Here is a 144,179-nt window from a genome sequence, read left to right on the forward strand (position 1 = left end):
TTTCATTTCAGTAAATTTAGAGGCCTGAAGCGGTAGAGTTCCAGGAAATTGAAAAAAATTCATTAAAAATAAATATTCTTTCCTTTCATATTCCTAATTATGCAACCCCCTGGATCTATCTTGTGGCTCAGTATAGGGTCAGGACTTGTGGAGTCAGGTACCACTGTTTTAGAGGATTACAGCTGGGGAATTAAAAACTATAGCAGCTACTGTATATGTACACTAAATAAACATGTCAACAGTAATACCTTGGGACATTTTGTCACATACGAAGATGGATTAAATCTGGACGAAACATCCCAGAAGAAAATATTGCCTTGCTTACAGCTGCCTATTGCAATATTTCGCAATATATAAAATTATAAACCCTATATCACACATATCATAAAGCCAGATTCTTACCCTACACAGCCTTACAGTAGAAATAATATGTAGCTACTTTTTACTCCTCTACATTTAATTTGACAGCTTGAGTTTAGTTATTCTTTACTTCAAGGGCTATTTTTGTTTAATGCGGAACGTACGATGAGCTTATTGGATGCATTGTTAATACAATAAATTACATTAACAGGCTACGACACTAACGGGAGGTGGGGGGGGGGTTATTTTGCATAATCTACTCGGCATGCCGTTTGCATGTCTGCAGATGCTACTACTTTATTAAAAGAGTCCTACATACTTCCAGCACCACTAATTAAACGCCACAAACCGTCCAAAAAAAAAAGAATATTATGTAAGTATCGGCCTATTATTTACAGTATGAAGGCAATTACAGCGGCGGGGGAGCCAGGTGCGGCTGAAAGGAAAGCCCCGCCCACTTTTACCTTAAAAGTCCATTACGCGGAAATATGATTGGCACAGAGCTGCAGCTGCTTTGAGCGGTGAGACATGGCGGAGTTTGCGGTCCCACCGAGGGGACTCCAGAAGAGTTTCTACACTTCGAAACATGTCGGAAAAACTTAATTTTAAGACGGCGTCGCCTTCGTACGCGGAGCGGAGCTTAAAGAGGCAGACACGTCTTTTTTTTTTTTTTTTTTTTTTTCTTTTTTTTTTTCCGAGAGGGACGTGAGCGGCGGTTGGGGAAAAATGTGTTGTCATCTCCGTGCAGTCAACAAATATGGCTACTTCTTGTGTATCCTTCAGTTCGGGTTGAAAACCGTACCGACCGGGTCGAGCGGGATAGTTTCGGAGAGGCGCGACAGCGGTCCGAAGTGAAGTTGACGAACCAGGAACATTTAAGATTTGTCCCGAAGCTGGTTCGGTTTTGAACCGAAAGGGGGGAGGTGGGGGTGGTGGAGGAGGAGGAGGAGGAGGAGGTGGTGGAGGTGGTGGTGGTGGTGGTGGGGTGGGGGGGGGGAGAGAAGAAGAAGAAGAGAGGAGATGGAGCCCAAGCATAAAGAGTTGTTGGAGAAATGTCACCAGAACTTGGTGGAGTCGATCACAGATGCGGACCGAGTTGTGGATGTTTTGGCTCACTGCGGCACCCTCAGCCAGTCTGAACGCTACGAGCTGGGACACGGCTGCTCCTCCAGCTCGGAAAAAGTGGACCTTCTCCTGAAGATCCTGATAAGTAAGGACGGGGACCATTTCGCCGAGTTTTGCTCCGCTCTGGAGACGACGCACCCTCACCTGCACTCCGTGCTGCTGAATGGCACCGGGCCGGTGGACCGCACAACCGGTGAGAGAAGCACTCGTAGAGGTTATGTCGGTTTACAAAGAGAGAGGCACAACACCGTGTTTAAAGTGCGTTGCCGCGGGGGCATTTGTAGCCGTGTTGTAGTCAAATGCAGTCTGTTCGGAGGACCCGTGTCTTTATTTTGGTTATGATCCAACCTGCTTTCGATTTCTCCCCTGAGCATGGTCTAACTAACATTAGGGCTATTGACCATATGACAACTTGATGAAGGGCATGACTTTTCCTTTGGGCAAGTATAAAGGGGGGGGGGAGAGAGAGAGAGGGGGCTGCACAATCATGTGACCTGATGCCTATTTACACTCACACTACAGTGCTTGTTTTCATTTGCTATGTCACTAAAAGCAAAGCCTGCAAGCCTTTTGTGAAAGTATTTAATGGACCTAAAAAGACTCAGACAATCAATGTCGTGACAGGCAGGGCCGCCTGAAGTCTCTCTCTCTCTCTCTCTCTCTCTCTCTCTGTGTGTGTGTGTGTGTGTGTGTGTGTGTGTGTGTGTGTGTGTGTGAGTGAGAGGAAATCAATAACCCAGTGTCAAAGTCAAATGAGTGAAGAATTAAATGTGCATATTGTACTCTTTTGACTGTTGGGTAGGAGAATACATAATGGAGAATGACAGACATTAGATTGATTTGTGTTTTTGTACAAAACCAACTTAAACTTGGGATGTACTGAAATCATCAATGGATCTGTAAATTACTTTTTTTTTTTTTTTTTTTTAATAGTTGAACTTAACTGTTTTTGGTCTAACTTGCTGAAAGAGACGCAGCAAACGGTGATTTTCCATCTTCATCTTTTGGCCCATGAAATGCCAAACAATACTTGCAGATGCCCGTCGCGACGCCCCAACGGGGACGTCTTTGACTTGCTGTTGTTCGACCATTCGCCCAAACCCAAATGTATGCAAAGGAGGAAAATACCATTGATTTAATTGAAGACTAATTTCTGCAGTTTTCTGCTCGAAGCGCTTAAATTTATTCAGGAAAAACACATGATAAAGCATATTTTTTTAGTGCTGCAGCTAATTATTATTTTCCTTATCCATAATCTGTTGATTGCTTTCTCAAATAATCGATCAGTTGTTTGGTTTTTAAAATGTCCGAAAATGGTGATGACCGTCAATCAGCGTTTCCCAAAGCCTGACGTGCAGCCTGAAAGGTCTTGTTTTGCCCCGACTGTTAGTCGGCAACCAAAATGTTTATAGTTTTTTCTCATGGAGGACCAAAGTAAGCAGAAACATATTCACATTTATGAAGCTGGAATCAGAGAATTTGAGTGATTAATCATTAAAAAAGTGACTCGAAAGATTTGCCGATTGTGAAAATAGTTGCTGATTAACTCTGTCAATCACTTAATCACTAATCACTGCAGCTCAATAACCTACACAATCAAGTCTTCGAAAGATCGGATGTTCCAACATCACAGATCCTTTCCTTCATTTGTTATTTCACCCTCATTTTATTTACTGGATACGAGTGATTTACTTTCTTCACATAGACATAAACAATTTCGCGATAACGCAGCGGTATGATGATGCATATCTCAGCTTTCTGATTTCAGATGTTTTTACTCCTCTCGGCAGTCGATTCGCTGCAACTCTGGATCAGTTCCTTCCTCCCACTTTAGCGATGACGGATAAAACCCGAAGCTACAGAAAGCTGTTTTTGTGATGCTAATAAATTCGTTATTAAATTCCCCGTGAGCTGACACAATTTGTGTCCGGGAACCTTTTCGTCTTGGCGGCTGTCCCCCCCCCCGCGTGGAATCTGCTGTACGCACAGTGGCGCACGGGCCTTGCTCAGCACCTCCGCTGCACTTTAGCATTTCAAAAGATGTACGCACTGCGAGTTACTTTTGTTCTCTCCCGGCTATCGTGTCACACTCCCGGCGAGCCGAGTCATGAGGCGTTAATTATGCATTTATCTTGTCGTCATTATTTTATAGGACAGCTGAAGCTGCAGACTCGGTCCCTTTTTTTTCTAAGCGTTTCCGTTTTTGCGCTGCATTTCACAATCGCGCACCGAGTCTACAGCCGAACACCGACCGGCTTTCTGCCGCTGGAGAGGTTCGTACGTGAGCATTTTCTGGGCTAGGCAGAGTGGGCTGGTGCAGCGTGCATTTCCCTGTTGGTAGTCACGCAGGACAACAAATGGGTTGAGCTGCCTTTTTGCTACTGGGCAGACAGGTTCCTCCACTGCGCAGCTAAGAGACGGGCCTTTCCCCAGGAAAACCGTAGCTTGTCACAGCTTTAAAGACATCTTTAAATCCCATGCAGCGCGATGCAAGGTACTCCAAAGTCACCCAGAATCCCGTCGGGCGAGAGAGCAGGAATTTTGGAATAACACTCAAGAAGTCAACTTCGCTTTGTCAGTAAACCCTGGCACGTACTCGAACGTTAACACAATTTCTGAATGAGGGCCGTTGAAATGATCACAGAGTTACAAAATACGTGATATGGATATGACGCTTAATAGCGGATGTGTTTCCCCGAGAGCTTGTTTGTTTTTGAATGAACGGTTATAGTTTTATGCATTTTTCAGTAGGGGTGGAAGTAGTGCAGAGAACCCGCCATTGCCTCTAATGGGCTTTAACTACTCTCGCATACAGTAGTTACTGTACAGTCATTAACATTATTTTGCAATAGACCTTTCACAGAACAGATGGGCGTCTGTTTTAATCAGGTACATGCTTCACTGCTGCTATATCCACATAAATGTGCAGTGTCTTTTCCACGCATTACTACTGCTCTGCCAAAAATGCGGGTGTCCTACAATCACCCCTGAGCCTGAATGCATCTTGTGCAGACACATGGAAGGCTGAAGCTGCCGTTGCCGCATTACTAGCAACAAATAGTAGGTCTGCGCGGTTGAATGCCAATTGTAAACAAATCGGAAAAAACGGTAGGCAGGTCGACCAAAGTACTGGACTAACTGAAATTTTGACTGGATGATCACTGAATGTTTTATTTTATGACTTCCAGAAACAAGAGGCCAGAGGGACCAGATTCCAATTTGTGGCTCAGCAAGTGAAATTTCATGAAGTGATTCAATCGGTGACTGAGGGGAAAAAAAAACCAAAAACCCTTTTCACCCTCAGACAGTATAATGACTTTTAACTTACTGTTGAGCTGTCAGGCCTGAGTAGGAGCATGCACCAGTTTTCATGGAAAAGGCGCTGGAGTCGGCGTTTTTCATTCACTATCAGTGGAGCAGAGTACTGGATTTGATTTTTAGATTATATCAGCACTTAGTGTTTGAGCTCCTGTTTTCAGCTTTGAGAGAAATAGTGCTGCACTGTGCTCCACTGTAGAATAAACTCTCCGACAAAAGACAGTTTCCCCACTTTGCATTTTGTTGTTGTGAAGCGTTTTAGGTACGCCAGGAAAAAGGGGGAAAAAAAAAAAAAAAAGTCCAAAGATCACCAAGTAGCTGTGACTGTAGCTAAGAGATCAACCTAAATGAGATACTTGAGTGGTGAGGGTCAGACCACAGCGAGGTCCAGGTCATATGACTTCCACGGAGCAGAAAAGCGAGAGAGCTATGACACAGTGCACCTTGCCCATTGAGGCACTCTCTGCTCAGAGTCATGGGAAACTTAAGCTACAGCGAGAACAAAGAGAGCTTGATCCATGGGATGCCACGGTTCCTGAGGCACATCAGTCTTTTTTTTTTTTTTTCTTCTTTCTTTTTTTTTTTTTTTTCTTTTAGTCCTTCGCTGGGAAAAAGAGGGGTGAGCCATGTTAGCCGGGCTCCTCGTAGTCTCTACTCATAGTCTCCTTTAGTTAGTGGGAACTCAGCCAGCCAGGGATTGATTTAGAGTTCTGGGACGTGGGTAAATAGGATCGTTTGTCATGCTCCTGCTCCAAGTCCACACTAGACTTTACATCAGGGATGGAAGTTGCTGATTTAACTGAACTATAAGCTGCTCATTCCACGGCCAAGTACGATGTCAGTAAATGTGCTCTGCTGGCTGTTTGATCAAGGCTTGTGCAGTCTTTTAAACCTCTCAAGCTTCATTAAGATTCCCATTTTCTGAAACACTTTGTGTTGAGGAAGTTATTAGATTTACATTTAATAAAAAAGAGTAAATGTTTGAGGAGTGCTGACGAAACTCAACCAGCGAAACATAAGTCACGTTTGTAATAATTTGGTACTAATTTTACATTTCGACAATGGCCAAACATTTGCTTGTTTCACTTTAATTGACAAATTCAATATATTTTCAATGTAAATTTAAGCAGACTTCAATTTGGGTTTTGGAAAATTGTGACATTTTTTTAGAGACATTTCTTTATTAGTAAATGAGCAAATCTGCTATGTGTAAGATTTTGAAAATGTCTGACTATAGACTAATATTGGAGTAGTGAGGTGCATGCTCATATTTCATAAAACTAACATCATAATAAAGACCCCCCCCCCCAAACTATTTATTTTTTTTGAAGAAAAACAAAACACTGGCAGACAGCAGCATTGCACCAATTATTTTAAATGATTTTTACGTCATTTATTTTTGACTTCATTATTTAAATTTTGACTATCACATAAAACTTCAAGACATCGCGGCTTGCGCTGAATAATTGTTTTGGAAAAGTAAGCAAGAGAATTCTTAATGGCGAGAACAAGATGTATCAGTCGTTGTCCCTCAGATTCTTTTGAAGACTTACTTTTACATCGGTTCGTCGAATAACATGATCTTCATAATGCTTAGTGTTGTTATGAGGCTCGCTTTCTGTACAGTTAATTATGAATCACTGTAGGCCATAAAAGAAGGGGCTTTCACAGGGGAGGAGGGGGGAACTGTGTGATGTTGTCAGAGGAGATAAAAGGAGAAGCTCTAAGGCTGCAGCCTCTTTGGGGCCCTGGCTAGTCAGTATTCAAGCTCCCTGCCCAACTGATAATTAGCTACACTCTGCTGTCAGCCCACAGGCCCGTCATCCCAAGTTGGGGAAAGTCCCACCTTATTATTCCTCCAGCTGGCCTTTTTTTCAGTAAAGGTTCCTGAATGTAACCCAAGCTGCAGAGCCTTGATGTACCATACAATACTGGAGATAATCATCGGACTATAATGCAGACATGGTCGAGTACACCCGGAGCTGACTTTAATGTTTTTGTTCGCCTCGCAGGGTCCACTTACAGCGTCTTGTCCACCATGCCATCGGACTCGGAAAGCAGCAGCTCGCTCAGCAGCTTAGGTGAGTGTGGCGCTCGTGGTGGGGTGCGGATTTAAGGTGAAGAAATGTCAAAGGAAATCTTCCTGAGAGGAGTAAAAAAAAAAAAAAAAAGGTGACCATTCTAAAGAGCCAACCACAGTTTTATAAATAATAGTCGGTCACTGGTTGCTGCCTGTTTAGACTCTGAGCACATGCAAGTGATTACACAGATGTGAGAAGGATTTAGAAACCTTCTACCCCCAAACGCACACGCGCACACACACACACACAGACCTGTTTCATTTAGTCATCCTCCGGCAGAGAGAGGATTTGACTGGTCTATGCTATTGAGAGGGAAACAGTATTTGTGAATACATCAAACAGAAATCAACCCACTGATGCAGATTCTGAGCTCAATGAATATAACAGTCAGGTGGATGAATATTGAAGGACAATATTTAGGTGATTTGGACTTCAAAGATGAAAGCATGATTAAAAGTGACAAAGTAAAGTCAACGGCGAAGGTGTTTCCTCCATAAGTTACTCTAAAGGAATGTATAGATATTGGGTCTAGGAGCCACAACGAAGAGCTCTTTATTATGGTTAGTTTATCAAGTAGGTAGGTAAGCAGACTCGTTTTTATTTTGTTTTTCTAGTGAAGTTTTCAGCTGAAATAAACATGGACTCGATTTTCTTCTTTTGGTTGTACACTTTGGTTTGTTTTGAAGAAATCGATGCAGCTGCACTAACACCCCCATCGTTTGAGCTTAGTGAACTGCACATGCCACCGGTGACATGCTGACTTGCGCAGGTACTCCCGGTCAAGCCTCCTCCCCTCCGCCGGCCCACATGGACAGCCACCAGGTGAGCGAGAAGATGGAGACGGTTCTGTTCCAGCTGAGGCATGTGACACGCGAGAGGGACGAACTACGCAAACGTCTGGCCCTCTCCTCGCCCGGAACCACCTTCGATGACTGCAGGTACTGTTTTAATCGCATGCACCTAACTGCCCATTTTACAAAACAAACATTGACAGAAAAGCGGAGTGATCCCGTGTGGACCTGCACTCGCTGAATAGAGAGCATTTTTACCTTGTTCGGTATCTAAAAGCAACGACGACAACAACGACGACAACAACAAAAAAAAAGAGAGCTACGGTGTTATGTGCCGCAAAATTGTTTGAAGATTTGCTCCTTATGCTCCCATAAGCACAGAGTTGGAATGTTTATCTCACTCGTGCTTCTCGCATCCTCCCGTGTGGCGTCTTAAAACTTGACTCTGATGCATCACAATTTTTGCTTCCCTTCTTCCCTCTCTGTGAAACAGACCGAACTCCAAAGCAGGTCACGACTATGAGCGTCTGAAGCTGCAGTGCATGAAAGCAATGGCAGACCTGCAATCCCTGCAGAACCAGCACAGCACCACCCTGAAGAGGTGCGAGGAGGCTGTGAAGAAAGCGGACTTCTACCAGTAAGTGGAAAGCCTACTACAGGGACTTTGTAAATTTTTTAACAGGCGGTGCATTTGTGCTGTATGCATTCATGCTCAGCCTGCAGGGTTTGAGCTGGTATTCAGTTCCTCCTCTGACATATTCACAGCAGACTGCACAGAACAGATTTTATTTTTGTTAGTAATAGGGATGAAGCCTTTATACCAGTCCCAAAAGCTGATGAGTTAAGCCATGAAAAAAAAAAAATCCTTGCAGCCCTTCATCAATTTAATTTCATCTTTTTGATTGTTTAAAAAAAACTGCTTTTATTGTCTTTGTAGCAGCATGAACCCCAAGTTGTCTTTGAGACCAAAGGGTTAAGAGAGCATATGCTGAATTACTTCTCTATGAGTAATGCCCTTCTTGAAGAGTTCATGCCAAAGCATGCTCTGTAATCATTATCTGAACCCTGTGTGAACGGCGTGACATCTGTGCCATGATGATAATGCCACAAACAGAGCATTTGTTGTCCAGTGATATAAGCTGTGCCGAGTTTACATGAAGGCAGAGCCGGTCCATTTGTGTGATTTAATGATGCCATACTGACTCCAAAGTGTAGGGAACCAACATCTGGCCCCCAATGAAAAGAGACAGATGAAGGATTATTGCCATGTTTAAGCCTCTCCTTCTGGGCCCTGTTTGCACATCAGAGAAAGTCTTTATTTATTACTAGTCGTGTCTGTTGCTGCACTTATCCGTTCACACTAAACACCATGCTTTGTCAATGGGCAATCACATTCACGACATTCACCGTTGTATTCTACTTCGATCAATAAGTCACTCAACAGAAGGCGAAAATGTGTGCTCAGTAATCATGGAGGATTTTATTGGTCTTCTGAGTGGCTCATATTTGTAAAGTTAAAGCAGTATTAGATGCATCATTTTGTACCGTTCACATCAACTTAAAGGTGTTTAAACATCTCTGAAGTGGCACGAAGACCTGTGATAATGAGACGGTACATAAAATACCGTAATCATTTTATTCCGCAGCTCCTAACCACTGTGTGAGAGTCTAGTGAAGAACCGTACGACTACAAATGGCTCCATAGAAACCCAAAGTGATTTGGCCTGTGTTTGTTTTTTGTCATTCGGTTTGACTTTTGATTATTTACAGGATACATTTATGGTTGAAAAAAAAAACACAGTAAATATGAATGTTGGGCTAAAGGGACACGCAAGTCAATTTCTAAGAAGTTGTTTGCATGGTTTTGAGCAGATTACATCTAAAATAAAAAGGGGGGCGGGGAGTGTATCTGAGTGTGAAATGATATCCTTTTAATTTGTAGAAATTGTAGAGTTATTTCCGAGTAGCGCTGAACTGTTTCGTTTTTAAAATTACGGCAATCAACAGCAATGTTGATAATCAATTCATTATTGAAGCACTTTTATCGAGCTGAAGCGTGTAATAATCTATCTCGGTATGTCTGAAGACCTCACCAAAGGTTCTGGGGACCTGTGGGATTTGGTTTCGACAGAATAAAAGTAAAAAGTCATTTATAAAAAGTCTATATTCTATGATGATGACTCGTTAGCTGAGCATTTGTTGTCTTGACGTGGCTATATATTTTCTTTTTTGTGCTATAATGCTGACTTTAAGCTTGGCTGACAGCGCCTACGGTCCGACTGTACTTGTTGCGGTATCTCCACAGTACGCTGCACAGCCGTCTGGCGAGCGAGCACACCCAGCTGAAAGACGAGCTGGAGGCGGTGAGACAGGACAACATCCAGCTGGTCAGGGAGCACAACCATGTGAAGCAGGCCTGCGAGGAGCTGAGGAGGCTGCATGACGATGATCAGAGGGAAGTCGCTGACATGAGGATGCTGCACCAGCAGGTACCTGTGCGACTGGCGACGCCGTCACCACTCACCTGTGCTCAGATGTAGAATACAAATGGATTCCTGAACATTAAATAGGTGCACAGCGTCCGCACGCGTGCTCGGACACGCCTTTCCGTCTCGGGATGTCTTTGCGATGTAGTCGGTTGGATCTTGACAATTTGAGACGGAAATGAATCTAGTCCTGCGTTCATGATCATTCCGTCCAAAAGAATAATATTGCTCAGCCAAAATGGGTCAGACATGCTTGGTACTCCCATGTCTCCATCAATCAAAACAGTCTTTCAAATTAGAAAAATGACTTCTTCAACTGTTGGTCCATCTGTCATATATTTGGCCTCACTGCAGTCAGGAGGTCGTGTCATTACAAACCTTGCATAACCATGAGGAATGTCTTACGTGGCTGTTTGATAGTAGGGATACATGCATCATTGTCTCCAGAGCTCAGATAAACTGCTGTTCAGCCTCCATTCAGATTAGGAATCAAATTAGCCAAGTGATGTCAGTCCAAAAGTGACCGTGCAGTTGTTAGATACCTGTCACATGCTACATATCGTCCTTTCTATTGTGTGAAATGTGTCCTGGTTTGTCCCTTTTTTTTTGGTGCGGTCAATAACCTATATTAGTGCTATTGGGATTTTGAGTGAAAAGGAGGAAGGATATGTGTCTCTGTAGGCGTTAGTTTTCATGTTTCATTACTAACTAACTACGAGAGTCGTAAACAATAAGTCATATTGCACATCATTAGCGCTACATGAACCTGTTGGCGAAAATCGAAATAAAGTTTATTCAGTTGACTGAAGGCAAGTCACGCCGTACTTTCTGCACATTTCATGTATTTATATTTTATGTGTGGTCACTATGTTTCAGCGATTTACTTTTAGTTTCGAGTTTACTGAAGCACGAGGACTTTGCATGTTGTAATGAATAAGGCCTGCAGTCTCTCGTTTATGTACTAGTGTGCTGGTGTTTATGGAGTCTGTCTGGGATTACATGAGCAGACAGAAAGAAGTGAGACATCGTAAATCCACAGAAGAACTGTCAAATTTTCCAAAGTGATTTAAAGGAAAGAGTGGTCACACCAAACAAATATACAGTACTGCACATTTTAAAACTTAACAAGGAATGTTTTCTCTTATTTTCTATCTTTTTAAGCAGAGAATAGCGAAAACTATTTCAAATAGTTTGAACTTTTTTGAAAACAGCAGCACCAGTGAAGTAATGCCTTCCACTATACAAATCTCCCTCGCTCTGGCCTCCTAACTCGGCAAATAGTTGAGGACCTCAGCTTTAATTGATTACTTAAGAAATGAAGTTACTTTTCTGTGCCAAGACACTGTTCATTTCAGGCTTAATTTTTTCTAGATTAAAGCTAATCATGATATCATGTAAATGGAATTAAATAAGGCACTCCTGAATAGTCAAATCTCATCTTCATATAGTTATACTGACACATTCCATTTCATTATTTGGCAGCGTCCCAATTCTACATTTTTTTTTTGTATGCACCGTGTCCCTTTTAATTCAGTAATGCATCTGAATTGTGTCATTTGCAGGTGATGAGAGAGGGGTCGTCTGATGTCCTTAACAAGCTGTATGACGCAGCTGTGGACAAGCTGGAGGCCATGAAGAGTGACTTTGAGGCTTTGAGGAAGCGCTACAATGAGAACACAGCCAGTCACAATGCAGACCTGAGTCGTTTGGACCAGGCGGAGGAGGAGAACCACCGGCTGCAGAGACAGCTAGAAATGCTGCTGAAACAGAGAGATGCTGCCATCCACTATCAACAGCAGTACTCCTCTTCTATAAGAAGGTAACGCTGGAAATATCACACGACACACGATACCAGTAGAGCTAGAAGCTGCACACAAAAACTCAGCAGATGCTAAAAAAAAAAAAAAAAGAAAAGACTAATGACGAACAGCAGTTGTAGGAAATTATGCTGCAAACTGAGTACTTTAGTTTAGCGCCAAAGTCAAATCTGCACAGTGCTTAAAACATCCTTAATCCCAGGCAGATGAAGCTTTGCAGATGAGCAGATGCTTTTCTATTTTAAGTTTTCTTTTATGATGTTGAGACTGCAAATTTGGTCAATCTGTGCTCTTACTGGGTGGGATTTTAATTTTTTTTGTTTTTTTTGTTTCCCCCTCCTCCGCCCCCAAGTCAGAAATTATTCATCTGCAAATGCTGACAATGTATAAAGACTCCCATTAAATCTACTGCATGACCTGTCTGGTACAGGTTTGACAACACGCAGCAAGAACTGTCCAAGGCCGCAGCCCAGAACCAGGAGCTGCAGCGAGAGATGGATCGGCTGCAGTCAGAGATGACACGGTTCAAGACCCAGCAGCTGAAGGCGGCGAAGGACTGCGAGAAATACAAGGAGGAGCGGGACTCTGTGATCAGCGAATACCGCTTGATCATGAGCGAGCGGGACCAGGTGATCAAAGAGGTGGACCGGCTTCAGACGGGGCTGGAGATGGCAGAGGCGAAGCTCAAGAACACCTCATCAGAGAGACGTGTGGCCAACGAGGAGCTGGAGGCTCTTCGGCAGGTAACGGCTGGAACGAAGCATCCTTTAGTCACATGATGCAAATTAATACGGGTTAGGCATTTTACATAAAGGATTAAATAAACAGTAGAGGGACAACTTTTTGGTCACAGATTTGATGAATCATATGTAAAACGACAACATAAAGTGACACCTATTCTTAAAAAGTCTGGACACAAGTTTAAAAACACCTCTTGGGAAGAAATAGGTTTTTGTAATCTTTAGTTTTATTTTTTTATTTTTTTAAATAACACCTCTTTGTTCTATTCGTCTCACCAAAAGAAACAGGCCAACGGAGAAAAAAATTTACAATAATACAAAACCATTTTATAAATAAATATTTATTAAAGATAGATACGCTTTTTGCATCAAAGTGACGCTGAAAATTCAGGAAGTTGTGAGTGTTTTATTTTAATTTTTTTTAACCACCTGCCGGTAATGCTTTTGTGACATGAAGGAGCTGGCCTCAGCACTGGTGGACAGGGACCGGGCAATCTGCGAAAAGAACGAGCTGCTGGAGAAATACTGCCTTGAGGTGAAGGACAAGGCCGAGGCTCAGAAGGAACTGAGCCAGGCCTGCAAGGACATTGAGACGGTGCGCGAGGAGAGGGATGTGGCCCGCAAGGAGAGGACGGAGACCATCATCCAGAGGGACCAGCTGCTGCGAGAGTATTACCAGGCCAGACAGGTAGCCAGACAGACGGGTGATTTATCATTACAAATGGAGGGATTGATTTATTTCACTGACGATAATCCCTTCATCCCTTCTTGTATAGTTGTAGTAAAAAAACAAAAACAAAAATTTTCCCCCAAGCTGGGAGGTTTCCACTCTTTGATTTTGTTTAGAAAGAGCTTCATCACTCTGTTTTTAGTGATTGTCAGATTACTTACAATAAAAGTCAGAGATTCCCGCATTAGGAAATGACCAACAATTATGGTGAGAAACCTCAACCTGACTGAGGTGCACAAGGAAACTGCACTGACTCAAAAATGGATAGTAAAGCCAAACAGCACTGTAATTTAGCAGTGATGCTCATGGCACACTTATCAGTCCGTCTCAGTTTATTTAGAAGGAGAGGATGAGCGTGTGCTACAGATACATCAGGCAACTCGGTGAGATTTACACTGGTTGTGCTATATATGACCCACTTCAGACAATACTTCCTAATCCAATCTATGGCTGTTTGTCTCACACATCATGGGCTTAGCTTAGTTTTTAGTAATTTACTTTAGGATAGATGGAATCGGTTAAGTTGAGAGTTTTTGTGCTTCCAAACAATTACAGTTTTCTCTATAGACTGCATTATAAAGGAAATGGGCTTCATTTGGTGTGTTGCTCCGTGTACAAGTCTAAAAGTTAAACAATTGGGAAATCCATTTTAAGCAATGCATCAATGAATTCCAAGGCCAAACACACTATAAAACTACAGCTGCTTATTATAACGTGTCACAAGCTAAAGCATATCTGCAAAGTTACTGCAGAACTGTATTGGTGGTATTGGGTGGTTAAATTAAGAATTAATAGCATTTGTTTAGTAATCTACACAGGATGTGTTTGCACAGGGAACTGCAGCGAGTGGCCAGATGACGTTAAATTGCGTTGCACCCAAACTGAGCCAGAATCAACATTTTGCCAGACAACGCTCTCTTTTTTTTTTTTTTTTTTTTTTCCAGAACCTGGGCTTCAGGCACCCTGCTGAGCCAGTACTGTGGTCTCGTCGAAATTAATGGGGGTGCTGCATTTTTGATGCAGTACTAATGTCGGGATGAAAGCAGCTTCAAAAGTCTCAAATGTGTTTGAGTGTAAAAGGTCCAAACCAAGCAGATATTTTTAATGAGAGTACTTTTTTTTTTTCCTGCAACAAAATCAACCAAAATTGCCAACAAAAATGTGTCCGTGCTGTCAAGCACCATATTGGACTAAAAGCTCTGAGCTGTCTGCATCGTTTGTACACTCTTGCATCAACATTCATCACCCAACATTTCCATCCACTCCTCTAGAAACAAGACTCTGCCACTTTGGACATGGAACGAGCCAACAAGGAGATTGAGATGCTGAGGAAGCAGTACGAGGCCATCTCTCAGGAGTTGAAGGAGGCCCTGCAAGAGGCCGAGGTAGCCAAGTGTCGACGGGACTGGGCCTTCCAGGAGAGGGACAAGATAGTGGCAGAGAGGGAGAGCATACGGTAAAAAAAAAAAAAGAGACTGGGTTTTTGTTATGTGGAAATATGTTTTTTTTGTTGTTTTTGTTTTTTTACACTGCACATCATTGCAGAGACTTGGACAAAAATAGATTTGTTTGTATTTTCTGTGACGCCTGATGAAAATGTTTTCGTCTCTCAGCACGCTGTGTGACAACCTGAGGCGAGAGAGGGACCGAGCTGTGAGCGATCTGGCAGATGCTCTGAGGAATCTGGATGACATGAGGAAGCAGAAGAACGATGCTGCACGGGAACTCAAAGAACTGAAGTGCGTCACCCTCCCCACCCCCTCCACCCCCCCCACCCCCTCCCACACACACACTTTTATTTTACTTCTAGAAATAGACCCTCTTCTGCTCTATTTTAGGTCTAAAACTTTAGTGTTTTTCTGTAAGTTCCATTTGTGCGAGTGCTTCTCCTGTCTGGGGGTCTTCTGTGCCACCAAGTGGAGGAAGTATGCCACTGACTAGGCAAAGTTCAGAAGAAACAGATAACTGTACTCATCATGTTTTCTGCAGAGAAAAGATGGATGACCAGTTGGAAAAGGAAGCAAGATATCGTCAGCTTATGGCTCACAGTTCACACGATTCAGCCATAGACACGGACTCGATGGAATGGGAGACGGAAGTTGTAGAGTTTGAGAAGCACAGGGTAAGAACCATGTTATCATTTTCTCCTATGTAAAATGTACATGCAGTGAATAATCCAAATGGTCGATTTACACTAAAAAAGTTGATCTATTTACTCATGTTTTGTCTGTTTTCAGGACATGGATTTGAAAGCACTTGGGTTTGATATTGCTGAGGGGGTAAATGATCCGTATTTACCAGGAGATTGTGGCATTTTTGTCACTAAGGTGGATAAAGGAAGTATTGCTGAAGGAAGATTAAGGTAAATGTCACCTACTCTGCCACCTCGGAACGCTGATTTTATAATTGCTTGCTATCGTTTGATAACTAAGTGTTGGTTCTGATACCAAAACATAACAGAAACAAGATTTTAACTGTTGTCTAAAACAAACCATATCCAACCACTTAATGTGGTGCGTTTTACGTAAAGAAAATACCCTCTCAAGTTAGAGAAATTTCCTTGAAATATACGATTAAAGGAAAAAAAACAAGCCAAAGAATCTGACCAAACATTCAATGCCACCTTTTGATACTCGACACATTGCCATAATTAGTGCTTCATCAGGAATCGGTGACCATTGAAGTTCAATATCCAGCCCTCATTGTAGCTGATAACCTTTTGAAGAATTTTGATGAATAAAACTATCACTTTGATCTCTTTGTGCAGGGTGAACGATTGGTTGTTGAAAATTAATGATGTGGACCTGACCAATAAGGACAGAAAGCAGGTGATCAAAGCGGTGCTGAGTGGAGAGGGAGTGATCAATATGGTGGTTCGCAGGAGGAAGTCGCTGGGAGGACGGATCATCACTCCAATCCAGATAAACCTGACTGGACAGAAAGGTCAGTTCTAATGAAGACATGAGCTTTACTATTAAAATCACTGACAAGCTACTAATGACATTCCAGTGCCAGAAAATAATGATGGGTATATATATATATATTTTTTAAGACTTAATGACATTTATTTAACTGTATGTTCATTTTGTGTAATAAATATAAAATGATTTCTATTTTTCTCTGTCTTATTTCTCAGACTGTGGTATTGGCTTGGAAAGTGGAGTGTTTGTTGCCACTTTAGCTGCAGGAAGTCCAGCTGCCAGAGACTGCAATCTCACCGTTGGTGACAGATTGTTAGCTGTGAGTATGCTGGCTAAAAACTTGTTTAAGTTGCATGAGGAGAGCCCATTTAATGCAGAGAAACGGCAACTGGGCTCTGACACGGGCTTCTGGTGCCCTCTACTGACCATAAGCATGTTGTGTTTAAATCAAGGAACACACTGTGTTGGCGTCCTAAACCTTCACTATACTGATACTATGAAGTACTTACCATCTATGTATCTTCACAGAATACTGTTGCGATAGTGAGTCCTTCGGAAATGTATGTATTTGCAACTTTGTGCTAATATTAAATTATGCAGTCAATCCTTCAATGTTGGGTAAACAAGAAAAAAAAATATAGAATTATGTAAAGTTAACGAATGAAGCAAATTCTGTCACTCATAAATCAAGCAAGTTTAACTTGTATCTTTTGGTGTTCTTTACTTTAGTGTGTCGTAAGAAATTGAGACACAACCATCTCGTATACCAAATTGTCGTGCAAATTTAAGATAAACTTGTCCTAACTGACGGCCTTTAATCAGTGAGGTGTGGGGAATTCATCATGTCCTTGCAAGTAAGTTGTACATTTGTTTTTGTCTTGCACACAGATCAATGGAATTGCGGTTGATAACAAGTCGCTCTCTGAATGTGAGTCTCTGCTGAGGAACTGCCACAACTCGCTCAGCATCTCCCTTATGAAGGTGAAAACCTCAGACCCCAGACAAACACCAAACTCTACACTTCCTAACTTCAACAAGCCTTGTTTTCAAAATCATATATACTGCTATTATTTCTGACCTTCGGGTAAGACACTAATTATGTTTAAAGGCAAGACGTACGTTTTCCTGATCAATTTGAATGCGAGCAATATCTTGAGCTTTTTGCAGGATATTTCACAATTCTTTTTATTCTTGCATTTGTCTGTCTCTTAAAAATTAAGGATAATAAACTAAGCATTTTCAATTTTGTACCTTTCCTCCTCGACAGTTCCTTCCGCAGAGCTGTTCTGGCCAAAGTTTATTCGAAACTTTGAGGGACTCAGAAAAACCCCCGCAGCTCCAGTCCTGTGAGGTCCACACCAAGAACTGCAGGAACTCCAAGCACAACTGCTCCACACAAACCGACATCTGCAGCTGTGACTTGGGCAGAGGGGATGAAATGTGTAAGGATGCGGGTGACTCCTTGGATAGCAGCGGCGGCAGCACTCATTCCCACCACAAACCCTTTTCCAACGGCTCGCTACACTCCCACTCCCTTTCCAACTCCCACAGTCCTTCAGAGCCCCACCCAGAGTTCTGCTACAGGAGGCACGACCTTCAACATCGCCCCTTCACCTTCACCCCCGTTGCCCCCGGCTGCAGCTCACCTGTGGACCGAGTGCAGAGCTCGCCAGTGAAGCCTAGCGGAGGCACGTGGCCTAAAGTCATAGCCGTAGCTTCTATTTCGGAGTGCACCCAGCTGTCCATCTACAAAAAACCTAAACAGAGAACGTCCATCTTCGATGTGAATGCTTTCAGGAGACCTGAAGCTGCCCCAAAACTCGACTACATGTCTCTGTCTCAGTTGCCCAAGCACTCGCCGCAGAGCTCGGTGTCGGAATCTGCTCAGACACCTCCCACCCCACCAGCCAGGAGGGACTCGTTCCGGTTCAAACATCGGCAACAGAACAGCTCGGCGTCTGACTCCACCATCACTACCGGCACACCGCCAGCCTCCCCGGCCCAAGCTACGGGCCAACAGAACGAGGGAGAGGTTGGGAATCAGTTCTATTACACTGATGCTCCTCCAGGAGAGCCCAAGAGCAGCTCCAAGAAACCTGCTGAGGTGGGGGCGGGTCGACACAGGACACAGGGGCCGGAAAGGAAGAGGTACCGGCCAAAATCAGCACCAGCACTACGGCGAAACGTGACTCCAATACACATCCCTGTTCCAATGCAGGTAACCGAGATACCGTCCTTATGATCTTTGTGATGTGTTGATGCTTCCTGTAACTTACATGTTTATTGACCTCCCTTGCCACACATGTCAAATATGTTCATTTAATTTTGTTTTTTTTGGAATTGTTGGTCAGACAAAACAAGTATTGATAGACATGTTGAATTTGTGGTGGAAATATTTGCGGATATTTTATAGATTGAAAAAAATTGGATTACGAAAAGTATTATCAGGGAATCAAAGCCTTGGTCTTATTAAGCTTTTTGATTGCTTCTTGCAGGTACAGAGTTTCTCTAATGATGAACACTCTCCTGAGCCAATGGACTTGTTGCGCTTCTCTCCTATGCGATCTAATCGGTACAGCATGCCATTTGCACCTCCAAGCTACAGCAGCATCACTGCATGTAAGTCACCTGAACAACTTCATCTGTTCTGTTTTGCTTTTGGAGTCAGGGTTGTCACGAGCATTGAGACTTAAGAAATGGTCTCTTTGCTTTTCTGTTCAATGAAATGTTCCCGACACTCCAAATAGGATAGAAGGTTGCATTTTTGATGCTGATCAGCCTGTTAAGAGATTATGATACCGCTACCACAGTTTTGTCTGGAAGTGTATAAATGAGCTAATGACTTCTCCAATTCCAAACAGTGCATCACTGTTTCTTTTTCTTTTCGCAAACAAGCACAAGAAATTTGCCCAGTCAAAGCTAAACAAAAGCAACTGGTTGAAGATCACGCCAAAACTCAAAACCCATACCGTTTGTCCTTCAATAGGAATGAATGAGAGATATAGTGAATATTCATAGGACAGAGGTGTCGCGTGACATTTTGGGTGTAATTCAATCTCTGATCGGTGTCTTCCTTCAGACCCGGCGCAGCGAGGTTTGGCCCCATGTCCTGCTGTGACGGCCGTCATGAGGAACCCGGTGTATACGGCGTGGAGCCATGAGATCCAGACCAACAACTGTCCTCCACCTCCCAGCTCGGGCGTCCACCCACACGCACACACAAGGTGCTCTGCCAGTCTATTCACCATCAGGCTCCGTGCATTTTTACGCGTCACACTAACAGGCCCTCTCACTGCTGACATTTTGACCGGTCATAGAAGGGAAAGCACAGTTAGAACTAGAAAACCATGACAGTGTGTCAGTGAACCACCATGCACAACACCAGGACACTGAAACGAAGGCAGCGAAGAGAAATTCAGCCCATCATTAATTTTATTATTTACAGCTCTGCTTTTCTGAAAAGGCCTACTGGATATATCCAGACTGAATTATTCCTGTACCTCCTTTTTAGTACTGAAATTTTTTTTTTTTCACCATTTAGTCTGTATTGTTTTGTAATGAAACAATTTGTCGATTTATGTTTGAAGTGATTATAATTTTTGGGCTTTGGTCTGTTGGTTAGACAAAACAGGAAATTTGAGGACATGATGATTTTTGCCATTGTTTTGACAAATTTTGTAGTTGTAATAATCAGTCTGTTCAAAACTAGTCATTAGTCCTCGATATATTATAGTTTGTAAACTTCTACCATTGATCGATTTAAATCCTGTGATGCTGCGTTTATGTACAAAACAAGTGTGTGCTCTGCCCCAGATCTCACGAGCAGATGGCATGTGGCAAATTATATCTTGCTCTGGGTTGAATAATTGACCGCCGGGGGACTAACGTAGGTCTTTTTCTCCACTTTTAGCCCCCAGCATCAAGTTCGCCTCAGTTTGGACCTCAGCCACAAGCGCGCTGGAGACTTGACGGAGACGAGCTGCAGCCAACCACCACACAGCACTAACTCCTTACCCTCCAGCGCCAGAATGAGTATGTGTGGTGTCCTAGTTTAATGCCGATCATAACTTGGCATAAAATGGGCTGTAAATGATCTGTTGTATGTTTTCAAGTTGAGGTGATCATATTTTTTTTCCCCCTCGTACTTTTCAATATCTGGCCAGGCAGATAGTTCTGGTTTGATTTGCACATGTTTGGAGATATTAGAAACAATGGTTTTGTTATCCCGGGGGATCTACAGACTTCACTATAAACAGTTTTATTATAGATGATTCTCAGAAACTAGTGAGTAACCAGGTCATTGTTTCTGGAGAGGCGTGTTGCTGTTGAAATGTTTTATTGTATTCTTCCAAGCCGGGCAACACTCCTCTACCGCACTTCAGTCGAATTGGGATGTTGGCAGAGCCTAATGCTGCAAAACTTGGCAAGAAAATGAAACCAAAAATATGTGAGGCTTTCCCACAGTGCATAGTGGATGTACTACTGCATATGTGAAAATAAATGAATTTGCTGGGAGCCATTTGTGACTTCTGAGAGAGCTGGAGGAGATTTGTTAAATTGCTTCAAGTGTTGTGGCTGGAGAAGTTTGAAATTGAAAACGGTCTGGGCATGTATAAAGAGATGTGTTTACCGGACCTGGGTGGACCGTTCCTCATCTCTGCTTGATGGTAGTAGCTCGTAGATACATTCAGTGCTCCTAGCATCACACACGCAAATCTCTAACCAAACTGTCACCAGTCAAGTTTTATTATTGGTCATGTAGGTTCGAGGTTTTGAAAAGTAAGAAAAAAAATTCAATAACAACGACCTCTTGCGTTGCATCAATCTTCTGCGTAATCGATCTTGATATGAGTGACATGGTCATTTAGTAAAGTACTCCTCCTTACTTACATCAGAAGAAATTATATAACGTGTAGTAGACCTTTTTATAAAATATAACATCAGCTATAAAGGGGAGACGTGTTGCTCCATATTGCGCAACAAAAGCTCACAAATTGAATGAGAGATCATTTTGCAACTAAATTGATCACATTACAATCTGTCTGATTCAGCTCAGGAGGTGACAGTGACTGATTGGCTACATAAAACATTTGCTTTGTCACAGTTAATTAGAGTGGCCTAATGCAGTGTCAGAAAACACAGCTTATCAGAGTAACTAAGCACTTTCCTGGGTGAATGCCTGTATCCACATGGCCGGGTACCCACACGGTGAGAATTTATTTTTGTTGTTTTTAGTGTGGGTGAACTGAATATTTAATACATTTTTCTCTGTTTGTTTTCCCTAGGTTCCTCTGGTACTTTGCAGTTTAGGGCAGAACGCATTAAGATCCCTCCGACTCGTTATCCCCGCTCCGCTGGATCTGACAGAGGTACTGTTCAGTTCGGCAGCTGACGCCATGTGATGGTGAATGTTTCGTGCTGTAAACAGCAAGGCTGAATACCTGCCTGCTTTTCTCCACCGCCACTCCAGGCTCCCTTACACACTCGGAGTGTAGCAGCCCGACACCTCCGATGTCCCCTGTCAACCTGGAGACATCGTCTTTCACCAGCAGCCAATCGCAGGGCTCCATTTCCACCCAGCCCAGGATATCAGTCAGCCCTGCTCCAGTTGGTGACAGGCGGAAGGATGGGTAGGCCAGCCCCTCGTCTGGGTCGTTATAATGCCATCATTCAGCAGAACACGACATGTTTTCCACCATTTGTCTCTACTTCTGTCTGGTTCATTGTGATTAAGTGCTTGTAACGCAGTAAACAAACCTGTGAGCCTCCATCTCACAGCGACTCATGCATAATTTTATCCTCATGTCTTTCTTCTCTGCTGCTGATCATTATAACCTGAAATCTTTCTCTCCTGCTGTGGGTGATCATTCTCTCTCTTTCTTCTCCTCATCTGCTTCTTAGATTTGTCTCTTACCACACTTCCTCTGTTAGACTTCCACTGGCAGTAAAGCCCAGGTTCCTCTCTTTAAGAAGCTTGAGGTTTGTCCTGTGCTTCTTGTAGCACACACAGTATGTGCACTGCCTGCAAGACTTTTAGAGCACAGTTCCCAAGACCTTCTGTGTACACTCAGAAAATCTAAATGTTGGAATCCAGCCCCACTACTCTAGCAGCAGTGGTGCTAGATTCGTTTGAATGTTTAATAAACTTAATAAAGAAATGGGTGTATCCCTTTAAGCCATCATCTTTTCTCTTTCTGTTATTTATTCCGAATGTTGTTAAATTTTGTATGATTGCATGACACCGAGTTGGATTTTACAATGCACGTGGCAAATTCCACACAGACTACAGAGACTAGTAATGCATCTTTGCTTTTAAGGACTCATCATATGAACGTTGCAGTTGAGAGAGACCTTTGTTTGCATTGAAACATCAGATTCCAAGCAACAGCTTCTTTGAATTTAATTCGGTTGCATGCTGCGTCCTTCCAGCAGTCTTCCCACAGAACACTATATATAACAAAGTGTTCTTCTTTTTCCCCAAAGGCCATATTTAGAGGAGCCACGCAATGTGACGGTACAGAAAGGAGCTGAACCACTGGGTATCTCCATTGTCAGTGGAGAGAACGGTGGAGTATTTGTGTCCAAAGTGACAGCAGGCAGCATCGCTCATCAAGCTCGTTTAGAGTACGGAGACCAACTCCTCGAGGTACCAGCAAGCCACCACACTTTAATCCACATATCCTGTCAATGTTTATCATCCTTTTCTGTTTCTAATGAATCTCCACTGTTTTCCAGTTTAATGGCATCAACCTTCGCAATGCCAACGAGCAGCAGGCGCGGCTGGTGATCGGCCAGCAGTGTGATACGGTCACCATTTTGGCTCAATACAATCCTCACATGTTTCAGCTGGGCAATCACTCACGTTCAGGGTAAGAGGAAGAAGAGGAGAAACGCAACTGCTAAAACTTTTAGTGAAAAGTTGCTTACAGTGTAATGTGACAATACACAGTACATGAAAACACGGCACTTAAATGAGGCAAACGGAGAAGGTTTTGTAATTGAGATTAAATAGCAGATGGAAACACTTGAATGAAATATAGATATTCAAAATAGCACAAAATAGCAGTTTGCATGCTTCAAAGGGGAGTTAAACAGGTTGACATCGTCTCCTAAACTCAATGATTTGTAACTTTAAAGTAGTTTAGTAAATAACCTGAAAACTATATTCCACTTCTGCTCTCCTCAGGTCTCGGATGGAGTCCATCAGCAACCAGCCGACACCCCACGACAGCGGAGCCACCACCCCAGACAACCACTCCACCGTTGATACACTGAGTGAGCAGGACGAGGGCACCATGACACCGCCGTCCAAACAGACGACTCCTGCCACCAGTCCTCACAACTCCTTCAGGTAGTGCATCATTTCTCTTCACTGCACTGCTTTTTTTTTTTTATGTTCAGTGTCACCATATTTTGTCTTCTGTCTGTATTTTTTTTTTTCTCTGTTTGCCTCTTTGTGACAGCTGGTATGTTTGTATTAATGTATCCAACAAAAATAAACTTGAAAGCTATTGATATGCCATCGTGGTGGGGTTAAAGTAAAGGGACAGAGTAGCTTGAAGTCTGACTGTGAGGATTTTCTGCAGGCTTCCTGGCTCGGCTACACGTGGGGCTGCAGAGCCTCGGCTGGTCAGGCTGAAGAAGATCCACGTGGAGCTGGGAGTTCAGATCTGTGGAGGAAACCTTTATGGCATCTTTGTGGAGAGTCTGGAGGATGACAGCCCTGCTAAGAGTGCTGACGGCCTGCTGCTTGGAGACTTGATACTGGAGGTATCCGGAGGGCTTATTGGCGGCATTAGTTAATTAGGATCGTCATGTGTACAATGGAAATGGCTTGGATAGTTGGTGTGAGCACATTATAGTTCAGGAACACGTCTCTGTGTGCCTTTTATACGAAATGCAAGGTGCACTGTGGCTTAACAAAAGCACCCTATAGTTTAACATTCAAGCAGGTATGTTAGAAGCATATAGACATGGACTGTGTGAGGTCCAACTTCTATCCTGTTTATAGCTTCCTATACTTTTTAATGCCTTGTTCGACTTGCTTTTACGCAAAATTATTAATTTTTTGTGACAAAGAAGCTCAGGGTTCTTTGCTAACTGTGTAATTGCGGTTTTCCTACAGTACAATGGCGTCGGCATGAAGAATAAGACTAAAGAAGACGCTCACCTGGAAATGCTGAAACCCTCTGAAACAATCACGTTCAAGGTCCAGAACTGTGCGGACAACCTCGCTGCAATCAAAGAGTCTTCCGGGGATGGATTTTTCATAAGGTGTCCTAAGTATTTCTGAAACTATTGAAAGCACAGAAAAAGATTCAACTTAAATTTCAATTTCAGTTATTTTCTTGTGCATCTGGTTTTTGTAACATGCAATTAACTTAAACATGCAAACAAAAGACTGGTAAATGCACAAATCAGAAATGTATTTCAGTATTGCACAGTTATGGCTGTGAATGTTTCAGAGGCCTAACAAACCAGACATAAAGAATGTTTTGGCGATTTGTGTTTTTGATTGACACTGAACCTATGAAAGACTTAAATCTTTGGATCTATATCTTAAAAGCACTTAAATGTTCTGCAAAGTTGTATCCCAGTTTGTTATGTTTTTGTCTCCAAAAGACAAATAATGTATTCATCTTCACTTTATTTTTTGTTCGTTCCTTGTCAGAGCACTTTATGAGAGGGTGGCAGAGGTGGAGCAGGAACTGAGCTTTAAGAAAGATGATATCCTGTACGTAGAAGACACACTACCAAATGGCAATTTTGGCTACTGGATGGCCTGGCAACTGGACGAGAATGCACAGAAGCTGGAGAAAGGGCAGATTCCAAGTAAATACATGTAAGTCCAGGCTATAATTTACTCTCACTGGAGGTTTGATATTTGCACATCATTCTAGTAATCTTGACCATTCTAGTTTTCATAAATCTGAATGAGCACTTTCACTTTCATCAAGCTTGAATAATGATAATTAGTTTTTCGTTTATGTGGCTCTGCTGATTTGTCACCATTAGGATGGACCAGGACTTCTACAGAAGACACTGCATGGCTGATATGAAAGATGATAACGGCACCTGCAAGACTCTGTCTGCTGCTGCTCGGAGGTCGTTCTTCCGCCGGAGGCTGAAGCACAAACGCAGCGGATCCAAGGACGGGAAGGACCTGATGGCTCTGGATGCTATAAGCACAGATTCTTTACCCATCACAGAGGGTGAGAAATCCACTTGTGAGACAGCTTTATCAGAAATGCACGAGCCAAGCAACATAATGAGTTCATGTTAAATCCCCCCAAAAATATTGATATGGACAGTAAAAAAAGAAAATGTTTGTCCCTGGATTAAATCTGTAAAACTAAAAGTAAACATTTATATTTTTTTTCAGTAAAACTGCATCAGCTGCCTCGGGTTTTATCAGACGCGACTAAATAGAAATGGAGAAGGCAAATGTAATTTATAGCGAGTTAACATAAGATTATTTGTTGCCACATTTGCCAGGCAGCTCTCGGGTATGACTGTGTGGTTTCAAAGCAGGATGATGCTATAAAAAGCAGGCTGACTCAAGGCTTTCCCATGATACAGAAATTCATAACTGTGGTTATTAACAACAGCTGTGTTTCTATGCCGTCTCGTGTATTTGTGACTAAACAGTTTGTCTGTATTTCCTGCTCAGACGGAGTGAGCCTGATGTACCAGCGGGTGCAGAAGGTGGAGTGCTTGTCCCCGAGACCGGTGCTGGTCTTGGGTCCGCTAGTTGAGGCCAGTAAAGACATGTTGGTGAAGGAAGCTTCGTCAAAGTTCTGTCGCTGTCTGCCTGGTGAGCCGATACACACAATAACGAGTTTATTTATTCATGAAGGATTTTACATTTTATATGCATCAGGTTTGTGCTATTGCACAAGAGGTGTTTCACAAAGAGCTGCTTAATCAGGAACACAGTGATTCAATTTTAAAATGAAGGAATAAGCAGAGAGAACTAATTCTATATGTTACAAAAATAAAAAAAATATTTGGATTTATTTTACTTCCAGAAATTATGAAGGCATCTCAGCAGGCAATAGAGCGCGGAGTGAAGGACTGCGTTTTCATTGACTACAAACGGAGGAGCGGCCATTTTGACGTTACGACTGTTGCATCAATAAAAGAGATCACAGAGAAGGTAAATTAATCTCACTGTGCATTTTACTTGAGTCATCTTTGGACCAGAACATCGGTAGCAATTGGGTCTTTTAGTTTTGCAACTGATAAGTTTGTACATAGCCGTCTTTACAATCTTAGACCGCAAATTGGAGGTAAGTGCCCCGAGGTCTTTGGAGATGTTTTCAGAAACTGGTCATTATTCAGGTGTTACATTTGTCTCGAATTGCAAACAATGAAATACGTTTGAAATTATCAAAATATAACTTTAACTTAAGTTATGTGTTCGTTTTTATCGTGAATTATCCAACTTCTATCAACAGTCAGTCATCTGTGAGAAGTACTTTGCATACATATCACAAAGAAGAGTTTACAAGCTTGACTTGGGGGGGGGGAGTGGAAAATTTGGCTTCACTGTCAACTTTTTTTGGGATGTTCATTATGTATCCAAAGTTATTTGCTACATTTTCTGCTTCATTCTGCTTTGAGCCATCCTCTCATTTCTCAAGCAGTCATTTTGCTGTTATTTTCTCTCATAGGACTGTCACTGTTTGCTTGACATTGCTCCTCACGCCATCGAACGTCTTCACAGCGTTCACATCTACCCAATCGTCATATTCATTCGCTACAAAAATGCCAAGCAGATAAAGTGAGTAATCCCACGCCTTAAAAGATGTTTGATTAACATGATTTTTTTTTTTTTTCCTCAAGACATGTCCAGTGTAGGTCAAGCATGGGCTTTATGTTCCGGTGCCACCGCTTGTAGCGTAGTTTTATCCCCAGAATAATAGTTGGGCGCCAGACAGGAAAATAATAAAATTTCTACCCTGTCAATTTAAGAATTTAAATTTAAGAATTTTCCCGATTATATTTCAAGTTCAGATGCTTCAACAACATACTAAGAAATTTTATCCAAAATATTTTGCTTCTGGAGGCTGTTTATGGTAAAAAAAAACAACAACAAAACATTGTATGTTAATGGTTTTGTTTATAAATGTTTTTTTTGTTTGAGAATCCGCTGATCTACATTTGTGAAAATCACATTTTCTAATGTGTGTGCGTGTGTGTATTCTATATATATATATATATATATATATATATAAATCTAACCCTAACCCATTAACATATAATGTGTCTGTAGCATCTAATATAATCATCTGTTCCTATTTAGTAGTTAACTGATGGGGCATTAGTTCAATGCATACTCAAAATGCTTTGGATGGAAAAAAAACAACTGAAAAAAACTGTCCTGTTTATTCCAATTTCCCTTCCAGGAAATACAAGTCTTGATTACGCTCTTAATTTTCTTAGTCGAGACACTCAGGAAATTGACATCTACACAAGTCTCGCTTCCTTTATAATCATATCCATCTCGCATTGATAATGAAAACTAATTGATCAACCTGATTTGATCAGTGTCATTAGTTTAGAAGCCACAGCCTACTCTCTTCCACCACCTGCCGGGGTTTTGATCGGATGATGATGATGATGATGATGATGACGACGACGACGATGACGATATCGCAAAAATCACTCTGCTTTTTCATTTGTAATCGCATGGGAAGATTAAATCTGCTTGAACCCCTCAGCATGGTACTTTATGCAGAAGCGTGCGCGCAGACACGCACACAAATGAGAACACACTCTGGTCTGGCAGGAACAGGCTTTCCACTGCCACACACGTACACACACACACACGTACACACACACACGCGCACACAAGCACACGCCCACGCCCACAAATCTATGAAACGGTGCAGCGGGCAGACATGGTCGAGATTGATTCCTGCTAAGCCTTCGCTGTCATCAGCTGAGTGCCAGCTGTCCGGGGAGGGGCACACGGAGCCCGAGGCTCTGGTTTGTGGCGTGGGTGGCTAAAGCACTCGCTGCCCCCACCCGCCGCAGCTTCCACGTACACACAAACACACCTCCCACTGCCTGCCTGCCTGCCTGCCTGCAGCAACTGACAAAAGCTCAAGGTTTTTCATGTTTTTTTTTTTTTTTTATCCTTTGGGAGGCAACAGCAGACCAATATGTTGACTGCATACTGAGTGCCAGGGAGGGAAGGGAGCGTGATTCTAGGTTAGGTCGGACGCTCCCAGTGGAAGATGAAGACCGATAGTCACATGACTTCCTCTCAAGACTATGCGCTGACACGGCGTGAACGAGTGGGCTGGAAGTGTTTTAAAGGGAAGACATTTCATTGAAGCTGTGCTGTTGGACTTGTCGTTACAAATGAAAGAGTTTGCCAAACCAATCGTTTGAAGCTCAATCTGTCGTTGTGTTTAGTCCATTGTCGGAAATGTCGCAATTAAATGAAAAGGTTTTCAACATGACAGAATACTACTAATATTAACACGTGTGGTATTTATTTCAATGTATTGGGCCAATTATACTTTGAACCATGTGGTTATTCCAGAAAATTAGCTTTGATTCATTTACTTATTGGATTTGAAGGAAGACCAACCTCAGGATAATCGTAACTATTTTAATGACATCTAGCGTAATCTTGACAATCTGATTTTAAAATCTAAACATGGGTTCCGACAAACTCTCTTGCTTATCGCAGCGGGATTGCGCCTCGTTATGAAATGTGTGCGTCTGTGAAGAGATATTTTCCAGCATGCTGACAGGTGCTGCTGCCGTTGTTGTCTCCCCAGAGAGCAGAAGGACCCTCTGTACCTGCGGGATAAACTCTCGCAGAAACATTCCAAGGAGCAGTTCGAGGCGGCGCAGAAGATAGAGCAGGAGTTCAGCCGCTTCTTCACAGGTTGGTGAAAATGACTTGTTTTCACTATCATGTACAAACACCAGTTTAAAAAAAAACAAAAAAACAAAAACGTGACTCATCTCACCAGTTACTGTAAGCTTACAGACACATTTGCATAAATGTGCGCACAGTGAATTATTTGAGTGCCACTAGAGGAACGAACGCCAGTTTGCGTTTGCAGGGTCATTTTTTTTTTTTATTAAAGGACCAGTTCACCAAAACTCAAATGGCACAAAGCTTGTTTCGTGTCTCGCTTAGTAGCTCCTGTTTGTATTTTCAGAAATTTTGTCTTTAAACTGTGTGTCTGGGAGTTAGCTGAGTTTTTTTGGGGGGGCACAGTATCTGTGTTGCTTCACAGATCAGAGTTAAATTTTGGTATGTGGAGCAGCAGACAGTCCGAGACACCCAACTGTCCGGCTGATTAATGGCTTTATAAAAGGAGGCGAGTTATGGGGAAGGGCTTTTTCAATGACACCACCACTGATCCCCTCTAACAGACGGCGGTGGCCGGCCAACTTCTGCACACAAGCCGCGATAATAACTTTTATCATCAACAGTTAAAAATGTATCTGGTGGTAGACGGCGTTAAGTGGAGCTGGTCACATCCCTGCACCAGTTTATCTCCAAAATGTACAACTGAAACCATTTGTGGCTCCACAGTCCTCTTTGTCCATGACAATATGAAATGATAGAAATCTTATTTGATGCTTTTCTCGTATATGTCTTTGTAAACTAAATGACTTTGGTTTTCTGACTTTTCAGACAATGCAAACTTAGTGAAGTCAGTAGCTCTGATCACACCCGACAATAAAAGCGATTTTGGGTGATCCAATCATAAGCCGACAGCTCAAAGTACAGGTGTGAATACACCCAAGATGCATCGAGGACGCATTCAAACCCGATCGCTTCAACCACGTTTGGAGATGGTCCGGGCCAAATGCTTTTAGCAGCGTGAAGCGCAAACGCTTTCTCAACTGTTGTCCTCTGAGTAAGCGGTCGCACGTACTTATTCGGGCACGAAGGACGTCATATTAAAATGCCGAAACGAGAAGAAGAAGCCAATTGTTATGATTTCAACCCGTCAGTGGAGATGCACGTGGAGCACGCGCAATCGAGCTGTCCACTCGTGATCGGATCCCCGAGGACGTTTTTATATATATATATATATATATATATATATATATAAATAAATAAATAAATGCCAGGTGTGAACGGGGCCACTGGGTTCCGGGAGCTCTGGGAATGTGCTTTTCTCTAGAAATGAAACAATCGATCAATGAGGGGATTAAAAGAAATTCAATAAGCAATTATTTTGGTACACAACAGATGGTTTGACGTTCTCTAGTTTCAACTTATGAGTTTGCTGCTTTTCTTTTGTCAAGAGTTTTTGACTGTTGCTGGGGCAAAACCTTTTAAAGAACTTGATAACTTGTGTTGTTTTGGACATTTACAAACCAGACTAAATTATTCAAGAAAAAAAAATCATCAAACATTAGTAGATAGTGAAAATAATAACTGGTTTGCCCACCCGTGCTTTTCCCAATTTTCAGTCATTTTAAAGACAAACAATTTGCCTATTAAAAGAAAAAAAAAGGATGAGTTCATATTAATCTATAATAAAAACAGTTACTACTTGCAGCCCGAGATGTTTATATAGAGACAAATCCAGCCATATCTGACCTACATGCTTAACATTCCCCATGCACATATTCCTCCCCGCCCCTCACTGTGTTGCAGGCGTTGTCCAAGGAGGCAGCGTCTCCTACATTTGCACTCAGATCATGACCATCGTGGAGCAGGAGCAGAATAAAGTACTGTGGATTCCCGATGGAGCACCGTAGAAATTTCACCTCTCTCAGACATCAGACAGGATGTCAGTGTTTTTTTTTTTTGTTTTTTTTTAAATAGGATGCACAATGAATCGGTACACAGCAGACACCATGGTTAACATCCAATACTTTTTCACATATAGCAATATCAGCACTGACGATGATGAACACGCAATACTCCCACTGAAATAGTGATGTGCTCTACTACAGATAGATTTGTTTACACTAGTATTTAATACTTGAATGTTGTATTTCCCCTCACATCGAGTAGCACTCCTTTAATCCCACTTTGTCCCATGAATATGTCCGACCACAGAAAGTCTGCATCGACGCAAACTGAAGACCGTACTCTTGAAATGAAGACAGAATGGACCACCGTGTTCCCTTCTCTATATTTATATGTATTTTCCTGCCATTTAATTTATCTAATCAAATCAAAGTTGTTGGTTATGAACCTTTTGTTATACAATGTAGCTGTGTAGTTAATAGGAAGGAGGATGTTTTCCAGTTAATGGTCTTATTTATAGAGAAGTTGTGGCAAATTGACTTCCTTCACATTATGTCGCGATCTTGTTTTTTTTTGTTGTCTGAATGCACCGTTTTTCATTTCAGCCCTCGAGCATAATATTGTGCCAAGCTAAATATATTTGTTCATCACAATGCATTCTTGGATTCATTAACACCACGACTTCCATTGTAGATAATACAGCAGACTTTGTAGTTTTGCTCGTGTGTTCTACTGGTACTGCCAATGTTGTTCCTCTTTGTCAAGTGGATCTTTAAGAAGGGATATTTTATTTCTGGTTCATGGTTGACCGTCAGCTAAACACATCGACATGTACCTCTTTTTATTTTAAGTAAATCACGTTGACAACATTTCATCATGAAACACTTTAGATCAGGTTTTACCCAAATGAAGGATAATATTTCTACAAAATATTAAAAACAGAGTTCAGTTAATGGAATGCAAGTTGTCTTGTGTTTTCTGTTCAAATGTAGACCGTGTGTTTACTTGAATAATTTCCTCAGCTCACAACTAGCAGCCTGATATTTGTGAAGGAAACGCCTCAAGTTGGACCTCAGCGATCAATGCACTGTTTGTCCACGAGGGGGAGGAGTTCACCACCGCAGGTGAGAAATAGTGAATTGTCTTTTGTTTTTGTTTTTAAATCACTTCTCTTTGCCACATAATCAAAGATGCATATTCTAGGAAATGACTACTACTCACTGACTCGGTTAACCATATAGGTTCACATTGTTTATATTCCAAAGTCATATGCAACTTTTTTTTTTTTTTTACTATAACAGCTGGGATATGTTGGAGGTGCTGTCGTCATTGTAAAGTATTAAATTCATGGTTTCAAGATGGGTTTTTGTAAATTTGTAATGCATACAGACAAATTATGAAGACATGGAAATGTTAGTTGATTCTCTCCTGCGACGCGTCTTAAAAACCCAAACATTTCCACGTGTCTTTTATTGCTGAATAAATGCAAACGATATCGTTTTGAACGAACAGACATCTCTGTACCAGGTTTGAAAGGCCAACAATGGTGATGTTAAGACGCCAGTGAGAGGAGAAAGAGTTTGGAGCAGTTTGCTACCTCTGTAAAGGTAAGACGGTTGGGAAATGATTTCAGAGTATGGATGTTAGACGTTATAAGAGATGTTTCCACGGTAGGATTTTCGAAATAAGATGGATATAACCACAAAGTTACAATCATAAATTTAATAAAAAAATAAATGATGAAGCGGTCACTAAATAACCAGACATCCAGATAAGCATCGACGTCTGCTATTGACGGCTCCTCCCCCGCTACCTGTAAATCTGCGATGCCATCTTCCAACAGATGAACGTGACAAGCGGCCACCGGAACTGGCGAGCGAGAATTGCAGACACGAAAACGTTGTTGTTTTTTTTTTTTTTTTTTTTTTTTTTTTCTTGTTGTTGTTGTCAAACAATATCTTCGTTAAGGATATGACTAACTGCGACCTTTTGACGCGAGGAGCGCGTTCAACAGTGCGCGGTGCGGAGCTCAAGTAGCGGACCTGCTGAAAGCTGCGCTGCTGAACAAGGTGGAGTGAGTTGAGTGGATCCATCGACCGACGTGGACAACACGCCTTTTGAGTGCGATAATAAAAAAACGACTACAGTTTTATCTGCGAGGACTATCGGCAAAGTCGTGAGTTTTTGATTATTATTATTTTTATTTTTTTTGCAGAGCATTTTTATTTTTACGCGCTGATCAAACGGATGACGCGCAATTCCAGCCGCGGACGCGCATCGTGAGGCGCGCGACTGATTAATTTCAAAGGAAGTTTTTTTTTTTTTTCTTGTGCGTGTGCCCGCTGTCGACTCAACTTTTACGTCCTCGCTTGTAGTGAAGCCAGATGAGAAAGCGTTAGGAGCGGAGGGCGGTTGACCAAACATGCCTGAGCCGTTGGGGCATCAGGGGGCGCTGGCTGGAGCTCCCCGAAGCGCCTGAATCCCAGTCGAGTTGATTGTTTGTTCGGGGGTCTGGCAGGCGACCAGAAGTCGATAATGCCTAAAAACAGGGAGAAATTCAACCCGGACCCGTCCATCCACATATCCAAGATGAACGTGATCATCCCGTTTTCACCAGATGTACCCTGTGACAGCAATGGCCAGCGGATGTGGTGGGCTTTCCTCGCCTCCTCCATGGTCACTTTCTTTGGGGGTCTCTTCATAATCCTCCTGTGGAGAACTCTCAAATACCTGTGGACTGTGTGCTGCCACTGTAACGCCAAAAAGAAGGTACGTCAGGTGGTTTCTTAAAGCGCCGCTCCTCCGTGAAATTCATCCCGGGGTTTATGTGTAACGGCCGATGCGTGACAACAGTGTGTCCAGCTAGTTTGAATTATGAAATGGGCTTGTAATTAAATCTGTGTTAAGGCCCCATCGACAGAGAGCACATCGACTCCGCTATTCTTGGTCACAGTAAAACGGAGATATAGCCTACTAAAACCAGTTTGCTCCGTAGGACTAAATGGTGGCAAGGGGAGAACAGCTGACACTTGTTGGTGGACCACCTTGTTCTATTAGGCTGATTTGATCCAACACGAGCAGGACACAAAGATTGGGAAACGCTCGCCTTCCATATCTTTATATTCCAACATGTTAATTAGTGGAAAAAAAACCAAACACATTTTCTCTCCTAATAGTGAGACAAATACTTTTTGGTAAATCTAAACCGTTAGTTTTGGTTTTATATGGTCAGATTGGGAATTCTCTATCTGTGTTTTGCTGAAAAGGGTGGAGGGAAATTAAAAATGTTTATCTGCTAACCTGTCTTTCCACAAACAATGTTCCAGTCGTTCTGGAAAATCCACAGGCCTGGCTTTGAATATTTTGTATTGGAACTACTTCCTGCCGAAGAATTAGTCAGTGTTCAGTGTATGATCTAGAGTAACAGAGGCACTTTCTGGAACATGGAGATGTTGCTTTTTTTTTTTTATACATGTCATTTTTGGATACAAAATCAAATTTAATTCCATTTAGTACCAGTTTATTGAGATGAAGGCAATTTCTATAATCTGGATGAACCAACAGAAGCAGACATTATTACAAACTCTTGGGATTATTTAAAAGGTGGAAACGGCAACAAAAATGAGACCCAATGTCAAATGTGAGATTCACTGAGCAGTTCCTTAGTAGTTTTCCAAAACAGCATCCGTAGAGTTTCCCATATCTGGCATTCTCATAAACACAGTCCTATGTTAGTGTTTTTTGCTGCTTGAAATCTTCCAGTTAACAGTCACAGCACAGCGTCTTTGATACATTTCCAAAAGTCGGGAATAGTTTGGCCTGTTAAGGACACACAGAGCCCGTCAGCTGCTGCTACACGGGCCAGACACTGTTACACGTCCAGTTCTCTCACCATTATGTGCATCTGTGTCGAGGTTAACACTTGGTCACAGTGTAATCCCTGCAAAATTATTTTCATAACATCTATGGCAACCGCTACTAGATTTTCTACCTCAATTGCTATGACGCCATCTGTGTGAGGCCGGCTGCAGACCTACATTAGAAAAAGAAAAGGTTCAGTCCGAGCATTATTCAGGCTCAATTCAAGAATTGTAAACTGTTTTTTTTTCTTTTTTCTCTTTCGAGTATAAGATAAAAGTTCGTACCCCTTCCGAAGGACAAAGATGGACTGTCTGATAAAGGTGGCAGGGATGGAGCGGCTTGTTTTAATGTGTGTGCATTCATTTCTCAGGCGGGCAGGGAGGAAGAGGAGGGATGGCAAAGGCTGCATGCAGGCTGCTGCTGACCTTTCAAAGGAGACGTCTGTATCATTTTCATGCTCTGGCTGAAGCTGGTTAACAATTTAGTCTGCAGCTCACAATTACTCTCATCAGAGAGTCATCTCTTGATCGATATTCCGTTAGTTACTGAATGTCTTTGTCTTTAAAATGTTAGAAAATACAGAGTATGCATATCGCAAGTTGCCAGAGCCTGCAGCGATGTCCACCAACAATTCAAATATATTCAAAGTTATCATGATGTAAAACAGAGAAAAGCCGCAAAGCCTCACATTTGAAAAGCAGGAATTAGCGAATCTTTGGCATATTTTTTTGCTTCTTAAATGACTTGAAATGAAAAAAAAAAAAAAGGATTAATGCCACTTGGAGTTACAGCATTTAAAGGAATCCATCGGCTTGCAACCAAGTTTTATATATAGATGTGTGGAAATGGAAGAGAAATACTTTTGTGAAAACAAAGCAGGATGAGGTTGTTCATTTCAGAAGCCACAGCCGAGCAGCGTTCATGTGTGAATATGAGAGAGCAGTCGGGTTTTGTGTTTTTGTTCAGATTTTGCCAAGTGAAGCTGCCGAGCTCCACCAACCTGTTGTGCTCCTCTGTGGGAGTCAGCCAGAGACGGGTCATCCTTTCTCTTCCAATCGGCCCATCTCTGCCTCTCGCTCTCCCGCTATCCATTTCGTAACTCTTGCCCTGTCTCCTCCTCGCCCTCCTTTTTTCTCATCCAAGAATCAACCTCCCTCCAAAGTGTCAGTAATGCAGTGTCAGGCGTGTACGGTATGTGCCATATGAATCAGTGTTTTTGTTGCTAAGCAACTAGCAAGCAAAGGATTTCATTATAAGAGTAAATCTCTCTCTGTTATGCAGTTGTCTTGGCTGTGAGCGGTGGCAGGTTGTGTTGGAGGAACACCTCCCCACCCCCTCCCAGTCTGTGCATGTCATTAGCACCCCAAACATGGAGCTCTCGGTGCATTGTTCATAGATGGGAGTTGATAATCCATTTCCTCCTTTTTCTGATTTACAGTTTGTTTTCTCCCCCCGCGGCGGGGCGTTAGCAGCCCAGTTCTCCTCTGTTCTCTTGAGTCTCTGAGACCGAGCCTCCATCTCTGTGGCTCTGTCTTCCCGGTCTGATCGATGAAACTCGTCATTTGTGAAGCTCTGATGAATGACTGCTATTATCCGTCTAGGAGGGAAGAAGAAGAAATTGTGTTCATTGTAAACGGCACTGTACTGTCGATGGGAGGATGACGAGCTGTGGCGGCTCCTCAGTCATGCTGCAGAGACTCCGCTTTTATTGAAAGAATGTGTTTTATTGTTTAATCGGTTTTGGTGGTTGAGAGACCACATGTCAAACAGTGGACTGATGTTCAAAAAGAAATGTGTCTTCGGCCCGTAAAAGAGCACCCGGGAGTTTACTACAGTTACGCGTCAGTCACTCCACCACTGTGATCCAGACTGAAAAACTCCATGATGGATGGTGTTGAAATGTGGTGCAGACATTCACGTCCCCTTCAGGACGAATTTCATGATTCCCCTGACTTTTCCTTAAACACCAACACCATGCAGTGTTGCCTTGGAGCGGATCGATTTGACATTTACAGGACGGATTGCTGTGAAATTTTAAGGTCCCTAAAGAATACATTCTCAAAATTGTTTGATCCCCTTACTTTTCATAAAGGGCCATCATCAGGTCAACAATTTAATTTGATTTCCATCTTAATGCAACTAGGCTACAGTCAGATTTGTTTCATTTATTTGTTTTCACCTATGACTACAGGTTATTAATAATTATCATGTATTCGGTTGTATGTTTTTTTTTTTTTTGCTATGTGAAAGTGTGTTGTCTGGGTAGTAATCATCTTTTTCAACATGTTTTTAATGTGTCGCGTTCTTTTATTGTTTGGGTAACATTTCGATTATTATCGTTACTTCTTTTTCTTTTTGTTACTGGTGTCTAAAAAGCAGGTGATACGTGGCCAGTTTGCCGTGTGCACCTTGTGGCTGTGGCTCGGTGTCCTTAGATGTGTCAGGTGCACGGGGTGGGGGGGGTGGGGAGGGGCCTGCGGGGTGGTGATTGGAGGATTCAGCTGGAGAGTTGCTCTCGTGGTGCATTTAAGTGCTGTATGAAATATTGTAATTATAAGATGAGTGCTCACGATCGAACAGTAGGAATTATGAGTTAGAAAGTTTGAAGAGTTGAGTGGCTCTTTTGCTTTTTGTCTCTTTCTCATCCACAGCGACACGCACACACACACATACACAAATACATGTCAACACCAACAGTATCTGTTTTCAAATGAGCAGCATTCGCTCTCCGTCCCTAAAACACAAACTTAATCTTCGCCGCAGGATTTAATGAAACAATACAAGAATCTGATTTGGCAATTGTCTAGGAGCACATGAAAGCAACACACACACACACACACACACACACACACACACACACACACACACATCAGTATGAACTTAGAAGTAGAAGCACTTGAAAGCAGCATCATTTATTTAACGTATGGACCCTCAGTCCTTTGACATTATTCTCAGCACTTTGGCTTGTCAGCCTTCTTTTGCAAAGAATGGAACTACTTTCCTTCTAATGTAAGTTTAATTGGCTGTGTAATTAGTTCGGCAAGTATTAGCGACTCGCGTTGCATAATATAAGCAGCATGTTGCAGCTTGGCTGTCATTGCACCATCTGGGATCCAACAGGTCTCAGATTAACACAAATGTTGAACATCTCCACAGTGCCGTAGCCTGCTGCTTTTTATCAGTCAGAAAGAGAAAAGATGCACCTGAGGCTGTTTATACACTAGGTTTTGTACAAATGGTTTTGTATATAAATAGATTTAAGTTGTTGTTTTTTTGTCGATGTTGTTTGTTTAAAACCTTGCTGACTGGAGGGTCAGTTTTCTACCCAGATTGAGGTTTATACTTTCATGTGGATATTAACCAAATAATTGTGCTCAGTCAGTGGTGTATTGTGAGGAAGGACATCAAGTCTAAGTTCTTTATGTGATACAGACTCTTTCTTTACACAGCTGAGATCAGTTATGAGACTCGGATATTTCTGGAAATTCTTCCTCCTCTGAGAATGTCTTGGGTCATTATTAACATGATCGATATTAATACAGTTATGAATAATTTATTCGTTTTTGGAGAAATTGTGTCAGAAGCCACATGTTCTATTCTAGTTTAATGTGCTCTCCATGTGACAAATGATCTTGGTGGATCCTGAGAATAGGCCAACAGAGTTGATCAATGACCTCTGGTGTCAGGAAGATTTAGGCGAGATTGCGAAAGCTAAATTTGGAGGCTCAGACTACTGATCAAAGTGACAAAGAGATGTGCTGCCTGAGTGGCTGTAATGACTTCATGACTTTTCTGCTGCCGGCTGCCATTAAAAATGTATCTCATCTATTTTTATTTCATTAAAATAATGTCCAGGGGAAGATTATTTAACCCTGTTGATGTGTTGGGAGGTAAGTAAAACTAAAGATCCAACTCTAACGAAAGTAAACATCACATCAGCCGCACACTTAATGAACTGGATCAATATATTTAATGGAACTGGATAGAAACGCAGCACTTCAACTTCATATTGAAAATATCTTCCTGCGTTTGACCTTAAGATGAAATCCTTTTAAAGAATAATTAGACAGTGGTATGTTGTGAATCAGAAATAATTCATCTTCGAACTCTTTTAGTGGCTTCATAAGCATTGTGGCCGATGTGTTTTTGGCGCACAGTTTTAGATTTGATCATTTATAGTGCTGGGTTGCCAATCAAGCCCATTTATATGGGTATCACTTCAACTCAGCCTGTGTCACTTGATTCTTTTAAAACATTTAAAACAACAGTGCACTGTCAGATGAATACATCAGGTCAAGTGTTTCACTGAGTTGTGTCAGTCAAGGAGAAATTAAACACTCCTATATGAACGGTGGTATTTTTTTTTTTTTTTTACCTCGGACAAGGAGCATTTTCATTGCAGTTTTGTTTGTTTGTTTGTCAACAGGATCATAGAAAATCTGCAGACCTGATTTTCATGAAATTTTGTGGAAGGATATAGACCGGGCAACCCATTAAATTTTGCAGGGGATCCAAATCACCGGGTGGATCCACCAATTATGTTTCTCCCTCGACACGATAACTTGAGCTGATAACATTACCTCCACTCTGTCTGCTGCAGGGCTCCTCATTCTTGGAAAAGCATTTCCAAAAAGATGTTTGATTGTCAAGTTCAATAAGACTATTAGACCCTTTAAATTATTCTACAATATACCTACAACAAAGGAGAACGTATATGGTAGGTTTAGGGATTTTACAGTGTGCTTAAATATTCTGTATGTGCTCACTTGTATGTAATTCAATCAATAGCAAATTAAACTACTGCTAACTTATGATATCCAGCTTTTTGTTGGTTGTCATTTATTCTATCATATAGTAAAAATGAGTGCTACTCTGATGTTCTCGGTTGATTGGTTGTCAGTGTATTACAGGGACTGTCAGGGGGGCCAAATGCTTAACGGATCATATAACAGTGTTTTTTTTCATTCTTCACGCAAGTACTTTGACACTTTTTCTGTGCAAATGTGCAACACCATGAATGCGTTCGAGGGAAAAAAAAAAAAAAAAAATCGTCTGAGATTCTTTTCTGTGGTCAGACAGCACATCATGCAAACTAGCTTGTTTTCAGCATACTTTGACCTCTCACAGTCTTCATTCCGTGCATCCTGTCCAAAAGTTCTCCAGATAACAGAGAAGACGCTGTGTTACTGCTGCCAGGTTACCACCATTGAAACTAAAAGGCCCAGTGCTGATGTTCCTTCATAGTTTAACTCTAATTTAAAAGGCTGCCCTCTGACGAGGCAAACAGCATGTTCTTTTCCCTTTTAGTCTTTAACCCTGCAGTCTGATCCACTCACCCTGATCTCCTTAAGGGGATTCGAACGTGAAAACTTTTTCAAACTAAAATGATTTAGCCCTCGAAAATATCAGTAGTTTCGTTAATTGTGTAAAATAGCTGCAGCAAAAGTGCTTCTTATCTTTTATTTTTTATTTTTTATTATAACAAAAGACACTACAGTCTACCCAAATTAATACTAAACTGTGCAATTCACAAGTAAAGGAAAACAATGTGTGAAAACAGTTGCTACCTGTTGCCTGACATTTCTCAACTGCAGTTTCAAAGTTTCCCGTCCCTGTATCTCATTGGCTGTAGTAGCGACTAAGTGAACTGGACATGTCATTGTAGTGTTATCAAGTTAGCTGCAGGGCTCTGGACGGACTGCAGGAAGTGTAACATGGTCTGATGGTGGCCTGCTTGTGTCTGACAAATGGCTCTGAACATGACTGAATTTGGGCAGCGCATTGGTGCAGTGGTTAGCACTGCGGCCTCACAGCAAGAAGGGCCTTTCTGTGTGGAGTTTGCATGTTCTCCCTGTGCCTGCATGGCTTTTCTCCAGGTACGTCCGGCTTCCTCCCGCAGCCCGAAGAGATGTGATTTCCAAATTAGCCATAGGTGTGAATGTGAGTGTGGATGGTTTCTGTGTTGGCCCTGTGATGGACCGGCATCCTGTCCATGTTGTACCCTTTTTTTTTTTTTCCTCCATTCCAATTATCTTATCATATATTAAATGCAAAACAGTCTACTTTGAATCAAAAAAACATATTGCGTTTTTTCAAGATAAGTGATAATCTCAAAAGTTTTCTTTTTAAAAAAAATTCTGTTAAATCAGTCGGCGAATGATGTAACGGAGCACGAGGCGTACTGATGGATTACAAACGGAATGAGCTGAGTGTCTGTGACAACATTCCTGAGAAAAATCACAAGCCGAGTTTTCCATCACTCAGCAGTGGTTGTTGTGCCAGAGAGGCTAGGTGAAGCTAGCACAGTGGGCTGGCTTTTGGGGACTATTTTCAGCAGTGGATTAATACACATTTGAGCTCCAGTTATTGTTCATGGCAGCAGCCGCTTTAATGAAAGAAATGTCACCCACTTCACGTATGTGTGCCTCTTTCCTGTCTCAGTAACAGATATTTATATTATTTTAACAGTTATAACAGACTTTGAATACACAGAAAATAGTCTACTTGTTAGTGGGATGAACTCATTGTTAGTTCAGCTACATGTGTGATCTATGTGGAATTACGTCTTCAGAGGGAATCAGTTTGCTTGATAAGAAGAGCTGGGAAAGTAAGAAGTTCAGGATTTCAGTTCTTGTTACACCCTTGTTGTCAAATCACAACAGCGTACCCCGTATGTGTCTGTTGCATATTCATTCACCCATTCAATTATATTCGAGGTGCTGCGCCCCTTTCAGCTTTACAAAGATTTATGGGGGAGTGGAGGCACAACACCTGTTGCATTCTTGGAGTTCTCTGAAGCTGGCTGCCCCATTACAGTGACACACAATAGCCCATTCTGCACCTGGAGAATGCAGCATGCCGAGATGTTTGGCATATACGCCACAACAACAACAAAAAAGAGCGCTGTAATAGCGGACGACGCGTGTTGGAAACCATGTAAACGGTGAAAGGCTATCTTTCCCCTTTAACTGTGTGAGTGGCATCAACAAATCACTCACGATGAGCGTAGCCGGAGGAGAGCGAGGCCTTAGAGAGAGTGATGTGTGACACCATTAAGGTAGAGGAGGAATAGGATGTCACGGGGTAAAGAGTTTGAGTCGTGTTAGCCTCGAGGCTGTGGGGTGTTTCATCAGGGAGCATGGCTAACCTCTGCATCCTGTCTCGATTTCCTGCTCTGTGAATCATGGCCAGTCCCAGCAGAAAAACAGACAGACGGACAGACGGGCAGCAAGACAGACAGGCAGGCAGGCAGGCAGGCAGGCAGCCCACTCAGTGGAGCAGAAACACCAGGAGCTCAGTGGCTGCCATGGATACACTCCTGGAGTCTCTGCTGCTCTCCCTCCCTGTTTACTGTATGCATGTGTGCAAGCATGCATGTGGGTTTATTTTGGAGGCCCTGAGACGGGTCACTATATTAAGAATGATGTATTTATGTTTTTAAAGTGGTGATTTTTGCTTCATGTTGTTTTGCACAGCTGTTAACTACAACAACAACAACAACAAAAATCATAGGTCGTACTTCCTATTAACATCATTTGGATTTCTGTTTACTTGGATATGGTCTAATCAATATTGTTTTATGAACAATTAATTAAATTACAATGTTCAGTGAGAAGTGGGCCGGTTGTAGGGACAAATCCACGGAAGATTATCACTTAACTCTGCGGTCCCTCTCACCGCTCAGGAGCGTTTTAGCACCTTTCAGCTCACAGTTTTGTTTTACAACCAAAAGTTTTGGTTTTAGTTTACTCTCAGAATTTTTTACTAACTTTGGTGTCAGACGGAGCGGGCACCCTTTTTCAGAAACAACAAAACATAGACGAAACCAATATCTACCTTTCCGGTATCAAACAACAGACAGACGCAGTTGGCGACAAGCTGATGAACATGTAACAGAGCATTTAGCACCTGAAGAGCCAGACGTTTTTCTCAGGTGGTGTTGGAGACCAGGATAGAACTAAAAGGAGAGTGAATGTCGGCCAAAAATAACGATTACGGTAATGCATATTTAAAGGGAGACTTTGTCATGTTATGCAATGTTCGATATCAATGTATTCACAGGTCCAAACATGGTTTTAAATACACCCAGTAGTGCGTAAAACATTTTAGCTGCTGTTCTGACACTTCTGATGCCAGCTCCGCGCTCAATGAAGACCTGGTAAATGGTCAAGTTTGAGTTGGGACAAGCGTTATCTGACACTGGGACTGCAGAATGTTTCTTTTTGTTCATTTAAGTCAAGAATGATTTGTTATTTGTTTGTTTGTTCTTAGCTATTTGACCTACTTGAAATATGCCTGGAAATATAAAAAAAAAAAAACATTACTTTTACTTCCAATGATAGAAAGACTGTCTTGTTCCCGCATTGCCAGTTCCTTTTATTTGAAGTTGGATGAAATTTCTAGCATTTTTCATGCACTTGCCTGAAAACAAGATGGTGGACCTCAATCATGGAAGTCACATGACCTCAAAGCCTCATGAGACATTAGTGACTCCAGTGGGATAAGAGCCAACTTAGGTTGTTTGAGCATCATTTCCAGGCTAGAAAAGTTTTCGCTGAGTGACAGAACAGCCTAAAAGCTTTCCTGCACTGGCAGTAGGTCGATGTACACGATTATTGTATCATAGCACTCGATAATAATGCCAAACTTGAATTTTTCATTTGAAAAGATGACGTTTTTTTTTTTTTTTTCTTTCTTAATGCTCACAAAGACTTTGTTGCTGTTGTCGAGTTTCTGAATGAATCATTTAAACTTTCATCAATGATCTAATTTTGTCATCTTCTGCATCCTTTTCCTCTTCCAGCCGGTCCATCGGATCACCACAGGCGATGGCATTAAGCGCACGGACAAGGATGGCGCAGCGGCCAGCGAGGTGGGCTGGATGACCTCGGTCAAAGACTGGGCCGGAGTCATGATATCCGCTCAGACGCTGACAGGAAGAGTCCTGGTGAGTTCACACTCCGTCGCCATCCTTTGTTTAATCTTTGACTGACATCTTGAGCTACTCTAGCCTACATGTAGCAGGCCGTCGGTTAAGACGTCAGGTAGATGAAGTGTGACAGCCGATCACGATCACCCCGAACTTACTCATGACAGCAAGGCGCTTGGGTTCAACTCCCTCATAGTATGTTTGTCTCGTGGAAAATATTCATTAAAGGAAAAAGACAGATCTTTGCTCCGGAGTAGGTTGAATCTGACAAGCCACCAATTGGGCATGTTTGAATGTTCCTTGAATTTTTTTTTTTTTTTTTTTTTTTTTTTTTTTTGCTCGTCCGACTCATAAATACATCATTTTGAAGTGAGTTATCTCTCAGACGGCGAGGCACACACATCAAAACAAAGCCGGGGCAGGAAAGCAGAGAGATTTAAGGAGTGTATTAAGGTCATTCACGCCATAATGTCCTCAGACAGAAGAGGGAAACCGATGCAGAGGAGCAGGAAGGAGGGAGAGACGTGTACCCTTTAACAGTTGCAGGTGGTCAGCTGAAGGGTTGCCATGGCGCCCGGTGCGTCTGTTGACAGTGTCACGTGGAGAACACATGCTTGTTCGACCACATGGGATCATGGGTATATTATATTGTATGAGATCCTTTTTGTTTTGCTGTAACCTGTCCGACCCTCTGAGCGGACGTCGAGGACAGTTTTGGTGCGATGGAGACGCTGCTTTATATTTCCACTTTTATTTTTTTCACAAGAGTGTTTGATGATTTGGCCATAAGTGCTTGGCAAAGGAAATACTAAGACTGCGGAGTGATGAAATGAAATGGCATGAGTGGGAGCACCATGCCAAAGCTTGCCGCAGTGCTTGGGGCTCGATCCCACTTTCACCCACCCCCTGAAATGTGGTGCGGCATCTCTAGTTGGCTCGGCGTGTAGAGGTTGTTAATCATGAATTCTGGGTGAGCAGTACACTCACCCATTACGGTCTTATGTGGAATATTAATGAACCACCTAGTTCATGTTTGTGGGACAGCTTCTGTTGGAAGGATAAGAAGATGGGGTGGATCTTTATTTTGACAGCTAAAATGTATTTCGTCATAAAATGTGCTAAATATATAAAGAGGTGATTACTACCCGCAGTCAAAGACTTTTTTTTGCCGTCAGTTTGTGCTACAAACTGTATATTTTCTTTGTCTTGCTCCAAGTATCATAAAAAAAACTCCGGCTGGACTCCGGTTGCCTCCACGACATCTTCTAATCGTTCACCCTGAGCGCAGACGGCAGTGATGGTTCATGTTGACAGCAACATATTGCCGGCAGAAGCGTGACATCAGCTCCACTGCCATCCTCTGTGCTTCCTTGTTTTTCACTTTGAAACACCAATGCTTCCCTCAACTCGTGTGTGTGTGTGTGTGTGTGTGTGTGTGTGTGTGTGTGTGTGTGTGTGCGTGCGTGCGTGTGTGTGTGCGCGCGCGCAGCTCAAGTGCTCAGTCTCAATGATGGCTTGACACACAACTGTTTAGCCAGTGCTCGTCTGTAACCATGGCAACTGGAGCTTACCTAAACATGGCAGATGTGTGTTTTTCTATTTCGGCCTTTTTAGGGGACACATTAAAGCCTATTTCCAGGCCATCTGAGAGCAAATATTTCCGGGGAGTAGGAGCACGGGAGGGCTTAAACGAAAGGCGCAGGGTGTTTGTGCACACATTTATTTCATGCATCTGTCGGCGTGTGTTTGCTGAGCTGCTATTCCAGCATCTTCACCTCCGTTTTTCTCTTCAAAAACACACTTTTCGCAGGCAGGCTATATCCTGAAATATTCTAAAATAGCTTTTTTACTCCAGGACATCTTTTTTTTTTTTTTTACATGTTATATACTTGGATATATTTGGCAGCCTTTCATTAATATATGCTGGGAGAGGGCGAATCAATTTGATTTTCAACTTTACCTCTCCTGGAACGTCAGTTATTGGTGGTGCATGTGAATGTGAAGTTGAGAAGAGAATAAATCTTCACCCTTAAAGACAGTTGAGACGTGGATTATGCAAAATGGAGGCTCAGCTGCAGGTTATGTGCAGTATTTTGCAATTTTAATGTAGGTTTATACAGTATATCTCCATTAAACAGACAGTGGCTGCTGTCAGTAAAGATTCAATTACGTATACTGTACACGGTACTTGTTCACTGCTCAGAAGCAGTAGTTGCAAAGGAAGTAAAAAAAAAAAGAAAAAAGGAAATAAATTAGACGAACGAACAATTCAAAATATGAAACCAAGGACACAAACGTAAAATACGAACCACAAATCTTAAGTTATAGGACAAAATAATGAGTGACTTTTAACGTCACAAAAAGCACAAAAAAATAAACTAATTTCTATTGAAGGCTTCTGATCCGTTACGTCTACAAACACTCGGTATGACATGGCGAAAGGTTACGAAGCTGGTTAATGTTTAAAGTACATGACTCAAGACAGACAAGTACATTTTCTGACTCACTCTGACTCTGATCCTCTCAGAGTTAAAGGGTCAGTTGTTTTTTTTTTTTACAGTACGCAGAATTAATTTCTCATAATCTGGCATTTCAAACAAAAATGATAAATTACATATTACAGAAAGACGAGGACCGCTGTAGACTGAGCTGGATGTTTACCTCTGACAGTGACTATTGAGTCACGGACAGGTGCAGGCAGCCCTGTGGAAGGACCGGAGACACGGTCCTTATTTGCCCGGCCGGCCTCACATTTTAGCAGATTGCAAAAGATCAAACCTCGCCTTCAGGGCTATTTGATTAGCAGGGATGACACTTCCCGATGACCTTTCAGTCTGTAAAGGTTTATCTGCAGGAGATCGGCGCTCTGCTCTTCAAGCACTCAAATAAAACGGGAAAGACAAGGCCTCGTGTTTACTTTGACAATTTCAGGTCAGCAGCTTGCTGTATGTAATGAGCGACGTTGTTTCCCCCAGATTGGGGACACAGAAGGATCCCATCTGTCAGTTTATGCCTTATTGCATTTCCCCTCCCCCCTCCCCCTCCTCCTCCCCCCAGTCACTTTTTCATCACACAAGACCACCTTCCCTATTCATCACACATGTCATCACTTTGCTGTTTACTTGCGTCAAAACAAACAGTACTCACTTTTGGGGCCTGGAACAGTTGGCTGCGGTTCATACCTGTGGCAAATGAACCCAGCAGGTCTCCTGTAATGTCAGCCATCTATTTCCTGTTCAATCGTACTTCGCTTACGAATGCAATCATCGAGACGGTTAGGTTAGTGTTTCCTGCAGGAAAATGTGATTTCTCTTAAATGATGGGAACCTGCGGAGTGACATTTAGCCCACGTGTGCTCGGCTCTAGAGGTCCACAGGGGGGCTGGGATGTCGCAAAGCTATTATTCTGCCCAGAGAAAGGTTTTCTATTAATGGGAGCACACAGATGCCCTCTGGCACTATTGAGTTTTCAGTCTTTGCCCCCTAACCCGAGTCACAGTCACAGGTCGAGCAGAGTCAGGGGTATTAAAGTCAGACTTGGATGAGTTGTCTGATTGCTTAACATCGCCGGTGAACACTGGGCTGCTTTTCCTTCTTTGTTGTAAAGGATCCTCACATAGTAACTAGGGATGGGCACTACTGTTCGAAATTCGCTCTGAACAATGCGATTAAGAAAGGACTATTCTTACTATTCTCTAATCTCACAACGCAACAGCTTTTTTTTTTTTTTTACCTGGCAAAGCTCCGGAGTCTGGTAGCAATTTGTTCTCCTCCTTATATCGATTAATGGCGGTGCGCAGACAGCTTTTAGGTGCATTACCGCCACCTTCTGTTGGGAGTAATGTATTACAACCAGGCGCCAGTAAAAACGAGTAATGAGGATAAACAATAGTCGCTGTCAATCAATTATTTTATATTTGAATGACTATTCAAAAATCATGTCCCATCTCTAACAGTAACATGTCTTATCGAGGCGTTGCATATATTTTTGCGGTTAGGATACATTAAGCTACTTAGAAATGCCATAATTTGGCATGTAGGGCTACTATTTGGGTTTTACCCAATCCTGTCATGCAAAGTAAAACTACTTAAACAGTCCCCAGGTTTCCATAATGTTACCATGAATTCAGTTAGATGTGGTTGCGCCCTCACGATCTGTACCACAGTTACATATGACAAATGAATGTCACCAGAAATTTGGTAGTTGGTACTAATGCTATCAAAATTCCATTATTCCATTATTATTATATATAAAACAAATCAGTTAATCAAATGAATGCATTTTAACATAAACTCTTAAACACACGCGCGCACACACATGCTTGCGTCATGAGGGAAATGTAATGTTTAACGTAATGGCAGCACCCTGTTAATGTTATGAGCTGTAACTAAATGACCCTTTGTGAACATTATATGTGGAGTACTGCTACAGTAGCGGACCAGTTGCTGCACCTGTCATCACTGTTCCCCATGTTGTTGTTGTTGTAAAACAAATATGTTTTCAGAATGTTGCCATTGAATTGGTCAAAGTATTGGATTTCGTGATATCGCCTTATACATTTCATTTGATGCTGAAGAAAACATCTAAACATGTTATAAAAAGTGCTCTTTAATGTGATTTCCTTGAAAATGTATGAATGTTTATCCTTGATGGACATCATAGTGTGAGCTCTGCTCATTGCAATACTAATGTGTATGATATCTGTGCATCTGGGAGGGAAAAAAAATGGGGCAGCTTTTGGTACATGCATCAGGCTTACACTGAAGTCCACGTTAATAATGAATTATCCAGAAGCTTTATCCAACTAAATTTCTTAAATGGACAATCTGCCAAGTGCACTCACTTTTCGCCAGGTGTATGGAGAACACTCTGAACACCATTGACACACAGCTCTGGGATGGAGATCCTGGATGCAGTGTGCGGGTAGGAGGCTCGAACAGCCCCTTCGGCTGCATTATCTGCCTCTTCCTGAACATTCACAGGTTAAAAAGTGAGCAAAGGGTGTCGGCTTCAGCGAAGTCACTTCAAATCTCATCATCACCACCATCTGTCAAACAAAAAGTGCTCACAATTCAGTTCTCAGTTTACTGGGGTCAACATGTGGAGGAAGGCTTGACCGCTGTCACCTAGATTTGATATGGCATGGGAGCAGCCGCAGGGGGAGAATGAGCTCTGAACAAAATTATAGGTGGGCCAGAAGGGCATTTTCATCAGGCAGACAAACTCACCCCCTCCTCCTCTGAGAGGCTAGTGAACAGCAGCAATTGAGCCACTACATGGAAAAGCTTTTTGTCTGATGAGAGTAAAAAAAAAAAGGGAAAGAGAGAGAGACACAGAAAGAGTAAACACTTTTGTGCCATTCGGAAGTGATGGGAGCACTTATCCTTTACATGATTGAGAATTCAGCTTAGTGCTGCTTTATTGTCACACATTTTCCACTGTGTTCAGTTCAGCATGAAAGGACTAGAAACAGCCTTTACTGTCTGTGCCTTTTTTTAAATTTTAAATTTTTTTTTAAATTTTTTACATTCCCAGTTGAATCTTCAGGACGTCAGTGTTGTTATATGTAACAGATATTCTTTCAACACGCCCGTGGCCTTGTGGCAAAGACAGAACGTTGTTCGCCACCTGTGGACTCTTGCGCCAACAGGATCGTGTGTGACTTTTACCGCACCCAGTACAACAACGTGCACAGCGTCACTCGGCTCTCTGCCCGCCTCTAAGTCTGACGCTATTTTCGGGTGACAGCAGCTGCCAGGCTGATTTTGTCTGGGCCTTCCAGAAGGAAACAATGCCATTCGAGACTGAAGTTATTTTGTTACGTTTGTTGTCCTTAGTCAAAACCAAGAACATCTTCATAAGTCATTACTGTCTACAACTAACTCTTAAGACCTTTCTTTACTGAACACTGCCACCTCTCTGAGATCAATGTATTTCTGATAAAAGTAAAATGATGTCAAGAGTTTTCTCAAAATTAGGGCCTGTACCTTGAAACAAGAAGGAATATGGCATATCAATGCCTTAAAGTCTAGAAAAATTACATTTCATTTAATAAGAAAATACTGATTGATTCGCATTAGCTGAAATAATTTCACTACACTGTCAAGGTAATTAAACTTTTGCAATTTAGTTAGGCTCCACAGTTTATTTGCAAGGAATATTTTTTTTCTATTTTTTTTTTTTTTCCCAGCTCTTTAATTTTCCAAAGACTTTTGGGATTTGTTTTGGTTATTGCAGAACTGGCCAAAATGTAAAAATCCTTGTAGAGAAAAACAGACTACAAATAAAAATGTTTTAATTCCATTTGCAGTGCAAACACTCTTTCGAGGTCAAGCATTCTTTGTTTTTAGCCATGCCGGCAACGTAGCAATAGGGACGGTGATGCCGGTCTGCCAGTCGGTCGACATTACTTTCTCCTTCGGGATGAATTGTAATTGTGATCCCTTTACTCTTCACTGGCCAAACAGTTTCAAACCACAGACTTTGAGTTTATTTGTATTGATTTCTTTTTCCGAATACCTGCAAAATGATTGTTGTTAATGATTGGCCAATGTTAGCATGCCAATTTACTAAACTAACACGGCGAATATTGTGTCTGCTAAACAGACCATTTTATAGCATTACTATTTGGACTGTGTTAGGTTTTTGGCATTAGCAGTAGCTCAAAGCATCACTGTGTCCAATTAGCTTTATAGAACCGCCAGCGTGAACTCTTTTTAAAAAAAATTGCCCTGGTGTGTAATGACCAGGCTCATTTGCATTGCTGCTCCCACTGCACCCTTTACTTTTTTTTTTTTACCAGAGTCCTTTTCTGGGATGTAAATGTCACAGGAGGACCTCGTCTACTGGTAACTGTGGTGGTCAGCGTCGTCATGCAGCAGGCTGCTGACTGTTTGGTGCGTGCAGACGTTTTGCATGCAATGTCAGCCAAATTCATACAGGTTTCTGTCTATACTGATTTGCCTTGGATGGTGCGCGGTGTGTCTGCTGTCTATCTCGATTTATAACATCATTAATATTTGCCCTCTGTGCGGCACACCGACAAATGTGAATGTTCCGTCGACATGTTTCTTTGAGGCTGTCTTGACCTGTGGCCATCTGTGCCTGCAGAGTCTACAGATTGAGACTTGCTTGATCCGTAACTCTCTGCACTTGTGGGGCCGAATTCTCACAGCAATCACACCATTAGTTTTGGACATCAGCAAGTATCAGGTGTGATAATTACCATCCCCCTAGGGGTAGGAGGGCAGGGGGGGAGGGGGGGAGGCAGGGGGTGGAGAGAGACGTTTCTAATTTTGAACTTCTCTATGTTTGGCAGCCACATTTTCAGCAGGATCTCATTTGGCACAAACAATCAGTGGATAATAATTAGTTTGGTGGAGTGGCATCGTATTCAAATCTGTGGAGAAGTGTATTGTCGTGGCATTCTTCGCCATCCCCGAAATCCATTTTTATAAGCAGTCACGAATTTGGCGCTGCAGATTCTATTAAAAAAATCACGAGCTACGCAACGACCGGGTGACGGCTCTTCTATTAGAGCTCACAAAGTCGACAAAACTAATCACAATCTCCCCTTTCCTCCCGCTGAAAGGCAGGCGTAAAAGGGGGTGACGTAACTCCTTATTGATACTTAACGTCAAGCTGGCTTTCCCCCCGACAAGTCCAGTTTAATTAATGAACACGGCCACTTAGAGAAAATTAATATTTGGAGGTTAATAGTTGTTGTCACAAACTGATCACACGACAGGTGATAACTTAAAAAGTTCTCTTTTAGTGCAGCTCTCGGTCTGTTTGCTTTATTGCAATTAAATTGTGTCCAACTTCAGAATATATATTCAGTCATGTACATTAATATGGCACCATTATCCACGATGGCCTTCCATAGCCGGTAAAAAATACATGTGGCTGTTGCAGGTCTTCTGTCCAGCTTCTCAGACGAAGAAAAACATTTACACATTTTCATTTCCATTGTTTTTCAGTAAGAAAGTTTTTCAATAAAATCCCCTCGAGTGCTGCCAGAAAGGTGAGTCATGGCCTGTGCTCAAACTAGAGATTTTTTTTCTCTCTCTGTGATAGACGTCAAAGAAAAAACATAATTTTTTTTTTTTTTAGATTCAATTTCTTTTTTTTTATTATCAGTTTTCCTACGTTGTCTCTTGTTTTCAAGACTCTGAAGCAAGTGAAATACAATGTCATATTTCAGCTGAGACAGACAGCAAGATCCTGCAGGGAGACACATCCATCCCCTCCCATCCTAAGCTCTTTACGCCTCACTGTGAGAGTGGTTGGGCTGCTTCCAGGATGGCTTAAATCATGGCTAAGCCCGTGTGGGATTTGGGGTTGCACACTGCATGTTTTGATTGTGGGTGCTTTAATATCTGAATAGCGGCGCAAACTGTAGTAGGAAAAGTTTAAGTCTCTTATTTATAAAAGAGCAGAACATACTGTTTTGTTCTAATGAGCATGGATCAATTCTGTCACATCAAACAGTTATAAAAATGCAAAGAGAATCCCAAATCGACATCAAACGCACAGCATGAATGAGAGAGACGCTCTCCAACAGGCTTGACCCAAAATGTTCAAGAATAGCAGGATTGTTTTCACAGCTCAGAAAGGACGTTGTCACCGCTCATAGATCAGATTGCTCACCATATACAGGGGCGGGTGTCAAACAAACAGGGGATCAGGTTTCAAGCCGCACGTAGTTACAGTGCAACCTATACAACATGAAACCAAAACTGAGCACTTGTGTGTAGCTGCCAAGGGTTTAAGGGAGGATCCAGTTTCTATGTGCTTTAACCACCATGATTATTTTAATATCTGTGCAATATGGCGTATGGTTAGAAGCTAAATGTCTCACAGCATCAAGGGTATGGTCTCCACTGTTCAGCAACATGTAATCATTGTTTTAAACTCATAACACATACCAATGAAACCACTACCACCATGACCACTGTGACAACTACAACATAACAGTTATATGAATATAGATGTTTTCATTTTTGCAAATTACAGCCCGAAGTCCTTCACATAACAGAATCCATAGCAAAAACAACAATAACATTAGATTAAATTGTTGGGTAAATCTTAAAAATTTGCTTCAACAGTTAATAACACCTGGAAAAAAAAGAAAGACTTTAATTTTTCTTTAAGAACAGTTCCAAGCTAAATCAAAAGAAAATAATGTGAAATCGCCATTTCAAGTGACCATGTTTGAAAGAATTAAACCATTATTGCAACTTAAACCTTAGTTGAAGGTTAGTGGTTGCATGGGATTCATCAGTGCAGACTCACAACTGCAGCAGAGGAAATTATGTCTGAGAAAATAAATCTGCGCCTCTGCTTTATAAAACAGCTTTGGCCTATTAGATCCTGCTATTAGAACACTTAAGTAACAGCATTAAAGAAAATGGTCACAAACTAAGTCTCTTTCTGTGCAGCTCTACAAGAGGAAACAAACCAGCAACATGCAAACTGAACTTTCCTGACCGTAAGTTACTCTCAGCAGGTTCAGTCCAGGATGATTCGAGGAGGATAGTTTGCAGCAGTCAGTAAAATATTCCCCCATTGTGTCTTGAAAACTAAGCCACTTGGAAAGATGTTGCTCTCTGAATGTTTGAAGGATGTTTTTTTAAGAGAGAAAATTGAATAACCAGTATGCTGAGATGTTAGTGGCCTTGTTCATGAAGTAAAATAGACTCAGATTGCCTTTTTGTAACCTTTCCTGCTGCTGGGTTAGTTGTTTTCTCAGTGGGAGGATGGAAAAATGTTTTAGTAAGAAACACAGTTCAGACTCCTACATTCTTGGTAAACATGCCTTTATTTGTGCATTAATTGGTGTCGTGAAATCTTTCTTTCAAAGAGAAAATGTTTGCAAACCAACACGTAGGAACAGTTTAAAAAGGTGATCGGAGTGTCTCGCTGAAACGGTTGCATTTATCCTGTCATTTAATAACCTCTAACGCTTTTCAGGCCTCCTCAGCAGAACTAACTGTTGTCATGATCGTGCTTCACATTTCTACATTTGTCCTGCTGCCATGTAGACACTCAGTTTTTAACATATTTGATCAACACAGCAGGCATGTTGATGACTCATCGCACCTGGCTAATTGATTACCTTATAGCTTTCTAAATATTCTTTTTAATCATTCACTCGCAAACCTTTGAGTCTATTCTTCGATCTGTCTTTTGCTTCCTCCATGTTCAAAATGTATTTTTCTTCTTTATTTCTTTATTTTCTTTCATTTCTGGATTCCCACTAGAAACCTGCAGGAGTCTGCTACTCCACGCTGAGTGTTCTGAAGTTCACTGAGCAGCACAGATTACAGCTTGCTGTGTTGATGTTGGGTTACGGAGCGAATCAGGAAAGTGTGAGTGGCTGTAGAGAGCCTGCAGGCTCTTCCTCAGGCAAACCTCAATCCTCAGGAGTTTACTACTTATTGCTGACAACAGCAACCATTTTCCACTGTAACGTTCACTGCACCAGGAGAGGAATATGGCCGATGTTCCTTTGACTCTGTTCTTTTTTAACATGTGCAAAGAAAAAGACGTGATTTTATTTTAAAGATTTTGTATTATATTATTTCACCCTTGTAGTTATTTTGGACACATTCAGTGAAGGTATTATTTATATTTAGTGATAAATCAAAGTGAATTAAGCTGCCACATACTGTAATTTGGACAGCAGCTGTTGGGAAAGTTCTCTGGTTATTTTTGACCTGGTGTTTTCAACACCAGAGAGTGTCTGCTAAAATGGTGTTAATAATTATAATGCCATCAACCTACACTCTCTCAGACGCTGTGTGCAGGCAATATCACCCAATATAATTAACACATAATCGCATAAAAAAATGTCCTTAACTTTGTTTTGCACATTCGGTCTTCATCTCTAAAAGAAATAGACCATGTAAGTAGATTAATTTAAATACCTCACATATTTTCAAGAACTCAGACACCATATACAGTAATAGTGAAAGAAAGAAGCACAGATGTTGTGTCGCGATAGACTTGGTTTATTTTCCATCCTGGCTCTGTCCAACTCCCTCTTGGTCTCCTTCTGTCATTAACAAGGGCGCCTGTTAATTTTTCTGTTCTCGGTCCCTCTGCAAATTGCAGCTGAATGCGGTAAAGTTGCAATGCGTTGCAGCAGCTCGATGCTCTGTGTCTCCTAGCAGGAATGAAACATTCTAAATGAGCTTCCAGGAACTGCTGTACAAGGAACTTTCCTCTGGTGGCTCCCATAATTGCAAAACACAGAGTTCAAAGTCTGTGCATACTGTCAAGTATCATTTATATCAGCTGTATGAATCAGGGGATGTTTTAGACAGAGGGGGAAAAAAAAAACAGCTTTTTCACCAGTTTGTCTTGGTTTCCATGTTGGAAATTAGCAGTCTCACTTAACCATGGCAACATTTCAATTCAGTCTTTTAGATCCATAAGTAAATCAGATCAAGGTTATTGCTGTATCAGTGTATGTCAGAGGATTTTTTTTATTAATAAATCTTTCTTAAATGTCAGACAAGACATTAAGTTCCAATTTTAGGAAATGTCAAAATGGGAAACTCGTGAAATGAATAGTAGAAGTGTGAGTTTACAGACAATCACCAATTGTTTGCTACTGCAGCAGCTGCACGGGAGTTAAAGGAGCTAAATTCATTCTGCTGTTGGTTTCAGTAGAGGGGGATGCATTCAGGCTTGGGAGTGATGACGTTATTACTGAATAGCTGCTCTATCCCTGTGGAACTGCTGTCATGCTGGTAGTGATCCCTAATGATGTGGAAGCAGCTGCATGCGTGAAAGACAAAGGAATAATCTGCTTTCTTTTGACAAGATGAGAGAGAAATCCCTTAAACCCATCGGTTTTTCTCGTGAGTGTTAAAGTCGCAAGCACAAAAGAAAATCGTGGAGCCCGGCTTTGGATACTGTACCGTCTGCACGATACACTCATCATGGGAAAGATTTGTGAATGATGCAGCCTGGATATTATATTCAGCCACTCCAGACACCCACATGCATGTGTGAGGGTTTCCAGGGATTCCCTGAAAAAAGAGTTGTTCAATTGATGTTGGATGAAAGTTTACATTATTAATGACTGTTCTATATACTGTAAGCTTTGCACAAACAGATCAGCACGCACAGTGTAACTGATTTACAGTTAAATGTTGAATTGATGTTTATTTGAAAACTGAGGAAGCAGTGCCTTCGGGACTGAAACCTGCAAGACAATCGGTTGGCAAGAGTGTGTTTCTTCAGGTACCAATAAAACATCACCAAGGAAGTCCGGATGGAGTAACAGCTTTTAATCTGAGTGAGGGGGCGTGGGAGAGTTGTAGCAGGCCCTCTGAGGGAGAGATGTGAAACAAAGAGTGTGAAAACAATGAGAAGTTACTGTACTGCCGTTTGACCGTTCGATGTTGCCTACCTATCACCTGGCTGTGACAGCGCTAATGGAGGCCTTTATGGTACCGTAAAGTCATTAGCACTCGATTACGGCAATTTGTGTCCGAAATGTTCTTTCCTTTATGGACTCATAAATCGGAGCGCACTGACATTGTACACATTTTTAGATTCATTAGAATATGATGACATCTGCTGTCCACTGCAAATAAATGTGATTAGAAATCAGAGAGAAAAAAATATACCTAATGTAGCAACCATTTAGTTAGCATTCGTTCCTACCCGAAGAGCATGCTCAGTGTGGATTAATGCGCTTAGCGTGGGAATGTCTCACCAGACACCAGGCGGTATTAGGGCTTGAATGTAACGTACCTTTATCTATAAAAGTCTTGCGCTCCAGCTTTAAAGTTTTGGGTCTGTGTCATCGTTACATCACTGAAGGGTGAGGGGGTGAAACAAAACCACTTCACTTCACATCTCTGCAGCAAGATGACAAGTTTTTCAGGGGTTTTTAAATTGCTAAAGAATGATGTTCGATTATTTGGGCTTTGAGAACCAACAAACCACTGGGTTTGTTTGTGGTTTGTGGAAGGAAAGCTAACCTCCGGTCTGATTTGTTTTTAATATTACATTTATTACATGTAATGCATTTCTTTGGCAGCATGTGGTTTTAATAGATGCTCTATAAATATTCTGGCTCCACATTGCCTTCTTTGATTTATGATTTTTAACACTGCTAAAATTAAAATTAGGATCTAGGCATCTGAATCAGTCAGGGCAAAGCAAAAAAAACAAACAAACCGATTTTTGAGAAATAAATGAAGCAGTTTTGGTACTAAAAATAGTTTTTACTTTTAAAAAACAAAATTTAATGTCTTTACTTTTTAATGCCATACCTGGGGGTCTTATGTATTTCTTTCACAATGCATTTGAACTTCAGTTATTAGCCAACAACCCCCTATTTCAGTCATTCTCCTCCTTCTGATCCGTCCAATGTCCTTGATCAGCCAGTCCACAGGGTTAAGAAATAGCTTTGGCACAGTCACTGATCCTGGCACATTGAACCCATCCACCTCTGTGTCCTTGAGCCTCGCCTCAGTGATGACTCATGAGATTGTCAAAGCAGCGGAGGCATGATCAGAATGACACACGATGAGTTAATTTCTTACCACACACACACACACGTCTGGAGATCGCCTGTACGATACTTATCCTCTTTCCGCTGCCGTCATCAGTGACTGGAGCCCATTAAGCATTGGCTTTTATCTTGTCTGACAATGAGTAATGTTACACCGACAAACTGAGATTCAGGTTTTCAATAGGATCTGATGCATGCAGACAGAATTATGTCAGTACATGACTGTGACTGAGGCATCTAATACATCTAATGAGTTGAGTTCACTCAGGCCTCATTTTACACTCATTCTTTCTTCAAAGTGTAAATTGAATCTACATTACTGATAAAAGCTGCATTTCACTCAAAGAAGTAATAAAACTATGAAAAACCACAGTACATTTTTAATTTGCAACACACACACACACACACACACACACACACACACACACACACCAATCTGAACTTTTAGTGTTTATTCACACTGGACACCTAAAAAAGAAACTAGCTCTGTGATGCTTTCCCCTCGAGTGTGATTCTAATTTCTCAGAGGACTTTTTCCACGGCAGAAGTTGTCTTGCTGTTGCTACGAAATACGTCACCACCGTCATTAACGTGCGCTAGTGATCTACACCTAATTAGCAGCAGCAGCAGCAGCAGCTTTGGCCACACAATCAAAACCACAACTGAGAAAGACAAATTCAGTTTGAATTAAACCACAATTAATGTATATGTATTTTCTGGACCCTCAGAAGCAGCACAATAAGTTGTAAACACAACACTGACATATTATCATGTCTTATGGCTAATTCAACGTTTGACAGAGCTTAAAAATGGACTAAAAACTAGCAATATAACAATGTTTTAGTGTGTAGAAAAACAGGGAAAAAAATGCCAACATTGTTTCATTTACACTTGCTGGGAGAAGCTTAGAACAGATGACTCTTAAGTTACAGAATTAAAAGAACAAATAAAATAGTTATCTTATGTGAAAATAGAAAATATAGCCGTAGGTAAATATTGCACAACACAGTGTGTATCATGACAGTGATAATAATTGATCCTGTTTAAAAAAATTTTTTTTTATTGTTTTATCCTTTTAAATAGCAAACATCTGTCTTGACTTTGCTGCGTGACTTCGTCAGATACATGCCATTGACACACCTTTCCACCGATGGCGTGATTTAGATTGTTTAATCATAATTTCTCGTTGGGGCAGATGAGGCTTTAGACTGTTTGTGAAACACAATGCTGGGGAGGTTATATTAAGATTGTGCTTGAGGAGGGAGCCAGGCTTCAGGAGCACTGTCCAACACGCCATTAGTATGCATGTTGTGTTTTTGCCTGTCGCCACAAGCATGGGGAACATATAGACACAGCAAGTGCACACAGGTCTGAACTTAGCAGGGATGCGGCTGTCTCTTAAAGGTCCAGTCTGTCTTTTTTTTTATTTTTTTTTTTACATGTAATTTACAGGTAGAGCCAATATTTGTGTGTGTATAACTGTTAATTGGGATATTTTGATTGATTGATTAGAGCATAAGCATGTTGTTTTTGTTTGCAGATCGAAATTGCTGCCTTTATAAGTGCATATAACTCCTTTATAAATCCTTTATTACTTGGAGTAAGCTGCTGTCTAGCCACCTTAGTGGGTTTCTCAAACGGGCTATTAAATAATTGTTTACCCAGCAGACACTTATTTTTATTGACAGTTATTGACTAAAATCTAACAATATAATTAGGAATATTAAATCTTTAATAACCATTTTCAGTGCGCCAAGTGTCAATGGGCCTTGAGGAGGTCAGTGGTTATTATCACCTATCATGATACCTTAGCGGTCGAGACTCTTCACACACCATCAGTATGGAAACACTAATAACAACAGCTTGAGACTGCAGAGCTCAAGTTGCCTTTCAAGTCCCAGACGCCCTGTAGCATGTCCTGTCAGCTGTGCAGGAGCCAGAGTTCAACAGTAATGACACAGTAAATATCTCGCGAATGTTCATTCGGTGTCCACGTTTGTCAAGATTGCAGTCCATCACTTTTATGGCTGTTGTCGTAAACATGCTAATTTGCTGTTATTACCCATAGGCGAAGGATAAACTTTGCAGGATCCCTGTAAACAAAGTCTGGTTAGTGAGGACAGTCATAATGGCCTCGGCGTCTCACAATCCAAGGGCCGTAACACAGATATTTACTGCTGGCTCTAAACCTACTGGAGCCACAGAAACAACAAAACATAACTCATGAAATTAAAAAATATTTGGGGTAAAGTTAATGGGTGGGGTCATTGGTATGTTTGCAGGGTGAGTCACAGCCAATATAAAAACCAACAAAATGGTATAACGAATAAAAAAAAAAAAAAAAAAAAAGTTTTTCCTGTGATTTACAAATTTTGCATACAACTTTATATTCATTCAAGCAGCTGAAGTTCTGAATTTGTGTTTTTGAGCTCTGAAAAATAAATCTGGAGAAAAGAAAGACTTGTGTTTCAGTTTATTTTAGAATGTAAATTTAACTATTCAGATGAATGATGACTCATTGATTTCTTTTCCTCTCTTTTGCGCAGTTCTGCATTTATTTTTTGTGTGCTCAGGATACCTTATTAATCATTGTAGCATTTGAGGTCAAACAGATGGGCTGGCATGAGTTACATTACATTTCATTTAGCTGACGCTTTTATCCAAAGCAACTTACAATAAGTGCATTTCAACCATGAGGGTACAAAACCCAGAACAACACTTGGGGTTCACTAGGGGAGTCCTTAGGTCATTTTATTTTGGAAGGCAGCACTGTATAACTGAGGAAGCTGCTGTGGGACAGTCACCCAGAGGGGTGACCAGGTCCCAAACTTCTGCTCCTATGAACAATGAAGTTAAATGAGAGATGCATGAACGAAATACCTGCTCGCCTGTTGTATAAACCAATAAAAGTTTCCGAGCATCTGCATTTGCAGTGTTTCCCCTCCGGCCTCTTCCACTAGTTTTCTACTTGGCTCACGAATTTTACGCCGAGATGATTCACTCACATAAAATTTTCAATTTAAGTTGAAAATGAATAATATTAAATAATCTTAAATTTTTGCCATATTCTTATTTTTTTGTACAAATTTTGCACCGTTTCATTTCAATGATCCCAAATGAGGGCTACATCACCTTTAGTATTACGCTTGGATCGTGACCTTTCATTGTTTTATTTTGAAAATACATAATGTAGCTTTCTGTCAACCCTCACCCCACCCCACCAACAAAACTGAGAAACTGAAGCATTTATATTTGAAGTGTGGGCTCGTTCTCCACAGTAAAGGTGATTTTTCTGCCCAGGTGCAGTTCCTGTGTTGTTGGCAGGTTATTCATGCTGGTCGATGGTGAGTCACACTCCAGGAGCAGTGGAGGAGCATGAGTGGGTTCTTTGATGTATGCAGGTTGACTTCTGAATGCTTGAGACCTGCTGGTGCACTCTGCAGGCCGGTACATCACGGACAGAATCATTGGTGATATTAGAATCTGTTGCGAAAGTGTCTGTGCTTAGCTGAAAGGCGTTACAATTGTTCTTTGTAACGCCTTTCAGCTATTCAGCCAGTGTCATTCTCCTCATTTCTGACATCGTGACAGTTTCAGATTTGGTTGCAGCTTTTTCTTTCTTGTCCTTCAAAGCTGCAGACAAAAAACAGAAAGGCCTTGTGAGAGCAAATCTACTTGAATCCTTGAAGATTTATTTTAGATGTAAAAACACAACACAAAACCACAAATATGCCTCAAAGGACTTTATGATCTGTACCACCTACAATATCCTCCATACCGCAACTCTCAATTTAAGTTTTGACCTCAATAGTCCTGCAGCAATAAATAAAAAAAAAGAAGAAAGAAATAGTGACAGGCAGTCGGTAACTGTACAACTTCAATCCTTAATATTTGTGCTCTTAGAGATGTGAGACTTAATTTAGACCTGTTACATGTAACCAGAGACTTGACTTGGACTTTTTTCAAATGACTTGAGGCCTGACTTAAAACTTGTTTTGATAGACTTTTTTTTTTTTATGCACCTGAGTTTTGCTTCCTGGCAATGACCAATTATGTTTATGTTTGAATATTTGACATTTTCTTTTGATTTAGCTTCCATCTTGCAATTGGCGTTGACACTAAGTGAACAATGTGTTGACAAAAAATAAATGCTGAGTTTGTCTTTGGCAGCTCTCACGGTTGCCGGTCCTCTTCGGGAGCCTGAGCTCACTGTGCCCTCTTGTGGGCGGAGCCATCTGCCAGCAAGGTGGCCGACGATGCAGATGTGATGCCTCGTTATCCGGTGACTGAGATGAATGATGGGCGCTGGCACCTGTCCGCTGCCACCTCATTGACGAACCCAGTCATGACCGCCTCCTCTTTGTCACAGCCTGAGTGTTTTGTTTACTGCCATTGCTGAATCTTGGTCTGCCGGCGACATTAGCATTTCTAGGGTTGCGCCAACATTGTTTCCGACGTCTAAACTGGGACGGTCAGAGGCAGAAAGAGATTTCCTGGCTTTCAAAGACGAAGGGTCTATTAAAAATGCATGCGGGTGCTTTTTGTCATTACGGAGCCATCGGTGGTTGCAGGTTGACAATACTATTTCACATCAGGGAAATGAATTAGGCTGGACCCATTCATTATGCATGCCCATTGGTTTCTTGTTCAGGATGGCCATTGTGTCATTTCTAAATAGATGAAAGCCAGGTAAGGTCGCAGATAACCCGGTGGTGTATTTTGGGATGTAAAACATTTGTTCTGCTGTCTGGCAGAAACCTTTCAGGTCTTATTTGCGTCTCTCCAGGTTGAGCCCTTCATTAGCACTGGCTTTTAGAGACAAAATTAGGACAGGTATTTCACAACGTAATAATGAAAAATATGAATAACATTCCTATATCTTTAAAGGACCAAAAATCAAAGTCTTTTCTAACCTAAATGACAGAAAACTGGTTTTGTAACAGCTCTGCAAACTATGAAATGTATGAACTCGTGATCTGTGTTCTGTTTTAGTTGCTTTTTAGCCTACTTTGTAAAAAGTATGCTCTAGTTAGGTAACAGAGATTTTATCTTCTGTCCTCAATTTGCGATAATCTTAAACCTTCTTTTCTGGTCTGACAAATTCATCATGACAGCAGTCACTTTGAATGTCACTGTGTGGTATTCGGTGTCAGTCGCGTTTGTCAGGTGAGGACACAGGTGTACTGAAACTAAGCAGCGTCACCTCTAACGCTCCTGAATCTCATGTTTATTTCCCTGCACACCCCCATCTACTCTGAGCATCTATCGGCTTACTCCAGGCTTCAGTTTATTCAGCAGCGTCCCCCCCCCCCACACACACACTCCTGCAGAAAAGGCAGAGTGACAGACTAAAAGTGATGCCCTGGATTTTTGTTATCACGGTGCTCCACTGTGACCGCTGAAGCTTCAGGCTCAGCTCTATCCTTCCTTGTTGGAGTCTGTGAAAGCTGAAGCCACGTTCTGGTCCTTGTTCTTCGGCTGCCAATTTACATGATGTGTTGAAGTCTTGTGTGTTTATTTACATTGTCAGATATACAGTAAATGATGAGTCTGTGGGTGACACTGCTGTTCAAAACTGTGACTCTTTCATTTTGGTTTATATAACACAATTAAAACAGGCTGACGAGATGTATCGAGGTCTGTCCATGCCCGTTATTAACCATTGAACATTTTATCCAAACCGTGAAAAACATTTCTGTTATTTCTTTGCATTTGCTCCTCTGTTCTTGCTATGTTTGAGGTTGTCTAATAGTTCTGAGAGTTGAAGAGTAAAAGATATAGAGCTGGTTTCACTATTCATTCATCTGTTAATTGTTGTGTCAGTTATTTTTTATATCAGTTAGGCTGTAAAATGTCAGAAAGTTAGGAAAATAAGTAAAAATGTTGATGTCTTTCTGAGGTAAAATCCAAGTCTACAAGATATTCTAAATCCAAGATACTCAGTTTATATATATATATATATATACATATATATATATAAAAAGAAGCAAATACTCACATTGAAGAAGGTGGAACCGCACAATATATTTAGGATTTTTGTCTTAAGAATAATGATTTGATATTTTCTGCGAATTTAAATCAATAGTGTTTAAAATATTTTTTAACTTTAAAATTATTGTATTGGTTAAGTTTTCATAACAAAGACACTGACAGGTTATCTTCCCTTGGTTTATGTCACGTTGTCGTCACAAAAACATCCCAAACAGTGTCCACTCTGCATTAGAAATGATATCACTTACCAAATGACACTTTAATGACAAGTCATAAACATTTATAACCTCCTTCATGTTCATGACAAGTGTCATGTAAGACCCCTTCAAGTAACCCTCCTTTTGTTTTTACAGTTTGTAGTCTAGAAATTAGTTTTGAAAAGTTCTCTGAAAAATAGGAAAAGGTGGTTCTTATACGCATGTAATATATTTTAAATATTGTAATAGATTTGTGTTGTCAGCCAAATAGGTCAACTGGCTGGTGTCCTCCTTTTCCCATCTCCCAAAGCATCTAAAGAATAAACGTACTGTCTGGGTCTAAACCAGGTGTGTGTGTGTGTGTGTGTGTGTGTGTATATATATATATATATATATATATATATAAAAGTATATAAAAGTACAGATTTAAGTAAAATGTCTTTTTTTTCTTTTTTTCTAGGTGGTGCTTGTCTTTGCACTCAGCATTGGAGCCCTTGTAATATACTTCATAGATTCCTCTGAGTAAGTATTTTGCGTTAAGAGTTAAATTATCACTAGTGATACTACTTTTCTGCCTCAAAGTCCACCATTAACCCTGTTTCTTCCCATCCCAATACAGAATATTTGCAATGCACTTACATCACACATGCATATTTTTAAGACTACTTATGGAGAGAAAATGTCGCTCTCAAGGTGAGATTTCTCATGTGACCATAAAATCGGATCTACGCTGGAGATTTGTCTTTGTGAACGTTAACAGTCTTCATGGAAATGTATAGTGGTGAACAGCTTTCAGGTGCATTACCGCCACCTGACGGAAGTAATGCATTACAACCAGGAGCCATATAAACGGAAAATAAGAACAGTAGTCGCATATACCTATCGATTAAAAAAGAAATAATAATAATTTTTACGACTATTTGAAAATCATGGTAGCATCCCTAATCTATACCAACCAGAGCAGGTCTGAAGACGGACTGATAAAACTGAAAAATCAAGAAACGAGAAGCATGTCTCACATTTTGTCCTGCTGTCCCTGTCCTCTAAGCAAAGTAGCTCAAATCTTAGTAGCTTTATTCAAACTTAATGTTTATATGTGGACCGTTTTCTCAGTAAAATAAACATATGAATTTACTTATACACTGTATATTGCAGTCTAAATCTATAATAGCCCTGCTGGAAAAATGATGTTGCTTCAGTTGAAAAGATTATTAAGTGTTGCCTACACACATAAATCCTCATGCACATATAGAATTGGCCTTAATAACACTGCTTTGTGCTTGCTATATAGGATTCAAGAATACATACTGGATGGTTTTTTGGTTTGTTTGTTTTTGTTTTATCCAATCCCCTTCCAGGTAAACTGATCTGGGCTTACTGGAAATCTCTGGTGGCGAGCAGCCAGTGCTCAGAGATGATATTTGTTTAATCTCTGTTATGAAAGGATCAGACGCTCAGACAGGCAGGAAAGTCCAAAGTTCCTGTTGCAAACAATCACCATCGTTCATCAGACTCGAGGAAGCGGAAGACCCTTTTAGCAACATGCGCGACAGCGTACTGTTACTGCAGCCCGGTGGTGTTTGGACAGGAAGGGCCATTAAGAGCGTAGAGCAAAATACACCAGCATGAAAGCTTCCATCAACCCCAGAGGGAGTCCCCACTAGGAGCAATGTTAAGGCAGAGAGGAGAAAATGGGCTGTAAACTGGTGTGATCAGGCTCGTGGTCCTAGAGGCAAGTTGTTTGTTATTTCATAAGACCACATACAGCTGAGGGCTTGGCTTGCTCTGATGTAGTTTGCAAGCATGATCTCATTTCATTATCTGCACAAGCTCAGGTAGAGTTACATCCTCACTGATGCCAGCTGTGGCCTCCCGTTCTTAGAACTTACTTGCTGCAGCGCCCGATACCTTTGCACCTGATGAAGGATGACCTTCAAACTCTCCCTTTAACCTTTTCATACATTTGAAAAGGAATTGTTAAATACACAATGAGGAGTGATGCCGCAGCACCTGTCCGATTACTTATATTCATATCCATCCTACAAGGCTCTCTATCTAAATTTTCATTCAGTCTTGTCCAAGTCTTTTCTATTATTCAGACAGCATTTTTTTTTTCCTTACCTGTCGGGCCCAATAAGCTTGGTACTTAAGGCAAAAGAGCAGCCAGTTAGCTGCTCTCTTGCGTGCTTCTAAGTGGCAGCAGACTGTAACAGATACAGCGCTTCCTGTAATTAGTCCTGTGGGGCTGCTGAGGCTGTTGTATGATGGACAGGCTGACCCAAGTAGAAGCGACAGAGAGGGACATCAACACAGCAGACCCACTTAGATGCAAAGAAGTGCTCAAACGGTGAGGAGCAGAGATGAAGAGGCCAGTTTGGTTTGAGAGGGAGTTTTACTTCATAAATCTTTGGTTGTGTCTTACTTTGCACCCACGACTTCTGTAGCCACATTGTAAGTCAGGATGATATGTATTATTGTTTCATCCGTGTTGAAGGAGGATGTCAAGCCTAAACATGGACTACTGAACAAATTAGGTCGATACTGCAGTGTATTTAAAGCTAGTGTTGAATGTTTGATCAGATTCTTAGTCTTGTTTAATCGTTTTTTTTAATACATTTTTTTTTTTAAATACTACCTTTTTTTTTTTTTTTTACTGATTTCTTTGGACAATCAGAAACTCCACAAAAACCTGACAGACCTGTGGTTGGCAGAGTCCTCTTTAACCTGCAATAACTCGGGCCAGCTATAAGAAGTTGTAAATACAACATTGACAATGACATTATCACTCTTAAGATGATATTTTGAGTGCATTGGGGAAAAGCTGCCCATATACACATCCAGCAGTTATTGTTCAGTTAGAATTGTGGTGAATGAAAGTTAAGTGTTTGACTCCATTTATTAATCTCCTTTTAGCTCTGTTTTGATCTCCAGCTCCTCAGAAAATGATCTTTTAGCTGGTAGATGTTAAACTTGGCAAATTCCCATCGCTATGCAGACGACACCCAGCTATTTACCTATTAAGTCAAATGAAACAAATACTTTCATAGAAAACTTGTATATTCCTTACATCATAGTGGCACCTGTGCTGACAATTTAAAATGATAACTGGTTTAAGTAATCTTTGTGACTTTTCCCCCCATCAGTGGATTCAGCATTTGTGCAGCTTCTTTTTTTTTTTTAAGGTTCTACGCCTTAAAATGAATCTTGCAGCACCATCAGAAAGCATTAAGGCTCCCTACATGTGAGCTGATCTGTCCTGTTTGATCTGAACCTGAACTGAATGAAGGACAGACGGAGACACCAGTGCTGCTGTGGGCTAGGGGGGTTGTCTGATCCATAACAGGCTTAGTCCTCTTCCAACCCAGGCCTACCGGAACTCAATTATTTAGCACTGCAGGTCTGCCTCCGCTATATGGTCTGTCACCCTGCAATGACAGGGATTTGCTGGGCTGATGTGTCATTACAGCGAATGCGGGCAGAACTATCTGGCATGTTATGACTATTCTTACAGATGTCAGAGGATTTTTTTTTTTTTCGCTTTTAATAATAATCAAGATGAAAAACAGCTGAATCTAACAATTCCTTTAGTGAAAATGTATGTCTCGGCTTGATTTTAAAAAGCAGGAAATAATCATACAAAACATGCTACCAAGCTGATAACATGCAGCATATTGGAGACAAACATACAGTAAATTACAATACAATCAAACCATTGAACAAAGGTTTAGTGCTTCACTATTCTACTTTGGTATTTTAACAACAATAAGCTTTACGTTTTGTAAAATATTTCACAAAGGTGCCTTTTTTGCCGTCAAGAAAAGGGTATGTGTCGCTCTGCTTTAAGGGTGCTTAAAATTTGAACTCAAGATTATACTATCAATTACTTTCATTTTTACCAGCTTTCTATACACTTTGTTGAATTTGGGCTTTGTGGAGCACCCTTTACCCCACATTTAAGGTAGCTTATGGTTTTTAAAGCACAAACTCGGCAATAAATTTATCTTCTCATTAAGTCCAAAGCTGCGTAATACACAGGTGTGTAATACATCCATCGGTCCACTAGAGGATACCGTGTCAGTGTCACGTGTAGCCTTGCCTAGGTGTGAAAAGAACACATTTGGTTTAGGTATCAAAAACTGCACGGTTAGGTTCAGGAAAAGCTCATGTTTCGCTTAAAAAAAAAAGCGTAAAAAGATTTTACATAAGTAACATTATGCATGTTACATAAGCTAAATACATAATGTTTTGTGCGGAACTTACTTACATTTATCCAGATTGACCTTTGCCTTCCAGCTCCGAGATTGTCTGGGTGAAAGTCTTGTGTTTGTTCCATCTAACCTCCTCCACATGTGGACGTGTGGATGTCTCTTTGTGCTTCATCACATCGCCTTCTTTGTGACCCTGGTCATATTTAGTCTATTCTTCACGCCAGGCCAAGGCCAAACGGGACACTGACATGGCATCCTCTGGTGGACTGACATGTCTATTACACGATACCACAAGCAGGAACTCCTATGAAAGTCATCAAATCTTTTAGTTATTATCACTTGAAATATTATTGTAGAACATTTCAAGGTTATAAAAGTTGTTGGCTGCTGCAGAAAATGTAACAAAGCTATAATACAGTCTATTCACAGGTACAATTTTAATCACTTTAGAGAACCTGGAGTAATACTCAGTGCTGATGAGGACTTTTCTAAATACTGCTTCAATTAGATGATGAAATGTGACGGTTGTGTGAGGCAGATGCAGATGGTTTGTCTTCTTTATCACATCACCAACCTCTTGATCATCGAACAGAAGATCTACAGAGTGTCACTGCTGTGAATTAGATCAGTTCAGAATAATCCCCCAGGTACTTTAATGTCACTTATCATGGAGTTTTGTTTTTTTTACATAACAAAAGCAATTTGCTTTAATCTGAGTGGTATTAAACGGCACAGGCGAACTGCAGCTGTTGAGTGATGTGGTGCGCATTAGTGAAGCTGAAGTGTGCTGGCACTGCAGGTAGAGGACTAGCACAGACAACAAACAAACGAACAAGAAGGACAAACATGAGTCATTGCAACTTGTGCTTTAGGGCAGCGGCGCTCAACACGTATCTTGTCTTGTGACCCCCTAAATTGAAGAAATACATCTTTGTAGCAGCTCATCGTGTGTCCACAAATTGTAACACTGAACTCGAGAGTAATTTTTCCTTTTCACAGTTGTTTATTTTAGAGGCCTGATAAACCAAAAGACATCTTCTAATACCTTGATTTTTTACAAGAAATGATCCAAATGAACTCAAGATATTCATTTATATTTAAAATGCAAAAATTCTCAAATTTGAGAAGCTTAAACGAGCAAGAATTATTAAATAGAATCAAGATTGTTGTTCATGAATTTTCTGTCAACTAATCACATCACAGGCTGATTGTTTCATCACTACAGTGCTGAATTTCATTTTTAACACAACTAACCATGATTGTTCTATTAGAAATAATTCTCTTCTGTTTTCATTTATTTTATTTATTCAAATGATTAAGTAATCCCCATCATAGCTGTGCACTCAGTTAATTAACACTTTTTCTCCACAGTATTGTAAAATATTGAATGTACAGTAAGCCTGTGGTTTCGTAATATATAAAGAGGCTAATTTCAACTTCCAGGTCATTAATTAGTAGCACACAGTCATACTAACCTATTATATTCACATTTACTTGGTTAATTATTTCTCTTTATTTGAATTCTTAGTGCCAGATACAAGCTTTTTGAGGGTGAGACTTCACTGCATTGCTAGCATTTGCTATGGCTGCCTGATTTCATAAAAGACTAAATGAACCCTGCATGCATTTAACCCTTAAACTACTGCTTTGGCTCTGCATTTCCATCTTTGACCTAATATTTGCAGTACATGATATGTTGTCTGTGAGATGGGAAATGCTGAAAGGAAAGCAGCACCATTTCCATTATGGAAGATTGCTCTTGGAATACAACATATTCCTGAGACAGATTGTATTGCAGTTATTTAAGGGTTAATCAGGTATTCTAACAAGTTATTGCTTGTGTGACAATAAATGCATGCCCTTTCTCAACAGAAAAAAAAACACTGGAAATGACCAACTATTGCACTTTTTTTTGAACACGTATGTTTCTCTTCTTTTGGAAATCTTAAAAATGCATTTTCAGGAAAAGAAGAATGCATCTTTTATACTTTATTGTTAATGAAACATGTTATAATATATACATTTTACCACGTGTTTTGTTACTTGACTGTTGGTCCCTGCCCTTGGACATAAACATATTTTTGTTTTTGTCTCTAATAGTCCTATTGAGTCCTGTCAGAACTTCTACAAAGACTTCACGTTGCAGATCGACATGGCATTCAACGTGTTCTTCTTGCTGTACTTCGGTCTCCGTGTAAGTAAAACAGTAAGGTCACTGCATTTTTGTTTGAAGAACAAAAAAATGTGTTGAATTTTTTTCTTATCTTTATCCCTCATTGTCACAGTTTATCGCTGCCAATGACAAGCTGTGGTTCTGGTTGGAGGTGAACTCGGTGGTGGACTTCTTCACGGTTCCTCCAGTGTTTGTGTCAGTGTACTTGAACAGGAGCTGGCTTGGTAAGGAAGCACACTTCGTTCCCACAGTGGCTCAGTTGAGCGTTTATATTACCAGCAGCCTGTGGTGCCACCCAGTGGATTTTACGGGTCTAACATCTGTCACTGAACGCGCCAGATAATCTCAGCACATCACTAAAGCTGTAAAAAGGGAACTTCTTGGTGTTTTGTGGTCATGTACGTGGGCACACCTACACTGTCAGCCATATGAGTTTGATACTTTTGTCTTGAAATGAACTTTATGTTGTGATGTTGCATGATGTGCATGAAAAATGTGATTGATTGTCACAGTCATACATAATAGTGCATCAAATTAACAACTTTGCTACAGCACAGCATGGAAACTGATTAGCATGGTGACTCCAAAGCTTTATGAGCTCTATTTGTTAAACTCAATCTGATTGGCTTGACAACAGTATCAAATATTGTATGGCTGACCTGGGGTGTGCCATTGATGGAAGTTGATTTTTGAACTTTGGCAGCGCGTTGTGGTCAGCACTGGGCATTGTGCTTGTCATTCACATGCCCTCCACCTCTCCAGCAGAGCCCTCCAGCACACCTGCAATAACACTCCAATGAAATAATGCTGGGATTGAAAAATACACGAATGGGTAAAAAAAAAAAAGAAAAAGGTAATAGGCTTTGTTGGGGGCTTGAGCGCTAGAATAGAAGTCAATCTGCTAAATGTGTGAACTCATCACTCGGAGAGGTCTGTGAGGAATTACAGGATTAAAGGAGATCATTTTTTTTTTTTTTTTTTTTACTGCGTTTCAGGTTTTTATAGCTGCTTTTTCTTCTCCTGTCAGCTGAGGAACGCACCTGCCATGCAGCCAGCACCTGCCCCTCTCTCAGCACCGTACCCCCTCCTCTTTAGACTCAGTGTGACAGCCTGATGGGTACAGTTGCATAATATGTCTGTGTATTTTCCCTCAGCTGATGCACTGTGACTTGTGGTATGAGGACAACAAAAGTAGTAAAAGGTAATGCTGCTCAGTGATGCCATCTAGTGGACGTGTGGGAGTACAGTTGCCATTTAAGCTGATACAACTTTGAGTGTTGATATCGTTGTTAGCTACGTTGTACTGTACAGATAGTTATTGGTACGTACACGGAACATATAGAGCGGTCTTTTTGTCATAGTGTTAGTACTATGCCTGGATTTCTTATTTGGTATAATTTCTGTCATTTCCTGTGGCCATATCACATGCTGAATATCAAAATATGTTCAATATATATTGTCTTATTTAGTGTCCTACTTTTCAGTGCAGCTTGACTTCTACTCTGCTTTAGTGCTAATTTAGATTTTGTGTCTTTTTTTGTTGTTGCTTGTCACTTGAACACATGACATATGGTTGTCTATACCCACTCTTAGGTCTCCTCTCATTTAGGTCTGTTAGGATGGATAGTGTGTTAAGACAGAAGAATATTTATTTTAAATAAGTGACGTATAAACTTACTGTAACATCAGTAAATGTGAACATAGTCAGAGCAGTAGACTTTTGGGCTAAAATGGGCATTTCTAAATATGTCCCAAAATCCATTGTGATGTTTTGGCCAGCAAACAATAGATTCCAAAGATATTTATTTTTACAATGATATTAAAGTAAGAAGCGCAGACAATATTCAAGTTTAAGAAGCAGGTAGCTGCAAATGTTTTAGTATTTTGCCTGAAAAGTGATGCAAATCACGACTAGATCATCAAATGTTTGCAGATTATTTTGGTTTATATTGACTAAGCAATCAGCCAACTACTCATTTCTGCTGTGGTTTACAAGATATCGCAATATTTTCTCATCATTACTCATATTACAGACACTTAGAGCCTTCTGAGAATCAGCCTCTAAAACAAACTGCTTGGGGTTCAGTTGTTAGTTTTTAGTTAGTTTATGTTTGTCATGGTGCTGGTGATTGTTTTGCCTTGATTTTCCAGATATCCCGGCTCCAACAGCAGTGTAAGCAGCACTGCGATGCTGTTGTTGCCTACACCACCCTGTTGTTGTGCTGTTACTGTCTGTGTAGGCGTAGGAGCCATTTTTTTTGTTGTCTGCTCAGCCCACATGACTCTCACTTTACTGTATTTCACACAAACCAGCATACAGCACTTCCTGTCACACACCAGGTGCTGAGAGAGAGGTATGTATACAAACTTAAATATACAAGGTGCACAGGTGCAGACGGGAATTTGGTCTTCTATAAGGGCCTTTCCAGAAAAGACATTTTGACAATGTGACTGGATGAAAAGCAGAGGTGTAAAAGATAACAAATATTGGTTATAATAATAATGAATTACATTTATCTTCAGTTTTAGGTTATTTCTAATACTGACTCACTTTAATGTATTTCTGTGATACTTCAGTAGAACAGAGCATTTAGTAGTAGCACCTTTGCTTTTCTGCAAGTCAAACTGTCTGCTATGAAAAGTCTGTCTGCATCCAAAGTAAACAAATATTGTTATTATTTAGAACTGAACACTGACAATGAAAACATTTTCTGACATTTTCTTTATTTCCCCAGTGCAAAAAAGAAAATCCTATATCCTCAATTGGTTGTGGAGGATTAGTGATTGATTTTGTGTTCGGTCAAACGGAGGTCAAACAGGTGATGAGGTCGTAACCAGCTCAGTGGGGCCTGGTTGCAGCTGTCAGTCTCCCTCCTCTCATCCAAATCCATATTTCAGCAGGCGTTCAGCCAATCTGTCAATCTGCCAATCCTCCTGTCTGAACGTTTTGACACAAATACGGTCACGGTATGCGCTAATATTCTCATACACTAACACGCTCATTGATGCACGCCAGGCTTCTCGGTGCGAGCATGACACACATTCTGGATGTTACGTAGAATATGTTCTCAGATATTTCGTGCACAAACAACCTGCAGTGGCTAATAAGAGTATTTACTGCAGAGTCTGGGGCTTAGAGACTAACATTTCCTTACTTTTCTTTTCTTTCTTAAATATGAGCATCCCATTCATCTGCGACAGTGAAAAGAACTCAGAGCGACATTACTCCTCCAGATAAGATACTCATGTCTTGGTGGCAGCCACATGCGGCACCTTTTTCCTCCAGAGTGCAAGTAAAAAAAACAAAAAAACGAAAGAGGGTTTCAGTATTAAACTGTCCACTGAAACAAACTGTCCAAAGTAGCGGTTCATAACTGTGTTCAGGAGCCCAGAGGTTGCAGGTACAGGGCTGCAGGATAATGAATGGAAAAGGAAAGAGGGGTTTTACTTTTGAGGTCTGTCATTTTGTGTTAATGGTCGAGGAATTTTACTGGAAGTAACTATTGAAGTACAGTTCTGAGGCAAGTTGTTTTTGTTTAGTTTGGTGTCTTGAGTTTACCAGCAGTTAATTGGTTTCATGTTTCCTTGACAAAGGAGCTCAGTTTTAACCCACATAGTGTTTTATTATTGCAAACTTTATGATCAAACTTTGAATCATATGTTTAATCATCAGCAAACTTGATATTTTTGCATGTTCATCTGACTTGCTTTGCTCTGGCTAAAAAAAACTGTCTTGGTCAGAGGTTTCCAATCTTGTTGGCTTGTCACACTTCAATCTGAGGATTGTCTCCGTGTGATCCCTCGTTGCTGGATGCCTCGTCTTCCAGTTACAACAAGTTTAACTTGCAAGTTATATTTTTAATGATTTTGACATAATCTCAAAGAAGCAAAATAATCCACTGATAAGATTAGAGGAAAGTCTGACCTTTTTCAGCTTTCTTGTTCTGTTATTAATCTTGCAAAGTTTTTACACAACATTTTCAACAACCTTATGCAAAATGTACCATGATCGAATTTAGTTGATTTGTTGTCAAATAAACTACAAAGTACTACTAACTACTAAGTGCTAACATTGTTATACAAAATCATGTTTATTTAAAAAAAAAACAACACGTCTCATTTGTTTCTTTATATGTCTCTGAAAATATTTAAATCATTATTTCATTCAATCTACTCACTCTACAGAAATATAATGAAAGGATTTACAACTCAGAAAGTGACTAATATTTCATATTTGTACTCACATTTGAGACTGAACGCTGTAGATTTTGTATTTCCTGTCTGTACGGTGACATCTTTCATGCTACGCACTTAATTTTAACGTCAGCTCCAATAACAGTTATTACATCAACTGTGATTAATTTAGGGATTATTTCAGAATCACTAAATCCATAGAAAAACACAATGTCTGCCAAAGCCTCTCATCTTTCCATACACAGCTTTAGTGGCTGTTCACATGACTTGTGTTCTGCTGTAAATGTGACACAGAGCTACACGCTGTTCTTGTCCAAGATTAGAGAATGAAATTTGGTTTGCCAGCAGCAGTTGTGGTGTTATAGGCCTGAGATGTAGGTTACATTGTGAAGCCAGCTGATGGCCTCTTCCTTTTCCTGGATGATTCCTAAAGGAGCTTACACTCTAATATCCTGATGGGAAAAGGGTTTGCTTTAAGCTCGCCGAGTCGCCTGATCGCCACGAGAACACTGTGAAGGTCCGAAGTAAATCAGATCAAAATGCTTCTTCAAAAAAGAGCTGCTTTTGATGCCTGACTGTTGGGTGCGAATGTCGTTGAAGCATCTGACTGTTGCCGTGGCATTTTTTCTTTTTTGGACAAGGAGAACTTTTTGACACGAGTTCTTTTAAAGGCAGATGCAGAACAGTGAAGCCTTGGGCGTGAAGAAGATTTTGGACTTGATGCTGGAAACTTTTGCCTGTTATTTCTAAACATGATTCCGACGAAGATGTTAGTGTACAGGGGGCCTGATGGAGGGACGCAGTCAGACACGGTTCCTAATAGAAGAAGACGCAAGAAATCCACCGGGGAGCTCTTCCAGAAGGGCTACAGGGTCAGGATGTGCCGCGGCCAGGTCGCCGACAAAGAGGACCAGGATAGCATCTGGTACAGCTTCGGTGCATGCTTCCATGTAGTCTTCTACTGGGGTAAGACCTGCAGGTTGTGGAAAGGAGGGGAATCTCCTCTAAAGCTGAAGGTTGCCATGTCCAGAACTCTTTGGACTCTGTGTGTCAGCTGGAGCAGATTCAGGATTTGCTCTGTACTATGCTCCCCAGCTGGCAAACACTCAGTTGAAATGAAAAATTAGCTTTGGCAAGGCACGCGAAAGTTCATGTCATTTATATAAAAGCTTACGTACTTATATATTTTTTTTAGCTGAATGATTGCCTGGAACGTCTTTGATTTATGTCATTTGGCATTCACACAAATCCACTCCAGCAGGGAAATTTGTCAGCCCAATTAATACACGTGGAGATGGATTTTAGCCGATTGCTCTCTCTTGGCTGATGTGGCTTTTAGTTGTTTATGCAGCTACGACACTGGAATGGATGCAGTTTTTTTTTTTTTTTTTCAAACTGAGTTTATTCTATGAATCATTTGGCTTTTAAACTCAGGTGGGAGGTTCTTTTTTAGCCAGTTGTTTACTGCAATGTACCTAAATGAAGAAACACAAAGCACTTGTTGATCAAATGTGATTTTGTAGAAATGATTTAAGCTTTTTAGACTGAAAGGCCTCTAAATATGTAACAACAAGGCTGTTATCTAATATCAGCATGTACATATGATCCAATCAAGCGGTGATCATGGACAGAAGCTCAGGCTGGCGTTGTCGGTGCTGATTTTTGTGTCGTCCTTGACCTCTTGGCAACAGCCACTGGCTTCATTTTTTTTCTTCCCATAAATACCCTGAAATTTAGGATTTGACGTCACATCTGTTTACTGGTTCAATTCGGTGTGACCACGTCCACCTGTCTTTACTCTAATCCAGGTTTTCATCTCGTCCACGTTATCCATCAGAAATGAAGCATGTGTCGGGTAGACGCCGGTGCGTTGCGAGCCTCCTCAGATTAAAACAGGGCGTTATAAATTGATGAAGCGATAGCTGGGATGCTGAGCTAATTTACAACATTTTCCCCACTTCTTGCAAAAATATTTTTTTAATACAGTAAGCGGTTAGTTTTGCTTGATTTGCTTGTCTTGGAGATTCATTTTTTGATCAATATGAATCCAATGAAACTGATAAACATGGATGAAAGCATGAAAGGTATGAAGCTGCTGTTAAACCACAATCGAATGTCTCCGATGTTGTCTGAATTGTTACTAATGATCTCTGGTCATGTCTTTATGATCTTTTTTCCCCACAGGTTTGAGGTTTTTAAGAGCCTTAAGGTTGATACAGTTCTCAGAAATTTTACAGTTTTTGAATATACTAAAGACGAGGTAAGTGTATTATATTTTATCTTTCAGTTTTTGTTCGTGTAGCAGACTGTTTGTCGTGTTTCTGACTCGTTTTATGTGTGAACATTGCATGCAAAGGTCTATTTTGTAGCATGGTTTTCTTTTGAAAGAGAAAAGTGAGCCTTTCTGCAGAGTTTTGCCAGATGCAAAATAAGCATGCGCTTTCATTTGATTTGGTAAACATTAATATTGAGTTGAAAGCTTATTTCCCTGTACGGCAGTCAGTAATGTGCTGGGTTGTGCACACACGGCCCATTGTACTGAACCATGCAGTCTTGAATGAAACAGCTTTCTGTTCGTGCCCTTGTTGCTTAGAATTAAAGCTTTTTGCACAGATGTCAGGAAGAGCTTATAGCGTAACAAAATGCTTTAAAATAATCTCCTCAGTAGTTCACGCAGATGACAGTAAATAGAGAACACACAAAGATGCAGATTGAAGTCATGCAGGGAGTGTTTACCGCAATAGGACATGCAGTGTAATAGATTATTCAAAAAACATTGCGCCTATAAATTCTAAATTACATAGTAAATAAGAGATTTGCTCACAAAATACATTTGTTTACATTAGTCATATTTTTTTAATGGCATGAGATGAAAACGTCAGATCTTTTTGTAGATCATAAACACAATACATTTTTAATTTGTGAAAATGCTTATTTAGAAAACGATTATAGCCAAAAGTCACTATCGTGGAACATAACATACCACAACAACACGAGCAAACTATAATTCCAGATTCCAGATTTATCAGGGAAATATGTCAATCAAAGCAGGTGCAAGATTTCCACTGTGTTGTTTTGCATGTTATTGATATTACAAATCAAATAATTCAGGATGAATCCTATTCATAATTTTTTTTGTCACAATGAACAGCCTTACACTTACATTACATTATGTATGAACTATATAAAGACTGTATAATGAGTTTTATAACATGGACTGAATTCTTTTGAAAGTTTAGACTTCTTCACGTTTAGATGCACTTATTGTTCTTATACCAGCTTTATAACTATTAAAAGATATATAATATCTCGTAGTTAATATCTCATGTTTTGTTGTCTGGCTCTTTTCAAAAAAGCAACTCGATTAAGCTGGTGAACCTGTGTTCAATCTTCATAAGCACATGGCTAACTGCAGCAGGCTTCATTCATTTGGTAAGTAGGTGGCAGCCATTCACGTTAAGGAGAAAGTTTGGTGGTATAGTAAATGCCTGCTCATTATTAGTATGTATTTGAATTGCTTCGTAAAACAGGATTATACGGAGAAAATGTACAGCTGTTTGTTTTTATGATTGTTGTTTAAATCTCCACCTCTGTTCCAGGTGGAAAACTCAGGGGATCCTTGGGAAAACTTCCAAAATTCCCAAGCGCTTTCCTACTGGGAATGTGTCTACTTACTCATGGTTACAATGTCCACTGTTGGCTATGGAGACGTTTATGCCAAAACCACCCTGGGCCGCCTGTTTATGGTCTTCTTCATCCTTGGTGGTTTGGTAAAAATCCCTATCATTACTTATTCCCTGCTTAAAATCCTCCATGCAACCAGTCATCGCTCCCCACCAGGTGTTAACAAACGCCGGGACTCAACTCGGGACGCCATTCACCTCTTGTTTACGCTGAGGTGTTTTTGTGGCTCATCACAGTATGTTGCATGTCATGTCCTGTATGAGTTGTTCACATCATTGCAGCATGTATTCAGGTATAATGCTGAGGGTTTGTTTAGTTTGATGTTAATTGATTTTTTGACATGTAGAATACTTGAGAAGTTTTGCACCTGTTGTTAACTGTAAAAGTGCTGCGGTTTCAGGCGGCTCCACCCTCCCGCTTTCCCTCTCTCTTTCCAACAAACACAGTGAGATGGGGATGATTTATTATAGCCTGGCTTTATGGATGAAGCGACATTACTGTATCCCACTGTCTGCACAAATATTCAAAGGCACGTTATTGACTTATTTTCTAATCTGAAAGAACATATTCTCCCTGGGATTTACTACAGACCAAAGATCATTTAGAGGGCAAAGTTAACCGGATCATAAAGTCTTATTCGGGATGGACATAATGTAATATGGTCAAATAGGACAATAGAATGAGCTGTGTAAATGTGTCATTATGGGCAACATTAAGTTTTGTATCTCATTGGAAAGCCCACATTTTTTTGATCATTAAATTTTCAGACTTATAAGTAAACATAAATTACACTTTGGGCACAAAGGACAAAAAAAATAAGTCTTTGATGCAAACAGCCAGTAAAAAATATTCATGCTGTGCAGGCAAACATTGTCCAAACCACTAAGATTTTATTTTAATATCTTAGGGAGATCGAAAAGTTCCCCGATATACTATGCGAGGTTGAATTTGGGAGATTTGTGTTTAAAATGATGCAAAAGACACCAGCGTTTCAATCTGTAAGAATGGTGCAGCCATTAAATGAGAAGTGTTGTATGTTCAGTGGAAAATAAAACAAAATTAAACTATATATTAACCTTTCTTTATAAACTGAAAAAGCTGAGAGGTTAAAGAGCCCCTTTTGTTTTATTAGTATACAATATGGAATGAATATTTAATTTTCATAATGGTATTTGCAATCTGTTGTGGTAGTATCTTAATAAAGTTAAAACAGGATGATCTTTCATTAGCATGCAATAAACAAGCAAACATTGCAAAACTACATTTTCAGAGTTATATCTGCTTCATTTAAAATTTTACTTTATGAAAACAGTTCGTTTTTTTGTGGTATTTCACTTTGTTGTGCAGCAGCATAGAGTCTCTTAGTTCATTAAATGTTTGCCATCCATTTGGCTGAGCCATTCAAATCAACCCGACACGTGTGTTTGTTGGACAAAACATGGCACAAAAGGCTTTTTCTTGATTTTTATATTTTTTTCAATTTCTCTACCACAGATCAACATATCGCTCATCTGCTGTCATTTGTCTCCTTTTTTCTTCTAATATCTGTAAATATAAGCCTTTTTAATTTCATTTTTCATTTTCATACTTTTTCTTAATATGTGGAATGTAACTGTGAAATAAATTCACGTTACATTCACACAATATTATTCAGTTAATCTGAATGAATTACACATTTCAAATTTTCTTTTTCCATTTTCCTGTTAACAAATAAATATTAATACAACTGCTGCGCATACAGTAGTGTTCCTCTTTCAGACTTCAGGGATTTCTTTAGAGCAAAAATAGAGGACCTGCTCTTCTTTGCTTGTCTTTTTTTTAGTCTCTTCTTCTGTCTCCTATCTTCTCCTTAGGCCATGTTTGCAAGCTACGTCCCTGAAATCATAGAGTTAATAGGAAACCGCAAGAAATATGGTGGTTCCTATAGTGCGGTTAATGGGAGAAAGTAAGTATTCAAGGAGGCTCTACTGCCTCCACCGCAGTAGAACCTTCTCTGCATGCCCTTTTCTTTTTCTTTTTCATGCATGTAGGCCATGTTTGCTCGCTACGTGCCAGAAATTGCTGCTCTCATCCTTAATCGGAAGAAATATGGAGGGAGTTATAACTCGACCAGAGGCAGAAAGTAAGTCAAACAAATTAAAAACCAGCAAACTTGTAATGGTGTGGTTTTGTGTGACTCAAATGGACCTCTCATAAAGAGGTGAAATACTCTGATTTATGCTAAAATAGATGTCATGAAACTGGGATTTGAGATGTAATGATCTCAATTAGCACTAAAGTCACACTGTGACTGAAGAACTTGGCCATGATTAATGTGTTTATTGTTCTGTACTGCTACTGCTTCTATATGTGAACAAGCTGTTACTGCTGCTTGTCACGAATCAATGTCTGCTTTTACACTGCAAAGAAATCTCCATCTTAACAAGTGATTTTTGTCTATTACTGAGTCCTAAAAGTACAATTTTCATAAAACTAGAGAAAAAACCTGCTCGCCCCCAACATTTTTTCAAAGGTTTGTAGTAGTGATTGCCAGTATTTGATTCGATACGATACGATACGATATGATACACTTCATTGTCCCCATGGGGAAATGTTTGTCTTGCTGCATTTGATAGAATTCTGCCTTTTCAATCTAACAGGACTTTGGGAGCTCAAAAATAGACAAAGATATCCTTATAAGACAGATATTTTTTCAGTGCAGTCATACACAGTAGATGTATTATTGTCATGTTTAAATGTGGCACATGTCGGAGTTTCTCAATGTGATATAAACTGTGATTATCCAACTGTTTTGTTGATCTTTATGTGTAGATCCAGGAAGACTGTGTAGACTCGTCACCATTAAATCAAATGCTGACATAGCTTAGAAAAGAATGCAGACCATAAATAGTATAAAAAAATAAATAAAAAAAAAAACGTAACGGTATGGACATATACACAAATTTATGAAAAAAAACAACTTTATAATTTCTGTACAAAATGACAAAAACAATCTGGTCTCTCCCCAAGTTCACAGGTGTTTCACAGTGTATTGTAGCATGAGAAAATCCTACATGTTTTGTGGTGTCTTACTTGTACCGAGGCTGCTTAATGTCAGTGTATGTGTTTATCAAATTTGTGTTTTAAGTCACTCATTCACATGTTTTTACTTTGTTTTCCCATCCTCCTCTCTCAACCACCCAAAACGCAAATTTATATACCAGACAAATCATCTAAATAACATACAATGAATCAAATATCTGTTCAGAGGAATATCCATAGTAATATTTTAACTAAACACATTTCTATACAGGATGGGGTTGCAGATCAAACTCCTCATGGATCAGTGCAGATAGCAAGAATACAGTTTTCTCAAAGACTAAGAATTAAGCATAAATATTTTGTACTACAGTAATGAATTTGTATAAAAATTATATATATTTAATAACTGTATTTAAAACCATTTTGGCAACAATGAGTAACCATGATTATATAATATACACAATCTTACCTGTATTTTTTTTTTTAGCACTGAAGTAAAAACAAAACTCATACATTTGGTCCTGTGCCATCGCTTGCTTCATGCTGATTCTTTTTAAAAATTCTGGTTTTTCTGTGCTTGAAAATCTCTTCTGCTCTGCTTCTCTTTCTGCGCTTTGCTTTTTTTTTTTTTTTTTTTTTTTTTTTTTTTAACATTCTTGGCCTTAATCTTCAGTCTGACCTACACCCTCAGGACTAAATATAATCTTGAGTATAAAAAAAAACCAAAAAAAAAAAAACATTTTGGGAAATACTCGTATTTTCTTTCTTGTCAAACGTTAAATAAGAAGATCAATACTCTTATTTTTGTATGTTAGATATAAGGCTACCCTGCTAGCAGGAAATATGTGGGCCAGTTCCGGCAGAGATCATCATCAGCCACTTGCCGTACTGTGACTGGTTTTTCTGATATGATTAAATGCAGGTCAACTTTGCGGCTGAAATATGTTCCTGATTGCGCAATATAGGTCGTTTCTGGTTCCTGTTTAGCCTCGTGTCAGCGAGTTAGAATACAGGAATACCTGCGCTTCATTGATATGCTAACAGAGCCTATCACGCCTTCTACCTCACCTCACACTCAGCGTTGCCAGATCTACAATAATTATAGTTTTTGCACTATCATTTTACAATGTACGAAATTGCCAAATCCCAAATTGCATAGTGATTTAATCATTAGTAAACAGTCTGCTATCTTATTTTAATAAATGTCCTGACATTATCAGAATAGTACAATATGGATCCTACATCTGTGTTTATGCATCTCTTGTTATTCGACTTCTTTTCCAGCCAGTCATGCTTGGCTTAGGCATGATAAGAACATGTACGTATATAAACAGAGGCAGGTAGAAAACGCCCCCCTTAACGAAAGAAAGGTAGGCAGTACAAGGCACTACAAATGGCAGTAAAGTCTGTAAGGGGGGAGGAGGGGTGGCTCGGTGGTGTAAATTATGGACTTTCACCAGTTTTTTGTTTTTTTTACTTTTACCCAAAGTTTGATTTTCCTAAGTTAAACTACTCACATGGTGGCGCTGATGCTCTTGTATAAATCTTTGCAAGAAAGTGAATATGCACGTTTTCCAAAATGTCACACTATTCCTTTAACATATACACACCTTTGTGCCTCAAAGCTCTGTTTCTAACGATAGTGAGATTCTGCTGGATGCCTCGGTGCTCAAAACAAATTGTAGTTTATGGCTTTTGGATTCATCTGGTACTTGTAGTTGTTGACTATGTGGTAAAGAAGTCAGATTTGGTTTGGAAAACTTTCCTAAACCAAATCTGAACTTATTCTGTTGGTCCGTTTTGTAGAACATTTCCTATAGAAGCTGTATGAATTTCAAATAAAATGCTTGTCTTGTTTATCAAATTTTCTATGATTAAGAATTTTATATTTCATCGACACAGAGGTAGTATTCACAGCTGGCATGATATTAGCAGGCACCAGTTTTCATTTTTCCCATTTGGCTCCCAAAGCTTTAAATATTAATGCATGTTTATTTTTAATGTGGCTATTTTTCCAGCTGGACAGAAACGTTAGCTTCATTATTTTTCTATTTTCCACTGTCTTCTATATTTCTACTTGAGGTAACATTCATTACTCATCACTGTTTCTCCTTAAAAACTAGCAGAACAAGTAGATTCTGGTGTATATATTGTACTTTAAAGTCACAAAGACTCACTCAGCATCCAAGATAAGACGTTAACATTTTGAATTATTCCCTGTGTAATTTATAAATAAAGATATAATAAAGAAAGATGGTAACACATGTAAACTGGGTTTCTTATGTAAAGGGTTTGTGATATCTGGGAATCAAATAGGCTGTGTGCTGATTTCATAATCTCCATCTAAGTAACTGATCCTTTATAATCTGGCCCTGAAATCCACTGCAATCTCTAACCTTCTCATTCAGTCCTCACACATCACGACAGGAACATCAAACTCTCCCTTGTAACGTAGTTTTTTTTAATGATTTCCACACAGACTTCCAAACAGAGACCTAAATGTTCATTGTGTCCGTCTCATCTCAAATGTACCTCTTGATTGTAGGACAAGGATGAAGATGAAACAACAATTTGTGTTTGTGTTGTGTTGTTTTATTTTTTTGTTTGATTCCGACTGCATTTTAGTTTCATTATTATTCTGCACCTCGTTTTCCAGGCACATCGTGGTCTGTGGTCATATAACACTTGAGAGTGTGTCCAACTTTCTAAAAGACTTCCTACACAAGGACAGGGATGATGTCAATGTAGAAATTGTTTTTCTCCATAAGTAAGTACAAAACTTGATTTTGCACTTGTGTTCCTGAAAAAAACCCCAATAAATTTCATAGCACAAGATTAAAAAACAAAACAAACTTTAGAGGATTGGAAATGTTTGTCTTCAGATTTAACGGCGTCTTTTTTAAATGTTTTCTCAGTATTTCCCCTAATCTTGAGCTGGAAGCCTTGTTTAAGCGCCACTTCACCCAAGTAGAGTTTTACCAAGGATCCGTTCTAAACCCACATGACCTGGCCAGAGTCAAGGTACCCGAGAGACAATACTTCCTCCTCTGTGGCTCTGAGGTTAACTATAATACTGTTGTTGACTGTCAAATATGGATTTGAATTATTATTATTTTTTTTAGATTGAGTCAGCTGATGCCTGTTTAATCTTAGCCAACAAATACTGTGCTGATCCTGACGCAGAGGATGCCTCCAACATCATGAGGTACTGTAAACCAAACCAGATTCTCCAGGATTTAGGCTTTTCATTCTTTTGTCTTTTGTTTTTCTTGTTTGTTTTTTTGTGACCTATCAAGTTCAACTGAGTTGTATCATCTGAGAAAAATACATATTTTTGGGGTAGAAGAACAGGACAGTATTGGATGGGGAAACTGTTGTTTTAATGTGTTTCAGATTTTTTTTTTTCATGTGGTTAATATGTGCGAGTACAAAATGCTTTCAGAATTGATAGGAACTCTGTTTCAGGCTCAGAAATCATCCCAAAAACCTACAGAGGAACAGTTTCTTTTGTAGAACCTCCTCACCTGGCAACTAAAATTCACTTAAGAGTAGCAAATTGTATTATTAAATGTTATAAATACACATAAAAGCTTAATGGAGAATTGCATTTAGGGTTTAAGGCTCAGAAGTTCGAAATTCATAAAATATCACAGGCGCATCACAAAAAAGGAAACATTTTGCAAATGTTCTGACTTTTTCTTGTCTTTTTTTGTGCTGAATCAGGGTGATATCTATCAAGAACTACCATCCAAAGATCAGAATAATTACTCAAATGTTGCAGTACCACAATAAGGTTGGTGTTCATTAACTACAAAGTTAAAATCGAGTCATCGGTTAGATATTTGTTACTGCTGCATGTGCAAAATGCTTTTCAGAATGCTGTATTTTAGTATTTGGTATTGAAACTATGTTTGGGCAATTTAAAATGGTATAACGTAGATAATACAAGATGTAACATGTATTATTAAAATCTTGTTTTTCCTCTGCTTAAGGCACACCTTTTGAACATCCCGAGCTGGAACTGGAAGGAGGGAGATGACGCCATTTGCCTTGCGGAGCTGAAGCTCGGGTTCATTGCCCAGAGCTGCCTGGCTCAGGGCCTCTCCACCATGCTGGCCAACCTGTTTTCCATGAGGTCCTTCATTAAGGTAGCCACAACTAAGATGTGTCCATCTGTGCTCACTGGAATAAGTTAAAAAGTAAAGTTAGCCATAAACAAAGTCAGAATAGATTAAACCAGATGAGGCCTGTATGCAGCATCTGGTGAGTGGGTAGGGATGAAAAAAGTAAACTGAACTTTCATTACTTTTATTTTTTTTGGTGGTATTTTTGTAACGGTACAATCTTGTGTCTTTGTCATAGATTGAGGAGGACACATGGCAGAAGTATTACCTTGAAGGAGTAGCCAATGAGATGTACACAGAGTACCTGTCGAGTGCCTTTGTGGGTTTGTCCTTCCCTGTGATTTGCGAGTAAGTGCCCATAAACATCTGTTTTCTTTTCTCCTACATTTTGTTTTGTGTTTCCTGGGTTACAAATAATGTACACATTGTGACATTTAGCATGGTAGTTTATACAAGTAGTTTTATTTTTCCCAAGATTATCTTATTTCAAAATTATTAATCAGTTCTCTTCAGATAGCAGTGTATCATCTTGACATGTCAATTTCTTTGTTTTATTTTACTGTGTTAATGTGAAAGAAACAAAAGGCTTTTTTTCCCCCTCAATCCTTGGAAGTCCACATCAAAAATCACGATATTAAATGTAATAAATAATCATCGTAATTTTGAGAACAAAAAAAGCAACCACTGACATGCATATAAATGGGACAAAATCCTATATTGTTTACCCCATATTTAAATATTAACTACACGTGTCCATAAAAATCAGGTTCCCAGCCTCAGAAATATAAATCATACCTTGAAGTAGAATTTTTTTTTCTCGGAGCTAAGGGGATTTTCAGAAAGCTACAAATATTTAGTGTGCATGAGGTCTAATTATATTGTTATTCTCTTTTGCAGGCTCTGCTACGTGAAGCTAAAGCTACTACTGATAGCTATAGAGTACAAGTCTGATATAAGGGAGAGCAGGTAAGTGGAGCTGCTCACAGCGGGTCATTGGGAGTCATTCAAATTCATGGGTGCAAAAACTTGAATACGCAGGTGTGTTTGCTGTTAGTGTTTGCTTTCAGTGATGAAGCTGCTTTGAATCAGCTTCCCTGCTCGGCTGCAAACACAAGGGCTCTGGAAAATGTGCTAAATTGGTGTCTAAATTGGTTTATTTTCGCAGACATCACAGGGCCCTCTGATAACATCCTGACAAATTAATGGGGACGGTGGCAGTTGGTTTCTTTAAGCACAGCAGACGCTTTGTTTTAGTGCTTCCTCTAATGCACTGATGCTCATTTACACCCTCTGAAGTGTCACCGCTATCTGCTTTCATCAACTTAATTTAATAAACAGAGGCTATCCTGCCAAATGAGTTGCGAAAACTAATCCTGGCAGAGTGTGCCGCTGCTAGTGATTAGTGTAGAGCTTTGCAAATTCTGTGATATAACTATCTGTTGTGATATGTTTGGTCTACAAATCCTCACAGCACCCTGATAAACCCTGGAAACCATGTGAAAATGCAGGAGGGGACCCTGGGCTTCTTCATCGCCAGTGATGCCAAAGAAGTAAAGAGGTAAGGAATGAGACCTGAGATTAAATGGTGTCGAAGAGTAGTCTCTTCTGTAATAGAGGCTGTGCTCTTCCTGCTTTGCCTGTCGTACAGTATCTCTTTTCACATTTCCTCAATTGCGCTATAATATGTTGAAAAAAAACAACAACTTAATAAGCCTCATAAGATGCAAACTATTCACATTAGTTCAATCCTTTTTTTTTAAGCAGTAAGGTGTATTTCATAAAATGGAATCATAGTGTGGATGGTTTTTAATACAGCTAAGGATGCTTCTTTAATTAGGTGGAATGGTCAGGCCACGTGTTACAGTATAATACAGCTGACTGATGTTTGCCAGTCGTAGACTGTATATAAAAGTGGATGGAGCTTCCAGGGCTAAAAGAATTAGTCCAATGCGGAAGTGACTTAAACTGCAATACTCCCGAGGGCCACTAGGGGTTGGCTCCAAAAAAGGCTCTTGCTCCATAGACTTTTATTCAACTTCTCCCATGAATTACAAGATCAATCTTCTTTTTTTCACAAGTTATTATGGTGTCATTTTCTGAAGTCACTCCTTATTACTTTTCTGTTGGTCCATCAGAAAAATATTGACATCTATTGAGATATTACACCTCAGAGAGATGTTTGTGGGCTCATCCCCCGCTTGTCCAAATACGGCCACTACCGGCAACAAAATAGCCACATGGCGATGGCCAACATATTAAGCTTGAGGCTTCACAACGCCAGTTTGGGAACAAAATGGTTGACCACGCGATATGGACAGAGGTGTACGCTTCGTTGCTTGATATGATTAAATTGTTGAGGAGGACTCGTACCTGCTTTTAGATTTGACAGATTAAGGGTATGTACAGTCGAGGTTGGAGAATGATGTCACCTGTCAGAGGGCTCAGTAGATTTATGATGCCGCTGCCTGATACCCACTACAGGGTCTGATAACAGATCAAAGCTTCATTTAGCATTAGTACCAAACCTCCACAGAAATGCTCACTCTTTGTACAACTTTTGGCACGTTTCACTTTATTTACAGACAAATGCCCAGAATGCTTTATTAATAGTTGTTAATGCTTTACTAATAGCTCCTTACATGCAAACTGAAACTACTTCTTGTCGACGTAGCGGAGATGAAATGTCCGTAAACGCTTAATTTCAGCATTTTGGATGTCTGGTGCTCGGCCATGCGGACGAGTCACTTTACATGGGTTTCTTGTTTCTCTTTCCGCAGGGCACTGTTTTACTGTAAGGCCTGCCACGATGACATAACTGATCCCAAAAGGATAAAGAAATGTGGCTGCAAGAAATGTAAGCGATTACATATAAACACTTTTTCTAAGTTAGTGTGACCTCGTTAATATTCCTGCGCAGGCTAAAGTGAAAAAGCACAGAAGTTAGCGTTGGAGTGGCGGTGTGATGGTGTATTTACATGACCTACATAGCCATTTTGTCCAAACCATTTAGTTCGTGCATTAATTATTCACTCCATGAAACCTTGTAAGTTGCGCATGAAGAAAGGTCATCAGTTTTCTTCCCGCAGTCAAAACAAACGGGTGCGCTCCAAGTTTCCTCAGTACAACTACATGTTTGGATGTCTGTATGATGTGAATACCTGCCCTAATTTTAGGGTCAGTTCACCCAAATTACAAAAACAGAACTTTTAGGACTTTCAGGTCATGCAGAACGTTTTGGTTTTACACGCTGAAGCTCTGAGATTTCAGCTTTTTGAGGATTTGGGTGAACGGATTCTTTCTTTTTTCATTTTTCCTTATGGGTTGCTCAGGTAGACACCACTTCTAATGGACAAAATCAAAGCATAGAGTTAATAATTCAACATTTACAGTGTACTCTCTGTCTCCCGTGACGCCTACTTTATGATAAATATACAGAGAAGTGAGAAACCAAGCTTGATAAAGTATCTCCTCACAGACTGTGTGTAAATCCAGTGTGCATTATGTTTGTTTGCCTGTGTCAATGTTCGCTATATTTTCTTTCAAATAATGGCTGTGTTCACTGTTACAGTTCATTGATAACTTTGTGATGTTAACAGGCGTTCAGAGAGACTGTTAACACCACAGGTACCTGGATGGATTTCTCTACTTAACAACAACAAAAAAAACATCATGTGCCACTTTGTTTGTTCCTCCACTTAAATTTACTTCAGTTTGTCTTGTAGAAAATGTTGCAGCTAATACCTAACCTCTACATTTGATGTATTCTTTTCCTGCTGCTTGGAAACTTGTCTTAAAAATTCACTTAATAGTGATATATTGTGAGTAACATGGTTTTGTTTCCCTTCTGAAAACACAGCCTGCTACTGCACCCCCCGATTGAAGCGACCTATTTGAATGTATTATAAATGTTGCATGTACATTGGTTGATGCTGCCTGGATCCCCTCTTGTTGTCGTGTGCACATCGCTTTTAAATTGAATTTTTTTTAAATTAGCAACAATAACAATTCAAAAACAAAAACAAAAATCCAGTGCAACACCTATTTCTATTTCATATGTTTTCTGTTTCTGGAAAATGCAAAAAAAAAAAAAAAAAATGGTTTTTGCAGCATCTCCAAAGATTTAAATAACTGAGCCCCAACATTTCATTCGTCTGCTTGAGTCAGTAATTCTCCAGTTCACCACCAGATGTCCCCACAGTCCTTTGACAAACACAACATCCTTTCAAGAGGAGCACAGCTAGAAAACCACTGGGATGAGAAAGAAGGAACATTTCTCATCTAAATCCTTTTTTGATAAACGGAATACATCATTTGACATGTGTACTAAAAGTGAAGTAATTCACTGAGATGACTGCACGGTTTCTCCCAGAACATCTGATACCAGGAATGTTTTGGGACAAATAGCTTGTGTTGAGCAGAATGTGTTACTGGAGTCAAATGAATTTATGGCCTCATACAGTTTCACACAAGTGTTAGAACTCAGCATTTTTGTTTTTGTCCCCTCCGGACGCACTTCCAGATTCACCGAAAAGCCAAACTGCATTTGTGAGACATGTTTACGTTGACCTTTTACTTTTTAATTCTCAGTTAGAATTAGTGTCAAATGCAATGATTTAAGAGTTGTAAAATTATACATTAACATGTGTTTACATCTCACCATGTAGTGGACAGAAGCTAGTGTGTAAGTGAGGGGAAGGGGGTCAAGCCAGCAAGTCGGAAGAAATATTTCTTCTGCTGGTGACAAAATTCTGGATGATATTACGATCCCCCACACTGAAAAAAAAAAAAATTCTCAATCTGACGTTTTTCCGCGGTCTCAACAAAGTTGATCCTTTGCATCCGAGCAGCAGCCTTCCTCTGTGCCCTGTCTTCCTTTGTCCACTCTTCCTCCAGAACGACCCTCGACATTAACCTGCTCTCCCTCTCCTCTCGTCTGAACCCTTGACTGTAGCCAAGACGTCCGCCTACAAGAAAATGAGACTGGCATGTTGTTTTGATTGCGGCCGTTCAGAGCGGGACTGCTCTTGCATGCCAGTTAATATGCGTTGTAACACGCACTCCCCTCAACGGGACATCCCACTCTCTGCTGTCTCTGTTAATGATTGCTCAGCCACTTTACGTGCCTGTAAGTTGTCGCCATGACATGTGCTCTTCAGTGTCTGTAACATGCACCGTGTTAGCTGTGCGGCGTGTCTTCAGCTTGTGTGCTGTCTAGTTCTAGCAGCTGTGTCGTCACTGTTATGGGTCTGGATGTTGCTTTAGTGTCGTAGCTTTATGATTTTCTCAGTCAGCCGGTGCTCTTTCTCTCTGTGTTGCTAATTTTGGAGGGGACTTGTAGCTGTCGTGACGCATGCTGGTACGCTGCTCTGCTGGTGTTTTGTCAAGAGAATGTGAATTCAAATTGACCTGCAGTTTAAAATCGGATCAACAGTTACCAAATGCCAACGTTTTTGCTGCGTGAAAAGTAAACTCTTCCTCCAGTGACCTCGCCAACATATTTACGGAAAATTCAAACTGAAGCCATAAACGATGTACAGCTGCGCATCCCCGCCACAAATCTTGATGATGCGCACTCAAACTTGGTAATATAGTTGGAGACGTTGCATTTCTTCAAATGATAAACTCTGATGGGAGTTGACAAAAGCTGTAGTGATGTCACTGGAAGAGGTATCTTTTCAAGTAGAACCCAAATAACATTAATCCTAACATTTTACTACTGGACCCTGCAGACATGGGTGAACAGGATGGGATTTGAGATATTTATGTGTAGAAGTCACTTACAATAAATATTTGCCTTTAAATAAATGGTTTTGAGAGGACCTGAGGGGATTTTCTGGGGATTGCAGTACATATTGAGGTTAATGTCCTGGTTTTATTAAATTAGGATCAAATGCTTTACCACTGGGGATAAAATCTCTAAAACATCAGCAGCCAAACCGTCGGTTGGAGAGGTCATGGGCTGTAGTTTGTAGCATTGAGAGCTTTGGCTTCATAATACTGATTGCACTGTACAGTAACGCGACGAGATAACAATAGAGCTGGACTGTAAGTGGAATAAAAGACATGATGGAAATGGATTTTAGTGAATTAACTCGAACGGAATTGAGACGCATATGAATTCTTAATTCAAGTGTGATTTTTTTTTTCCCCCCCTTTTAAAGCCAGAGGGCATGTTAAATTGCACTGACGTATTGCAGAAGGCATGAAGAATGTGTTTGAGGTCGCAGAGCGTTGATACAATTTGCTGGAAAACATCGCAGACTGTCACACATTTTTAGTGAATATCTCTTGATCAAAGACCGGTCTGCGGTATAGTTGAACATCTCTGGGCGTTTCCACCGCTCAACATGTCTTCCAGGGTTGTGTGCCGTGAGCATCGCCTGGCGAGCTAAGCTTGAGCAGAGCTCCGGAGTTGCTGTCGACACGGGTGTGGGAGGCGCGTGGAGCGAGGCCTTATACGGCCTGACATGGAAATTATGTTTGCATTTTCATTTTTGGAGTGCTACCGGTTGTCATGAAACTCAGCCTGACAGTTCCTAACCACCAGGCAGCCGAGTGCCCCCGCCCCTCTCCTTTTCTCTCGTTGTGGGACAGATGCTAGCCTGTTAGTCCTGTGACTCTGCTCGCGCCCTCCGATTGCAGGCGACAGATGCCAGGACCAGCAAGGTCCCTGTTTGAACATTGCTGTCACTGTCCTGCCTTAAGCTCAATACATGACCTTTATTGTAAGCAAGGGGTTGAAATAAGTAACTAATGAGCATGTGTGGGACTCACGGCTCCAAAAAAAGTGACTCACAGAAAGTTCCAATGCGTCTGTGCAGGTTGTCTCAGGCAGGGCAGAGGAATGGAAAACAGCTTTAGGAAAAGACGAGGAAAAATAAACAGCATAGAGGATAACACGTTGTAAGTCTTGTTACATGCATACCTCTGACTACATTTTTAATGCAGGTCTGTATGGTAAACATGGGTGATTTACATGGTAAAGAACATCTAGACTTCTAGTCTAAAACCTGCTTTTAACTGTAGATGTCAAGCTGAAACATCACTTTCGTGAGTGTATTTCGATGTGTACTATAGTAGTATAGTAGTCTTCACGTTGAAATATAGTAATTTAATACGTTTAAATTGACATTAAACCTTAACACAGCAGAAATGAGCAGCCGATTAACCGATTAACTAATGAAAAAGACGACAATGATTTTTTTTTTATTGAATAGTTTGCTCAGTTTCAGCTTCACAGATTTGACAATTTGCTGTTTGTCTTTGTAACAGTAGATTTTTGAAATTTAGCCAAGCTTTAACTAATACATCTCGTCCTTCGTCTTGATGTGCAAATAACCAAATCAGTGCTCCCTGTAAACAGGGTTTTCCCTACCTTTATAACACTTAGGTGCAGCACCTAAGCCCATATAGCTTCATTATAAGCCTTGAATTAACCAGTGTTTAATGTTACATTTTTGTATGGCATAAGTATTTTATATTATAATAGTACAATTATCAAAAATTATTTGAAAATGCAAAGTTTTTAGTCAAATAACAGTCCAACCCTACCAAAAGCTGCCGCAGCACCTAAGCCCTCTGAAACCCTAAAAGGGAAAACCCTGCTGTAACACCTCCGATGTGACTGTTCATGTTCAGCAGGTGGAGTAATCTATTTATAAACTTTGACATGAAACTGTATAAGCTTACTGACCACATTCCTGAAAATCATATTCCTGACTGACCTGTGTTTTATTTCTCATTGCTTTGTCCATGTTGGCACACCTCTATTGTTTTTTTGTTTTTTGTTTTTTTTAAAAAGTGCCTTGAAGAGAAATCCCTCAGCTTTCAGTTCACAGTTGTCATTTATAATTTGCTTTCATTGCGACCTGTTCCTCCCTGTAACCTCTCATCCGTCTCTGCATTTTTCTCAGCTAAAAATAGCTATAATGGATATATCAAATCAAGTAAGTTTTGATTTCCATTCTCTCTTCTCTTTAGTCACTTGTTTCTAACCCTTTCCACTTGTGCATTCTCAGCTGTCACCACTCCAGCTGTCTCTAACCTGCTGTTTTTCACTGTCCGGTCTATCATCATCCATCTCTGTATTTTATGAACAAAGCATCAAGGAAAGTTGCTTCTCTGTGTGACGTATCAGTTCCAGCTCAGCAGTAGGTGGTGCTGCTGCTTCACTGTGAGTGTGGTTGAATTGAATCGCGGTTCAACACGTAGCATTAAAACATTTGGAGTACATGCATGCGGGAAACTATGTTGTCAAGTGAGCTTTGGAAACGAGACTGGAGGCATCACAGATGATAAAACGTAAAGAGCTGATCTCATACTTTCTCAGCTCTTGTCGGAGGAGTGTGAACCTCTGTCCACTTTAACAGGATCTGTGATAGGCAGCAAATCTGCCACATTGCGTTGTGCTGGAGAAGTGCTGTGCATGTTTGACATGGGGCAGATGAATAGTAGAGGTCTGGAGCAGGGAGGATAATCTGCTAGACAGCTGACTGTTGAAATAATCATCTCTCTTCTCCAGTTTTAGCTCCCAGACAATTTTTTTTTTTTTGGACTCGAGAAAACACGCCTCTTTTGTCTATTTTATCTTTACCAGTTTTACTTCTATATATCACCAGCAGTCATCTGGTTACTGAATTCTTTCCTCCCTCATCAGGCTAGTGGCTGTTAATTCACAGTGTCACCCCCTTGTTCTTGTGGCATAACAATTGCTGAAACACCTGAAAGCATATTTATTAATTCATGTTTATTATTAATATCAAAGTAAATGTCAGATCGAACATTTCATCGGTGGCTATACGAAGTGGTTAAGTGGTGTAAAATAAAAATGAGGTTTTTTTTGGTTTTTTTAATTATTCAGCCATTAGCATTCTTGTGCCAGAAAGAATTACCCACAAAAACCAGTGATTGTCCTTTAATTATGATAAGAGTCACAGGATGTTTTATTAACACATACACTGCAGGTTTTATTGAAGTCAGTTTGAATCAGATCTTCTATTTAACTTGAAGAATTAAGGGGTTAGTTCGCTCAAATCACAAAGCAAATTCTCCTCCTGGTGTCCACATCAGTTTGAAAAGCCACATTTTGAAATACTTGTGTTTGAGAATTCTGCCTCTAACAAATATAATAGAGTTTAATTGAACTGTGTCTGTGCTTCTTGCAGCGTAAAGAAGAAGTAAGAATTAAAAGCAATATCTATTTCCATAAATAATGTCATTGTTGTCCGTTACAGAACGTACTGTAAACAGTTTTTGTTGGACAATTTCTTCAGCAGAAAGGGGGAAAATATGTTTCATGATTTGGTAAACTAATACTTAAAAAAAAAAAAAAAAAAAAAAATTATTGTATTGTACAGCAGCTGATTTTGACTCCTCTTCATTTAGCAGTCAACGACAGCCCCCTAATCAAGTCGTCAGCTTATCAGTACCAGTCAGCTAAACTGAACCACAACTCGGCCAGCGAGGTCTGTAGGGGGCCGCACGGCGGGGTTGCCGCCGTGTCGGTCCCTTTGGTAAACAACCGCAAGGGGAGCCTGCTTCCCCCCAACAAACCCGCCGCTCTGAGACTGAGCTTCAGGGGCTCCGGGGACTTGGCCCAGGTAGTCCGGCTACCAGGGGTGGCAGAAGAGGCCAGCCGGCTCCAGCGGGCACGCAGCCTGCCGGTGAAATACAGATACCACCCCAGTCACTCCAATAACGCCACACTCAGTCAGAGGCAGTGTAAGGGCCACCTCCCCTCCCCTCCCCGTCCCTCTCTACCCTCGGCGTGTTTGGCAGGCCTGTACTCAACAACAGCACGACCGAAGCATGTGCTCGCCAGTCTGGAGTGGTTGCATGTGTAGCATTCCTTACTAATGACCCAGTGTGTGCAGCTGTCAGCTGTGAAACATTAAATATTGAACAGGCCGAGCGAGATGTGAAGGGCCAGTGTGTTGGAGCATCCCTCTCCACTCGAAGCCCCCCTCTACTTCAACATTTTCCATTACGGTGTCAGTCTCAGACATGCTAGCAGCGCTTGAAATCATGTGTTCATCTGCGGAGGAGCATGATCTTTGAGACTTTATTCATTTTAATGAAAGGCCTTACAGTTTTTTTTTTTTTTTTTTTGGACAAAAAAAAAAGAAAGAAAGACAGAAAAAAAAAAAAAAGAAGCTGAAAGATAGTCAAGTTTTCCATGATCTGTATGTAGCAAGTTATTCCCACTGAGCGACGGCTGCTAAAGTGCTATTAGTGCAACTCTTTTCTTGCTGCGTGTGTTTATTTTACCAGCGACTGAGTTGTTTTCTGCAGCTGTGATATTAGCTTGTGAAAATATTTGCCTGATTACTTTACTCGGGGGGTAAAACTTATAATTCATTCCCTATGAAGAGCTCAGCGCAGTTTGGTGAAGTGATAAAGACAATGTCCGAGGGGCATCTCAGCTGTACATAAATCACTCTGGCACAAGGACCAACCTAATTATATGAGCCAAGGGCGCCACTCCCAAGATGAAGAAGGACCAGCGATACAGACTGGATTTGGTATTGGCAGCCTTATTTGTAGCGTTGGACGCTTGATATTTATAGGTTATTATCTTAATTAAATGAGAAGGAGTGATTAGTGTGACCGACTGAGAAGCTTTCCAAGTCTAGGTGTGAGTCCATTTGTGCTAACAAGGGATTAAAAAAGATGAAAGTATCCTAACAGCCTTTAAGGTATTTATGATGCTTCATTATCTGAATGATGAAGTTGTTTACAGCAGTTTTATGGATGAGTGTGCAGTGAATAAAACCTCAGATTAGACTTTAGCAATTGGCATGAAGGTTGACGATGGCACTATTGCATGTTTGCATCTCCATACACAACCATGCAAATGATGTGCTGGTGTATCCTGTCTGCATTATGCAAACGTCGGTGTGTTTTCTGCTACACAGTAGTTAAAGTGTCCTGTCCACTCCATCTTATTCACCCAACCTCTCTCCACCCTGTCTCTGTATGCGTTTTATCTCTTTGAATTCACTGACCTCAGACCGTGCTGTCGTTCTTTTGCTGTCACTGTTGTGTGGATTTTTTTTTTTTGTGTGTGCGTGTTTTCTGACAATTCCTCCCCTCACGCTGTTGCATTTTGTTGCAGTTGAAGAGGACCAACAGTCGGCGCTGTCGCCCAAAAAAAAGCAACGTAATGGAGGCATGAGGAATTCTCCAAACTCCTCGCCCAAGATAATGAGGTAAGACAACAGCGGTGACATTGAGTGCCCGCTGTACCAGTCAGCTAAACCGAACCACAACTCGGCCGGCGAGGTCTGTCGGGGGGAGGGGGGGGGCGCGTGGTGGAGGTGTGCTTAATTTGCATACACCCATTTTTCCTCATCTTCAAAATGCACACAGGCCAACCGATATACCAGATATCACGAATATATGGCGAAATGGAACTCGTGGGCTCGTGTTTACGACATGGGAAAGTCGACTGCCTGGCGTTAAGGTGGTCAAGTTCTGAGAATGACGTGCGTCTCGAGGCCAACAATTTGCCCATTTAAAGGCAACGTCTGTGTCACCGTAGATATTTTTTGTCAGAACGTGTTCGTTGTTATGCAGCTGCGGGGATATCTGTGCGGTGCACGTCTTGATCAAATTTCTTTAATAACCCAGTTTAATGCCGCGCTGAAACACAACAAGCTGTCAAGCGCAACGTTGAAACATTATCACCTTATAAAGCTGTTATATAGTTAAGTGGTTGGCAAACAGTTACTCAACGAGTAAAAACGAAGCAACATTAGCATTCTTTTAAAGTTGTGTTTGCATCCGACAGTCTCTTCGCTTTTAGCTGTACTTTAGTCTCCACTTGAAGGAAACATCCTGAGGGAAAATATCTGGCTGTTTGGCGGGAAAATACTCCGCTGCGTTCACTAGATACTCACTAACTTTGTTTACCTGCTGTTTTAGTGCCGAGCAGGTAGCGAGCGGTCTGCTCGGCTGATTTTACTCCCTGCTTCACCTAGAAATGACATTGTTTAGAGAGACAGTAAAGTCATGGTACGCAAAAAAAGATAATTTAAGATAACAAGTACCTGCCGTGATACCTGCTGGCACATTGCTTTTGCAAAAAAAAAAAAAAAAAAATCCAGTCTTAGTTTGGCTCACTTGTTTATTACACGCAGCATCTTAAAGAATGTTTTCTGTGCTCCTGTTTTCACTGAAAACACGTCAGACTTGCGGGAGAGCTCGATGCCGCAAAGTTTCATGCGACACCCGCAGACTACCAGCACTTAAACAGGCCTGGCACTTAAACAGGCCTGGCACTAATGACAGCAGCAGGCAGTCCGTGAGGCTCTAAAGGATAGATAGCCCAAGGCTATTCATCTATTGTCGGATCCCTCCGAGGTCTTTTCAGCACGTAAGGCCACGGATGATATGTATCATCACAATGAAAGGCGAATTCAAATGCTACCTTGCTTTTATCTTGTCTCGTACTATTAAATTGCCGCTTATTGATCTTGACTGGAGATAACGCTGTTATTCAACAAGAGCCCATTACAGGGATGATAATAGTAATCGTCACTGTCATTAAGTGCCATGTTATAAGGAAGCAAAGCAACAGGGACGACCTGCGGTCTGATGTATACAAAGTGGAAATGGACTAATGAAATTGAATTCAAACTGACAGATGACTTCATATTCTCGTTCTTGATGTGGCTGCTATTTGTTTGACATTTGGAAATTAAGGTCACAAATGTCGGTATTGTTGAATGATATAAGATACAGTAGTTGTAGAAGTGACTTTATATTATAACTAAAAAGGTTTGTATACATAAATTTGCATTTCCTTTGATCTACGGCCTCTATTTTTTTCAGGTGGGTGTTTGCCCTTGTTTGATTTGGTTCAAAGTGCAGTGAAACTTGAATTGCTCCGGGTGATTTCCAGACTCTTGGGCAGCAAAACCGGGCTTTACCAGTGCTATAGCTGTCAGCTGAATATCAACCCCACAAACCAATCCATCTACTCGCCATGCTAAACTGGTGCAATACAGGTGGATGTGTTATTTCATACCGCGTCTGCTGCCTACACGCTAGAGAGAGATTCGCTGTGGTAGCCTAAGGGATACTTCATTGCAACAAGCGGAGAAAAAAAACAAAAACATCTGGGTGTATACTATATCAAATGTGTTTTTACAGGACCTGCGGCCTCAAGGCCTTTGTAAATAAGTAATGATCAACAGATTGGCTGTGGGTTTTGAAGAGCAAGCCTTTGTCAGTTTCCATGATGGGTAGGGTTTTCAAAGACTTTGCCTGCCCTTGGTGCTTGTGTTAAGAGTAAGCTAGTGCAGCGATGCCGAAATAGAAGATCTACATAATGTGCATGTCTGCCTTCTACTTTATGTGTCTCTCAGCTGTCATTACGCTCCTCTTGAAGACACCTGGCCTTATGTTTCGCGGTCATGATGTGTGAAGTCTTGTCAAACGTGTCATCATCAAACCAAAGTGGTGAATTATGCTGCTGATCAGTTTGAATCCTTAGAAGTACGCAGATATGACACTCACGGCCGCCTCTGCACTGTGTAATGAAACGCACCAAACAAAAGAAGAAAGCGATCGCACGTTTCCAGGAGACAGTTCCGCTTCCAGTTCCAGCAAACTTAACACGTCCTGTCTGCAACTTAGCAATGACGACCTTACTGAAATTAACACCATTTCCACAGGCTCCATGATGGGTCATGAGACACATCTAACTGCGGGATGTCATAATGCGTTTGGTCACATCGGAGCGCCGTGACATACACGTCATGTCTGCTACAGCACTGCTGAGGCAATTGGCAGCGCAGGACAGTGACAGGCCGTCATGGCTGACAGTGAGCGATAGCTATCCTGGCACAGCTCTGCCTCACCAGTCATCTTCGCAAGGACAAACCGAAGTGACAGCGGCTCCGCCGAGTGAGCGCGGAAACATTTGACTTTTGATAAAATATTTAGCCAAGGTGTAAAACCACTAAATGCCTTCACTCTTATTCGAAGGTGCATTTTGGTTCTCGAGCAGCAGTCGATGTTCTGCAATCCGGTTAGAGCTATGGAAGGTGATTGTCACTGATGGTTTCAGCTTCTCAATTCTCCTCTACTTTTTGAGGTTCTGAACCGCCGGTCAGACAAAACCAGCAGCGTTCAGACACTCTTTTATGGGTATCTTTGACATTTTGTATATGATTAATTAATCAATTAACCATTCAGTCAACACTTGTAATGGGGGGGGGGGGGGTAAGCCAATCGCAGCTTCTCAGAACCTGCGCTGATGGTTTCATGTGTTTGATTTTTTTTTTTCCACCCACTGGCCAAAATCCAACGATGTATCATTTCCAATATGTGACGAAGAAAAGCAGAAACTCCTCACATGCAATTTAATCGAATTGTTTTTAGAGCGTCAGTGCGTTGGGAGTATTAATCGCTTATATCCTCCTGCTCCTTTAGTGTATATTTGCATTCACAAGTTGTGTCCTTTTTAAAAGATACTTTACATACTGTGATGTACAGGATTTAATCTGCACACTCTGTATTTTTTTTTTTTTTTTTTTTAATTAAAACTGCATCGACAGACTGGAGTCTGAGAGGTAGAAAGTGGCAGAAAAGACATTTCCTTCTCCTCTTGAAAGGGCATCCAGGTCTCGCCTTGGGGTACATGAGCCCAAAGGCAGGTTCTTTTTTTTTTTTTTTTTTTTTGCTTCATTCTCTTGGTGCCCGAGGGATGTTAGTTTCAGTTGACACTTTAATGCGTATTTAACATGTTACTTAAGGTAGCATTCTTTTAAAGTACTCGCATGGATTAAAGAGACGCTGCTCCTGCGGGTAGAAGACTTGAAGTATTTAAAAGGTTTTGGACAGAGACAGAAGGCTGCTTTCTGGGTTTTCAGAAGATGACATGTTTAACTGTGATCGGAAGCTGACAAAGTCGATTTGGTGCAACGGGAATTGTGTTTGGGCAGTGGATGGGTCTCTGCAGTAACCTCTGTTGCCAACGTGGGGTTGGTCATGCAAAAGGTTGGCATGTAGGGCAGGGGAACTGGAAACTTAAAATCAGGCAGTAATTGAATAATAACTTCCACTGGCTTTTGTTCGCATCATATTGTAATGACATGATGATATTTGTGTTTTTCTTTCCAAATTAATTCAAGCACATTTGAATCAAAATTGAAAAGAGTAAAACAAGTTTTTATTATCTATGTTCCACAGTACACGCAACAGTAGAATAACATTTACTGCATAAATCATACATCTATTTGACTATTATATCTATAATTTTGCATACGTAAACAAAATTGTGATCATATATCAATACCAGAAAACTATTGTTATTGTGATATCGATACTGTTCATGTTGCGTATGAATATATATGTTTTTTATATGTACAAATTTAAATGTCTTTTGTTTTCTGCAATTTAAACTATAGATTTAACTGTACATTCCTTTTGAGAAGGAGTAAATCATCAGAGGTGAGATGATGGCTTTTGGTATCTTATATTAATATATCTAAAGGACTTCAAGAGATCACATCACTCTGACCAGAACAAGTGTGGTACAACTGCTGGTACTCACTTTCGTGGTCAGTGTTGTGCAGATTGAAGCTCACCACTACGTTCAGAGAAATTAGTTTATATCGCTCTGACGGTCTGTTTAAAGATTAATACCCTTCACTTTGGAAAGCAAATATGGTTGGGCAAATTGCTGAAATATTTAAAGTCTGGTCTGTTAAAGCTTTTACCACGCAGCACACAACGTCAAAAGCTGTGTGCAGTAAGGGGGCGTAATTGCATCTCCGTGCACATGCCAGTCAACGCAGTGTGTTGCTGCCATCTCCTTCCGCCTGGCTGCTGCTGCTGATGTCACTCTGCTTGATGACATGGCAATTTTGTTGGCATTTCTGCAGATGGCCTCTGACAGGAGTAAGCAAAGAGGGAGAAAAATGAACGAAAACAAACTTTTTGTTGTTGTTGTTGTTATTTGGAGATTCCTAAATATTCTGGCGGTCTGTTTATGAATTCTATGGGGGAAAAAAAAAAAAAAAAAAAAAAAATCAGTTGTAGGTCTAACAGTTCAGAGTCTGATGATATTCTTTCATTCCCTCCCTCTATTCTTTCTGTTTGATCAGACATGACCCGCTGCTCATCCCGGGGAATGAGCAGATCGAGAGCATGGACGAGAACGTCAAGAAATACGACTCCACGGGGATGTTTCACTGGTGCCCGTCCAAAGACATCGAGAAGGTCATCTTGGTGGGTCCCGCTCCTCCACTCGGCACACGTCATTTGTCCCTGACACTCTTCTCCCCGGTGACAGATGTGTCATGTCACAAAGCACCATCAGAGGTTGACAGGGCACTTAAACACTCTGTAATGAGGTGTTTGACATGTCATTTGCTATACGGAGGCCCTGTACAGAGAACATTTCTTGTGCTAATACATATGCCATTTTTCAAATTACTTTCACAGTCTATTGCAGTCATGAACTGCAGGATATATTTCACTGGGTGAACGGGCTCACGGAAAAAAAACCCCGGAGAAAGCACTAATATTTGCTGGAGAGATCCATTAAAGTCAAATCCGTGTCATAAACATAATTTTTTTTTTGTATCCCCTTCTTTCCCTCAGACCCGGAGTGAGGCAGCCATGACTGTTCTGAGCGGCCATGTGGTTGTGTGCATATTTGGAGACGTGAAGTCGGCTTTGATCGGCCTCCGAAATTTTGTGATGCCTCTGAGAGCGAGCAACTTTCACTACCATGAGCTGAAGCACATCGTGTTCGTGGGCTCTCTGGAGTACCTGAAGAGGGAATGGGAAACTCTGCATAATTTCCCTAAAGTCTCCATCTTGCCGGTGAGTACAGCAAAATTGAAATCGATTGAAAAAGATTTTAAAATAATCCAGGCAGCAGTGAAGTTTCCTCCAAAACAAATTTGGTGAAATATATTGGTGTATAAACATATTTTGGATTCAAAGTTGACACAAGTCAGTTTTGAGAGCAGTAATTCAACATCTTGATTCGTCTCTTGTCTCACAGGTGAGATAACAAATTCTCTCCTTCACTTCTCTCAAAGGGCACACCGCTGAGTCGGGCAGATCTGAGGGCTGTCAACATCAACCTCTGCGACATGTGTGTCATTCTGTCAGCCAATCAGAACAATATTGACGATGCATCACTGCAGGACAAAGAATGCATCTTGGCGTCACTCAACATCAAATCCATGCTGTTTGATGACAGCATTGGGGTCTTGCAGGCTAATTCTCAAGGTAAGGAGCGCCCTATCATAGTTCACTGCACCGCCTGGAAGGGACAAGGCCCTGGCACAGAGAATATTCCTCACTGGGTGCTGCCTGGCTGACCTGGTGTCACTGCGTTTGACAGTAAACCCTACTGACTATTCCTCAGGTTACTGTAACAACTGGTTTCTTCACAAACCTAATTGGTGGCAACAAGCACAGCGTTGGCACAAAAACCTTACCTGGCTTATGCATTTTTTTTTTTTCTCCAACATTTGGGGACTATTTAAAAAAAAAAAAAAATACTGTGTATAATTTATTAATATTGCATGTTACAGCTTTCTAAATGGCACCTAAAGCACTCAGTTAGCCTCAGATGGTCTTCAATAATGGTCATTCGTTGGCATTGAGAGAAATGCTTTTAGAAACCTTTTAACCCGTGGAGAAGAACAAATATATTCCTGCCAATTTCATTATTCCTCTAATACATGTATGACCTCTCATTTGCCTTAGTCAGCAGTAAGTGACGGATGTCAAAACACAGCCTATGTATAATACATACAGCATCACTGTTTCAATGTGCTTACTTGTCAGTCTGCGGAAAGCAAGGAATGTCAAAATCAATTTGAATTCAATCTTGCGTCACTTATTTTCTATTTCATGGCTCCATACTGTACATGATTTTGGTTCTTTATTTTTCACGTGTGTGTAAAAGGTTACCGTCTCCAAGCACACGCAATCGAAGGGAAACAAAATGAGCAGCGTGTCACATCTATTATAAATAGACTAATATTGGTCCTTGTCAAGAATACGGTTAACATTGCACTTAGCGACTTTATGCTTTACCGGTGGCAGGGAGTGAATGAAATACCCCCAGAATATTAGTTCTGCTGATCTGCTCGATTGTAACCTCAGATGAAGTATTGGACTTTGCACTAACACGTGTGCTTTGTGTTATATGCGTGTGTGTCTATTAAGGGTTCACACCACCCGGGATGGATAGATCTTCTCCTGAGAACAGCCCGGTCCATGGATTAGTAAGGCAGACTTCTGTCACCACTGGAGCAAATATTCCCATCATAACAGAACTAGGTATGCTTGCTACTGTATATTTATGTCTGATGATTGATATGCTAACTCTGCTGTTGCATTTTTTTTTTTCCCAGTAAAATATATGAAAACACAGATTCTGCAATTAGAGGCTGTCAACGCTTGATTAATTGTACTAAAAGTGGAGATTTTATGGGCTTTTTATTTTTATTTTTTGGTCCCTTGTTGACATGTACCAGTAACTGTTTTTCCTTAACACTTGTCTAGCACCATTAGCAAAGCCTGGCAAAAAACTGCCAGTGATTTCATTCAGTCAGGATAAAAGCAGTGGGACCAGCATACAAATCATAACTGAGCTGGGTAAGAAGTGCCTCTGTCCTGTACTGCAGTGTTGTAACTGCTGCTGCCTCCATATCAGCTTTCTTTTGATTTCTCTTGCTGCACAAGAGGCTCAGTCCATTCCCATGGCATCACTTTGAGCACATTTTACCCTTGGTTCTGGTTGAAATTGCCTGTCTTGTTTTGGCCCCTTATCTCAAAGCAAAATTTCTCTCTTATATTTTTCTAAGAATTACGGGGCCTTTGATCCCTCAGAAGTCCTTGTGGCTGTTTTCATAGTATCTTCGGTCGGATCACATTCTCTGGCCCGTGCCCTTCTTTCATCTCAGCCCTGTCGATATGAGTGACAGTTATTTCTGTCCTCACAGAAGTAGCAGTTCTCTGACAAAATTTTACATCATTACTTTCCTCCAGCTACTGCATGCATTTTTGTGCTGAAAGACATCTTGAAAGAAGGTTCTGGGGCAGAAAGATACTTTCATTTGACTTGACGTGCAAGTGCAAGTAATTGGAAGTTCTGTCTTGAATTTACAAGACAAACAATGGCATACTGGTATTACTGATACCGACCTCAGAAGGACTTTGCATTGAGGCCTGGAACTATGACAATATGCATGGTGTCATGAGTGTGCATGAATGGCCTGGATATGGAATGTGGCAGAGGCCAATTGGCCACAAGACTGACTACAAATACCACATACTGTGTCATTTCAACATTTCTTCCAAATTTGGAAATACAAAATGTAGGACAATATGTCAAACCATACAGTCCATATCTGCAGCAGCTGACTGTTGTGCACAACCACTGTACCTTTGTGTCCTCTTCTTCATGTCAATCAAGTATTTGCCTGATCCATGCTTTTCCAAATCAAAAGCAACTCCATGAGATCTGGTTTCAGTGTAGTTGATTTAAATAACTAATGAAATGCACATGTTTAACCCCGTAGTGAACGACTCGAACGTTCAGTTCCTGGACCAAGATGATGACGACGACCCGGACACAGAGCTATACCTCACTCAGCCTTTTGCCTGCGGGACAGCATTCGCAGTCAGCGTGCTGGATTCCTTAATGAGTGCAGTAAGTCAAAAATAATTTTATACTAACAGACAAATCTGTAGATGTGACAAGATTAAGCTGGAATTTGTTTGTGCAGTGGCATATAATATCTCTCAGCGATCTGAAATATGCAAAGAAATCTTGTGTTTTGATATCAGGACAGGCGGCAGAATAGCTCCGCTACACCTCAAAAAGAAAGTAGGCACTCTCTGCTCCCGCAAAAAAAACAACCCAAAAAACCATGACAAGACTGGAACTTGTACTAGGTATGATGGCTTCATTTGTCTGCCTCTCAGTGAGAGTGAGGTTAGAACAAAGCTGCCTTCAAGTGTGCTCCAGTGTAGACAAAGGTAATGCTACCTAATGGACAGCCCTCATCCATCATCTGAGTCAATAGTGCTGTCAGCAGCCGAGGGAGATGTCACGGTGCTGTACAAGCAGGGGGAGACAAGACACGGCAATGCAAAGGAAAGGGCAGACATTTGCCCTTGTTAAAATCAGCAAAGCAATAACTGGAAGGAATTACAAAAAGATGACGACTACACTGACAAAAGTGCTCGGGGTTTGTAAAGCTGATTGTTTAATTGTAGTACAGTGATCTGAGTAAATGCCTGGACAGCATGAATGTGAACATGGACTCCCTCCCTGGGTGTCTTGCTCTGATGGGAATGAGAGAAACCTGCAGTAACTAGACCCTCCTGTCTTTTCACTCAGTGAGGACAGCAATGTGACGCGACGGAGCAGGGTTAGATAGCACTGTTCAGCCTGGCACTTTGAGGAGGTTTGAGTTGTGACTGCGGCGGTGTTTGCTTAAGGTTTCACGCGCCTCTAACTTCATCCCTTCAGACATACTTCAATGATAATATCCTCACCTTGATCCGGACGCTGGTAACAGGCGGAGCGACGCCTGAGCTGGAGGGACTGCTGGCGGAGGAAAACGCGTTACGGGGCGGCTACAGCACGCCACAGACCCTGGCGAACAGAGACAGGTGTCGCGTGGCACAGCTGGCCTTGTACGATGGGCCCTTTGCCGACCTCGGGGTAAGTGAGTGGTCTTGTCACCCGAGGGTTAAGGACATCTTTGTCTGCCTGTGTTGTGGAAGCTGCCTTTAGTTAAAAGGATTGAAGACTCGGGTGGCTGTGATGCAATGGTATAACCATGGTGCCGACATTTGGGGGGGGGGGGAGGTACCCCACTGTGTATGAAACAAAATGTCATACTATATAGTATGTCGTCCAAAATATGAAAAAAAAAAAAAAACCAAAAAAACACGTCATACTGTAGTATGTTTTCCAATATATGAAAAAAAGTAATAGGAGAGTATGTCGTCCAAAATATGAAAAACAAGTCATACCGTGGCATGTTGTTCCAAAAGATGAAACAATAGTCATACTACATACAGTGCGTCGTCCAAAGTAGGAAAAAAAAGTTATATTATAGCATGTAGTACAAAATATGAAAAAAAAAATTATTCCATAGCAAGTCGTCCTAAATGGCATAAAAACTTCATAGTATAGGATGCGGTCCAAAGTGTAATACAAATCTAAGACTCAGATTCAGAGTCGTATGCACATAAACATACAAGGAAGTTGACTATTATTTTATTCTCAATGTACAAACACAGAAACGGACATAAACAGACACATGAATGAAAAATAGAAACAGCCAGAACAGCCAGAAGAAAATTACACATTCTTACAGCTAAAGACACATTTGCGGCTATAAATAGTTCAGTTATGCACATTGTGCTTCGTGCAAATGGTGATGGTAATTGTGCATAAAGCTGATGAAATAATGTTATTACGCAGGGTTAGACAATAAATGTCTGGTGTTAATCCTTCATCAGAGTGACGGCCTGTGGCTAAAAAGCGTTTTTATTTTTTTCTAGGTGATTTGGCATACAGTGCTCTGGAGGGCCGATCAGAGGGGAGAAGTTAGAAAAGAGGGCAGGTTGCTACTGATGATTTTCTCTGCAGTCCTGACTGTCCGTTGCAGTCTGTCCCTGTCTTGTTTGGTAGCCACTCCAAACCAGACACTGATAGAGGTGCAGAAAACAGACTGTATCATTGCAGTGTAGTATTGGATCGGAAGCCCCTGGGGCAGGCTGAGCTTCCCGAGTTGCTGCATGATCTACGTTCTCTGCTGGGCCTTCTTGTCATCCAAAATATGAACAAAAAAAATCCATGCAATAGTATGTCTTCCAAAATATGACAAAAAAAAGTCAGTATAGTATGTCGTGCAAAATATATATATATATATTAAAAAAAAAAGTCGCAGGATAGTATGTCGTCCAAAATGTCCAAAAAAATGTCAGACTATAGTATGTCGTCCGAAATATGAAAGAAATTTCATACAATACTGAAAAATGTCCAAAAAAATGTCTTATTATAGCATGAGGTCAAAAATTTTGAACAAAGTCGTCATAAAGCATGTCGTCGGAAATATTAAAAAGATTCCATGCTATAGTACGTCGTCCAATATGTCAAAAAAATGTCGGACTATAGTACGTCATCCAAAAGTTATGAAAAAGACATACTATAGTATGTTAACAAAAATGTGAAAAAAAAAAAGTCATACATATTTTCATACAACATTAAAGAAGTATGACCTTTTTTGTGCTATTTCTGATGGCATTCTATTCCGTTCATGTTATGGAAGCCAGCACAGTGGTGCAGCTGTCAGCTAATATGGACGACTAACTTATGCATGTAGTCCATAATGTAAAACATTCGATTCAAGCAAGAACATGCAATCCTCCACAGACAGAATTCAAGGCCCCCTATCGAGCCGAGTACTTCCTGATTGTGAGATGACAACGCTAGCAACTGCAAATTTGTGCTGCCTTTATTGCATGTTTGTCTGACTTCGATAAATTATGAACAATTAAAGGGATACAGAACTGTGGTGCAGTGATTAGCGTTGTTGCCTCCCAGTCAGAAGGTTCCAGGTTCAATTCTTGCCCTTGACGTGGCTCTTGATCCAAGATGTTAATGTCATCCTTTCCAGGGCGAGTCTTGTCGTCCGAAATATGAAGAAAATATATCATTTTGTCATATTTCGGACGACATGCTATAGTATGACTTTTTTATGATATTTCGGACAACGTGCTATAGTATGATTTTTTTCATGATATTTCTACGACATGCTACAGTAGAAATTTTTTATGATATTTTGCACGACATGCTATTATATTACTTTTTTATGATATTATAGCATGTCGTCCGAAAAATTAAAAAATAGTCATACTGCATCATATTGTGCGAAATATGAAAAATAAGTCATACTATAGCACGTCGTCTAAAATATGAAAATAGCCGAGCTCTGTGACAAAGAAATCCAAAGTTTTTACACAATCCAATCATCATCAAATAAGTCTTTTAGCATGCATTAAGTTTCATGCATTCATACACTATAAGATGTCAGTTTTAGTCAGTAGCATATATTTTATGGACTGAGGCAAAAACTGTTGCCTCTGGCTTTATATAACATGAAGTCAGCCAATTTTTAACTCATTCAAATACAGAATAGTAGTGATATATTACACTTTACACATATCATTATGCTATAGTAAAGATCTTAAGGCCCAGTCGCGCCAGAAAGTGGCACAGCAACATTCATCTGTTCGCCTTCACATATTTGGCATTGTTAGAGGCTTGGCCATCTATGGTCTACTCACAGGGCTAGTTGGCTAACTTGGTGTTATGGGCAAGCTTACAGCTAAAACGGAAACAGGCCGGGAACATGCCAGCTCTAATCAGTCACAATAGCTCTCGGAGCTCTTTTAAATTTCCTCTGTGTTGAGCTGTTTACTCTCCACTGGCATTTGTTCTCAGGATTGTGCATAAGAGTCACCTTAAAAAAAAAAAACAAAAAAAAATAAAAACATTTAAATTGATTTTTAAGATAGCTATCCTGCCAACTGCAGTTTATCAGGTCAGTATGGAGAACTAAGTTAACAGTTTATTCCACTCCTGCCTCAAAACTATTCCATGCACCTGTGGGGCAGTTTGTACATAGAGAGAGGAATTTTCAATAAAACTGGCTAATAAGCAAAGATAACTTCCTGCATTTTGGTCAGCACACTCAAATGTATTTGTATCACCATCTGTGTCAGATTATCATTTAATTTCACTTCAGGGCAAATCTTTTTATGCTGGAGGTTGATTTATTCCGTTTTTTTGGAGTGTGGTTGGCAGGCATTTCTTGTCTTCATGGGACAGTCAATAGTGAAGAGGCAGACAGGAAACAGTGGGTGAGAGGGACATTGATGTGTTAGAGTCGCTAAATTTTTCTGTAATATTTTTCTATAGAATGTATTTTTGTCCAATTTACTTTTTGGACCGAGACAAATATTAAGGAATAAATCAGTGTCCAATATCTACATATTAATCTACAAGCATCCCTCAAACGTGGATATCAAACACTTTTGATACGCATGACAAAGATGTGATGTAATGGCGGTCAAATATTTTAGTTTGTCATCCACACTGACATCAGTGCTGGATTATATTTTGTAAACGTAGTTTTCATATCAACCAACATCTACGCTAATACTGATATATCGGTGATAGGCCAATATCAGTCGATAGAATTAGCTGGCTGATATATTGGTCGGACTTATTATTATTATTATTGTTGTTGCTTTTATTAAAATCCAAATTGTGTACTACTATATTTTTTTGATTCTGTCTTGCAGGATGGTGGTTGTTATGGCGACCTGTTTTGTAAAGCGCTGAAAACATATAACATGTTGTGTTTTGGCATCTACCGGTTACGAGATGCACATATAAACACACAAAGCCAGTGTACCAAACGGTAAGTATGTGTCCTCAAAAGTTGAAACCAACAACAACAACAAAAAAGACGTTTAAAAAAAAAAAAAAAAAAATCAAAAAAAAAAAAAATCACTGACACTTATATTTTGAACTCACCTCCCATTTCCGTACCTTTCTCCTCTAGGTATGTCATAACCAATCCACCGTATGCATTTGAGCTGGTGCCCTCGGACCTGATATTCTGCCTGATGCAGTTTGACCACAACGCCGGGCAGTCTCGAACCAGCCTCTCCCACTCATCCCACTCGTCCCATTCGTCAAGCAAAAAGAGCTCCTCTGTCCACTCTATCCCAACTACCAACCGCACCAACCGCACCAAAAGCAGGGACTCACGAGACAAACAAAAGTATGTGCCCATCTAAAGCTCTCTGGCTGTCTATGTCTGTGAACAGTGCCTGCCAACAGTGTTGTCCTCTGTGTCCTTTTTCTGGGTCCAGACAGACTGTAACACGTGTCGATGTGTGTATGTTCGTCTGACTGTGTATGTATGTGTCACTTGTGCGTCTTAGTTTGCATTTAACAACGCAATGTGGTACTGAGTGGTTTTCCTTTTGAGCAGGGTTGATCTGTAGCACAGATCAAAGTAAGAAACCACCAAGGAGCGTTTTCTTGAAGTTTCTTTCCATCTGTTCGCTGTGACTGTTTTTTTGTTGTTGTTTTTTTTAATTCTTTTAGGCAGGAACTACAGTTATCTTTTAACAGGGTTGTGACTAATTCTGTCAGTCTTGAGTCCAGGGGAACAGCATTTTTTTCATGATGTAGACATATTTTTTGATTTTGAATGCCAGAAACAGATCCAAACACCTTCTGCACTTTAAGTGAACATCTAAATGAACAGGCATCTTAAACTTTGACTCAAGTGTGCAGTGGAGTGTTGATTTTACAACTGATATAAATTCTGTCCAATTAACTATTGACCTTGTTTTTGTCCAAATTCTATTTTAAATTAGGCTCTTCAGATTCAGTTTTTCAATTTGAGCAATTTTTTTATTTGAGCCATTCAAATTCAGTGATACCGTCAATTATTCAAATTCTGTTTTTAGTGAAATACATTCCTGCTTATATCCGGGTTTCCTCACTATTCCAAGTTTTTCTCTGCTGGAACTTTGTTATATTTTAAATTAAAGCTATACCTTTACTGTACTTCAACTGCACTTTTAAATTGCATGTCTTAAAAGTTCATACTAATATCAATGAAATATTGCACATCGTGTCCTCGTGATGCTTTTTGATTCCCATTAAATTGGTATACCTTTATTTAAATGTTATCTGCCACTATGAAGTATTAATTATGTCGAGCTATTTTGCAAGTAGAAGCTGTTACAGTTATTAATAAAGTTACATCCACATTGTAATTACATTGTCTTCACATGTGAACGTCACATTTCAGTTTCATTCTACATTTGGTAAACTTTGTAAGGAGTCTGTTTTCGCGTTGCATTTTAGCAAATGGTAATTACCACTGTTATTATCACTTGGTAAATTAGCAGTTATTCCCTTGGTGCCAGAGACTGAATAATCATTTTCACCCACTGCTGCAAACTGCCCCAGTATGTCTTGAAGGTCACGGTTCAATGAAGCAGAGACAACTACATCATCAGCAAATGGCAGCAATCTAAGCCTACAGTCACCAAACTAGACAACAGAAACCCAGAGATTCTCTCAAAGAAATCAATATCACGCCACATACTTGGCAGAGCGCACCCTCCAAAAATACGGACTCAGAGGTCACTCCAGTTATACATGGACCAAATGCCTTTTAGAAAGCACTGCTGTGTTTTTTTTCCGCTACACCTGCAACCATTGAAGCTGGAGTCACTTCCTTATGTTGATTCAACTAGCTTGAGCCAACTAAGCCTTAAAAAAAAAAAAAGCCTCCTTCGGCTTGTTGACTTGCTACACCTGCAGACTGCAGCAGACGTCAGTGATATTCTGGTCGTAACCAAAGGGAGCCGTTTCTGTGCTGGAGACTTTGGACATAACCTCCAACCATCCACTGGACGCAGGGATATTTTTTTTTAAGTCCGATTTTGTCGGAAGGAACTTTGGTCAGATGATCTTGTTTTACAATCACGTTGTGTTTTGGTATAAAATCTCTGCCTGGCTGCCACCTCACTTCAAGTGTCGGTGACAAAATTGACAGCCCTGCACGTCCTTTCCGTTGAGTATCAAACACACACAGTAGCTGATCAGATAAACCCCTTCAAATCAGCCATCAATCTTTGGTCAGAGGTGTTCTGGTAGCAGATACAATTACAACCCAGGGTTTCTAACATTTTGAACGTTGGGTTCTTTGTTCGCGAACAGTCAGTTATTAGCATTTAAGTCTGGAAACGCTGCACTACTAAGTGTAGCTCATGCAAGCGGAGCCTCGCAACAACCTCATCCAGCCTTCCCATCTCATTCACAGCCCAAACCGGAGACTCAAAGAAGGCTGGAAACTCCAAAATGTTTCTTCCTGTATAGGCAAGGAACAGTGTGGACCTTCATCCCTGCAGAATGTAGTCATATACAGTCAACCCGCTCAATTTCAGGGAAAATAACACGTTAATGTTCAGGCGGAGTGTTATGAGTTTCCCCAAATGCACCGCACACCATTTACCCTAAGAAAACTCTAGGAAAGTGGAGAATCTAATCCCTATACATGAGCCTGCCATTTTGACTGTGGTTGCAGCGACAAGCCAAATTTAAATGGCTATAAATCATTACGCTGTACATGAAGACAGAGGGTCTGTCCCAATACCCACATGCAGTCTGGAGCACTTAAATGCACGTTCACGGACCGCCAGGTAGTAGACAAGTGTGCCGCATGTCGATAAAAAACCAACGCATAGTACACTTAACCTGCACTTGAATTGCCGTTTACCCTAATACCGCTTCGAAATGGCATTTAGAGTCGAGTGTATCCCACAATTCACTACGGTCTACTGCACCACATCAGTCCAGTTGTTATTGGTAGAAACTGGCAGAACTTTCACACGTACCAGTCCATTCCTAATTAGGCCGATGAGATTAATTATAGGACGCTGGCAATGTAGATATTAAGATATATCATTTTGTCAGAGAAATGTTTCTTACTTGAAAATGATATCAGACAGAGGCCATTTAAAATACATGTATTGTTTATGTAGTACACTTACATGCGTCTAGATAACTCCATTTAATATCTTCCTAATTGTTCTACTCCTTTCAGCCTCCGAATGTTTTTTTTATTTTTTATTTTTTTTTTAAATACTCTCATTACACGGTAAACTGTATGCTTGATCCTACAGTTACAGAACATCATTAATCAAACCTGCACCAGTGAGCACTGACAAGCCTCCAAATGCTGGCAGTTTTAAGGAGCGCTCGGGCCTTGTGGCAGTTACAGAATGTACTGAACGTACGACACACAAGTAGGAACTCTACTATTGAATAATACTGCGAGTGTGGGTGGGCTTTGGTACAAACCCATTATATTCTCAGACAGGATGTACTGTAGGTTTCCCCCAACAATTATCACTGTTGTCAGTTAATCAACATTATTGTCTCTCACTGGATGCATTTTGTTCGCAAGTATCTAGACATCTTACCATTAATAACACAAGGACTGCAGAATTGGCACAGGTATGCATTCTTCAAGTATAATAATAATATTCACGTTCATATATCCTTTGATTGTTCACTCAAACAAAATGCTCACAAATCACAGCTGCTGCATTAACACTACAAACTTCCTATGGATAGTAGTCTGTGCCCATTTTCCACCAAAAAAAAAAACAAAACATGTTTTCCTTTACATCGCACATTTTAAAGATTTAACAAGCCCTTGTTTTGTGTTAATTTTAGTCCATCATATAACACACTGGCTACGTTGGCTGCATGCTGCTCATTGGGCTTCGAATGTCACCTGAAACGTGGACATCATCCTTCCAGCTGCTTAGACAATAGGCATGGATACAGTGTGGCTGCTTGAGACATGCTGCAGTGGCTAGATGCATAATAATAATGGCACTTCAAGGTTTTCTGTCCCCCCCCCCCCCCCCCTTTTTTTTTTTTTTTTTTTTGTCGAGTTGGTCGCAACCTACTGTTTAACTTCCTCTACATCCATATGTAATGAGATCATCTGCTGTTTTTATGCCTCTGATCATCATGCTGTGCAGTTTCTGTTATTAATGGTCACGTTTCTCATTTAGCTTACATTTAGTGTACTACTTTCTTTTTCCAAAGTGCAACAAGGATGAATAGAGTGGGCCAAGGTATGGAAGTGAATGACTATGCATGATGTTAAATAATGCATTGACCACGGTCATGTCCTTGCTGACATTTTGCCCTATTGAATGAAAGCCAAGTAGTTTGGTGTTTCCCAATGACTGCATCAGGGCCGCATGGTTATGACCTGTGCAGCACATCTCACATTAGTTTGACTGGAGAATGTGTGGATGCAACCAAACGGTTTGATGCTACTTCTCTTTATTCTGTTTCATGTGATGTTTCGATGTTGTACTATTGGCAACACGTATCAACTGGCATATGTGGTAATGCACTGTAGCAGCACAGCCTTAACTCATGTTGATGAAAATGCATGACCCTGGACATTGCCAAGTGGATGAATCACCAGCCGTATACAATCCCAGACTCTACATTTCCTTCTTTAAGAAAAGAAAGTTGCATCAAGGCGAAAGCCTAAAGCCCCTCACACAGATAAAACATTATGTGAATAGTGAAGTTGAAAGTACTGTATTAACTTCTAAAATGGTACATTTAAGTATGGAAACAGGTTTTGTTTAATAGGTGACCTGCATGTCTGCTGATCCAACAAAACAGCATGCTTCACTGGCAGTTTGATAAATATGAAGGAAAACCTTTAGGCCATGAGATGAGTGACGTTACAGAGGTAAAAACTGAGACTTTGAGTGACACTTACCTGCCACCAGCTTATTTAAGAATTTCTTTCTACACCATCATTTCAAGCAATTACTTTGATCATACACAATATCCTCCCACTGTTCTGTGTGCACTTACAGTAAGCCACAATTAAACCACTTTGATGGCACTGAAACTGTAATTGACCTCCATGTAGCATTAACTGTCTTATGTCCCTCCTCTTTGTCTCTGTATGATTTTGGCTCTTTCTCAGAAAAGACATGGTTTACAGATGAGCCAGAGAAAACCCACCTGAGGACCATACAGATCAAGCCTGTGAATACTCTCGCAGTCAACCAAGTCAGTCAGTATAAATCCACAAGCAGCTTGATTCCACCCATCAGAGAAGCAGAGGACGAGTGCTGAGGTCCGGACCCGCGCTGACATCTGAACACCCCGGGCTCCTCGGAGACTTTATCGTGTAGGTGTCAGTCCGGGACTCGAGGACGTCTCCTTCCTCGTCTGCGAACATAAATCATAAAAATGACATTAGATAAGACAAACTGCTTTCTTCATTCACCTCTGCGGCAAGCTTACTGTACAAGCAGATTTAGACCTACATGAAGACAATCATAATCAAAATGTGGCAGCCACTCAACTATTAGTTTGCACAGCTACAGTAATCTTTAGCAGTGACCTGACTCCATCACTTTTTTTGTTCCATTTTGGGGAATGAGGGTCATTTAAAGGATAAGAGCAATGTAATATATGACTAAGATTATTATGATTACTGGATCAAGTTTTGCAATTGAAAAAGTTGCCTTTTCGCTGTCCATGAACAACTACTAATACTACTACTACTACTACTACTACTACTACTACATTTACTTTACCCTGTGTTGCAGAATTATTCTGTACAGTATGTTAAAATGTGTATTGTACATCCAGCTGCAAACCCTCAACCACAATGGCATCGTTAGTGACTGATTCAGCAACTGATTCAGTGACTTCTTTGCCATTTGGAGCTAATTCACAACATTTGTGACAGTTATGATGGCCAGTGTCCCTATGTAAATGGCACATGGCCCCAGCCTTATCTCTATCCATTTATATTTGTCTTATCTTTGCCTTTTAGAGTTGTTTGTTATAAATGTGTTCATGTTGCTATTTTGGTTGCGATGTCCAAAACCCCAGAGATGTTTTCAAGGGAAGTATCTGCATCTGCAAAGATTCTCCAGGAGTACAAACCATGGGAATATTTTTCTCTCTTTGTTTTAGACAATAGCCAAATATGATAGAGCTGTTTTGACGGTTACAAATAACTACCAACCAAAAGTCTGACACAGTTCCTACAACATTGTCAGAGCTATTGACTCAGTTAAGACACTATAAAGCCAAATACTATGAAATAGCATGGCGCCATATAATGAGTCTGTAGGTTAGTTTAATGTTAAAGCCACATATCGCATGAAGTGGGCATCCTGAAGTCCTCCTTTGGCTGCAAGCACTGCCTGACACTGTCTTGGAGGCCATAAAGAAACTCATATGTACTCCATGACCAATTTTACTGCCATAATCTGACACGTTCATCTCTCTTATAGATAAATTTAAAAAAAAACAGCTCTATCATAAAAAAAGTTATTTTGGCTATTCATATATTTGGATTACCTCGATGACGGATTACATATCTGATATATCTTTAAAACAAGCCACATCTGATGAAGCAGCGATCGTTTGTTTGAGTTTGGGAGCACAGACTGCAGAGCGTGGTGGTTATTAATCATGTCTTATTTAAATAATGGAACATAGCTATATTGGCACCGTTGTCACTTTACTTTAGGATCCATGAGGGGGAAGGGAATGCAAAAAAAATAAATAAATAAAAAAAAAAATACACAGCAGTGCATGAAAAATTCTCAATCCAGAGATGATGCATCACGGTCCAGCCGAGGATTCATGTTGGATGTAAAAAGAGAGAGGTTGTGACATTTTTACTGGCAAAGAGAACATCCAAGCTGTCCATCCCTCGGTGCCAGTGATGTGCCAGGCAGTGCTGAAGCCAACGGAGGACTCTTAAAGACCCACTGCTGCGAAAAGAGGCTTCTAGTTTAGCTTCCTCATTACGAGGCTGTTATTTCCTGGAGAAAAACTACAACTGTAGTAAATTATTTGAAAAGTCTTAAAACTATTTTTTTAATGATCCATCATGGCGAGCAGAGCCTGAAAGCAATCCATTTGTATGTAATTCTGTAAAGCTTAATGTAAAATATTTCTTTCTAGTGTGTTCTTGTTTGACAGTTCCTGTGGGGTTGAGGGACATTTTGCATTGCCGTCTAGTTTGTATTATTTTCTGCAATTGTTTTTTTTTTTTTTTTTTTTTAGCACATTGACTTGTCAACACAATGGCAGTGCTAAGCTGATATTTCTGACTATGTCAGAATACACAGTAATAAACACAGTTTATTGTCTTGTACAAATAGGCTTGTACATAAATTGTACATGATTTCATTTTGTATTTTCACAAATTAAAAGCAGATGTATTGTGTTCTACAGGATTTCACGTCTTATTCTCACATTTCCAGGAACTGTAGCTGATTTGCTAATGTCCAAACATTAGGCTTAGCTCAGAAAAATATTACTATACAGCAGCTCTCAACGATTTCTTACACATTGAAAGAGGGACTATATATATATATATATATATATATATATATATATATATGAAGCCTTTTCCTTTGATGAGGACAGAGGGTCCTCTCTGATTGCCTGACTGATCATGTGACACGGGACACCTCATTGTACCCTCTGGATAATGGCTGATAAAAACACTCTCCACATTCTCACCTTGGGGATGGTGAGAGCCCATCATGTTGCTTGTTAACGATTTTACACACCACAGCACTGTGGGAGACTGTCAGCATGCCAATAATATTTACAGTCTAACACCTCACAGAGAGGCCTCTGATTTCCCTGATCCTCCTGCCAGCGGCAGTGTCACCTCCTCCTAGTAAACAAACACGTGGAACCAGCTCACCAAAAGCCCTGCAATAGTATCAACATAAAGATACTCGTATTCATTGAGTGGATTTTCAGTAAACCTTTTTCTGCAGTGATGCACTGCATATATGTATAAATGTGTTCTCTCAAATTAAGACAACACTTTTTTTCAGTCATGAATTTGAATTATCAAACAAAACTGCATAAAGGCGCATAAGGACACTGATTTGTTTGAGAATTTAAAGTGATTCAAATATTCTATCAATTTTACAAAAAGAAATAACCTCTGGTTGAGGAGGGACCTGAAATCTAAATATATTAGCATACAACTTTCCAGCAAAGCTCAGAAATTGTTGTTGCCACAAACATATTCATTATGAGGCACCAAAATATTCAAATGATGATCATAATAATCATGATTAATTATTTAAATTTAAGATGAAGTACAAAAAAAAAAAAAGCATCATTGCACCATTACAATAGACAATAAAGCTATGCATATCTGCTTGAAATAATGAAATAAATTTTGATGCCGTATCTTTTCTACCAAACATACTCAAGCCTGATGACGGCAACAAAATGGCCTCAAAGGTAACACGATTCAGAGGCAAAAAAGAAACAACACTGTGGGATTACACTTGTACATCGCTTGCAGGTATGTTAAAAAAATATTCATCCTTGCGTCAATAATACGCGTGACCACCTGACAAACATGACAAATGAGTTCTTAGATGTGCATAAACCGTTTCAGCAATGTGGGCACTGAATGGGAAAATGTCAGACACCAGTTGTGCTTGGCGCCACTTTTCGCCGAGTGTAAGATGGAACCGCTATCTGGATGGATGCAACAATGTCAGTTAAACTGTAACTGCTAAGTAACTGCGCCAGCAGTGGATAGTACAAGCGACAGAAACGAGTACTGATGGCCAAGTAAAAGACGATTGACAATATAAAAAACATTTATTTTTAAACTCAGAGATCACAGAATAATGTTGCACAGAAACTTCAGCTGACTATAAACAAATGTATTCTTGTGGATGAAACAGATAAAACTAAGAGAATGAACTTTGTTATTGCACAGTTGTGACATCATATGATGACAGTGACTGTTCAAAACAGGAACCGCTTCTTTACAAATTTGACCATCAGACCTGTGTGGCTGTGTCTCAGATGGTAGAGTAGATTATCCTCCAATCATAAGGTTGGCGGTTCAGCGTTACAAATTGTAAAGCGCTTTGAGGCTGCTAAGGGCGAAAGAAAAAAAATCACTATAAGAGTGCAGCATTAAGACCAAACTTAACTTTTGATGATGTCTTACACTGCACACATTTTATATTTAAAACACGTGAATGAATCAGCTTTCAAAACTATCTTAAAACTTCTCAGAGCGGTGACTTTACATACACGGACACACTCAGCAACACATCAATCCATGGTCCCCTCTAAAGACAACTCTTGTCCAGCTGCATGGGTGATAATAGTTTCCATGACAATGCAGCACTCCAAGTGCATCAATGCCAGCCTGGATAAACAGTGATCCTTTACCAAAACAAGGGGGTCATTACGGCAGCTTGTCAAATCAATGTTGAGAGTGTCCTGGCTGATTAAGGCGTCCCCTCTCAGTCCTGACACAGTGTCAATACTGGCTGGCCTGTGGCGGCACACTCCCATGATTGGGCTGAAATGCCTATCAGTCAGGCAGCTGAGCTGGACTAATGATTCCCTGTGCTGCCTATTAGAGGGACATGACAATTTAATCCTGTGGGCCAGGCAAGGAAAAAGTGACCTTGGTGCTTTATATTGAGGCTGAGGTAAATTGACAAGAGCAGATAAATCTTTACCTTGGGCTATTAACAGAATTAAAGAACAACAAAGGCAGAGGGTTCTCTCTTTTTTTTGTTGTGTTTGTCCCTGCCTTTCCAAAATCTGTTATAAATATATCCCTTAAATTTGAAAAACAAACAAAAAGGACTCAAAAACAACCATAAGGCTTCACTGCATCTTTAAAATCTTTGTAATTTTACAAAACATATCCACTCTGCTACAATCGATCCAAAGCATAGAATAACAAAGAGTCAAATAAAAGCCATAGGTTGAATTCTTCTATGCTTTGCTGTCAAGCTGGAATATTGAAAAGGGATATTGCTTGAACTTCAAGGTTTTTTTCAGATGTTCCAGCATGGCCCCGGGGCAAGGTATATTGCCTTGGACATCTATCTCAAGGCTATGAGAACATTGTCTACATGGTTGGAAAAAGGCCATGTGTTTACACAGATGTTTCAAGCTTTTAGCACTAAGATCTTCCTGCACCGAGCCGCACCACCATCTCTTGTGCCAAGGGCCATATACATTTTGCATTAGTTTACCCTTTGATACAGAAATGAAGGGGAGCTTGTAGATTTGCACGCAGAGTCCGAAACAAAGTCAAGATTCTTGGCGCTGGATTGGATTTAAATTGAAAAAACTTTACAGTTAATATTTCCTGCACTACGGCTTCATTTGTTACCTCTTTCTTATATACTCCCTTTGATGTGACCTGTTCACAGAAAGAAACAATATGCCTCTCCGCATCTCTAGTAGAGAAACAGAAAACAAATGGCAAAAGATAAGAATTTCATCCCTGTTGCAAAGATAGATCACCGGCACTGGGAGGCAATTTGCCTGCAAGGCACAGTTGCCGCACTGACCCTTTATGTTCCCTGTAAAGGTCAACATTTCCTTTCTTTTGTTTCACTCCATGCATGCATAAATCAAAGCTCTTGGCTATTCTCATGTTTGAAGTGGGAAATACCACTCATCAGAAGCAAAATATACCATATAAAACACTAGGATATTGCTTCCTTCATATGACATCAAATGAAATGCTATCTGTAGATGCTGTTGAGTCCAAATGATACAATAAATCAATTTTTGTGGGTCAGTTTAAGAAAATAAAAGCTTGTTGTAAATGTAGTTTTGTTCCACATCCCGGTATTTATTGTGCTAAATTACACTTTTGCACATTTAAATCACCCTCTCTTTTGCTCCTGTGCAAAGAAATTAGCAGTAACAAACAGTAAACAGCTGGCAATATCCCATAACATCACTTCTGAGCCCCAAGTTGTAAACATGATTTACAATTTGCAGCATATTATTTACTGTGATTCATGTTTCTGTCAGTTCCACACTGGAGGTTAATAGAAATGCCAGCATGCTTGCTGATTTACTTAGTAAAATTTTCATCCCAAGGTTCAGGTTCAGAAGATTGGAGTCAGAGAGAGTTACAGGATTCATGCATTATGCAGAAGAAGCTGACACGACCTTCAGCCATCACAGTCTTCTCCATATATCACACTGGGCTTGACCCTCCCAAGGCCAGAAGGAACATTTGATATATTTAACCACTACTGCCATTAAATTACTCACATTCTTTATGAGCCGAGCTCATTTTATACAGCGAGCAACGTGAAGGCAGTATCATTTTGATTAAAAGTGGTTTTACACTTTGTATTTGCCTTTTACCGCAGGTGATGCTTCAGCAATAAGAAAGATATTCATAAGTCAAAAGCAAACTAAATCAACAAATAAATCTCCTGCGTAGCCCGTCTGATCTTTATGCCTCGCATTATGGCTTCACCATATGTTGGCCATATGTCGAAAGACAGAAGCAACCCTGCTCCTCCCGTTTGATACAGAACACATCATAAAATGATAGGAAATAAAGTGCTGTTTTAGAGTATGAGGTCCATTTTAATATAATTGGCTTTAGAATTATTTATGACATTAATTGCCACATTATCGACTGGCTGTCAGCTCCTCGGGCTCACAGTCCATTCTTCTTCACAAAGAGCGCCAGCTCAGCCTAAAGTAGACTGACAAGCTAATTATACCATCTTCCCTCTCAATGATAAATGTCACTAATGTGAATCTGGCCTAGAAATAAGACTCCTTAGTCACCTCAACTGCAACAGTCTCCCACTCCAGCCAGGGTCTTTAGATAGGGACGATTCTCTCTGCTTCATTTCCTCCTGAATGAAGTTATCTTAAAGAAGCCCCAAATTGTAAAGCTGCTCTCGTTAGGTCACGTCTATTATCTACTGAACCTTCAGACATATTTGAAAATACACTTATCTATATGAAAGCATCATCAGAGCCGCTTGGACGATCGAGCGGCTTCAGGAAGCCCTCCAACTACAGCATTCGGACATCAGATTGGGGGAGCTGGGTCTGACCATTTTTGTAACTTTCTCTAAGATTCACAACAATTTCATGTAACGGCCAGCCAGCTTTAAAGAAATAATAAAGGAGCAATGGGATAGTTCTCTGTTTTTAATATTACTCTCACTTATTGCGCGAATAACCAACAGCAACTTTATAAATGCCTTCCAGGAGGGGCTGTCTGAAAATATGCGGCCCATATTTAAATAACGCCATGTCTACCCGCTCTCTGTTTGATTTTGCTTTTGAATGTGACTCTGAGGAACAGTTGTGATTTCATTGTGATCGTAAGACGTATTACAAACTGTTCTTCTCTGCATAAACCCGCCCACACTCTGTCAATCGAATATGTGAAGGTTTAATACACTCCCAAATGACTACTGCCTTCTGAAAAATATATTCTATTCTTGCGATGGTTTATAGCATCTGGGTAATCTCACCCACCTAAGTGTTCCGAGAAGAACGAGGGGGAACTTCAAAAAACATTCTCCTGTCACTCCTCCCAAAATGCTTCATAAGAATTCCCCTTTTAATGATGCTGTTTGCATATTCTGACTTCACATTGGATGTATCCTGACAACAATGAGAGCTGACACATACCAAACTTGGTATGTCCCAGAGCCATTTCCAATGGCTGGGATGCTGTCAGCTCCGCCTACATCAGTGGCGGTGTCTCAATGGCAGCGCGACACATGTCAGAAACTTTTAAATGTCTGCTCTTTTCAGCAGAGCGTTTGCGCGTCCCAAAAGATGGCATTTGATGTGTATTAATGTGTCTATGAATACTGGTCAAAGAAGAAGCAGTATATGCTGTTGGCGTAGTGGGAAGTATAGGGCTGAATATCCTTCAAAAAAATGTTTGATACTGGGACCGGTACCAATACGTTGACCTTGATACCCGTTTCTGAACGATGCTTTTTTTGACACCAGTTTCATCAAATTCATTGTAACAAAAAGAAAATTACGAGGACCAATTAAAAAGCACCGCAACACGCACAGAGCAGATGGAAACTATAACCTTTGTAAGTAAGTGATCCAAGTTACGTCACTTGATCAAAAACAGAACTTGAGTTACACAAGTGTTTGTGAGCAGTGTTACGTGTGTGTGTTTGCGATTCCACTATAGACATGAGCGGAGAGCGTAGATTTACTAATTGTTCCCTAAACGCCTCGCATACTATCACTAAATGCTGCATTTTACCGATGTCAGAGTCTAGCTAGCCTCCAGTCCTCGCAGTCACTGTGCAAACAACTAATGCAGGTATGTGGCAAAAAAATTAGTTTGCAAAAAAAAGTGAAACAAGGCGTTGTGATGTAAGAATAACCAAAGTTGAAACAGATTGATTTTATCTTGGTGGTGCAGGCTGCCCAGGTAGATCCTATGTTTGGTAAACGCCATGGCTCACTGATGCCGAGGAGATTTACTCCCGTGTAAACGGTACAAAAGTTAGCATTTTAAAATGTGAACATATCAGTGTCAATGTAGCGTAGGTATCGACATTTGGTACTGAAGTATTTTTTGAAAGTAGATGGTATCAAAGGAATCCTGTCTGTGCCATAAAAGTGCTAAAGTTTGGTGCCCGGTCCCAGTGATGTATGAAGAAGCTTGTGCTTCATACGACTCTGAGGCTAAGTTGAACCCTTTGGATCAATAAAGTCAAATATTCCTAACACATAACCTTTTCGCCTTTGTTTAAATCAGATAACTTCCCAATAATGAATGACATAATTCCTCTGAAGCTCCGTCAGACAGCTCTCTGTGAAACACAAATTCCGCCTCCTGTTCAGGATATTTTGATAGGAAAAGCCCTCTCTGGCGATTGCACATGCCTAGTGCAGCCAGACACACATCTGAACTTTGACCTCCTTTGATCAGCAGTTTTGGCAAGGCAATCCATCATGGTGCTCTTACTGTCAGAAGAGGTGCCTGGCTGCAGCTGTGTGTCACTGGCTAAGAGGGGCTGCTTAAAGGCAATCATGTCAACCTCCACGCGACTGCTCAGACTCCCAGATTGAAGGAGGACTTGACAGGGCCAGAAGAGTCAGCTGAAGACACTGGAGGGCTCTGTCTGACTGCTCTGTGGCTCTAAAATGATGGCTGATTTTATCCTTTGTGAACAACTGACTGAATGAACTCAAAAATGGAGGAAATTCGACAAATGAATGCCCAACCTTTCTGCTAAACTGTTCCCTTGCGTCCCTTGAGGTGATGTGCATTGTAAAAGCATTATGCATACAGCAAAAGACATGAAAGTAAAGCATTACCAGTGATCTAAAGCTGCTCTGCTTAACATTACTAAAATGCAGGATATGAACATTTTCCCTGGTCTGACCTTCAGAATATGTTTCTGCCTCAGGACAATGTCTGGTCAGACAGATTGAGGACTCTTTTAGAGGGATCACTGGCTGAGCAGAGAACATTTCTGAGCCATGACTTCAACATAAACTTTGCAATTAGAAGAATTATAAAATGTTTTATTAGTTCTTTTGGCTACTCTCCAGTAAAGTTCCAGGGTGAGCCGACCTTACACAAACACACCAAAAACAACAAACCCCGGGGGGAATGAAATATATTTACATTCTCGGAAAAAAAAAAAAAAAAAAAGAAATTGGTGGATGAATGCATTTTTGCCCAGGGCAGGAAAGTTACATTAGTGCTTTGTGCTGATGTATACATTATAGATCTTTTGGAAAAAAGCCTGGATTCTTGTGCGGGAAGAGACCTCCTGAGCAGCACGTTAGCTCGTCGTCGTCTGGTGTAAATAAGGCGTGCAGTGAGCAATATTCTGGTTCCACTGCCAATGATTTTCTGACAGTGAAACAGATCGCGAATTCCCCATCACTTTTACACAGGCACCGAGTGCATTAACGGCAAAAATGGGACTGACTTTCAGACAAAGAAGCTGAGTGACGGCTTGCTGACTTCAGCTCCGAGTGTGCAATAACATGATGTGAAAGGACATTGTCAGGAGCCGAGGAGACGAACCCAGATTGTACATAGTGACAGAAAACAGAGATGAGGACAGAGATACTGGTGCCATATTAGTGGCCAGCATATTCAAACACCATCCTTGAGTCTAAACAAACTTGACATCACCTCCAATGGCTTCAAAGTGTTCGCTCCCCTCTACCACCACCGCTGCACGCCACCCCCCCTTCTGGCTGCAGCCAGCTTTCCCTTCTGATGTGTCTCCACACTCCGCTCTCTCTTATGTAGGGAGTTACCAGCAGGCCTGTTCTGTCAGGACAGGAGGATAGGGGCGCCGCGGCCTGCGGATACCCTCAGTCAATCTACATTTGGTCACCGCAGTGGGAAGTGTGCTCATTTTTTCCGATATCTGAGCTACTTGAGGTGATCTGAACACTGAAGTGTGAGGAGCTGTCACCTTGCATAAAACTCTGCAGCAGCAGCTCCTGATAAGCAAAGGGAGGGGGGGGGGGGGATTCTCTGTCCTGATAGGCTGCGAGGACACTGGGGACCATATAAGAAAGAGAGGGGGGGGGGGGGGGGGGAATGTATTCCACTCAGTCCGCCTGGGGGACAAGAGGTCGGCAGGGAAGGAGGCAGCTCATCACCAGGCCACCCACCCACCCCCCACCCCCCCGCATTCTCGGGACACATTTCTGCCGTTACCGGGCTAAACATGGAGGGGCTATTTTAATGCTGTATCAAAATATCAACAACAGGCCAACACAGGCGCCAACGATCAATACACCATAGCAAAGAAGTTGCAAGTCAAAAAGATCCCTGTTAAACCCTTGATGAGAGGGATTTATTTACCCAGTAGAACTGTGAATGGCGGCCTTTCTTTTAGTTTTGTGTTTTCACTGGCAGGCGTGCTCTAAGCCTGCCCGCTGGCAGCGGGCAGGCACCACTGTTTGTACTCTACAGGCCATTAACAGTTCATCCTACCTTCTCCAGCAGGGCAGCAGCTGGAGAGAACGAAGCATGTAGCAGCGGTGCGGGATCTCACCGGCACAAGAAAAAAAAAAAAAAAGCATGGCCACAGGCAGGGAGGCTCGGTGTACGCTCCGAGTGAAGTTGGCAGCTGTGCGGCTGCGTGTGATAAAGTGCAGCTCAGCGTAAACACACTCTGGGGCTCCCCGCACAGCTGGCGACCGTAGGTTACACTTCTGAAAGATGGAGTGTAGGAAAGGGATAGTGGGAGGAAGAGACGGATGTGGTGGTGGTGGTGGTGGGGGGGGGGGGGGGGACGCAGAGCTTGCATCCACGTATCATCTCTCCGAGGTGGAGAGGAGGATCAGGGCCAAATTCATGACAACATGGAAGACGAGGCGGAGGGTGATAAACTGTTATTGTGTCAGTGTAAGAACCGAAAAGTGCACTCGTTTGACATTCACAGGCGTCTGCAGACAATTAAAGAGGCATCAGCGTGAAAGCATGGAACCAATTTAGGCATTATATACTGTATACAGTACATGAGATTATGGTGTCTGAGGTGCAGGCTGCTCTCATACTCTAATAAAACCCTGTTTCTGAAATGGGATGCAGCAACATCACAGATACTCTAACAAGTGTCAGAAAGGAAACCATCATGAAGAACAAACACATTTACTGCGATCAGCCTTGACACTTTCAGGACCATTATTCTGTCAAGGGGTGACAACAGCCAAATGACACCACAGCAAGCAATGAAGCCATTATCTATCTCCTCAACAATCAACAAGGGTTATTAAAGTGGGCAAAAATCTATGAACAACTAGGCCTGTCACAATTATTGCATAGTCACCTGATGGTGATTATTTGAGCTTATCACAAGTATTTTGCATTATCCGTTCATTGTATAAAAACAGCTGGTTGGAACGTACAGAAATGTCATACTTCCATCAGTATTTACACGTGCGTCTTTTTATCAACGTCATCTTGTTGCGCCCAAACTGTTCATCTCCGCGGCATTAAACTTCTTATATTCAACCGGACGCATTCCAATTAGCATCTGTTGTCATTAACATCATAGATTTAGCTGCAAAGCCAAACAGCATTTGATTTTAAACCAAATGAAAAAGGGGAGCCCCATAACTTCCGAGGAGATAATTCGTCCCAATTTGCTGCAAAAAGGTATTGTTATTGTATGTATTATCAGTGTGTTATTAAACTATGATTAGGCCTCACAACTTTAGTAGTGGCATAAACTTAATAGATAAATAGAAATAAAATTTGTAATCAGTTATTTGTATGATTTTACGATTAATCGTCAACTAAAACTAACAGTAACAGCTCTATTAACTACACAGTTGCACTTTTCTAATCACTGACAGCTACAGAAATGTCGACCCAAACAAACCTCACTGCACCAAAATATGGAGTTAATTTGATTAAAATGACAACAGAGAGAACCCTAACCTTGTAATGTGATAAACATTGGTATTCAGATGTTATCTAATCGGTTTATATTATAAATTATATGTAAAATAGTAATTCATGGTGACGTGACAGTCCATAATTTCAATGCATGTTTGATTGACTGATATAAAATGGAAATGTGACATACTGCACTGTGAATTCATTGCAGCTGAAGACAAACACAGTTTAAATCCAAAAAGAATATATTTAAAGCGATTTCAAATGCAAACTGACTGACATTTAGACGTTATTAGGGCATGTAATACTTAATGAAATGTTACTTTGCCCCGCTCAGCAGCAAATATTTCATCAGTGGTTACATATCATTACCCAAAACAACCACTATGAGAAGACTGGAGTCGTAGTTTAGATGATAAATCATTCATTTTCACTGTTGTTTTTGCCGATATCTTTCTGCTCCCGAAGGAAACATGGAGTCACAGCTGATAAAGTTATGCAGACATTTATTTTTCACTTCTAGTGATTTAGTGTGACTGTGCTTGTCACCATGATTTAGAGGAGGCTGCAGTCTGCATTCTGTTTATTGTGACCAAACAAGTGCAGCGCCTGCATGCTTTCAACTTCAGGGTTATTGATTAAAGTTTTAAATGGTTGCCATATTATCCAGGGACTTCTGGGAGATTAATTTGCGGCAATGTTCATCTGTAATTCATTAGCCATTTAGACAGCTCAACCACAAGGACTCTGTCTTGAGAGGAAAGGCCATTTTTCACACAGTGGAGGTACGAAGCCACACTAAATGACAATAACAGCACCATGCAATAGGTTTCATGTTGTACACAGGATCTCATGGTAAAAAGATTGAGTACAAGAGTGGGAATGATTATATTTAAGGCTGGGAATGAAAGACTTGACATTTGATGGCATGAAAGTTCTCCAACATGAAGAATACGACCTACTATTCCCACATTAGTATAGAATAACAACTAAATTGGCAAAGATTTTAAGTGCTATTAATCATTTTTTGTATACATGACATACAAAATGAATCACTGGTTGTAGTGTGGAAGGGGTCACTTAAAGTTACAAAGCTACCAAGGAATATCACCAGGCAGACACTGATTAATTAACTGTATGCTCTCTGCCCAGCAAGAAACAGCAAAACCAGCAGCTATTTGGTGAAAATATATTTTCCATCTGCTGACCAAAATAGAGCTACTATGAATAGATGGTAAATACAGGACTTGACAAGCAGACAGAAACAATACCTGCTAACACTACACATTGGTTTTGGCCATCTCCTCCTCCTACTCCTCCTCCTCAGCCTCCTCCTCTTTGGCTGGAAATCCCATGACCATGGCTGTTAAGATTAATTATAGAGAATCGTCATACACTGATGCACAACTTCTGTATGTTTATTTGACGCTAACCAAGTTGCCAGAAAACAATTTACACACACAATCCGCACACTACATCCAATCTCAACCTGAATGTCACCACAACCTCGCAACCTAACAACCTGGATCAAACTTGCTCTCTGCATGCGCAAGCAGGTGGTTGCCAGTGTTTTATTTACCGAGACGCGGAGAAGGAAAGAAATTCTGTCACTTGACTTTCTCTATGCAGCAACATTCAGCGACTTTTAGAGCAGTTTCACTACTTTCCACTGACTAAGTGGACTAGACTAAACCCCCTCCACCAAAAAAAACATAAAATCCCATATTTTGAAACATAAATGTTGGCAGGTATGCAGAAACCCCCACAAATACAATCTTAAACTGCTCTGAATACTGTGGGTGTAAATAGATAACTGTTTGCTAACATATTAGCTACAGGAAACCAAAGTGAGTCAGGAACTTCTGGGCATTTGTTCCAGAAACTTCATTCAAAACCCCTCAGGCATTAATGCAAAGCCTTAAAAAACATGTTTCATAGTTTACTCTCAGATGTTTGAATAGTAATTGAAGAAAACATGTAATACTGTCATTAATAATACATGTCCAGTCTTTAGTGGCCTTGAACACATTTCCCATCAGCAGTAGACCGTCATGGGTTAAAAGGTCACTAGTTGAACAGAATGGACCATGTCCATTTCTTGATATATTTGGACTCCAAAGCCACTTCAGACATGTCTGCAACAACACCATGAACAGATAACCAAATGGTGCCTCCGCTGTACAGAGACTGCATGATTTGTTTCCTTGAAAAATAATACATGCCATCTACTTCTGTTGTGAGACTAAATAAAAAAAATATGAAATGTGACAGTTAACATAAAAATTGAGCTGGCTGTGTAAGAAGCCAAGTTGTGTCCTGAGGCTTTGGGTCAGCAGTCAATTAAATTATCACACCAAACTGAAAGACTTTTAAAATCCCCTTACTGAATAATGGTTGTCAGACACCCTGTATCCTCCATGATGTTCTGTAAAAAGGTTGCAGCAATGGGATTAGGGCTTGATCCTCAGCTACTGCTGTGCCCAGTCTAAAATGACTATCCTCTTATCTCAAGGCAACAGAGCTACATTATGTTATGTACCGACTTCGTCAAGATAGAATGGATGTCATTGAAATTAATTTAATCTTCCTTAAATTAGCTTCTGACTATGATCTCTCCCAGTCAGAATTTATGTCCTCCAGAATTCAATTTCCTCCACAGTGTGATATGCTTTTATCAGTTGGTAACTATTCGGTGGCCTCCAATAATGAGAGCTGTCACAGAGACTAGAAGTGGATAGTATTTGATGACGACCATCTTGTGACCACTGCAGCTGTCGTCCACATCTACCAGGGATTAAACAAAAAAAAAGACGCGAGAGTTCGCAGACTTTACACAGCAGCTCCCACTGAAGGAACAGTAATTTCAGGATCAGTCGCTGATCAATCTGGATACGCTTTGATCCAATTACTGGTCATTAGACCATTGGAGTGTGTCAGTGTTTGATTTTTAGGTTGCTGAAATGAAAGAAAGGCCATCTGATGTCGAAGATGTTTTCAATCACGACTGCAAGATAACAGATGAGAGAGATTCCTTTAAACCAATTTCCAAAACAGCTCATGCATAGAATTATACAATAAATCAATTAACTGATAAAGGATGCTAATGTTTATGGGATATATAACAAAGTAATAGACACAATTTAAAGATTGTTATCACGGTGTGATGACTGTGGGTTACATTCATGAGAAACTGATACCAAATGTCAGAAGGGCTGAAATGACTTGTTTAAGTGATTAATCCAAAATCATATTATAATCTGAAGTCGTAAAACAAAGAGTAGGAAACAAATAAATAAAAATAAAGAGGCAGGACTCGTTGACTGTAGTGCAGCTGCTTCTTTTTTCTTTTTTTTGTTCGCCTCTTGAAGTTATTGTCACATATTGTGTGGTTGAGCCGTAGCCATGCTAGCATCTCTGAGGCTGCACTTAAACACAACTGTGTCTTTATCTTACAATTATCACACAACCAAGACAGGATTCTTGAAGACTATAAGAATTTAATATTAGTTAACACTTGCAGATAACGATGTATCACCTGATAATAACTTTTCACATAACTCTACTGCGGCAATGTAAGGATGCTCAGTTTTAGCATGCATCATTTTTATCATTGCATTCATCTTGGTTTAGTATGTGAATAGGGTGTTCGGTTCTGTTTAGTGAGTAATGTTCACGATGTTTATCCTCAGGTAGTTTAATATTTGAGAATTAGCACTCTCGGTGTGTTCAAGACCAACTAGGAAATAGGAAAGTTCCTGAATACATCTGAACGTCTGCTGAACTAGGTGTTTCCCACTGGGTTGCAGGAGGTTTTTGAACGCTCCAATAAGTAGGTTTGAAGTCAATTGATACATCACTGTTCATGGTGAAAGTAGGAAATGTTCCCGTTCCGAAAATAAGGCCAAATTTATTTGATTGGAACTAGCCTACCTTGTTTGCTATGGTAGTACATCAAAACAGAACTTTCCCACTTTACAGTTGCTGTTTCGCTGGAGAAGTAAAAATCTACCTGCTGTTGGTGCTGGAGGAAAAGTCAAGGTATCATTGTGTCAGTAGGATTCATCCTCTAGGAACCATTAATATATCTGCAGTATTTCACGACAATCCATTCAATAACCTCATTCTGAACCAAAGTGGTGCATTCACAAACTGATCAACCGTCATTGCCATTGCGCTCATGAAGCATGGCTAAAAATGTCAAATATTTGCCAATTCCTGCCTCTCTAATGTGATTATTCCTGCCTTTTCTCTATTGCATAGAATTATAAATGTTTTTGATTTGCCAACATTTTACAGACGTATTCAATTGATGGTGAAAATCCTCATCTGTTCCATTTCTTATTTAAAGTACATAACTGAACCCTGAAAATGTAGCTTTCTCCAAAAATTAAAAGCTGTTCTGAGAGAAAACCCGGCGATACATCATAATAAGGTACTAACTTGTACCTGACAATTTGACAGCTAATGTATTTTTGAAGCCCTGTAAGCTCTGCCATAGGTTCCTTCCAACAGAAAAACCAAAATGTCACTTCCTACCTGAGCTGTTAGGTGCCCACCCGGCTGTCTGGTCCCCATTATTACTTTCATCTCGTCTCAGCTCTTGATGCTTAATAAACTAGTACCTGAGGGTCCTGCCTCTGTCTCTAAACTCTGATTTGATGTGGCAAGGAGACAGAAAACAGGGAAGAGGGGGGACAGAAATAAAAGAACAAGGGATCAAAATAACTGTGCCTGGCTGGCTGAGTGGAGTGGGGCCCATCAACACCAATAACCGTTAGCCGTGAACACGTGTGTCACAGCGAGACAAGTGTCATATCACTCAGCCCACTGCATCATTTGACTGGAACACATCAATCACTCAGGGAAATCCACACAGACGTGCTGAGATAGGCCTCACCTCTGGCTCCCTCATTACATTGCGTCAGTGTTAGTGAAACCTCGGCCTGTCATGAATTCAGTGCCGTCTCCCTTTAAAAAGAGCCTCCCTTGTCCAGTTGTTTCTATCAACCACAGGGTGAAAGCAGCAGGGTGAGACGCAACAGTGCATGGGAATCTTACAACTATTACATATTTGTCAATGTGTTGGGTGTTTTAGCTGACCCCTGGTACTCCCCGAAATGCAAAGCATCTGCATGGCTGCACACGTCTCTGCCCATGAGCTGGAGGCAAATCCTCGGCACAAATTACTCGTGACAAAGACACGCCAATGTGACATTAAAATCTTTATGGTTGCAACAAATGGTTGTTGTCACTATTGATTGCGCTATTGACTATTTGTGGGATTAATTGTTTAATTTAATGTGTAAAAATGTTGACAAGTAATTTAAAGTTAAACGTGACAGGTCCTCTGAGGTCAAAAAGTGCTTGTTGTTTTTGTTTTGATTTTTAAACCAACTTCAAATCCCAAAAGAAAATATTCAATTTAAAGTGGTATACAAAAAAATAAAAGCAGCATTTTTATGTATTTGAGAGGCTGGCAGTTTGGCTTTCATTTATGTATAAATAACTTTCAAATTAAGTGGTAATAAAGTGGTAATGTCCATGGCCAGATCTTTGCAAAAATCACTCTGTCACAACTGTTGCCCAATAATTTTCAAATGCACATCTGTTAACATCCAAACTCATCAATGGGATCAATGGAGCTAGTATTGTTCATATTACATCTGTGACACTGCTCTCCTTTCATGATAAAGCTCGTTACTTCGACCCAAAATCTCTATGTACATAGTGAAAATGAGAAGGCGTCCCTCAGCGGCGGGCTCTAACGAAGGATTAAAGGCTTATTAACAAAGGCCTCCCTTGAAAGCCCAGCTCTCTCCCTGGCCACCGCCATGCTGCGCCCAGCTGTGTATACAACTGCGACAGGTAGAATAATAACGGTTATACATCATTGCACCTGAGAGCCCAATCATCTAAATCTTCCCCTGCCACTGCCTCCCAGACTCCATTACTTTATTGACACGCAATCTTAAGAAGGAGAGAAATATTGCACATGTAAGGTCACTTGGTTATGAAGACATATTATCATATTATCTGCATGAGGGTTGTAGGGCTCAGGCCTGACAAAGCTAATTATAATTGGACATGATACAGAGCTCAGAGCATATTACGTGCTTGGCTGCATGACAAAGTCGCAGCTGAGATATGAGGGGAGAGAGGAGTGGAACATGAGCTGAAACTCAATGGGAAGAGGTTGAAGCTGTACAATAACAGCAGCGCTCTCTGTGATGATAATTTATGGATACATCCACTTTAAGCACCAGGCTAAACCTGTTTCTGCTTGTTCATGAGATGGAGAGAGCCAGTTTTTTGAATACAAATTTCTTAAGCACGCTGACTTGAAACAGCTCTAATGCCCAAATGTCACATTTTGTCAGTGACAATAAAAGTGGCCCCCGTGGCGTCTTATCTCAGCTCCCAAGGTTATTTCAGTATCACACAAACAACTGCTTCTGTTTTTCCTCCTAAATGACTAAATTACGTTGCCTCCTTCAAAGCAGCCATTTATGGGCCAAACAGTGAGGCATTATTGTTAAAACTGGCTCGCTCAAAACTTGAATCAAGTAATTGAAAAATCAAATCAACGTCACAGAAAAACAGGCAAAAATAATAACTAAGTCAAGCGATACTGTACATCTGTTCTCCTCCTGCTTCCGTCCAGCAGCTTTATAATCTCATCATCGGGGTCGTGATCGAAGCTACATCGAGTCGCTACGTTTTGTGAGCAGACCCAGAGGTAAGACTTTAAGTTAAGTTTAATAGTGTCAGGCACAAAGATGGTTTTTCCTGCTCATCTGTAGTGATTCATTGCTTCAAAGGTCTATTAATATAATATGCATTCACTTATTCCCTTGCCTATGACTATTTTTTCCACACCCTATTACTGTAGTAAAAGCACTATTTAACCTCCCAGTTCTTAAATAGCTGTCGTCTCTGCCCTAATGGAAATGTACTGAAATGGAAAAAATTATGATCATTTCAAAGAGCTGACTTTAAGGTTAATTTGAGGAGTTAAATATGCATAATGTATCAGGTAAGTTGTACCCCCTTTGACTGGACTGAGTTCCTAACTCATGGAAATGTCAAATAAAACACTATGAAAAGTGTTGTATTTTTCTCTTGGCAATACTGTTATCTTGCCGTATGAAATGTTACGGTGTTTACGTGCAAATCCAAATTAAACTACAAAATGCACTGCGTGCCCACGCCACAGAAGTACACGTTGAAGTATTTTCTGATCTCATCACTTATTATATTATAATGGACAAACAGTAGTTCACTCATTCATGATCAGTAAACTGAGATTTTCAACACATCCTTGTACACCAGAAACGACACAACGGGTCAAAATTCACTGACTTCCAAACCGACATATATGGGTGTATGTGCATTCTACAGGACCAACGTTAACTCACATCCAAACATCGGAGTGGGTTATTTGACCGTTGCAGAGTACGAGCGACATGGGGTACGGGATCTCCATCGCGATGGTATCAATAACTAGACAATTCCTGAGGAAATTTTGAACATGCCAAAGAAGCTGCTTAAGTTTCACATACACATACAGTAGACAAATACAAAGGCTGACGAGGCAAACTGCCTTCGAAAAGTCCTCACTGAGAAAATACTGCAAGTCCTATCAAAAATAATTCAGTCACCATCTGAGGCTGAAATTTGTCATCAATAAATCTATTAAATTTCATGTTCCTACTGCACATTGCACGGCCGTAGGTTAGAACACCCTCTCTTTCTAAATTTGGCCATTCTGTTGTAATTTATGAAGGTATTATACAATGGAAAATTGTTCGCATTCAGAATTTGAAAGCTGAAGTAAAATGGCAGTCAGCAAATATTGTGCATTATGAGTAAAAAAAAGAACGATTACAGATACGGCCAGAGACTTTGTTGCGCAACGATAATGTCACCTTTTTTCCCGTTTTTCATTCATCAAAATTACTGTGACTTCTATGGGGCTTTACTGCTTCAACATATTCATATAACACATAACATTTTCTTCTTAAGAGGTCCAAAGGAGGCTGCTCACTTCCATTGTATTGGCAGCAATTCTTAGCATTGGAGATCTCAAAACCAAGGCAAAGCTGTCAGTATATATAAAACCAGCCATAACCACCTTTTAAAATATGTTTGTCTTCGCAATCTGGGTAAACCAATCCCTTGGTCTCTATTGTAAAGAAAGCATCTCTATTTCTTTGACAAAAAGAAAGGTCACTGTAAATTATTATTTAGATTGACAGTGACCAGATGCTGTGAAACATCAACTGAAAATCTTGGATTTAGTTTAATTAGAACAAAGAATCTGGATAACACATACTGTATTCTGATCTAATCGACCACATGTGTTTCTCCATAAAAATATCTGCAGCACTCTTGTGGTCTAACATTTAAAACACACTCTCTCTTTTTTCTTGAAAAGATACTCAAAACATCTGGAGGTCCATATGCCAATAAATCTCCCTGATAAACGATGGTGCTTCAAAAATCCGAGGAAAATAATGAGTGGTGCAACATCTTGGCACAAGTAAAAACATACTTGAAATACAAGACTACATCTCAGATGCTCAGCTCAGCGACCACAAATCACCAAGGCTCAGTGTATTAGGAATTTATTTCAAAGCACATCATGTCACACACACATATGCAACTCTATATCTTTCCAGATACCGCCAAAATCATGCTGGAAAATCTGGAAATGCTCATAGGTGGACTAGCTTACACGGGAACATCACATGGCCCCATGCCCAGCGTACTGTTATTAAATGGTACATTTGCTTCTGCATAAGTTTGATTTTTCCCTCATCGAGTGCACAAACAAAGAAATAAATTAGGCTGTAGATCGTTTTCCTACCTGGAGATTGGTTGCAAAAGTAAAAAGTAAATAGCAAACTGCCGTTAAATTGCTGAACATTTAAACTGTGCTATTTGAGCATTAGGATTTGGCTTTGAGCAATTACTTTTAATTAACAACTATTAGGCCCAGTGTTTCTGTCCTCCCCGAGCCATCCAGCTTTGTCATCTGGTTTCAGAAACTCGCCATGACAGGCCATTTTTCATGATTTCTCTTACATTGGAAAAACACCAGTATTTTAATTAAGAGGCCCCAATGTCCAGATGCTTACCTTTTTTTTTTTTAATTGATTACTGATGAGAAAACCATGAGCAAAGCAGCCAAACATCAATGACGGCAAGCTGGTTACAAAGTGAGAATTTTAGAGTGTGGTGAAAATTGACGTTTAAAGCATTTAAAGCTGTGACCGCACTGTTTGCACCATCACAGGCTGTGTGCCTCCGTGACACCTCACAGTCATCTTGATACTGCTGAAATACTCAAGTCCTTTAAAACCTATTAGATCAGATGCTCTCTTTGGCATGAAAGTAGTGCATGCAAAATACTAGATGAGCATAAAATAAATCACTTTTTATAATCAAATGTGTTGAGAACAGGGTCAAATGAGGGTCAGGAAGCAGATGAGTACCTGTCTGAGTTTGTGCTGCTATGTGTAAACAGTCCAACAGGTGGCATGAGACTCTTGCCCTGCTGCTAACAGCAGACACGGCTGCAGGAGTTAGAATCTGCCTTTGCTGTGTTATTTTTCTTAATTGGCTATGAGACATGAACTGAACCTAGTTCCTGCATTTCAGTGCTGATAATATGAAAATAGCCACATTAGGTTTTCTATTCCAAGACAATACATGTAATATATTTAACCTTGGTTAGTGGAATGTCTTCTTTAGCAGCTCCTTAAGTGAATTTAAGAGAACATTTTTCCCTTCATAAACTTTTTGTCTCCTTTGCTTTGTGCACTCACATTAGCAGAATGAATATTAATGAAATTGGCCTCTGAAGAATGTCAACAATTTTCTGGCTACTTATTTTAATATCCTCTTTGCACAAGGCTTTCATTTCCTTAGGTACGCTGTTAAAAGGCAGCTCCAGCCTGCCCTGACTAATTTCCTCTCAGCCTCACAGATCACAGGCCTTTCCCACCCAGTGCTCCCTTTGCTCCCACAAAGACCCTCGTAATCCCGCTGCTTGTCCACAATTAATCTTCCCAGTTGCCACATTATTAACACAACCACCCACGGGCAGAGGATGCAAATGTAAAGCCAGGAACAGGCTTCTCTGCGTGCACCCCTCCCCATCCACCCACCCCCTCGCTTGGCCCAAAGTGGAGTGGCAAAAGTGTCAATCACTCCGGGAGGTTAAACCGCTCCCCTCTATCAGCATCAAGGGATTTTCAGCCCCCCCGTCTGCTGATCAAACAACGTGACCCCCCCCACACACACACACACCACCACCACAATTTTCCTCACCTACCTTCCCCTGTCTGTCTGTCTGTCTGTTTCTCTTTTAAATCTTTTTTTCTGTCCTCCCTTAGCAGCAGTAAATGTTCTATTTATATGGGAAAATACTGAGGAAAAGATCTAAAACCCATCCTCATTCTTTTGCATTCTTTGTGGGCTAGGGACAGATTTACTTGGATAACTTTGGCCCATTTTACATGTTTTTTTTCTTCCCACGAAAAAACTGACATAGACCCGCATAAACCACATGTTGACAAACCATTTAGAACATTTGTCAATCATCAGCAAAACTTCTGCATAAACACTCATTCAGGCTTGCAAATGAAATGATTCCCGTCTTTCTCCGATTTAGACAATTGTACATTGGATATATTTAAGTTTTAGACAGTTGATTGGAATAAGAAGTATTGTGAATCTGTCACCTTGGGTGTTGACATCTTCTGATTGGCATTTCTTTCTACCTTATAAGATTTCATAGACTAAATCATATGGATCTGTGTAAAACGTTCGTAGTAAATTAATAAATGATTGCACCAACTTTTGTATTGTCTGTGGCGAATGCTTTATTGTGTTGATCGGGATATGCAAAATCAGTAATAGGTAGAAAAGCAAACTATTACATTGGAAAAACAGTGCACCAAAACTGAAATCACACTTCCTGAAAGGGGAAAAGATGAAAGTCTCCAAAGAGATGAAACCAGCATGTTTCAGATAATGTGTCAAAACAATGGGACTTTCATAAGGTATGTGATGATGTTACGGACGTAGCCTATACATTACTATACAGTATGATACAGCTACTTCGCCCTGTGGCGGTGTCATGTAGATAAAAGACAATGTTTCACTTTGTCTTGTTGTATTAAAGACATGTGATTACTGTAGCCATCTACCAGGGTGAGCTCTCCCAGTCAAGTCTTTGCCGTTAGCCTATACCCTACAAATCACAGTCCTGATCAAAGCTGCTGCTGTGTGAATAGCTTGGCACCACTTTAAAAGAATATGAAATAATGTCCCAATCCAGCAATTCAGAAAGACCGGAGGAGAGAAAGGGAGAGCGTAAAAGCTGAATGTGTGGAGGCTTTTTGAGAAGTTGGTCACTCTATTGCCTTCAGTGTCACTTGACATGAAAGTAATGCCAGTTCTATGGAGATCCAAGCTGTTCCCCAGTGGTTGAAATGCTATTGTGTGTCAGACAAAGGGCATGGTTTCATAGCACCCCCTTGTTTGCATGCATGACCAGCACTTTCAAATAAGGCCTTTAGATCTAAATCTCAGATTCCACTCAGCACAGACGGCAGCAGGCAGCTTTGTTAGTGGTGAGAAATTACTGGGGATGTCCAGACCGAAAACTAGGCTTTCCCATCTCCAAACAAGAGCTTTGATTATGCCGAGGTCTACAACGAGACCCCACTGTGAAGACAGTCCCGCTGAGCCGAGGCATCTTGTTTACCAAAGTATCATACTGAAAGATACAAGATTGCCTTCTGCTGTCTGCCCTTTGGAGATGAAGCTTTGACTCATCACAGATTTAAGTTTTAGTTAAACAAACATCCAGAGGCAGAGCGGCACTCTCTGCAGAGTTAAAAACTCAGTGGGTGGAGCCAAATGACGCAGGTTCTTCAAATGAAAATAAACTAACAAACCTAAAGGAATGTCAGTGAAACGACTTCCTCCCCTTTTTTCCTGATGTTTTTCATGTGACTGTCCAATAAAGGCAACACAATAGCACGATATCGCTATACGTATGTTAAAAGTGCTGTAATCAATATAGTAATATTAAGAATGGATCACATGTACCTGAAAGGCGTCGTTCGGGGTGACAAACCCATATTGTATACTACCTGCTTAGCAACAGAGACTTGACACAGTTAGCACCTAGCCTGCAAGCAAAGTGAGGCATTTGTCAACTTAAAATGGATTTTCTTGTTTTAAACTCCAGTTGGCACTAAAGAGTTATGTTTTGATTTAACATGCACAAGGACACTCGTTTACATGAAAATGCACGCTGGTAACATGATAAACACAAACACAAATCACTTTTGAAGATGGAAGTGCATTCAACACGTTTGTTTGGAATCAAGGACAAGCCGAATATATTTTGCCGTGAACACCAGATGTAAACGTAAGTTCTGTTTGTTCACATGAAAACTTCACATGGCACTTCGTAGGAAACAATGAAATGCTATTTACTTCCTGTCAGTTGTCAGAACTGTGGCTGTATACACCCTCCAACCTTCATCCAAATGTCGCGTCTTCATCTTGCTTTCTTTGTGTCGTAATACAAAGATGTATTTCTCTCAATTCTCATGCACAAAGCATGTTCACTGAAAATCAGGAAGCCAAGCTTAACTCACTGCATCGATCAGAGTTATTATCAGAGAGAATAAAGAAACCATTTTTCTGCAGAAAGAGAAATTCTCACAGTGATCCAGTGATATATTACGGCCTTGGATTTGGGAAAAGATTGTCTGTCAGAGAAATATGTGATGGAGCTTAAAACTTGAAGGGCCTCCTGGGAGCAAGAGAAGACAGTATGAATGACAAATGTATCTGGCTCATAGTAACTATGACGACCTGAACTTCAAACAACAATTCAGAGGTAATGCTGGGCGGTATCAAGGTATTTTTTTAAGATTCTGCCGGTTTCACAGTCTATCACTTTTTTTTTCTCTTTTATTTACTATATCTAGAGGCTCACTCCTACGACTGTCAGAAGTGCATAAAAGATGAAAACATTTTAATGTCATCATGTATCTATTACAAACTTAAAAACAGACAATGTGAATTGTTATTTTCTTCCTTGTATTGATATTCTGAAAAATGCACGGACTTTGAAGAAACAAGAAATGGAAAATATTAGTATTATTTTCGGACATAAATCAGCAGGGTCTGTGGAAACCAACCAACGATTTCCTTCTTGTAAATCCTATTGCAACAAAACCCAAGCAATGATTAAAATGTCTATGGTAATACTTCTATGCGCCTGTTGGATTCATAAATAGGAGTTTGTTTACCAACACATTAGTCCTAACAAATTAAAAATGCAATGAGTTGTTGACTCTGGTATTCATCAACAAGTGTAAATAATTCTACAGGGAAGTCAATAGTTCATTTAAGGCATCATATGTTGAAATGAGCTTGTTTATATGTGATGGTACCTGAGGGAGGAGAGGCTGAGACCCCTTTATTCATGACTCATGTTTAGCCCACGGTCAGACGCAAGCACAGAGCTTTGATTCTCTGTGGTCCCTTCAGGGAAACTCCTGGTGCTTTGCCACGCTTGGACATCTCTTCCACAGACATGTGGCTGAGGACAGAGCAGGCTGTCTGACAAAACACAAAGAACAAGCACTTTTCCAGCTGCCCGATTCCCACGTGAGCGCGATGAGAACACACGGAGGGTTAGTCAGAGCTCGCTGGAGATGAGCAGCATGGAGGTCGGCCAAGCAGATGTCAAGTGTTGCTTTACACAGCGGGACCCTTAGTAGCATTGTCTTAGGGTTCCGGTAAATACATATGTCAGTTAGCAGGTAGTTATTCTGAAGTATACTGAAAATAAGGAACCGAGGACAAAGGCCAGGACAAAGCTTGAGGTGAGGGGATGTGCACAGCTATTATTTACTTTACAGCATGACTGGGGGGGATTTCGGTGTCAGGTCTGATGAAAGAGTAACTTCTCTACCTCTGCACAGTGCTGAACCAGCTCGAAGGGAATTGTATTTCTTTTGTTTGAGGAATTTTGCAGATATAAAAGTTGCAACATTTTTATATTAGCTGTCTAAACAGCAAATTGTTAACATTGCCTGTATCTTAGTTTCTGTGGTAATCATGAACAAGAGACGTCAGCCTGGCCTTAAAAGAGCCTGACGTCAGTTTTCAAATTTCAGCAGGTAAAATCAAATTAAGCTGCTTTGTCAGACCTCCCCCTATGATCCGCCAGCATGTATGTCTCACATCACCTGAAAATCATGAGCAACACAATTTAATTACAACTATATATATAAAAAAAAAGAAAAGTGTAAACATCACTCTCTTTCATCCCTTTATGTATGTGGACAAGAAGACAATGTGTTAAGAGGAAATAAATCTGCCTTGACAGCCACATCAAAGGGTGCAGTGAGGGGCTTACTGCTACTTAAGGCACAGGAATGCTGTTGCTAAGCATCAGTCCAAAACCTATCAACCCTTTAAGGACTTTACTATTTTTGAGATGGGGCTGAGCAGGTTACTAGAGGCCAGAAACTGCACTGTGACACCACAAAATTTGATTTCAATTGGACACAAAACGGATATTGATGAAAGATTGAGCTTTTTTGGGCCAGTTTGTTACCACTTAACCACCTTTAGATCTTTGGATCTTTGCTCATAAATAAGTAACTATTTGTTGGCTAATTTCCTTTGCCCTTTTAGGGAGGATAAGCTAGTTGATGAATTAGGACATACTCCACTGCATAAAGGCTATGAGTCAGTGGTAGCTGCCATCCTCCTGTGAATAAATTCAATTCCCTCATCTTGCCCGGGTGAGGTGCTAAATCACTGGCAGCGTTCGAGAGCAGCAGGGTGTCAGTGGATGGCTGGGTAGCCAGCTTGTTATAATTCTGTCCATCAACTTAATTTATTATTTCAGCAGCTGCAGATTTCGACTCTGAATTAGAAAAAGTGACAAGTTTGAGTTCTGTTCAAAGGAGGAGGCTTTCAAGTCAGACTTTGGCAAATCATCTGGAGTATTATGCCGGCTACGCGCTGTCATTCACCACTTTGATGAGTCGTACATTTTCATGTTGGGGCAAGAAAATGGACCGACGCACCACCAGTCTGACTTGTAGGAAATAGAAGCAATAGGTGACCTCTCACTAACTTGTAATCCACAGAGTATTAGTCATAACAACACTGGATAAATCCCTTTGAGAGAGCTGAGCCGTCTAAGCATGGCATGGGGCTGCCTGGCCAACAAATCTCCCTTTTTTTGTTAATCTCATTGTTGAGATGAAAGAGAAATGGTGCTGCGGATTACAGAGAACAATCATGCATTATTAGCACAAAAAAAAGAAAAATACAGAATCGGCTTCGTGAGAGGCCACTCGTTACCAATCACCCGCTATTTCTGACAACCAGGGACAAGTTCCCGCCATCGCCTGAGATTCCAGACTAACTGTTCACAAACAACTGCAACACTGTAACTCTTCGAGGTGAGACCACATCTTTTATTTTATTGACTTTGATGCTGCCACCGGTAGCATACGTTTTTGTGTGTGTGTGTGTGTGTGTGTGTGTGTGTGTGTGTGTGTGTGTGTGTGTGTGTGTGTGTGTGTGTGTGTGTGTGTGTGTGTGTTGAGTTACATTTCCTTTTTCAGCAAGACAGGAGTACAGTTGCTGAACTTATTTCTATGTTTGACAAAAATCAAGAGTCTACAGTCTCAGCGTGACGCTGCAGTTAGGCACAGAGCTAACATGCTGATATTTATCAAGCAAAGTTTACCATGTGTACCATCTTAGTTTAGTGTCAGCATGGTAACATTTGCTAATTACCACTAATCACCAAGTACAGCTGAAGCTGATGGGAATGTCAGCTGGTCGCAAGACTCGACACAACCAATGGCCAGGGTCCAGAAGAATTGCACGCAGGGAAAGCTGATTGGTCAGTCACTGGCCTGAATCTTAAATGGTGTCATCATTTTCAAGATATGCGACTCATTAATGCATTGGGATCCATTGGGGTACACATGGCCAAGAAAGGGGCCAAAATCTACTTCTTTTTTTTTAACACTAAATGTTACAAGTGTTAGTTTTAATAATCCACATTTTCTTCTAGCAAGCATTGAAATTAGGTATATATACCACTGTTCTCCCTTCTGCACTTATTGTTTGAGTCATAGTCTAGTTTATGTATCATTATTTTTCTGTGTTGAAAAGCTTCCAAAACTGCATATTCAATTGAAAATAAATGTTATTCCTACCTATCACTAGTGTGTGTGTGTGTGTGTGTGTGTGTGTGTGTGTGTGTGTGTGTGTGTGTGTGTGTGTGTGTGTGTGTGTGTGAGTGTACATGTACACAATGTGAGATTCATTCTGTTAAAAACGGCTGGATGATGCTCTCCCTGACAATAGCTAGAACAAAGGCAAATTTGACCTATTTGATTTAGTTAAGGTGTCATTCTATCAGCTTATCACATTGGCAGAAATGTCGCAGCCAAACCTTACAGGTTTTACACACGTTTGTAGGCTTATGATACCTTAATATTATTCATAAACTACTGCAGTGTTCCTTGTTCAAGTCACTTGAGAATAAACAGATAAAAGCATTTAAATAAGTTTTCTTTTGTATTTTCAATAAATGATGATGCTTATTTACCAACTTTAATGACTCATTTGCATTGTGGCAGTCAGTGGGTGGAAGCTTCTCCCTTTATTGTAATCAGCTTTCATTCCAGCCCTTTTGATCCCTCGCTTTCTTTTGTGCGACACACCTCATCACCTTTATTTTCTGCCATAATTGCATGGGAAAGATCTTCCCTTTGATACTGTCTGCATGCCAAATCCCTATCGGGGAAAGAGTGTCGAAAAGTGCCATGTGCACTGTCTGCCGGGAGAAAAAAAAGAGCTCATACACCTGTGGAAGACAAACAGGGTTTTCAGAGATATGACATATCTATCATCCCGGTGCAGGATATGAACTGTTCTGTCATCTTAATGGTGAAGGGGGCTTTGCATAGTGGAACAGTAGGTGCTGAGAGACATGTGTTGCACATGGTGAACTGTCTGGCAGCTGGCATTCCCAGGTCTGCAGCCTCCCCCTCTCCTCCTCCACCTTCCCTCCCTCTCAACCCCTTCCAGACCCCTGTCTCATCTCCTGGCTCTAATCTGCAGACACAGCCCTCTCCTGCCGGCTCATCACCGGGGCTGCTGAGTGGAGCTGAACTGGATCCCCTGCGCCCCCTCAGGCCTCCTTCTCGTCCCCTTTACCACC

The 144,179-nt window shown here is 40.6% G+C and overlaps 2 protein-coding genes across 19 annotated transcripts; both read left to right on the plus strand.

Annotated features, from left to right (window-relative positions):
• The first annotated feature begins 1,360 nt into the window (after positions 1–1,360).
• Positions 1,361–32,067, plus strand: LOC138201883 (disks large homolog 5-like). 4 transcript variants are annotated; one of them, XM_069155410.1, is made up of 34 exons: positions 1,361–1,678; positions 6,816–6,884; positions 7,654–7,822; positions 8,169–8,312; positions 9,981–10,164; positions 11,724–11,980; positions 12,409–12,721; positions 13,176–13,406; positions 14,720–14,904; positions 15,062–15,187; positions 15,438–15,570; positions 15,686–15,810; positions 16,216–16,391; positions 16,585–16,688; positions 17,258–17,350; positions 17,637–18,587; positions 18,865–18,988; positions 19,449–19,593; positions 20,280–20,401; positions 21,655–21,738; positions 21,840–21,999; positions 22,271–22,348; positions 22,853–23,015; positions 23,105–23,238; positions 23,556–23,720; positions 23,956–24,139; positions 24,495–24,643; positions 25,041–25,211; positions 25,385–25,581; positions 26,040–26,183; positions 26,398–26,525; positions 27,043–27,152; positions 29,164–29,273; positions 31,011–32,067. In XM_069155410.1, exons 1-34 carry the CDS (start codon positions 1,381–1,383, stop codon positions 31,112–31,114), a joined length of 6,030 nt encoding a protein of 2,009 aa, XP_069011511.1. In that variant the 5' UTR covers positions 1,361–1,380; the 3' UTR covers positions 31,115–32,067. The 4 variants fall into 4 exon arrangements, 3 of the variants coding, with proteins under 3 accessions (XP_069011511.1, XP_069011512.1, XP_069011513.1); XM_069155411.1 differs by having other exon boundaries at positions 7,669–7,822; XR_011178614.1 differs by lacking the exon at positions 27,043–27,152 and having other exon boundaries at positions 31,011–31,099.
• A 1,230-nt stretch (positions 32,068–33,297) lies between these two features.
• LOC138201885 (calcium-activated potassium channel subunit alpha-1a-like) lies at positions 33,298–116,922 on the plus strand. Of its 15 annotated transcripts, none has more exons than XM_069155413.1 (32): positions 33,298–33,878; positions 43,774–43,917; positions 64,082–64,143; positions 69,930–70,023; positions 70,115–70,226; positions 76,381–76,456; positions 77,553–77,628; positions 77,796–77,966; positions 79,734–79,825; positions 83,558–83,668; positions 83,817–83,922; positions 84,024–84,106; positions 84,625–84,694; positions 84,894–85,049; positions 85,264–85,373; positions 85,923–85,991; positions 86,497–86,583; positions 87,803–87,879; positions 89,977–90,150; positions 92,939–92,971; positions 96,139–96,232; positions 101,138–101,261; positions 101,637–101,861; positions 102,083–102,275; positions 103,224–103,337; positions 103,563–103,655; positions 104,582–104,712; positions 105,538–105,732; positions 109,389–109,507; positions 109,652–109,873; positions 113,737–113,765; positions 114,647–116,922. In XM_069155413.1, the coding sequence occupies exons 1-32, from the start codon at positions 33,645–33,647 to the stop codon at positions 114,796–114,798; spliced, it is 3,828 nt and encodes a 1,275-aa protein (XP_069011514.1). In that variant the 5' UTR covers positions 33,298–33,644; the 3' UTR covers positions 114,799–116,922. The 15 variants fall into 15 exon arrangements, with proteins under 15 accessions (XP_069011514.1, XP_069011515.1, XP_069011518.1 ...); XM_069155414.1 differs by lacking the exon at positions 79,734–79,825 and adding an exon at positions 79,911–80,002; XM_069155417.1 differs by lacking the exon at positions 103,563–103,655.
• Positions 116,923–144,179: the final 27,257 nt, after the last annotated feature.

Source organism: Embiotoca jacksoni, unplaced genomic scaffold (genome assembly GCF_022577435.1).
Source record: "Embiotoca jacksoni isolate LCO1_2020_lvr unplaced genomic scaffold, fEmbJac1.0.p SCAF_20, whole genome shotgun sequence".
NCBI lineage: Eukaryota > Metazoa > Chordata > Actinopteri > Embiotocidae > Embiotoca > Embiotoca jacksoni.

What these genes read in the sequence shown, in the direction of transcription:
- LOC138201885 (XM_069155413.1), top strand. Translation starts at nt 33,645, where the DNA reads ATGCCTAAAAACAGGGAGAAATTCAACCCGGACCCGTCCATCCACATA. An exon ending in TCTGATATAAGGGAGAGCAG is followed by an intron (nt 85,992 to 86,496) that starts GTAAGTGGAGCT and finishes AAATCCTCACAG; the next exon opens with CACCCTGATAAACCCTGGAA. An exon ending in TCCCATCATAACAGAACTAG is followed by an intron (nt 103,338 to 103,562) that starts GTATGCTTGCTA and finishes ACACTTGTCTAG; the next exon opens with CACCATTAGCAAAGCCTGGC.
- LOC138201883 (XM_069155410.1), top strand. Translation starts at nt 1,381, where the DNA reads ATGGAGCCCAAGCATAAAGAGTTGTTGGAGAAATGTCACCAGAACTTG. An exon ending in GGCAATCACTCACGTTCAGG is followed by an intron (nt 23,239 to 23,555) that starts GTAAGAGGAAGA and finishes TGCTCTCCTCAG; the next exon opens with GTCTCGGATGGAGTCCATCA. An exon ending in GTTCTGTCGCTGTCTGCCTG is followed by an intron (nt 26,184 to 26,397) that starts GTGAGCCGATAC and finishes TTTTACTTCCAG; the next exon opens with AAATTATGAAGGCATCTCAG.